This window comes from Sciurus carolinensis, chromosome 3 (genome assembly GCF_902686445.1).
Source record: "Sciurus carolinensis chromosome 3, mSciCar1.2, whole genome shotgun sequence".
NCBI classification, from domain to species: Eukaryota; Metazoa; Chordata; class Mammalia; order Rodentia; family Sciuridae; genus Sciurus; species Sciurus carolinensis.
In genome coordinates this window covers 174,937,817-175,045,093 of record NC_062215.1, presented here as the reverse complement: position 1 = coordinate 175,045,093, position 107,277 = coordinate 174,937,817, and the positions used below count along the sequence as shown (strand labels likewise).

At 36.7% G+C, this 107,277-nt stretch overlaps 2 protein-coding genes across 3 annotated transcripts; one reads left to right on the top strand and one right to left on the bottom strand.

The window, feature by feature from the left end:
- Positions 1-7,638: 7,638 nt before the first annotated feature.
- On the bottom strand, positions 7,639-104,394 carry Psmd1 (proteasome 26S subunit, non-ATPase 1). Its single transcript, XM_047544203.1, has 25 exons — positions 104,224-104,394; positions 99,658-99,701; positions 99,013-99,086; positions 98,673-98,842; positions 95,604-95,809; positions 93,198-93,341; positions 90,558-90,784; positions 86,433-86,493; positions 85,341-85,469; positions 83,873-83,961; positions 83,096-83,174; positions 82,405-82,578; positions 80,681-80,792; positions 73,369-73,565; positions 72,364-72,459; positions 71,219-71,283; positions 36,887-37,001; positions 34,337-34,453; positions 28,563-28,665; positions 24,089-24,258; positions 22,150-22,242; positions 20,769-20,855; positions 19,887-20,033; positions 9,478-9,633; positions 7,639-7,865 (listed from the first exon to the last, which is right to left on the bottom strand). Exons 1-24 carry the CDS (start codon positions 104,237-104,239, stop codon positions 9,487-9,489), a joined length of 2,862 nt encoding a protein of 953 aa, XP_047400159.1. The 5' UTR covers positions 104,240-104,394; the 3' UTR covers positions 7,639-7,865; positions 9,478-9,486.
- Htr2b (5-hydroxytryptamine receptor 2B) lies at positions 50,800-66,362 on the top strand. 2 transcript variants are annotated; one of them, XM_047544204.1, is made up of 4 exons: positions 50,800-50,878; positions 51,717-52,428; positions 61,042-61,242; positions 65,430-66,362. In XM_047544204.1, the coding sequence occupies exons 2-4, from the start codon at positions 52,080-52,082 to the stop codon at positions 66,320-66,322; spliced, it is 1,443 nt and encodes a 480-aa protein (XP_047400160.1). In that variant the 5' UTR covers positions 50,800-50,878; positions 51,717-52,079; the 3' UTR covers positions 66,323-66,362. The 2 variants fall into 2 exon arrangements, with proteins under 2 accessions (XP_047400160.1, XP_047400161.1); XM_047544205.1 differs by lacking the exon at positions 61,042-61,242.
- Positions 104,395-107,277: the final 2,883 nt, after the last annotated feature.

Below are 107,277 nucleotides of genomic sequence, written 5' to 3'. Positions count from 1 at the left end.
CTCTACCTTTGTCTCAGTCCACTCTTTGGGCTTGGACTGGTAAGTGTGTTCCTTACAGGTTTACTAGAGAATGAGTGAGTGGATGGGGCTCCAGTCCTCTCTAAAGTGATACAGAAGTGTGAGCTAAATCCAATCGCCTATGGACAGAATTTCCCAGTTTGCTCTGGCCAGTTGACCTTTGGCTCCAAGTCAACGCTTTCCCATGTCCGTCATCATAATTATTAGTTAAGCATCAGCTCCACTGTCAGAGCATGACTCTGTTTTGAACCAGTGACTTGAGAACGTTGAGAGACAGCAGACTGTGTGTTCCTGTTCAGGCTGGAGTCAGATATTTAAAGACTCTAAGCTCTAAGAAGATTAAGTTTAGGCCATCTCCTACTTACCTCACTTCTTGTTCCCATTTAAAATTAAAAAACAAAACAAAATGAAAAACCTCTATGCCACAAAACAAATGTAAGACAGTCTAACAACGTGTTCATTTTTTCCCCAAAAGATTATTTAATTGCATATATATTGATCAAATTATTTTTTGATCAAATTACTTTAAGAAAAAAATGTAATTACTTTTCCTGGGCTCTGCTGTGCTGACTCTAGCCTATAAGCTTTGCCTGCGTATATGCATCTGACCCTCTTGTCCTCTGTTGACCCTGGAGTGTGACCCTCTCTCCTTCCTCCTGCTGCTGGCTGAGGTGTTGCTGGGTGACTGGACACAGTTCCCATGGAGCCCTGGTGATGGGAACAGCTGAGGCACCGATGCCCAGGCCCTCATGGTGATGCACTTATGGCCAGGCCATGGGACAAGCCTGAAGCCTGGAGAATAAAGGACCAGGACTGACACCACGGCATCCAGTCCTAGGTACTGTTTGCTAGAAGAGCAAGAAGCATCTCAAAAAATAGGCTGTTGCTGGCATCAAACAAATCCAGAGTCCTTTCTGACAATGAACAGCAAGTGCCATGGTAAGTATCCTGGAGCTGTGGAAGCCAGCAGGCTTCTGTGTACTAGGGACCTGTCCACGGGGCCACAAGAAGACAGCACATCCATCCAGTGCCACTTACATTGCGCTCGGACACATCTACCTTGCAGGGAGGGCTCTGCTGAAGTCTGTTCTTCTCCATGCTTGGGAGGGGTCCCGGGGACCTCTTCCCTATTCCTGTATCTGCACTTTATCTAAATGGCAAGGAGATGAAGGTCTTTTAGAAGCAGCTTTGTACACCTTTGAGTGGAGCGGAAACAACCGAGTGCCTGCTAAACGTACTGGATCCCAAGTTGAACTCTGTCTCTGCTGAATCACGGCCAGTGTTTAAGAAAGAAGCAAAAACCAAAGCAAAAGAAACCGGCTTGATAGACCTGGGTTTGAATTCCAGTCCTGAAACTTCCCCTTGATGTCTCTAAGCTTTGTTTTCTGTATCTGTAAAATGGGGGTCGTCACATTTACCTCACCCTAGAGTGTCAAGGACTAGGGTTGGGGATGTGAGAGGAGGGCTGAACCCAGGGCCTGGCACACAGGAGCTAAATACATTTTGCCATCTGCCCATCCAACAAATGTTTACTGGATGCCTACAGTGAACCAGGAACTATTCTGGGCACTAGGAATAGGGCAATCATCAGAACCAACCTCCTCATTCTTATTAAGTTTATGTGCTAATCAGGAGAAACAGACAATAAACAAATAAACATAATACACCACGTGGTTATGAGTTCCGTAGAGAAAAATCAGCCAGGGTCAGGGGTTGCCAGACTCCCCCAAGCAGAACCAATGATTTCATCTGAAACCAAGAGGCATTACTGATCAAACGCAGGGACTTTAAGGGGGTACTTTGGGTTTGCCTTGAAAAAGGTGATTTATGGACTGATTGGGAAACCAAAATCATATACACACAGGAAACTACTGGAGAACAATGAATTGCCTGGAAAAATGATGTGATACACTCCTGGTCACTGCTCCAGAGACTCCTGGGGGCGGACAGTGAGGGCAAGTCCCCCACCAGGCTTCTAATCCGGGAACTGAGGGAGGGATTTGCTTAGAGACCCATGACCTGTCCTTATTTTGGGGATGCTAATTCACTTCTAGCATAAGCAAAAAGCCTGGGACTCTTACAAAACTTCAGCCTTTGGGACATCAATCAGGGTTTTTGAGAGATGATGCCCAAGAGTGAGAGCTGTTGGCACCAGGTGGGAGGAACGAGACTTGATGGGAAACACTTTATCTTTGACCAACTCTTTGCCAAGCCCCAGCTCTGAGTAATGCCCCAGATCTTTAATGGTTAATTATCTCCCGGATGCAATTTTATTATAAATCACTAATTTGCTGATTTAGAAAACACAGAGCGCACGCACCAAAGGAACTGCCCAGATCTGTGCAAACAGATGGGAAATGCCCATCTCCAACAGGCTACCCCGGAGAGGCCCAGAGGAGCTAGAAATACCGCTTCTGTTAACACCCCCTATCTGGAAAGGATACAGACTTAGCAGTGCCGAGGAAGACACCAGCTGGGAGAGGGCATTAATACAGAGCGAGCAGAGAAGTGGCTATTGGTGGGTCTGCTGACCCACTGAATCCAACAGTCCCAGAAAATTCAAAGGCCAGAAAACAGCTTAGTGGAAAGATGAACTGGAAGCACAACTGTTAAAAATGGCTCTCAATGTTGGACAGTGTCCATCCACTCAGTATCTGAGTGTCCTCGTGTGTAAAGCGAGCATCAGACACACTTTTCTGATCTGAATGAGTGCCGGGCTCTCTGAGGTGGCTCCCTGGAGGGTGGGTCTGCCTCTTGGCGTGGTTGAGAGATGAGGGCAGCACATGGCCTCAGCACAGGCTCACGCACTGTGAGCCCGTCACATTGGCTGTTATTTACTATCCTAACAACCTGGAGATGAAGCGGGCTTCCTCTGTGCAAACGAGGAAGCCGGTGAGGGGCAGGGTCGGCATGTGAACCTGTCTGAGCCACAGTCCACGTTGTTCCCATGGCAGTGTTCGGCTTGGAAGGGCCCCAGCTTTGACTGGGAAGGAACGCGGGCCCTCGGAGTTCCTTACACTTGCTGAGGGCTGTGGAAAGTGGGAGTGTCTCATTTATGATGGATGTAAGGCGGAGACAAAGTCACAGAAACTTCTTTGCCTAAACTCTTTTCTTCCATCATCTCAGGCCAAAGTAGATTCCAGAGACACCCTGTGTGTGCAGAGAAAAGCCAGGGTTCAAGAGCAAAACCAAGTGAAAAATTGGTTCTTAGCAGGAGCATTGAGTGAGAGTGAGGAGAGATGCCGCTTGCCGTCGCTTGCCGCTTGCTGCCGACCAGCAGGACAAACGACACGTACTCTTCAGAGGTTCACGAAGCAGCTTCCGCTTTATTTGGATAACCCCCTCAATATATAAGCAGTCTCATGCATAAGCAATTGGAACCAGATATGTCCATCCAATCCTATTCAAGGTCAAGCGATCACGAGCTCAAGCACACATGTGAGATACAGCTGTCCACACGCTAGGCGGCTGGACTAATTATCATACAGCCGATGGTAAACGCTTCCTGTTTTTCTCAAGGCGCATTCAGCACGCCCTTTGGCTCTCTGCCAGTCGCTATCTTGGATGCATGTGGTGTAACCCTGGGCCCTGGGTCTCGCCCGCCACATCTCCCCGTTTGTTTATAAAAGAGACTGTGCCTGTCTTAGGTTGTCACGGCAGAGCAACATCCTTGCCTGTCATCGGACAATGAGGGTCTAGCCCTCATTTCCTGTCTTAGGTCGGTATGAGCTCCCCATGAATCTTACCCGTCTTTGACTATGGGTCCAGCATATTTAACCAGACTTGGGGGATGAGCCAGCATCAATTGCAATGAGAGCTTGGCGAATAATGGCTGTTTCTCTGCGCCGATGTGTACGCGTTTTGTATAAACACTGTATGCACCGAACAGATACAACACACAATAGACCTCCCACGGTCAAAACCCAAACCATTCTTTTCCCCATTGAACAGCGGACTGGAGAAATGTGGCCAATTGTTGTAAAAATAGGAGGATGTAGAACAGAAGAGTTGGTAAGGGGTACAGGATAGGGCCACGTCTTTACTATCCCCCATAGTTCACGCGAGTCTCCTCCATTAACTTGGTGAGAAATCGCCAGCACCGTCAGCGGGAGAAGCCTCCTCATCTTCTTCCTGTTTTGGGGTCTCTGTTGAGGCCTTGACCAATCTCTCCGGCACCCAAATTGACGATTGTGCATCCTGTGGGAAAACACAAACAGATCCTCGGGTCCAGATTAATACTGGATCCGGGCCTTTCCATTGTCCTGATAGAATGTCCTTCCAGAGCACTTGAGGTAGATGTTTTTTATTAGGCTCTGAATGACAGTCAGCAGTTGATCAGCCCTCAGAATCAAGATTTAAAAAATTTAAGATGAACAAGACAACAAATAATTTGTCTTTTGGGGATCTGTATGATGCCCCTATTCCCCCTTTTTGTTTATAAAGCATGTTTTTAAGCGTTAAATGGGCACGCTCAACAATGCTTTGTTTAGTAGGATTATAGGGAATTCCTGTGACATGTTGAATACCAAAGGTAGAAAGGGATACTTTTAACGCCTTAAGGATTGATTCTGCCACAGATTCAGTAAACAAGGATAAGACCTTGCTAGGGGCTTAATTCATGTGAACCCATAGAATAGGACCCTTTTGCCAAAACACTCCTGTGGGTAACTTATTTGTGGCCAAGACAATGAATGATAAAGGCTTAGCTAGGTCAATACGATCAAGATGAACCTTTTCCATAGCTGTTTGAACAAGCTTGAGAGCTGTTCGAGCCTTAGGGGTAAGCACCTGCTTAGAAAGGGGGTCAGAATCACCTTTAAGAATATCAAACAGGGGGCCCAAACTTGAGGTGGGTAAATGAAGGTAAGGTCTAATCCAATTAATATCACCCAAAAGTTTTTGAAAATCATTTAAAGTTCTAAGTTTGTCCACCCGAACGGCAATTTTTATGGGTTTAACCATAGTTGCATTTATGATAGATCCCAGGAACTTTTGGTGTCTGTCATTTGTACTTTATTAATGGCCCGCAACTGCATTATGTCGGGCAGTATCAGAACATAACTCCTGGTTAGCCAAAGTGCCTGTGAGGCAGCCCAAGTGCCTGAGCGGCTGGGTGTACCCATCAAGAGCTCAGTGGAAAGGAAGGTCTGGGAGGAATGTGAATACTGGAGTCATCAGCACAAAGGTGGTGCATGGACGTGGGATGGATGAGGTCACTTGGAGAAAGGAGACTGAGAAGAGGACAAAAGACCAATTTCTGAAGAAGGCTAGTAGTTAAAGAGCAGTCAGAGGGAGTGGGACCTGTCCAAGGACCAAAGAATCTCTGCATAACTAGGTGATCAAATAAACACATTTATCCAGTCAGGATAGGAAGAAAATTAGAGCAGATCAGAGAAGCACCCCCCCTTTTTTTTGTATGTTACTGGGGATTGAATTTAGGGATGTTCTACCACTGATCTATATCCCCAGCCCTTTTTATTTTGATAGGTTCTTATTAAGTTGCCCAGGCTGGCTTCAAACTTACGGTACTCCTGTCTCAGCCTCCCAAGAAGCTGAGATTATAGGCCTATGCCACTGCGACCAGCCCCAAGGAGAATATTTTTAAAAGGTTAAGTTAGGCATGGTGGTGCACACCTTGAAATCACAGCAACTTGGAGGCTGAGGCAGGAGGGTCACAAATCCGAGGCCAGGATGGGCGACTTTGCAAGAACATTTCAAAATAAATAGGGATTGGGGATGGAGCTTAGCAAGAGTCTTTATCTAGCATGTGCAAGGCCCTGGGTTCATTCCCCAGTATCAGGAGTGGATGGGGAGGCAGGTCCTTTACTTGCAGACCATTATGAGAAAGACCCGACTCCAGGATTAAGTTTAATTTCAGAAACCAAACTGGTTTCATTGTTCTGCATCCCACCTGCCTTCCACTCTGGAACTGAGTGCCACAGGGACACCACCTGGGCAGAGTTGCCTTCATTCTCCCTTCCATTTCCTTTACTGAATGTGTCCTAGCTACTATCCTGTCTTCATATATGACTTTATTCCACTCTGCTCTATTTCATTCTAGATTTCCTTGCTCCTTGGTTAGCTTGCAGTGCTGTGCATTTCCAAGGAAATCTTCTAGGGGAAAAAAAATCCATCAGGAAAGCAGATACAGTCTCATCATAATCTGATCCAAATGGCCCATTTACTTTATAGCTTGCACTATTTAAAGCTGCAACCTGAAGATTTAAATTCTGAATGGCACTGCCCAACAGGAACTAGAACTACTCCCTGAAGTTCAATCTATTATTCTAGAAAGAATAATAGATTGTAAAAACAAAGACTGTTGTAATTTATCGCCCCTCCCAGTCTACTCAAGTTTGGGGAGTGACATCATTGAGAGACTTGTTTTTTGAATATTTTGTGTATTAAGGGAAATGTAGGAGATAACTGTCTGAAATACAAGCAATATTAAGGAGCTTGAACAGGAAGGCTCATCTAATGAGAAGCTAGGAAATGAGATAATCTCTTTTACAGAATCATCTGATATTGAGGAAACAAGGAACTTAGAAAGGAGGGGACACAATGAAATTAACCAAGTGTTGCTATCCTTGGGGATCAATAACCTTCAGACTAGACCTATCAAGAAGGCAGCAGTAGACGAATGCATTAGGACCAATCTATCCAGGGTTTGTTTCTCCTAAGAGCAGATTTTTTTGTTGTTTCAAACTCACACGCTGCACCTAAACTAAAAAGTCAAAGCACTAAAGTAGGAACAAGTGCCATTCATGTACAATTTTCAAAGCTACCTACTTCTAAATACATAGTTGAAGACCAAAACACAAAATAACACAACACAAAGTCACAAAACCTCTCAAATTTAGCTCTTATTCAAGTATCTCCCAGGTAGATGTGAGAAATCCATTTCATGTGCCAGAAAATGAGGAGATGGAGTAACTGTCAGTATGATGACCTTGCCTGCTTATTCTAAAACCCCAGCACTCATGAAAGGCCTGATAATTTAGAAATTAAAATTGTACTTACCAAGTCATATGCATATATGCTTTAAATCTCTGCATTTTATTATTTTTAAATTAAATTTCAATTAAAAAAATATGAAAAAAGCGGTTAAAGGGGAAAAAAGGTACATTATCAGATCCTGTGGCTAAATGAAACAAAATCATCTCTACCTATTGTCCTTAACAGGATCAACAAGAAACAATAAGCAAAGTCTGTTTTTCAGAAAAGTTTCTTCCCTTGGATCATTAAAAGATCTTCTTCAGTAAGTGATAGCAATCCCCCTCAACCCCATTAAAAATTACAGAGAATTATGGGGATGTTGAGTATGGTTTGATTTTCCCATTATTTCCAAATGGATGAAAATTTATTTATTTTAAGGAGAAAAGATACATACTATTTATTAATGAGTACAGGGAAAAATAAGTAATATGGGAGCCACATGCAAGTCTGAACCTCTTTAAATGGTCTATAATGCATAAACAGCTGAAGTTTCTCACCAATATAAACGTTATGGATACTCATCCTACCACATCAAGTATTTAGCCCTTTGGATGTAGAATGTGCTTTCCATGGTGGGTAATTAGATCTATTTTAAAACCCAGGCTCAAAAACAAAACCAACAAGTCTTGTCCATTGGAGATTTTAATATATTTATTTGAAAACCAAGTTCTGTGAAAGAGCACACTAAATAGTCATACATCTTCTTTTCAACCAAAGACTTGGAGTCGAGGTTCTTCAGGTCAGCACAGAGGCAATGATACATGCATTGAATAGCAGATCTCAGAAGAACTTCCATTTAGGCATTTCCAATATGAGCCTGGAGAGTCGTCCTCAGATGAGCAAATGAGATCCTGGAAAGGGGAAGGGATGGTGGTAGAAGCTGGCATTATTCTTAAAAAAAAAATTTTTTTTTTTAAACTTCTAGCTGTTGAATCTAAAATCAGCCCCCAAACCTTCTACTGTGGTTCTAGTATGACAGTTTGTTCCAAGATAACAGTTTTAAAATTCCTAACACATGAAATATTCTTATCCTTTGAAAAAGTAAGAATAATTCAGTTTCCAGCTATATACCTCTAAGTCATTCTATAGGTAACTGCCTGAAAACACACCATCAGTGAGGATTATGAAAAGCTGCAGGGGCTACCCTGAGTCAACTCAATTCTGTGATGGAGAGAAGAGATCATCACATGTACTCTGTCACGTGGTATGTGGGTTAAGTTTAGGAAACCATCAAGCTGAAAGATAATTTTAAAAAGCAAGCTTAGGAGGCAGAGAAGTTAATATAAATCTCCTTTTTAATGCCCACTCTTCTGAAGCATGACTATTTTTCCTACTATAGCAGAGTATGAGCCTTAATATTTGGAGATTTCTATAAAGTCTTCCTTAATTGCTAGTCAATGTGTAACACTGACCATGCTATATTTGCAACCAGACCTTCAAATGTATTTTTAAATTTTGTCATTCTGTAATAAATGACACTATCCTTAAAGAGTAGAATAAGAATAGGTTAGTGGAATTAGAGAAACTTGATTACATGTCATTCATATAAATGTCTTCAAATACATGTTGATTATTAAAAATAAATGAAGGAATTAAGAATGATAATTTCATGCAGGTTATTCCAATCTTCCAGAACAAAAGACCCTCTTTGACACTGGCATAACCACATTTTTCGGCTGGACAAAGCTTTGGGGTACAGTGTAACTGACACCAAAGTTCCTATAAGTAGTAAGTCTCATGTAAATCAAATGTTTAATAGCTCCACCGAATAAACAGATATTAAAGTTTTAGTGCCAACATTATTGCCAAAAGAGTCAGAAAGAAGAATCAGTGAGAAGTCTTTACCTGTGCTGCTCAAAAGTGTGATCTATGGACCAATGTTGGCCCACAAACTATGACTGGTCCACAACAAGAAGTTTATACCAAAATGTACAGCAATTCCATCACTAAGCAAACTATGCAGTTCAGCTGGCTATTTTTTCAATAGTTTTTGTGGCTAAAAGAAGATACTGATGGGCTGGGGTTGTGGCTCAGTGGTAGAGGGCTTGCCTAGCAGGTGTGAAGCACTGGGTTCAATCCCCAGCACCACATATAAATAAATGAAATAAAGGTATTGTGTCCATCTGCAAACCCCTCCCCCTCCAAAAAAATGAGAAGTACTGAGTAGATTCACATTCTGGAACGACCTCTATATTTCCTTATGGACCTATAAAAATAGTGTGCAGACCAGCTGCTATGAATGACAGAGGTAGAATACTAGACAGTAGAATCAAAGAAAGAAAAAGGGAGTTTGTGGTTATGTATGCAGAAAGGGGCTGAAATGGGGGAAGTTTTCATATTGTTTAGGTCAACAAGGACTAAACACAAAAAAGGAAAAAGTGAAACAGTGTCCTTGCACAAAACATTTGTAAAGTCTTGACAAAGCGGTTTCCCCTCATAAGTATAATTTTGTCAAACGCTCACCTCTGGTTCTTAATCATCAATATATTCAAATGGTTCTGGGGGTTCTGGCTCTTGCTCCTCTTCCTCAATTTTTGGGCCATGTGCTGCCACAGGTTCCACTAGCTCTTCAATGTCCTCACTGGTGTCCTTCAGAATGATGATGCCTCCAATAGAGAGCTGTAAACACAGGAGTGAAGCAGCATAAGCTACACTCATATTTCAAGATGTTCCAGAGTCCAAACTTGGTAAATGTACCTTAAACGATTTGGAACGATACTAGGATAAAGGTAACCGTGACCTATAAGGAGTACTGGTAAGTATAACCCAGTGTCTCTGGATGGCATAACATATGCTTGCTGCACATGGGAACTGTATCCCAATTAACAACAGAACCTCCCAGCCACAGGGTCGACTCCTAGCAGAACACTTAATGTCCCAGTATATCATTCTAATGCCTTCCTAATCAAGAGAGTGTTCTTATAGGAATTGGAGCATCTGGGATCTACTTGGGGTGCTGGGGGAGTACAAATGTGGCAAACCACTTGGTCACTCTGGGTCATGGGCTGGAAGATGGCTATTCTCTCTCTTGCCATCTCCCATGTAGTAGAAACAGTCTGGAAAATAACAATTTTTAAATAACAATATTTATCACTTTTATAATAACATCCCCTGTGATTTCATTTCTGTTAAGGCCCTTTCTATGTATTATTTTCATTACCCAAAGATATATTACTTTTACAACCATTAGGCTATCCAGAGAAAAAGTGAAATAGAAACCTTAAAGTATTTCAAACTTTACCAGAGATAAAGTTTTGAAAAATTCTGTAGAATTACTTTTTAGTGCTTTAAACTTTCATTAAAGATGCATAATTATTTTTAAAACAGCATTGGGAAGAGATTTAGTTTGTATGCTTATGAAGTAGTCAATATTCTGTAAATAAATGTAATGAATACTATGCTTTATGTTGGAAATTTCACTTCATTGTTGAATACACTGTTACCATCTTTCCAGGTCAGAAAATACCTTTAAAAATCACTTTTAATGACAAGGAAAAAAAGAAAGAAAGGAAAGAAAAGATATTCTTGGACCAGGTAGCATTGTTATTACCTAGGAGGTTGCTAAAAAGGCAGAAAAGGTGGCCCCACTCTGGATGATCAGAATTAGTATTTTAACAAGATCCCCAGTTGATACTGAACACACTGAAATTTGAGAAAGATCCTAGTTTAATCTACACTATTTGTGAGATGTACACATTTTGGACAAAGAATCTATAAATGAAAAGCCAAAATTTTCTCCAGCCATTACAGATATCACAGACATCCAGGTGTTTTCATATAAACCTACAAATCCCTGTAACGTAAGCCAAGGAAAAACCAAATAGGAAACAAAAAGAAAGTAGGCTGTCGCAGTGATTCTATTAAGCCCCTCTCAATGTATTAGCAAAAGATAAATTCAAACACCCAACTATTACCCATCTCTGATGTGCTCATCTTATTCCATTTGCTTGCCTGTATCAAAGGAAATGGAAAGCTGCTCTCTGTAATTAAATCGGTCAACAGTGGCAAGGCACATCTGGAAAAAGCATATTTCTACCAAAGCACATTACTGGGAAGGAAAAGAAGCATGAGCACATTTGTCAAATGATTCACATATGTATGAGCATCTCTGCAGCTGAACCTAATCTGATTTTTACTCACCAGGACCCTGCACTGCCATGCTATAAAACTGATTGTGCCTTCATGAATCCCTAAACTACTTCCCTTCTCCCCAAACACACATCTACACACATTAATCTAATCTACAACTTTCTCCCTTAGAGAAGTTTGCTTTCCTTGCCAGGCCCAGTGGCGCATGCCAGTAATGCCAGCAGCTTAGGAGGCTGAGGCAGGAGGATCATGAGTTAAAAGGTCAACCTCAGCAGTGTAGTGGGGCCCTAAGCAACTCAGCTCTAAATAAAATATAAAAAATGGCTGGGGGCTAGGGAGATAGCTCAGTCAGTAGAATGTTTGCCTTGCAAGCACAAGGTCCTGGGTTCAATCCCCAGCACCATGAAAAAAAAAAACAAAAACAACAAAAGAAAACAAAACAAAAAATGGCTGGGGATGTGCCCCTGGATTCAATCCCTGGGACAAAAAAAAAAGGGGGGGGGGTGCTGGGATGTAGCTCAGGGGTAGGGACTTGTCCTAGCATGGGTAGGTTCAATCCCTTATACTACCAAAAAAGACAAAAGTTTGTTTTTCTTGAAAACAATCCTCCTGTTTGAATCCTCAGTCTAAAACTGTACGTGAATCTCCTAATGGACCCAATGGAGATAAATCTTCTATTAAACAGAAGAAAACACCCATGTTCATAAGAAAACTTTCTATTTTTTGGAAATAATGTAGCCTCCAGGTTATTACTACTAATTCAGGCTTGCTAGGAATGAAATAATCTGACTCAAATCCTGCAATATAATCAACATATTATACTGTTGAGATTTATTAACACTCTATATATTGCTAAGAAAGTTCACTGTCTTTAAGCAGAAAACAAGATATTCTGTTCTCTGGGAACACAAATGACAGTAAAAGACACAGGCCAGGAAACACTTCCTGCTGCCAAGGGTTCCACTCTTGCTTTAAGATGCAGAGGGAGCAGAGTAGGAATGCTACTCTGTTTTCAAAATGATAGCTGCCTATTTCTTTTTTTAAATTATTTTATTGTAAACAAATGGGATACATGTTGAATAGCTGCCTATTTCAAATGAACCTCCTGAGAAGGGTCTGAGGAACCTGTCACTGAGTGTGGGGGGTGAGTCACTGGGTACCCCTTTCTTCATTGTTCTTACAATGAACTTTTTTAAAACTGAGATATGATTCACACAACATAAAATTCACTTTCAAAGTGTTCAACTCAGTACAGTCATGGACTTGCATGACCACTTCCACTATCTAATTCACAAAACCCCAAAACCACGTACCAGAAACCCTGCACCCGTTAGCAGCCACCCTTCATTTTCTTCTCCTAGACCCTGGCAACCACTTATTCCTCTCTACAGATCTGCCTATTCTGAACATTTCTTTTCTTTTTCTTTTTTTAAAAATATTTTTAGTTGTACATGGACACAATATCTCTATTTATTTATTTTTATGTGGTGCTGAGGATTGAACACGGGGCCTCATGCGTGCAAGGCAAGTGCTCTACCTAGCTCCAGCCCTGAACATTTCTTATAAAAAGAATCATACAATATGTGGACTTGACCTTTGATGTTTGGTTTCTTTCACTTAGCATGTTTTCCACGTTTACATACACCATAGCATGTATCAGTATGTTTTTCTTTTTTAATGGCTGAATAATATTCTAGTCATATATCACATTATTCATTTATCAGTTGATGAACAATTGAGCTGTTTTTATTTTTTGGTTACTATCAAAGTGTTGACATAAACATTATTGTATACATTTTAGTATGGATGTACTTTTCTATTTCTTGCATATTTTTTAAATTGGGGCATTAATAGAGTTTTTATTTCACTTGGGTATATTCCTAGGAATGAACTGCTGGGTCATATGTAAGATCACTTTTACTTTTTGAGAAATTGCCAAACTGTTTTCCACAGTGGATATAACAGTTAAAATTCCCATATGCCTGCAAACAACTGTTACTGCCTACCTTTTTTTTTTTTTTAAATGGGTATGATGTGGTATTTTCATTGTGGTTTTGATTTGCATTTCTATAATGACTAGTGATGTTGAACATCTTTTTACTTACTTATTGGACACTTGTGCACTTTGCAGCAGATAAGTTTTTAATTGAAGGGCTGATGATGCAGATCAGTGTAGTTCGCTTAACATGTGCAAGGCTCTAGATTTATCCACAGGTCCACACATGCACAGTTTTTAATATGATGAAGTTAAATTCATTCTTTTTTTCCCTCTTTTCTTTGATTTGCTTGTGCCTTAGGTACACACAGGTCAATCAATCATACCTCATCTAAAAATCTGAACTACTCCTAAATCTGACTAAGTGATACAAGTGGGAAATTCCATACTTGATCACATGTGATAGGTTGCAGTCCAGGAGTGCTTAAAATATTGTCTAAAAATTACCTTTAGGCTATAGGTATAAGGTGTATATGGAAAAAAAAATTTGTTTAGATTTGAGTCTCATCTCCAAGATATTTCATTATGTATATCCTAATATTACAAAATCCAAAACACTCTTTCCAAGATTTTGGAAAGGGATAGAGAACCTGTGTCTAAAGTCATGAAAATTCTTTTTTTCCCTTAAAGGTTTTATACTTTTAGCTCTTTGTTTCATTTAGTTAATTTTTGTGTATGATATGAGGGGTTCAACTTCTTTCTTTCACATGTGGTTAGAAAATTGTCCCAGTATCATTTCTTGGGGGAAAAAAACCCTTTCCTTATTGAATGATCTTACTATTCTTGTCAAAATAAACTAACCAACCAATGAACCATAAATGCATGAGTTTATTTCTGGATCCTCAATTAAATTCTATTGCTTTATATGTCTATTCTCATACCTATTACACATGTCTTGAGTACTGTTCTTTTGTAGAAAGGTTTAAAACTGGGAAATGTAATTCTTCCAATATTGTTCTTTTTCAAGATTCCTTGGCTATTCTGGATCTCTTATATTTCCATATGAATTTTAGAATTAGCTGGTCCATTTCTGTAAAAATGATAGCTGAGAATTTGACTAGGATGTATTGAATCTATAGGTCAAACTGAGAATTCTCCCTTACCCCCAGTACTGGCATGGAACCCAGGGGTGCTTTAGCGTGAGTTACATTCCCAGTCCTTTTTATTTTGAGACAAGGTCTCACTATGTTGCTGAGGCTGGCCTTGAACTTGCAACCCTCCTGCTTCAGTCTCTGGAATCACTGGGCATACAGGCATGGGTCACCACACCTGGAAAACTGACTACTGATATCCTTTAATTAATGAGTATGGGTGATCAGTCTATAATTTTCTTTGTGTGGTTTTATTATCAAGGTATAACAGCCTCACAAAATAAGTTCCTATTCTATTTTTTAAAACAGTTTGTGAAAGATTGGAATTTTTTTTTTGTTTGTTTTTAAACACTTGGTAGACTTCACCGGTGAGCTCTCTGTCTTTGAACTTTTCTGATTTCTTTCTTTCTTTTTTTTTTTTTTTTGTGGTACTGGGGATCGAACTCAGGCCCTTGTACTTGCAAGGCAAGCACTCTACCAGCTGAGCTATCTCCCCAGTTCTGATTTCTATTAACATCTTTGTTATAGGTATACTCAGATTTTCCATTTATTCTTGAGTCATTTTTTGTAGTTTGTCTCTCTCTAGAGGAATTTGAGAATTTCATCTAGGCTATCAAATTTGTTGATATGCAGTTGCTCCTTTGTTATGACTCTTTTTTTCTCCTATCTGATTAAAAGACTTCTACACAGAACAGTGATTATAAATAAATTGGTCACCACACCTCGCTTCTCATTCTTTTAAATATTTTTTTCCTTATAATTCTAACTTCTTTACTTTTCAAAATGAAGTCTTACTCTGTTGCCCAGGTTGGCCAAGTGATCCTCCTGCCTCAACCTTCAGAGTAGGTGCAGCTACAGGTGTGAACCACTGCACCAGCTCCTTATAGTCTTTTTATTTCTGTAGGGCTGGTTGTAATGTCCCTTTTCCTTCCTGGTTGTAGTGAAAAAAAAAAAACAAAAACAACTTTTTGTTTTAATTTCTGCTCTAATATTTATCTCATCATCTTCCTTCTGCTGGATTTTGGTTTAAATACTAGTTCTTTTTCTAGTTTCTTAAGGGGGAAGGTTATTTCTTTTGAGATCCATCACCTTTCTCCTTTCTCCTTCTTTTTCTTTTTTTGGTAGTGGGGACTGAACCTGGGGCACCGAGTCTCAGCTCCAGCCCCAGCCCCCTTTTTTGTGCTTTGAAACAGGGTCCTGCTAACTTGCTGAGGCTGGCCTGGAACTTACGATCCTCTTGCCCCAGCCTCCTGAGTCTCTGGGATTACAGGCGGGTGCCACCACACCTCCCTTCTCATTTCTTTTAATTAAGAAAAAACTTTTTTTTCCTTTTCAGACAGGGTCTTACTATGTTGCTCAGGCTAGCCTAGAACTCCTGAGTTCAAGTGATCTTCCTGCCTCAATCTCTTGAGTAGCTGGGCAAAATCTTTCTATTCACTGTGTATTATTATTACTATTTTGGACTTCCTTGAACTTGCCATCCTCTGTCCTCAGTCTCCCAAGCTGCTGGGATTGCATAATGCCTGTCTCATTGTTATTTTACTTTATATTTCTGAGTAATTTTCTTAGAGTCGTAAGATTAAAATTACCATCTCTAGTATAACTAAAACCAATTTAAAGTTAACAGTATACAAAAACTTTTTGCTCCTAGTCATGTTCCCCTATTCCTTGTGTTATTATTATAGTGAAAATTACACCTTTACATATTGTTTACACTTTACCACCAATTTGTTTATAATCACTGTTCTGTGTAGAAGTCTTTTAAATCAGAAAGAAGAAAAAAAAAGTTATAACAGAAAAATGCATTTATACCATCTCTCATATCTACCTATTTAGTTATATTTACTAGTTTTCTATTTTTTCACGTGGATATCAGTTATTGTCTAATGTCCTTTCAAACCAGCTCAAAGGGTTCCCTTTATTCATATAAAGAGTACTGCCTACAACAAATTTTGTTTTTGTTCATCTGAGGATATCTTAATTTCTTAATTTTTGAAGGATAGTTTTCCTGTATATGTAATTCTTGGCTGAATCTTTTTCTTTCAGTACTTTGATATGTCATGCCAGGCTCTTCTGGTTGTTATGGTTTCTGATGATAAATCAGTTGCTTCTCTCTTGCTGCTTTAAAGATTCTATGGTTTTCAACAGTTTGGTTATGATGTGTGTAGGTGTGGATCTCTTGAGTTTATCATTTAGAACTGATTGAGATGAATGAGAAAACTAGATTTTCATCAAAATGGGGATGCTCTCAGATATTTCTTCAAATATTCTTGTGCCCTTTTCTCCATCTTCTCTTTCTTGACTTCCAATTAAGTGTGTTAGTATGCTTCATAGTGTTCCATAGGCCTCTGAGGCTCTGTTAATTTTGCTTTGTTTTTAATTTTAGGTCATTCTTCAGAAGAGATAATCTCAACTGACCTGTCTTTGAGCTTGTCATTCTTTATTCTGCATACTCAAATCTTCTGTTGAGCCTCTCTAGGAAATTTCTCATTATAGTTATTCCATTTCGTTCTAAAATTTCCACTTGGTTATTTTTATAATTTCTACTTCTTCAATGACATTATTTGTAAAACATCGTTCTTATATTTTCTTTTACTTCTTTAGACATAGTTCCTTCAGTTTTTTTTTTAACACATTTAAAATAGTTGGTTTCTTCTACTTATGTCTAGGCTTCTTTAGGGGCAGGTTTTATTTACCGTCGTTACTGTGCTATATTTGTTTCTTTCCATTTTTTATAAATTTTTGTTAAACACCAAACATTTAAAATAACATAGCAACTCAAGAAAACAGTATGTCTGGTTCTATAATCTATGTTCCTAATTATTATGTTATATTAGGAACTTCTATAGCACAAGTCAGTGGTAGAAGAGAGGAAGAATTTGTAGGGTTACACGGGGGGGGGGGGGGGGGGGGGAATAAATTTCCTCCCAAATGTATATGAAATGGGGGAAAATGTCCTTTCTTTTGCTAAAAGGAAGTTTTTTAGTACTAGTAAACTTGCTTTCCCGGCTCCATAACTCGGGTTTCAAGCAGATGATATCTGTTTCTTGATTGTTCACTGTCTGGCGCCTACCATCCACCATTTGCCTGCTGCTTGCCTGTCCATCACCTGCCTTTCACCTACCCATCACCCACCACCCGAGGTTCACCTCCCCATCATCTGACAGCAGTCAGCAGACTGACCACAGACCACCAGTGAAGCACCAGCTGCCTGCTGTTGCCTGGAAGTTCACTGTCACAGTACCTGCAGGTTGGTTACACGTGGCTGCCGCCATTTTGAGACAACAGCCAGGACTTTTAGGAACCCTGGCCGAACTGACTGAGCCCTGACTCCAGGATCCCTCAGCCCGACCTATCACTCCCTGCCTCCAGGGCCCTAACATTGACTGACTGCTCCCTGCCACCACGATCCCCAGACCGACTGACTGAGTCCTACCTCCAGGACCCCCAGACCGACTGGTTGCACCCCATCTCCAGGACCTCCAGCTGACCATGCCCACACCCCGAGCTGCAGCTCCCCATTTGCCAACACATTTGGAAGCCAGAGTGGCCATCTTGGATAATCCTGGAAGCTGTATCTCCCTCCCATCTTTAGGTGGGGCAAATCCTATTCTGAGACGCCTGCTGGAGAAAAGGTTTTCAAAACCTATAGGGTCACTATAAGCCTATAAGCTGCAATACCCCAGATCTGCACTGCTAGAGGGGAAGATACATGAACAACATGAAAAAACTGATCCAAACAAATCTAGATTCTATATTAATAGAATCCAGTGACAGTATGATAGAAGAAATGTCAGAAAAGGACTTCAGATGATACGTGATTAAGATGATTCATGAAGCAAAGGATGAGATAAGAGAGCAAATGCAGGCAATGAATGATCATACCAATAAGCAGTTGAAAGAGCAACTGCAGGACACAAAAGATCATTTCAACAAAGAGAGATTCTCAAAAGAAAAAAAACAAAAACAAACAAATCCTTGAAATGAAGGAAACAATAAACCAAATAAAAACTCAGTGGAAAGCATCACCAACAGACTACATCACTTGGAAGACAGAACCTCAGACAATGAAGACAAAATATTTAATTTTGAAAATAAAGTTGCCCAAACAGAGAAGATGGTAAGAAATCATGAACGAAAACTGCAAGAACTTTGGGACATCATGAAAAGACAAAATTTAAGAATTATTGGGATTGAGGAAGGCACAGAGATACAAATCAAAGGAATGAACAACCTATTCAATGAAATAATATGAGAAAATTTCCCAGGTCTGAAGAATGAAATGGAAAATCAAATACAAGAGGCTTACAGAACACCAAATGCATAAAATCACAATAGATCCACACCAAGGCACATTATAATGAAAATGCCTAACATTCAAAATAAAGATAGGATTTTGAAGGCCGCGAGAGAAAAGCAGCAGATTACATATAGGGGGAGACCAAAATGGATAGCAGCCAACTTCTCAACCCAGACTCTAAAAGCTAAAAGGGCCTGGAACAACATATTTCAAGCTCTGAAAGAACATGGTTGCCAACCAAGAATCTTATACCTAGCAAAACTAACCTTCAGATTTTAAGAAAAAAGAAAATCCTTCTATGATAAACAAAAGTTAAAAGAAAAAAAAAAAAAAGTTAAAAGAATTTACAAATAGAAAGCCTGCACTACAGAATATTCTCAACAAAATACTCCATGAGGAGGAAATGAAAAACAACAATGTAGGTCAGCAAAGGGAGGAACTATCTTAAAGGAAAATCCATTTAAAGGGGAAACCAAGCCAAGTTAAAAACCAAAAATAAGCCCAAATGACTGGGAATACAAATCATATCTCAATAATAACCCTAAACATTAATGGCCTAAACTCATCAATCAAAAGACATAGACTGGCAGAATGGATTACAAAGAAAGACCCAACAATATGCTGCCTTCAAGAGACTCATCTCATAGAAAAAGACATCCATGGACTAAAGGTGAAAGGACTGGAAAAAACCTAGCGCACAAATGGACTCAGTAAAAAAGTGGGGGTTTTCCATCCTTATTTCAGATAAAGTGGACTTTAAGCCAAAGTTAGTCAGAAGAGATAAAGAAGGACATTTCATATATCAGGAAGACCTAACAATCGTAAATATTTATGACCCAAACAATGGTGCATCCATGTACATCAAACAAATCCTTCTCAATTTCAGGAATCAAATAGACCACAATACAATAATTCTGGGTGACTTTAACACACCACTGTCACCACTGGATAGATCTTCCAAACAAAAACTAAACAAAGAAACCATAGAACTCAATAACACAATCAATAACCTAGACTTAACAGACATATATAGACTTTCGAATCCATCAACGAGCGGATTCACTTTCTTAGCAGCACATGAATCCTTCTTGAAAACAGACCAGATGTTATGCCACAAAGGAGCCCTTAGTAAATACAAAAAAAATAGAGATACTACCTTGTGTTCTATCAGATCATAATGAATTGAAATTAGAAATCAATGACAAAATAAAAAAACAAATTACTCCAACACCTGGAGACTAAATAATATGCTACTGAATGAAACACGGATAACAGAAAATATCAGGGAGGAGATAAAAAAATTCTTAGCAGTAAACTTGCATTCTCTTTCAACGTTCTGTTGTCCTAGAGATAATATTCCACTGACTTCTCCAGCTAATAGCCATTGATAACTTACTGGTTTGAAAGGCTGGTATCTACAGGTCTCTGGCATGGTTAGGACTTTCAGCTGGGCAGGCATCACTCGAGCTGGATTATCCAATAACTGGAAGTTTGGCTCAGGTTCTTTTTTCTTCTCTTTTTCTTCTTTTTTCTCTGCCTCATCCTAAGAGGGGGAGAGGGTAAAGCAGTTCAACAGAGGCTTACTTCTGTTCCACATCACTGAGTAATGTTTACTGATCAACTATAAGGGGCAAAAGGTAGTGGCAGACATAATGAAAATAAAACTAAAATGACACCAGATTCAGATGAGGGAGGGGGAAACTCTGCTTGGGGGTGAGAATGGTTATTTAACTTGGGTTAAGAGGGTCTATTTATTTATTTATTTTTTGGGTACCAGGGATTGAACTCAGGGCACTTGATCACTGAGTCACATCCCCAGCTCTTCTTTGTATTTTATTTAGAGACAGGGTCTCACAGAGTTGCTTAGCGCCTCACTTTTGCTGAGGTTGGCTTTAAACTCACGATCTACCTGCCTCAGCCTCCTGAGTCCTTGGAATTACAGGCATGTGTCACCAGGACTGGTGAGAGGGTCTATGTAATATTTAAACACATGATAACTGTTTGTCTGAAAGGGCCTTTTTGTCTCCTACTGGTCTCATTTTCTGCTGAATAATTCTACTCTTTTCTTCAAAACCTATTTTAATTGTCATTTTCTCTAGGAACTCTTTCCTGATTTGTATGCATACCATCTTTCTAAAAATAGGTAAGGTTTCTAGAGTTTTGTAAGTAAGAGTATATAATTCTATATGCTGAAAACAGGATGATTATTTGAAAGAAGTTAAGAGTGAAGTAATAATGTTCAACTAAGGAAAAATCTGGACCACAGATGACCACCTACCACTTCCATTTTCTCCTCTTCCTTTTTTTCCTTCTCTTTTTCCTTCTTTTTAGCTTTGGCAGTGATAGATAATACAGCAGTGGAAACCTAGAGAAAGTGAACAGGGTAAATTGTTGTAATCTTCCCTACATACAAACATATAAGCCCAAAGAGAACTCTCCTATAATAATTTCCTATTACCTGGTGGCAAGTATTAAAAAGAACAAAATACGAGAGAATAAATGGGAAAAGCAAGGAGGACATTTATTAGCATAACTTACTAGGATTGTCACCAGGTGACTCATTAGTTCCTGGAGGTGATATCCAACATAATTCTATTTTTTTCTTATCTATTTTATCCTGGATATGAATTTGCTATTATGTATTTCTGAAAGAGATCTGGATTGTTCTTGCCTTAAAGGGAGAATACTGGAAAACATAAAAATTTCCTCTAGTCCAGCTTTTTTTAGACCCAAAATGTGGGGGTGCAGGGAGATATGAGATAGTTGATGAAACAAAACGTCATCCAAAGACTATTCACCACTGTCACCCTCAAATGTGTGAATTACAGTTATTCCTACTTACATCCTACTTACATACAAAATTTATGGCAAATAATCAACAAGTGGCTAATCTGGAAACATTATTCTGAAACAAAGAAGGACTTTCATATATACAAGGTGCCATGAAAGGATAATTTTGCTCTGTAAAACTTGATGGGCAAATGCAACTCACTAAATACACTGTTATTTAACATGTTATCAATGAGTGTCTGCATACACCATTGGTAAAAAGTATAAACTGGTGACATCCATTTTGAAAGGCAAATTAACCAATACCTATAAAAATAAATAGGTTGCTTTTGATCATGCAATCTGACATCTAAGATTTAAACCAACAGATTTACTTGCACAAGTACACAAGTATTATACACATAATCTTTCATCCTAGCCTCATCTGTGTAGTGACAAATTATAAATAACCTTAATGGGATATCAAATAAAGAACTATAAAACAACTGGTACATACACAAAGGCATTGCTCTGAAGTTTTGGAAAAAAATGAAATCTTTATATATTGAAAGTATTAAAGATATATTGTTAAAGTGAAAACAATAAGCTATAGAACTGCATGTAGAGAACAATCCCATTTGTTGTATAAATAAGTTCTGAATGTGCAGAGAAAACCTTCATAGGATTCACAATTTGTGACTCTCTAGGACTTGACTCTTGAGATGGGACTTGGATGACCAAGAGAAGCAAAGAGTTTTTACTTTATCTTTTTGTGGAATGTTAGACTTTAACATGTTACTTTAAAAACATAAATCATTTTTTAAAAAACCCAGCTGAAATACTCATGTCCTCTATATGAACAAATGCTACTCAAAGGAACAAAGACCTACCTTTTCTTTTTCTTTTTCTTTTGGTACTTCCAGAGGGGCAGGGTATGCAAATGTGGATGGTTTACAGTTGGATTTATATTGAACTTTTGGCATCTGAAGGAAAAAGAGAACATTTTTCCCCCTCCATTAAAAAAATCATGATTAAGATTTAAGTATTCTGTCTTTAACAAGCATACAGGTGCTAAGGGAGATCAGAGTTTTCATACAGATAAAACATTCAATTATAAAACTAGTCAATGTTGTCACCTTTCTGAAAGATGTCTGTTTTCTTTTACTGAGTTAGTTTTTGGGTGCCTCTACAGAATTATCTGCAGTTTCCAGTATGTTCCTAAAGCTCTGTGCCTTCTTTCCTGACATCCTGCCCTGCTTCAGTGGGTCAAGTCCTAATCATGTTATTTCCTCGGTAAAGGGTTCCGCCACCAAACTTTCACCTCCCCATCTTGCACAGCACTGACAACTAATCCAAATCTATACAGAAGTTTCCACACCATGTAATCATTCCTTATAAAAATCTAACATGTGCCTAATGGCAAGTTAGCTTCATATTACCTACTGAACAGATTTAAAGTTCTCTAGCCTGCATTTTTCTCTATTACCTAATTTGTACCAGTGGAAAATGGCAATGAGCACCATGTTTACAAGGATAAGGAACCTTATCTTTACCACTGTAAAGAATGAAAACAGAACCAGGTATGCTGGTACAGGCCTATGATCCCAGCAGCTCTAGAGGCTGAGGCAGGAGAATTACAGTAGGCCAGCCTCAGCAATTTAGCAAGATCCTATCTCAAAAAAAAAAAAAAGGACTGGGGACCTTGGCTCAGTGGTAAAGTGCCCCTAGTTTCAATGCCCCGTACAAAAAAAGATTACATAGGATGTGTAATTACAATATTCAAAGTTAGAGACTGGGAAACCAAAATATTCTTGTTTTGAGAAAAAAAAATTCACAATGTTTATGAATGTAAGCACGTTTAGAACCGAAACACTTGATGAAGGATAACTGGCTATATGGCCATGCTAAAAAAACAATACAATGAATACTAAAGTCATTTTTAGCCTAAAAAATTTCCACTCTGAAAATTTAATGGAACATTTTAACAACAGGGATGACCAGATGTCAGTTGTTTAAAGGTCAAAAGCCCTTGCCCTTTAAAGAAGAACAAGATGAATCATCAGGTCATAGGACTGGGGAAAGACCCAAATACAAACCCAATTAGAAATATGATTAAAAAATGTGATGACGAAGCATGAAGAACCTTAAGTCTTTGACCTGTTTCGTTTTGTCCAATTCCAGATTCCACACCGTTGGTCTCATTTTCTGCCACTACCAAAGGGACAGTCTCCTATTTGCTTTTCCTTGTACTATAATTCTTTCTTCCATCTGTCTAGTGTCACATAAATCTGAAACATGTATTTGGCTTGATCCTTCACTTCTTATTATTAAAAATTTAGGTTAGGTCCTTATTCTTCCTTGCCCAGATTATTGCAAGAGCATTGTAATAGGTTTCCTCTGATTCCAGAATGATCTTCCTTCCTTCCCCTTTCTCTTACACCACTGGGGATTGAACTCAAGAGTTCCACACATGCTTGGCAAGCACTTTGCTGCTGAGCTATGTCCCCAGGCCTCAGACAGAGCTTTCTAAAATGCAAGCCTCATGTCATTTATCTGTATGAAATCCTCTGATAGCACCTGCAGCCTTTATTAAACCAATCACTCAGTGGTTTATAAAGTCTCTTCATATCTGTATTAAGACCCCTCTAACATTTGATTTTTAAAACTCCTTCTGACACACTCCACTCAATGCAGTAATGACTCAACTTGAAGGGAAGACATGCTATAGATGAGATCCTAACTCATCTTTAAAATTTCACAGAAACCCTTACTGAGTGGGTGGTAGATATGAATAGGATACACTACAAAGCTGAGGTTTCAAAAACTTACCTTTAAGTCCTTGTTAAGGCCAATGACACAGGTAGGGGTATAAGCCAATGACAGAAAGTGTGAAAGAGGAAACCAGAACCAGAACTGGGTAAAGACAAGGACACCAACCACAGAAGGCATATGAGTGTGCCCAGTCCTGGACTGTAGAGAGATTGTGACATTATGACCACCTGTGGGGGGAAAAAAAGAGAAATCATGAATAGCAATCCAGTAGGGCAATAATAGATACTTCTAACTATTGCACTAGGGAAGCATCTGATAATTATTTTAAGGCATGGTTCATATAATCTAGAATTGTGAGCTATCTGAGGGTCTTCAAGACTGGAAGTGTTATACTTTAACTGAACACAGGGCAAATCTAGAACTTCTTTCTCTACAGGCAGAGGTTTTTTGAAAAGTAATCCTGAGTTGAGTGTGGTGGCACAAACTTGTGATTTTGATAACTCAGGAGGCTGAGGCTGGAAGATGGCAAGTTTGAGGCCAACCTCAACAATTTAAGACCCTATCTCAAAAACAAAAACAACTACCACTTGTGAAAAACAAAAATAAAACAACGCAGAACTGAGATGCAAATCTTTTAGTATGCGTAAAACATGCTATAAAAATGGGACTTGTCTGTGCTTACTCAGGATCCTAATTTGATTTCCAGTGCCAGATTCCTGTTGTTTACAAGTCACGACTCTTAATCTCAGCATTAAACCAAACAGCATTTAATTACATGTAATTTTTATAAAAATCCTACTGTTCAACCAAATAACTGGGATTGTGTTAATGTCACTGGGATTATAGGGATGTGCCACTACCCCCAGCTTTTTTAAAAAAAGACATACTTAAAAATTTTGGGTTGTGCTCGCTTGTAATCCCAGCAGCGCTGGAGGCTGAGGCCCGAGGATCACAAATTCAAAGCCAGCCTCAGCAACTTAGCGAGGCTCTAAGCAATTTAGTAAGACCCTTTCTCAAAATAAAAAACAAAAAAGGTTGGGGATGTAGTTAAGTGGTTAAGGGTCCCCTGGGTTTAATACCATGTACAAGAAAAAAAAAAAACTTTTGGTATTCTATAGTTACATACATTTATTATCTGCTTATATTCTCCTTACTCTTCCCCATATTCACTGAATGCTTACTCTATATTGAGAAATGTGCACAAAACTAGAAACAATCTTGAGGACCCTTTGTTCTAGTGCAAGAGACAGATAATTTAAAATAAGGCAAATGCATTGTGACAACTATAAATTGGTGCTAGTGAGAACACAGCTAACCTGGTACCTGCCTGGGGAGGGGTGGGCAGGATAGAGGAGAGGGAAAGGCTGCCGGAGGGTGTGCTGTTTGACCTGAGACTTGAAGCCTTAGTTCAATGAAATCCACCTTCTTCAGATTCAGAGATTAAACTAGATTTTTGTTCTAACATCTGAGACTTAATAAACTAGAGTTTATCTTATTGATTGTAATACCAGCTTAACAGACTTCAATAATAAAACTTCTTAATCTCAATCCCTGAAGGGACCACAGCAAGTAAGGTCTCATAAACTTCAATTTCATTCCCTGGAAGGTGCCCTCTCCAGATCTTCTCTACCTTGCCTAACTTTACTGAGGCAGTGATTAGGACTGCAATTTTTCTAATGCAGTTATAGCATTGTTTTAGGTTGGCCTCAAATTTGTGATCCTTCTGTCTTGGCCTCCTAAGTCATTGTTACAGGCATGCACCACTGAGCCTGCACCTCCCTCAAATTCTTAATAAATAACTACTACAGAAAGCCAGGAAAAATCCGTAATGTTGAATGAACAAGTCAAGGGTTGTAGTCTAAAAAACAAACTTCAAAACGTGGCAGCTAAAAGAAAAAAGTTTAGAGTAGTAAAAAGTAACTTCTAAATCCTGATTTAAAACTCATTACCTAAGAAGTTAATTTGAAAAGGCTACGTATTGTATGAATCCAACTACATGATAGTCTGGGAAAGGAAAAATTACAGATTCAGGGCTGGGGATCGAGCTCAGTGATACAGTGCTTGCCTAAGAGTGCACAAGGTGCTGGCTCGATCCTCAATACAGACACCACACAACAAAACAAAACAAAAAACCCCTATGAATACAGTTCAGTTAGACAGTTTGAACATTCAGCAAGCAAATAGCATGGTAGCTAGAGTTAATAGTGTACTGTATGCTTGAAAATTGCTAAAAGAATAGACCTTAAATACTCTCATGTGAAGCAATGAATGTTAGCTTGATTAAACTGTTGTATAACATGTATCAAAACATGTGAGGGCTGGAGTTGTCTCAGTGGTAGAGTGCTTGCCTAGCATGTGTGAGGCACTGGGTTTCATCTTCATCACTACATATAAATAAATAAATAAAATAAAGGTTCATCAACAACTAAAAAAAATTCTATGTCTATATATAAAATCGTGATTACCTTGCAAATATGCAATATTTGCAAATATGTAATTTCTATTTGCCAACTATATCTTAATAAAAATAAAATTTTAAAAAAGATAAAGCATGAAAAGGGGACATTAATTTCATTTCCACAGATATTGAAAAAAAAAGAGGATATTATGAAAAGTTTTCTCTTAATAAATTCTAAACTGTATTTAAAAATAAGGGATGGGAGCATAGCTCAGTTTAAGAGCAAGGCCTGGGTTCTACCCCCAGTACTGAATGAATGAATAAATACTGAAACAAAACAAACCAGAACTACAGAGATAATTAAAAAGGTCAGTGGTTACCAGGGGCCAGTGGGAAGAGATGAACAGGTGGAGCACAGGGATTTTTCAGGAAGTGAAACTACTCTATATGGTATTATTATCATAGATACATGTCATTAAACATTGTTGAAATCCACAAAGTATGTATAACACAAAGAGTGAACTCTAACGTAAACTAGGGACTTCAGTCAATAATAAGGCATCAATACCGATCCAGCAATTATAGCACATACATCCCACTAAATGGAATAAGGGAAACTGGAGAGGGACATGGGAACATATGGAGAACTGTACTTTTTGTTCGAATTTTTCTGTAATCCACAAATTAAAACAAAATAATTGAAAATTAATTGCCAAAAAAATTAATTGCTAATAAAACCCAGACAATTAAGTGTTGAGACTTGGTAAAACTAACTCAGGAATGAAAAAGTAACAATAAAAGAAACGGTGGTAAACACCAAATCCATTAAAATATAGAACTTAAGACCATGTACAACTATAAGAATTATGATTTCTGAGAACAATATAAATATAATATAAAAATATTGGTAGGCAGTAAAGAATGAGGAGGAAAAATTATGAGATATTAATGTCTTCAATTTTATATGTGAGAATCAATACTATGTTGAATTCAGCTGCAAGGAAATGTGTGTAAATTAAAGAGAGAAAAAGAAGTTCACTTCTATATTAAAAGCTTAAGCAGAAAACTTTTCTTAGGGAAAAAAGAAAAAACAACAAACAAACACCACTGGACAAAGTGATTAAAAGAGTAGAATATTTGTCTCAATAATTAGAAAAAGCACCAAAGTCCTAAGACAAAAGCAAATAATAAAGAGCAAAAATAAAGAATTTAGGGGGAAAATGGTAGAATCAGTGCATACGTTTTTAAAAAATCTGATTAATCTAATTAACAAAAAGAAAATAAACCAAATTAGAAAAGAAATGATTTTTTAAAAAAGACCATATATGAGATTATCAAAAATTAGAAAATAACTCTGAAAACTGTGATATGATAAAAACATTCTCAGTAAGCAAAAAACCCAAGAAATTAGCAACATAAAATTAAGATAATTTTATCAAAAAATTATCCTTCCAAATCTCCTTCAGTACAAATATATACACATTCCTAGGTGATTGAGAAAAGAATAGACATAATAAATATGGCTAAGGGCTGGGAATAGCCCTCAGTGACCCTGGATTCAATCAATACTCAGCACCAAAAAACACCCCAAAGCAAACAAACCCCACAATCATGGCTGTTTTACTTAGAAGAAACATAGACGGCTAATATGAAAAAGTGATTCCTTAATAAAAGAACTGCTACCAAAATCCTGAGATGCTTTAACTTACCTTTCAAATTAACAAAAAATTACTAAAAAGGATATAAGAAAAACAATTACAGGTTAACATACTTCATAAGTAGGTATATGCTCTCAGTCTAAGGTGCTAATGGACACTATCTTTTGAAACAAGCTATAGTATAATGGTGAAAAATGTGAATTTTGGAGACAGATTTGCACAGTGTGCTGAGTATTTATTAGGCAAATATTCCATGTATCTTATTTTTAGGAATGATTCTGGCTGGTAAAATTTGTCTAAAACATCTTTTCTTCAAATATTTTTCAATGTTCAATTATGTATGAAATGCAGACTCCAATTTTCTTCAGAAATAATTTGCCTCAGACTAAATTTCTAGTGTCACATAGCTACATTTGAAATCAATCAATCAATCAATCAGTCAGTCAATTGGTCTGGAAGATTTAAAACCAGTTACCTGCATCCAGTATGCCCTGGGCCAGAATAGCGCCAAACTTGGCCATGACATCATCATGCTTATCATTGATGACTTTGGAATACAGCTGTCTGAACTGATTCACCTAAAGAAGCAAGAAAAACAATTATCTAATTTTATTAATTTGCTGTGCCATGCTAGAGAAGTCAGTAATTGCTGAAATGATAATGAGCTTTGAGTTGCGCAACACTGGGAAAAAGAGAGGGAAATGGACCACACTTGAGGCTGTGAACAGTTTCCTGCTAGAAACCATGGGTGCTATGACGTCTCTGCTATGGTATGGAGCACTGGTTCTGTTTTCAATCCTCATTCCACAGTGGATGAATCAGGCTCAAGGGATTGCTGAACGCAATTTCATTCTGTACCACTTTTAGTCAACAGGCCTAAACAGTCCAAGCGAACATTAAAGCTTTCACTGCACTTTGAATTACAACCGTGCTGTTTACCATCAACCCTGAAGATTTCCTAACAGGCATAGTCCTTCAGTTCCATCATAAAGTAAACCACCCTTCACCAAGGCTGTGTGAGGTAAATGTATTTACATAGTCAGTAAAGATTTTCTTTATGTACACTTTAGTTTTCTGAGGACTTGTCAGAATCAGCACTCTTATCAAAAAGAACATACCAAAATAGAAAATGTGCTGACTCATGTACACTAAGATTACTGGTCTTTTTGGTTTGCTTCTTTATGTTTTTCTGCATTGTCTAAAATTAATATGGATTACTTTTATAATTAAATTAATATTTATAGAAAATCTTTATAAATAAAGTAAGTGATTCCTTTAAATCTGTTTGGCTGGCAATAAGGAAACTATTTTATGCTTCTTCCATGTCTAGTACTTCTTTGTATTCCCAATAGTGCTTTTCTCAAATGGTAGGCCCCCAGGAAAAAGTCAGTTTGTACAAAAGCACAGGATCATGGAGCTCCCCATATCTGCCCAAAGCAGGAAATATCAAATTTGAGTTTCCTAATATAATGACTTTATCTGCATTACACAATTTTTTCAGAATCTCTTCCCCTCTTCATCTGTCTTGGTCTGAGAGGCCACACTGTGATAAAGTGACAGAGTAACAGAACCAGACAACCCTGGCTTATGAATATTTCTGTTCTTATAAGCTTCTTGGGTAAATTACTAGCTTTTATGAGCTATAGTTTCTTCATCTGTAAGGGGATTATAGCATCTATCTTTCCTGACTCTTATAAAGACTATGTAACATATGTCATGTGATATGTAAAAGGTATGTCAAAGTTCAGTAAGCATGCATGTGTCTTCCAAATGGGGTCAGAATCCTACCAGTCCTCCTTCCTCTTTTTTTTCCCCCCTAATACTAGGATTCAATCTAGAGCCTCTTGCATGCTCTACAACTGAGCAACATCCACGGTTCTTTTTATTTTATTTTGAGATGGGGGTCCCACTAAGTTGCCAGGCTTGGTCCTGTTGCCTTAGCCTCCTGAGTTGCTGTAATTACAAGCATGAGTCACTATGACTGGCCACTAATCCTTCTCGACTATTGTCTCTACAATCTAAATACTGCTAACAAAATTATGTTCCTTAAACACAGTTCTCATTTTTTATTCATAGTCTATGAAAAAATTTAATAGTGAAAATAATGAACTAGCTGTCACTATCTAGCGTATGACCATTTTAAAGTCAATTCTCTAAGCCTTAACTTTATAAAACCCAGCATGATTAAATCATCACAAAATTCCCTTCTTGCTTTAAAAATCCTGAAGTTTGATGCCTTTATTCTGGTTCAACAGGTCAAATTCCTTTGATTCTGAACCTATTTTAGATGAACACTTACATTACCTTATATAGGATGGAAATTTTATGTGCTAAAGGTTTATGAAATATTTCATCAACTTATAAAGAGAAACACTGGACAAAGCACTATATGTACATTACAGAGGAGAATCTGAATATAAAATTGCACCCACAACAATAGGAAAGCATTCAGTAAAATTAAAAAATGGATTTTTAAGTAAATGCAAACATACAATAGATTCATTCAGCTAATATTAATTCTTTTAAAAAGCTAGTTTTTGGTTATCATTAATAGATTCATTTTTGTTAGGTGCAGTGGAGCATGCCTGTAATCCCAGTGGCTTAGGAGGCTGAGGCAGGAGGATAGTGAGTTTTGTGAGTTCAAAGCCACCTCAGTGACTTTGTGAAGCCTTAAACAACTTAGCACAACCCTGCCTTTAAATAAAAAAATTTAAAAAGGTGGGGCTGGGGTGGGAATATGCCCCTGGGTTCAATCTATGGTACAAAAAAAGGAAATCATTTTATTGATTTATTTTTATTATTATAGTTCTTGGTAAAGAATCATTAGTTGAGTAGGACAGTGTCTTAAATTTGGAAGACAAGTTAAATCACCTAGTTTACTCCCTCTGTTTAGGTAAGGTGAATAACTTGCTTGCTGCCCATTACAATTAACTAGTGGCATGGTTTTCTAACTCAATTTCATTAACAGTATGCCCTCCCCACAAATGAAAATAATTTGTAGGAAAAAATAATATTAACTTTCCATTTTATAATATGATAAACTCAAAAAGGCAATTAAAATCTTAGGCTACTCTGTGATCCAAGTGTGCAACTGTATACGAATTTATCTTTGCTAAAATTATGCATTTTAAATATCTGTCATATTCTAAACTCTATATAATAAGTGCTGCTGGGGAAAAATTCTACTCCTAGATGTTAGGGAGATAAGTTCTTTAGTGTCATTTTTGATGAATCATGATGGTCCACAAAAGCCTAATCTACCCAAACCACAATTCATTTTAGAACAGCAGAAGCTTACCAAGCTTGGCTAACATAATCTTACTTCCAAAAATGGCACCTGTTAATGGTGGGAGAAGCTTCCCTAGGGCAGAAAGTAGGCCAGATGATCTCAGACAAGGAGGAGCACCAGATCCCTCCCTTACATTGTAATTTTTAAGTCTAATTTTATACATGATACTTAATATGTATCTGTTCAAATAACTGCTAGAGGTGGGTTTCAATTTAATAAGAAAAACAAGATAGATGCTTCATAAAGAGGAAAGTTGGGTTCCTGAGAGAACACAATACTAAGAACCTAAAAAAAGATACTATTCTAGTTAAATGTGAACCTCTAAGAGCTTTCTAAATTGGGTTTGTAACAATGCAGGGGTGTGTGCATGTTCCTGAGTCTATGTTTGTGTGAGTCAGGGAAAACTTACACAAGCAAAGCAAAGATTTACTGCAATTAACTGAAACTAAGGCTGCAATGTGTAGAGCTAAGTGTTAGGGATGTGACATACAATACTGATTATACAAAAACATTTCCTTTGAATTTTTTTCCATTGCGAATCTCACAAAATATCTATGAAATTTCTCTTCTGGATTCCTTTCACGGCAGGGTATGGCAGGGGCATCACTTCTGGTGAAGTTAATGCAAGATCTCTGCTTCTCGGCGGCTTCCACTTTATTTCATGAACTGCTTCGCAAATCTCCAAGTAGGACTCCAGAGACTTGAGAATTTACTTCTCTACAGAGATTAACAGCTTTTCCTTTTGGACAAAATATGCCAAACCACCCTCAAAAATATTAATTTGGTCTTGTTGGCAACTATCAGATAAAGCAAAGATGATATAAATGGTAGTCTAAGAAGTTCTTTATCATTTGCTTAATAACAGAAAACAATGAAATAGAGCTTAAACTTTAGCCAAGTAACAGCTTTACTCTAGGGATAGTGTTTATTGAAACAATGTTTCAATTTTACACCATCATACATAGTTTTGCCTTCATAGTCAGTGGTGTGCAGATTTACATTTGCTTCCCCAGTTTATGTTAATGGCATGGTTATATCAACTCACTTCAACATTCCTAATCAGTACCCAAGATTCTGATACAACCTGAAGATAGGAATGTGCCCCATGACCAGCTAAGGTCAATCTACTTAAAGAGTCCAATATAACTTGGATAGAACCCTGGGCCTCATGCACCCTAGGCCAGTGCTCTACCACTGAGAGACACCCTTAGCCCTCTTTCACTTTTTCTAAATGTGAAACTTAAGATTCAAATGCTTTTTCAAACTAAACAGTCTACCTACAAAGGATTCTGACATTGTTGGCATCTGGGTTATAAATGCAAAAAAAAAAAAATCAATGAAATCCTACAATAAGGATGGGAAGATAGTAAAACATTTGTTGATGATATAAGTAACTTGAAAGCAACACATGAGATCAAAGTGAAAAACTATCTCCCTCTGACTGAGGAGGTGCAGTCCATGGCCTAAACTTGCTTTGTTTAATGACATTCCTCGTTGGACAACCTCCAAAAGTTCAACGGCAGATCAAAAGCAGATATAAAAGCTACTCATAGCTGCTGTATTTACAAAGAAAAAATGTGGTCTGTGTTTAGAAAGGTGCTTATGTTCTAGAAAATAACAGTATATTAAGCAGTATATTATATATTAGAAAAACAGGATGAGAGGTCACACTCTGAATAATATAATTTTTAGAAGTCTTGAAAATGATTTTGAGTGACATAGAAGCACTGGATAAATGAAATAAAAATCATGGGAACTGCTTAGAAACTGAAATTTATTTTTAAAAGTTCTATAAAGTTAGAATGAATAACCAATGCAGTTCTGGATATTTCTCTTTTCTATCTCTTCAAACTTAATATGCTGAAATGAGGTTCTGTATCTGCTTGATGAGGCAGAAAACAGAAAGGCAATTGCTTATTTCTGTTACCAATTTTTAAACTTTCTCATATACTGGCAGAACACAAGGTTGTTAATGCTCTAACTTTTAAGTTAGCATAGTTCTATTTAACCTATCAAACATGGTAATTTTAGTACATGCAAATAAGTTAAATGCATTTTCTGTTTTAAGACAATGAGAAGTTTTGGCTGAAGTAACAGGATATGTTAAATATCGAACACTAATATGAAGTCTATAAGACTGCCATGAGAAAACTTTTAAATAGATTTCTTAAAATCTGTTATGGAGTCACCTGAAGAGGGTTTCCTAGGGGAAGCTGGATGGTGAATCTTTCTTCCACATTCTAAGTCTAGAGAAAGGGGCTTCAGAGGGGCCACTTAGAGTACTCAATACTTCAGGGGTCACTAAACACTGGAGTCTGACATAAAGTGAGAGGCACCAGCACCAACAGCCTAACACATTCCCACCCATAAGAAGGGCAAAATACACAAGTGTTTCTATAGAGCAGAAGGTATCAAGTGAGAAAGAAAGCCATCTTGCAGCCATCTGAAACCCTGCCCAAGAGGATCACCCTGGGGGGTAAAGACAGTCCACAGAGAATATGAACATATTTTATTTATTTATTTTTGGTACTGAGGCTTGAACCCCCAGCATTATTTTTACCATTTATCTACGCCTTTAATCCTTTCTATTCTTTATTTTAAGACAGGTTCTTATAAAGTTGCTGAAGCTGGCCTCCCAAGTCACTGGGATTACAGGTGTGCACCACTACATCTGGCTTGGATACACTTATTTTTAAACTGAGATTATGTGTACTGAATAAAGTGACACTAGGATTTTTTATTATCCTAGAAGGATGGATCAAAAAAGTCATGGACTGATCGAATTCGCATCCTGTGTCAGAGTAACGAGTCATCCCACTGAAAAAAATTTTAAAGGACAGAGAGAGGCTGTGACTTCAGTATTTATCATATTTGCATTTAAAATGTCCTTAAAGGAAAGCAAGTCACTAAAGGAAGCCCAAACCAGCTCTTTTCCTTTTCCAGAGAATTTGTCTGCTCACCTTTGGACACGTGATTTCAGTCTGCTGGATCATGATGAGAGCAGAAGCTATGAGAGCCCCTTGTCTCACATAGTTCACAGGGTCATTTGTCATTGGTTCTAGCAAATTAATTGCTTCCTGAAAGCATTAAAAACAACAACTTTAAGTTGATATAGCCAGATTTTCAAATTAATATCAATCTAAGTCAGTATTTTCATCCAACAGGATAGTAAATTTAAGACTACCTGAACAAAATAATTTAGAACTGAGTGTCTTTACATTTCAACAAAATTGATCATAAGTGAAAAGAAAGTTTTAAAACCTGAATGTTCTCTTCTTGAGGTACACAAATTGTAAAGAAATTATGAGAAACATTATTTAGAGAAAATGGCACTAACATTTGTTACAGTACCTACTATTTTTCAGGCACAATACTAGATATTTAATATCTTTCATACCATAAAATCCAACTAAAAACAAATGAACAAACAAACAAAAAAACCCCAACCAACACAAAACAATATTTATGAACAAAGAAATTGAGAGTTTCAAATGTTAAGCAACTTGCCCAAAGTTGCAAGTATCAAACCCAGGCCAGTATGGCTCCAAAATGTGTATTATGTATATAGTCAACCTCCTTCAAATACTAATATCTTATATGAAAGGTAGCAACTTAGATGCTTTTCACATGACCTAATTTTAAAAATTAAATCAAAGCAAACAACACAAATAAAAAAGATTTTACTTAGAATGGTTAAACAAATTAAATAGACCAGAATGGATTTCATAATACTTCACAAGACCAACGGTAATGGGATTTTCCAAACTGTTTACCAATATTTCCCTAATAATATAATCATCAGAATATTGATTTTATGGAAAAAATAAATAAATAAAAAGAAAAGAGATCCTTGGTTTAAATAAGTGGATGCCATGTATCACCCCCTCTTGCAGATTCAAAATATATGCATGTATCAAAGGCTCTAGGCATATACATTTCACAAGGCTCGAGCACACCTTATAATCAAGAAACCACACACTTCTCTCAGCATTTGTCCACTGTAGTTGATCAAGAACTCAATTGCCCCATACAACTCCTATTTACACCCTTCCATGTGGGAACTGACACTTTGCAATGTAAAGTCTCTTTCTATAAGGTCCTAAGATAGGAATAAATCTGGAAGGACCAGAGAAATGGGTTTACGCAATTATTAAACTTATTTCTTAATTCAGAATGTTACTTTTCAAGTATCCTTCATTCTAAGACCAAAAAAAGACTAAATTTAATCCTTGTTTTAAGAATGACTTTAGATCTTCCACATGTAGACTTACATATTTTTAAAAACGGAGCTCTTAACAAATAATAAAAAATATATACCAGAGATGTGTATTCTTTCTCCCCACTTCACTGAAAAATGTGATTGCATTGTACAGAGGAATGTTTTCAAACATATATGGCTGATATTCTTTGTGATAAAAATATAATTAAATTTCTGAAGTACAAGTTATATCATAACTTGGCTTGAGTTGTATAATACAAATTCAAAGGCATATTTATAATAAACTGATGTTTCAGGTTTTTAATAAACAAAAATAATTGAATACCAAATCCCAGTCAGATATGTACTGGTACCTAGACCACATAAATTATCTAGAAATAAAGCAGACTTGGTCAGGATGAGTAATAAAATTTTTTTATTGAATTAACATGTCAGATGCCATGTTTCAAAGAACATTTGCTCCTAAATAGCATATTAAGTTTAGAAAAATCTGGAATGAAAAAAATCTAATTTACATTTAACTTATGAGGCCTGACATAAATGTCAACTAAAGACCTGAGAGGTAAAATACTTAAGTAATTTGACAACATCAGCAAGAATCTGATTTCTAGGAATCTATTCTAACTAGTTCAAGACACAGGTAAAACAAATAAACAAAACCCTGTTGATTAAGCCACGAATTTCTTTACGAATGTCATGATTCAACATCTTGCCTAACCCAACTCTTTATTTTGTAACTCTTGAGAGGAATTAGCAAATACCAGGTTACCTACTAAGGTTGGAGGTGGGAAGAGCTGGGGACATATCTCAGTGGTAGAATGCCTGCCTAATAAGTGCAAGGTCCTGGCTTTAATTTCTAGCACCCTGGGGGATGGGATGGCGGGTAGATGAGAAACAGAAGTAGTAAATAAATGATTTGCTTAAAACAGAAACATTATCAAATGAATGGATTTTGTTGGTTTCAGATAAGAAACTTGATTTCCATAATACTAATTATACAAATTAAACACAGAAAATAACCAGAGTGGTTCTTTTCTTTCTTCTTCTTTTTTTAAAGAAATCAATGATTTCATATAGAAATTCAGTGTCACATCATGTGACAGTTTGTTCTTAGGTGGCTTTGGGCAATCCTGAATAGCAAAGTGAGGAAGTACTGGAAAGCTTTGTGAGGCAAGTTCAGTCATACAGCTCACACTACACTTGTGTTTTTACAGCTATTACATAAACTTTCCTGCAAGGGAAAACAGTCTGGCGCCAGGAAAGGACTGACCCCATTGGCTCTGAGTTTTACCTTGTTTCCTGTACCAGCACAGCAGATCCCCAGGGCCATTGCAGCTCCATAGCGCACATGAGGGTTGTAACTCTCTGACAACAAAGAAACAACACTCGGACACTGTTCAGGGGTCCTGAAGAGAAACAGAGAAAATGAGTCAGTGTTATAGGTAACATATTATAAATCAAAGCAAAAGAATTTAAAACCAATTTTTTTTTTTTTTAAAGTCAGGGAAACAATAGATATTTAACAAAAAACTGCAGAATTAAAAATCTCCCACAGGATTCTAATTACTAATAGGAGAAATTAATTTTCAATGTTCAGAGAATGTGTACAAAGAAAGAAGACCATTCCAGGGACTCCTCAACCACGGCTCTGCATTCCAGTCATTCCCAGGTGTCCTTCAAGAAGGGGAGCAGCCATGTGGAAGACAGCACCCGGATCTACAGCCATTTTCCTATTTCCTAGTCACTCCACATTTTGTACCAGCAGACAAAAGTCATTTACAGAGACTCCTAGATGTTTCCAGAGCTTCATGAAATATTTAAATAACCCAGTATTACTCTAGTTCCAGACCAAACTGGTAAGTAAGCCTTAGTAATGAGGAAATTCTGACATTTCTTTTTTTTTTTTTGCCTTTAGGAATTTTTTGTTGATAAAAATAGAGAAAAAAATTTATTTTTCATCTTCTCCATGTTTGCAGCAAAGACAAAACAGTTCGAACCTGATTAATGAAGTATTTGACCTCGTTTTTTACAAAATTCTCGTGCCAGTGGCTATCCTTGCTAAGCTGCAGGACTAGATTAACAATGAGAAGAGTGGCAGAGCAGTGCCTGGAAGGTGGTAACACTGTGATCTTCAACCAGGGGCATCTACATGCATGCTCAGTCACGAAAATGAAAATCCATCAAGCTGTAGGCTAAGGATTTCGTGCACATTTCTGGGTGTGTATTAAGCATGGATAAAAAGTATTCTTTTAAGACTATCCTGTTATAAATAAAAACAGTTATCACAAACCAATTTATATCTAAAATTCTAAACTGGGCACTGTCCTCTAACCTCAAATTCTAATTTCAGTAGAATAGTGCTAGGTTTACGAAAGTCAGGTCTAGTAAATGAACGCTGTGATGTGAGGGAAGGCTGGATCGCTTCCACCCACATGAGAGTCTGTCACTCGTAAGTCTTCTCTGCCTGATCACGCTTCCTTGTGCAAGTGATTCTGAAGTAATATTAATACAAACAATATGGGAAAACAGTATGGTGAAACAAAGAGTAATGTTATAGAAAACAGAGGAACTCAGTTCTAACTATGGCTTTGCTAATTTGTTGGTAATGTGACATCAGGCAAGTCACTTGGTTTTCTTTATAATTAGAGAGAGATTTTCTTGATTATTTTGCAGGAATAATACAAAAGTGGGTGAGCAAATAACTGAAAATATAGTAATAACATAAGTTTTCAAGTTAATGCATAATGAGATAAATAAAACTTATGTATCTAAAACCATGTTCCATTTCCTGTTTTGTCTCGAAACAGCTGTGCCATTTTAGACAAGGTTTAATCAATCAAACACTTTGCAGGTATCTTTCCTTATCCAAAAGAAGAAATGGGACTAGAAGCTCTCTACAGTCTGTTCCAACTTTTCAAATGTATGGTTTATAATAATGAATCAATTATTACAAATTTAAATCAATGTCTGCTATTACAAAGACAATTTTTCCTCAATGAGTAACATTTCTGTGAACTAAAAATGAAATTTAAAATGGTATTGTACCAAAGAGGAGGTTGGAGAGTTATTCTACAACTTACAGTTGATACTGCCTTCATTTAACTTTTATTTTCACTCCTATTAGCCTAAGAACTTAAAAGCTCTTCCCATAATTTGACACCCAAATCCTTTGACAAAGTCACATATTTTACTGTGTCTTCAACGTTTTTTTCATTTCCTATAAATTACTAGCATAGTATTAGGTACTACTGATAAAATAAATTTTATTACTTAGTAAAAGGTAAAGAGAGTCAAACTAAATTCATATTTAGGCTTAACCAGCACATATTTTCTAATAATTAAAGATCTAATAATTAAACACTGGGAAATATGTCAAACTCTCTCCTATTTTTGTTTTCCCTTCAATTTATAATTCAGCTAGATAATCACTAGAAAGAATTAACATATCTGTGAGTACTCTTCATAAGGGCTGGCTGAGTGTTCTTAGTTTTATTTAAGTAATCTGAAGTTTAGAGAAGGAAGATCATATAAAGGGCTCAGGAAGATCTCATAGGTGAGCTCTGTTCTGGGACTTGAAGAACAGGTATGATTCAGTAGCAGAAAGAAAAATGTCATGGATAAAGGAATGAACACTGGAAGATGAGAAGCAAGCCTGAGGAAAAGTGAGTAGATGAACCATATTGGTTTTTTGTAGAGGATTAATGGGATGTGACATTAGAAATAAAATATGAAGAATACTGGCACAATACGAGAAGCACAATAGTACCTAACCTTTCAACCCTTCCTTTACTTTGTCAAATTCAGATTTCATTCCAGGCAGTGTGTCACTTACTAGCCTCCCCTCCCCCCAATATTCTACTCTTTCCTATCCCCTGCCTCTGCTTATGCTACAACCTATTTAGTCTTCTTAATTCTAGACTCTTAAATCCCATCCATGTAAAAGTTTGGTCTAAGTGACAGCACAGGTATGCCTTATGGGTATACCTGCCCTAGCAGGCTAGTTGTTCTGAAGACCAAATGAGATAATGTATATGAAATATCTTTTAAAACTGTAAAGTCCTAGACAAACATACTATCTGCAGCACTCTCTTAAGACCTCAGAGATGGTCTAGTTGAGTATGTGTTACAGTGCTTATTATGTACACGGTAGTGGGTTTAGAAAATTACAAACGTTTGGAAAAACTGGGTCCTGGTTTAAACTCCCTCAGGATTTAAGTGTGTGATTATCTACAAATCAGCTGATACATTGGTTCCAAATCACTTTTTGGATCAGAGTCATGCCCCCTTTCCAAATGTACAGGTAAACATAATTTTGAAAGTTTTTTGGAAGTCTAATTTTTAAATATAACATGAGGCAATGCATCCTTTGAGGTTTTAAAATCTAGTTCACATAGCATCTTGTAAAGAAAACGAAAAAACTACCAACCTTATTACTCTTGAACATTATTATCAGTAGGTACAAAATTGCAGGTCCAACAAATAAAAACATTACTCAATCCCAAGTATATAATTCAGGTGTGTATATATGTGTGGTTTTGTTTTGTTTTGTTTTACTTTGTCTTATGATACTGGGGTTCAGACCCAGTGCCTTACACATACTAGATAAGCACTCTACTACTAAGGTACACCCACAGTTCTGTAATTAAGCTTCAATGAAAAGAACTGTAATTTTTTGCTTTTTAAAAAAAATGAAACACACTGAAATCAGTAAATTCTGATTTGTCATTTCAATAAAATTTCTTGGCTTGCAGCTAATAGCCATGTTTCCAATGTTATTATTCATCCAAAACTTCCACAGAGTAGGGACTGGGCAAGACCATGTGCACAAATCACTGACGTATTATTCAACTATAAACTGCACATAAGAGTTCCTTTCTTTCGACATATTGGCTTTTTACTGCTGTTTCTTTCTTTCTTTTTTTTTTTAGGGTGCTGGGGATCGAACCCAGGGCCTTATGCTTACAAGGCAAGCACTCTACCGACTGAGCTATCTCCCCAGCCCCTTACTGCTGTTTCTTTAAGAATATTTTGTGCAACTTCTACAATAAGTCATACTAATAGGTCAAGATGTTTCTAAGAACCCCCCAACATCTGTCTTCACTAATGGAGTTTGCAGCAGAAACACCCGTTCTTTGTAGGGCCATCACAAAGCGAACATCTGAGGCTGAAAACTTCAGGTAGAATTATGCATTTATAATCCTCATTAGGTAAGGGCCACAGGGTCATAAGATTGACATAACACACAGAAGTTAAGAAGACACCCACCCCTGGTTAAATCCCCTGTACAATAGATTCCAAATAATCTAAGCAAAATTCTGAATTTCTAAGTGCTCATAGAATGACTTTAACCAAATATGCCAGATACCTCAGTCAACATACAGAATCCCATACAGAAAGAGGGGTCAGAAGGGCACCCATCCCCTAAACTGCCTCTCCTCCCGTAGTGACTATTCATCCACACAAACATTCCATTCTCTCCCTCTCTACACCTAATCAGCCAGCAAGTCAAGTGAAACCCTTAAATCTTAGTTCTGTTTCCACTGTCTTGTTTCAGGCGCTGATTACCTCTCACTGGAATTAAAACAGCAATTCCTTAAATAATCTGTCTCCTTTTGCTTTTCTTCAGTTTGTTGTGATAGAAAGAAAACAGGCCTAAAATCAGAAAGATCTAGATTCCAATTCTAGTATAGTCATTTATTAGCAGGGTGACAAGCACTAAATCTCTAAGCCTTCACTGGTTTATCAACAGGACAAAATCCGCTCCATTTTTTGAATGCTGAGGAGAGCTGGGGGCGATGCAGAGTAAACCACTAGGCTGTAACCAGTGAAACCTAATGTATAGTCAGCAATTGGCTTTGGATCAGAATAAGGAATTTGTCTATTAATATGCTATAGCCCCCCCCCTTTTTTTTTCCTTTTTAAAGGACAGGGCAAAGATTCTTTCAAAACAATATAAAATAGGTTGCATATTAAACCTTGAAAGCTAGCTAAATTTAGGAATCCAACTTTCACATTTCAACTTTTTAGGGAGCTAATGGCACACAAAACACCAACTTACCCCTTGGCTGCAGCAGGAGCAGGATATTCCAGGGAAAACAGGAAAGAGCTTATCCTAAAAGTTACCTTAGAATTTAATTTTCCTTATAATTTTCACTTGCTAAGAATTATATTGAAGTCAAGCATGGTGCACATGCCTACAATCCCGTAATTGGGAAGCTACAGCAGGAGAAGCACCAGTTTGAGGCCACTTGGGTGACTGTGAGACCCTGTCTCAAAATAAAAATAAAAAAGGGCTGGGAGTAACACACACAAACACACTTATATATATAAGAATCTATAAGATATCCTAATACTATATATATAAGAATACTTATATATATAAGAATATATATATATATATAAGAATATATATACTAATACTTATATATATAAGAATATATAAGATATCCTAATACTATTCTTAAACCAACCAAAGAACTCAAGTTCTTTTCTTTAGAAGAAACATTACCTGAAAGACAACAGAACTTGGATTTGGATTTTATTTTCCAGAGGATATCAACAATTTCATAAAATTTAGAAAAGTTTTGCCTGGAAACATAAATACTAGAGCTTAATGTAGAGCTTTACCTAGTTGACTGCAGTAAAGACTAAATAGCTTGTGAGGCAATAAGCTGAAGTATATTTTAAAGAACCTGTCAGCTTCTCAATTCAGGAACAGTTACAATTCTCAGCACATTCTTTAGAAAAAACAAGTGTTAAGAAATGACAAATTCTTTAATAGATTAGCTCAGACATTCATTCTCTTCAAGAATACAGTAAAACCATAATATTCTTATATGTTTATTTCAGTTTCACCAGGCAGCTCCACAAGGACAGAGGAATCTTTCTAAGTAATGACTGGAATGCAAACATTCACTGAAAGCAAAACTTGTGCACATTGATCTTATGCTTACATATATACACAGACATACAATGTACGTATGAAGTTTTTAGACCAACAGTTAATAAAAACAAGTAGACCTATGTACACTGCCAGCCTTGCCCCTTAATACATAAACAAACAGTGAGAGAAAAATGGAAACTGAATATATGATCAAGTTTCCTGATCCTATTATCAGTTTACCAGAAAGAAAAACAACACATTAAACTACACAGAAATGCAACCACTGAAATCTATAGTGGGAAACTAAGCAGGAATAGTGGCCTGGTTTCTTTAGGAAATAAAATGCAAGGAGAAAAAAGAAATAAAAAGAAGAAACAAAGAAAGGAAAAGAGGAAAAAGGGAAGGGAAAAGAGGGCAAAGCAAGAGAAGGAGAACCACAGATTAAAGACACTACATTTTTAGTAGTAGTCCATTAGGCATTCTTTCAGTTATTTTAGATAATTTTGACAGTCCCTAAATCTCAGCTTTTCTACATAAACATTGGACTCTTATATAACATCACAAAATATTCCTCTGGTTTGTTATAATACCCTTGGATAAGCATTTATTAACAAACCATTTAAATGGCTAATCTCTGACCAACAATAAGAGCTTATTCCTATGTTTCCATGAACGTATTTACAAAAATAAATATCTAGGGCTAGGAATGTAGCTTAGTGGAAGAGTGCTTGCCTATCATTCACGTGGCCCTGGGTTCAATCTCTGGCACTGAAAATAAATAAAAATAAAATAAAATGTCTAGAAATGGTCAAGACACAAGAAAAAAAAAAGTGGATTTTATTTTAAGGCAGGAGAGAGAAGATGAAAATCATTCCTTGAGAAATCATTTCACATATCTTTGATACACTGAATTTAAAAGTATTTATTTACTCAATTATAAATTTGCTGACTGTATTTATTTTCAACAATGGAGATACATGTTGAGAATTTAGGAACTTTTCTTGTTCTATTTTATTCTCTGACTGGTTTATAAAGTTTATAATGATAAATAAGCAATTACAAGTTTAAAGGTGCTGAGATACTGTTTTTGAATTTTGTGTTCATCACAACATGATGCATAAAATTACTTTCAAAATGAGTAACTGAAAAAGAAAACAATATTCTTTCCAAATATATTTTGTTCCATATGACTTCATATCCTAAGCCATTACTACTTATAAGTTTTTACTTATTAGCATAGCATTTACTGAATATATATCACATACCATAAGGAGAGAAAAAAGAAAACCATACTGTGCCATAAACCATTCAAATTTAGTATTATCTTTTAGTATTTCTTTTTTAGCATCTTCCTGGAATTGAGGAACTAAAATTAGTATAGCTTTAGGCAAACTTTCAGCACATTTCCAAAAAGATTAATTCTTTTCAGGTGCTGTGAAAATTGGGGGGGGGGGGGGGGGTCTCAAAGTGAGAAGGTAGATTTACAAGCTTTAAAGAAATTGCTACTAAACCATAATAAAAAATATGGTTCTTAAAAATCTTAGAACACATACCTAGACAGAGAAATCTATGATATTCAAAAAATTATTGCATCATTAGTACATTTTCCCCCATTTCTAATCAGCAAACCAAGAAGTCTTGTAGTATAAGCAGGATGCCATCAATTTACTGCAATTTATTAAAACTTTATTGCTATTTCCTTGATTTTATAATGGTCCCAAACATACTTTGCTACTCAGAAAAGTTCAATTCATTTCTGATATTTAAGTGTTCTGATGATATAAGTTCACTTCTAATATCTGATTCCTAGAGACAAGCAGAGTGTTGAGCAAATCTAGCCCTAAAGACATCTGGCTACTTCATGGTCATCAACTGTAATTTCTGCTATAAAAATTCTTCTGATGAAAGGACATCACCACGGCACAACATCAGGCTGGCAGCGGCAGTGGAGACGGCAACCTGCACCACTGAGATAGGCTGCTGTTGCCAGAGAGCAGCACAGGGTAGTTTGACCTCCCGCACAATGGACTGACTTTGCCTCACCTGACTCAGAGCGGCCTCCCAGGTTACATTTGCCAAAAATATTTAAAGGCAAAGACTGTTACAGCAGTCTGGGAAACAACAGATTGAGAAAGGAGGTATGTGGAGTACCAAGGGCACACCAGCAGAATCGAGAATACCATATGTGTGACCAAGACTCATGTTCAGAAAAGGCTTAAGAAACCTTAACTTTCACCATAGGCTCAGTATAAGCAGTAGGTGAAGGCTAAAGGCTAAGGCAGAGTGGCAAATGACTTGCCCCAACTCTGGGTCAATTTGCAAAAACTGGAAGAGTGTGCAAAGACTGGAAGAGTGTTTTTTTTCTTTCTTGTTATCAAGATGTTTTAAGGAACCTGTCAAAACACCAGCTCATCACTAAGTTAATAAATATTAAGAACATGGACTACAGTGGCCACATGTGACAAAGAATACAGGTTTTATAAAAATACTTTAGAAAAATCATTAGGCTGCAATGCACAAGTACCAATAACAAAAGGGAGAACCTGACTTCCCAAGTTACCACATTATAATGTTTACAATGTCCAAATTTCAACACAAAATTCTGAGGCATATGAAGAAATAAAATATGGCCCATTCACAGCAAAAAAGGAATTAACAGAAATTGTTCCTGAAGAAGCCCAGGCACTGGACCTAAGTCAACTATCTAAATATAAATATATTCAAAGAACTGAAGGAAAGCAGGGGCAAATAACTAAAGAAAATGGGAGAACAAATACAAAATTACCAATAAAGAGATAGAAATTATAAAAAAAAATCAAGTCAGGTACAGTGGAGCACGTCTATTACCCCAGTGTCTGGGGAGGCTGAGGCAGGAGAATTTTGAGTTCAAAGCCGGCCTCAGCAACTTAGCAAGGCCCTAAGCAACTCAGAGAGACCCTGTCTTTAAATAAAATATTAAAAAGGACTGGGAATGTGGCTCAGTGGTTAAGTGCCTCTGGGTTCAATCCCCAGTACCAAAAAGATCAAACAAATTCTGAAACTTCAAAGTACAAGTGACATGAAAAATTCACTAGAGGGGGTTTAATAGCAAAACTACAGAAAAGGCAGTGAATTTGAAGATAGGTCAATTTGAAATTATTCAGTCTAAGAAGCAGAAGGAAAAAAAGAATGAAGAAAAAAGAACAGAACCTAAGAGACCCAAGGGATATCATGAAGTACACCAGCAATAAGCATAATGAGTCTTAGAAGGAGAGAAGAGACAGAGGCCAGAGAACACTGGAAGAAACGATGACCAAAAACGCCTCAAATTTTGATTAAGGACAAGAAGTTTAACAAACTCCCAGCAGGATAATCTCAAAATAGATTAGAGAACAAAAAGGACAAAGTTTACATTCTAACAGGAAACAGACAATAAATAATAAATACATAAATAATCAAGTTGTAGCGTTCTAAGGAGAGAACAACAAAACAAAACTGGAGAGCAGGTACGGGAGAAGAGCGTGGGGAGAAATCCCTGCGCGGTGTTGACTAGGTGGCTGGAGCAGGCATCCACGCGAGCAGACGCCAAGCAAAGCAGCAGCGAGGAAGAGAAGACAGGCGAGTGGTCTTCCGGAGGAGCTGCTAGGTGAATGCGAGAGCTCCGGAAAGGTCCAAGGCCCGCAGTGGGAGCTTGCGTGCCTGGGAGCAGCAAGGAGGCCGAAGGCTGAGGGGAGTGAGGGAGGGGAAGCTGTCGGAGAGGAGGGTTGTATCGTGGGGGTTTGTTGGTCAGAGTAGGAATCTGGGCTTTTACAATGAGTAAAAAGAAGAGCCATAAGAGGATCCCGAGAAACAATGCTGTGATCCGACCTGTTTAAAAATGGCCGTTTTGGCTTCCACATGAAAACAGGGTAAAGGTAGAGGAAGACCACTTGAGAAGATGCTTGAGAAACAGCCAAGAAACGATGGTGACTCGGGTAAGGTGGTACTAGGGGGAGGGAAAGAGTTTGAATTTGGTATACATTTTTAAAGTAGATTCAACAGAATTTCCTAATGGATAAACACAGGATGTGAGAGAAAGAGACTCACAGGATGCAACTGCCATTCACTGATGTAAAGAGATTATGAGAAGAGCAGAAGTTCAATTTTGGACATTTTGAGTTTGAGATGTTCTTTAGAAATATTGAGTATTCCATTAAGTCCCAGGCTTTCAATTCTGCAAATATTTTAATTAAATGGACAGGGGTACATTAAAACGAATTGGAAATCATAATATAGAGCTTATATATGTTATGTTAATGGATATACTGTTGTCACACTATTATGTAATTACATTATATATTATATACTGTATTTAAGTTTTTTCTACATCTAGTACCACGGGATAAAATGGGTTAAACATTACAGTGAAGGAAAGGTCTAGGTTAGGGATACGAATTTGGGAGTTTGAGTAGATGGTACTTGAAGCTATAAAAGTAGATATAACCAAGTACAGACAGAAAGAAAAAGTGATCCAAAAATAAGTCCCAAAGGAACTCCAACACTAAGAGTTTGAGGAGATAAAACAGAACAAACAAAGATGACTATGAAGAAACAGCCCAGGGGGAAGAGGAAGAGGAAATGCCCAACTGGATCAAACAGTGATATGACATACATAGAGCAGGTTATGTCGTCTTTCTACACATGCAGAAATTAAAGTCCAGAGAAATTAAGAAAGTTTGTCTAAAATCTCCTAAGCTTTAGGTATGTTGCTTGTCGCACTTCATGACCGAGACCTAAGTCACTGGGCTGGAAATAGCTCTAGGAGTTTTCTTCAGCAAGTTGATGGAAACATAAGAGTGAACGAAAATGAAGAGAAAGATGAAATTAACTAAGGACAGGAACCTGGGGGTGGGGAATCTGCATATTAAGAGAATGTAATAAGTGTCAGAAAAAATTCTATAAGAAAGACAAAGAGCCAGGACAGGGTATCTCTGAAGCCCAAAGAAGATCGAGTTTTCAGAAGAACTGCTTAGTCAACAAATGCTGAACACTGCATATCATCAACTGGTGTTAGTGACTTTCTAAGAGTTGTTTTGTTGATAAAACTGTATTTTAAGAGTTATAGACTATGTGTGTGGTAAAAAAGAGAAGACAGGCAATTCTTTAAAGATGTTTGGTGATGAAGGAAGGAGACTTAGGCATCAGGAATGGTTTCATTTTTATTTTTATTTTTATTTATTTTTTTTATTTATTTTTTTTGTGGTGCTGGGGATCGAACCCAGGGCCTTGTGCTTGCAAGGCAAGCACTCTACTGACTGAGCTATCTCCCCAGCCCTGGTTTCATTTTTATTAACTGGAAACCTGAAGCCTGCCAAAAAGAAGTTAGAGCTGAGGGAGGGTATGGATTCTATGTGAGAGAAAGAAAATACCTTCTTCAACAAGATTACAAAAAGTTGAATCAAGAACCAAAGAATGATAACATGACCTCAAAGAAGAAGATGGATGAAAACCAAAAAAACAAAAAAACCCAACTTTTTTTTTTTTTTTGAATCAGGGATTGAACCCAGAGGCACTTAACCAGAGCCACATTCTAGCCCTTTTATTTATTTATTTATTTATTTATTTATTTATTTGCGGTACTGGGGATCGAACCCAGGGCCTCTCTATCGACTGAGCTATCTCCCCAGCCCGCTCCTAGCCCTTTTAAATATTTTATTTAGAGACAGGGTCTCACTAGGTTGCTTAGGGCCTAAGTTGCTGAGGCTGGATTTGAACTTGTGATCCTCCTGCTTTAGCCTCCCAAGCTGCTGGGATTACAGGCATGAGACACTGCGCCCAGTAAAACCCAACATTTTGAAGAGAAGGAAATGAAAGATGATAGAGTTTGTTTCAGATTTGTCTGTTTCATCAAAATAAAAGACAAAGTCAGTTATTAGGGAGAAGAGTGAATAAAGGAGCTTAAGAACAACAGATCAGGTTTGGAAGTGCTATTACCATTTTGGTTCTTTCACTGACCTGGTCAAAGAGAGTGGGGCGGGGGGAAGAGGAAGGAATCAAAAGGAAGCTGGGACATTTGAGATGTGCTGTGAATCCTACTGAAAGGAGCTACCTGGTTTGCACCATCCTTGCAAAAAATTATAAATTACACGAGGGCAGAAAATCCTGTTTACTACTATACATCCCTGAGCATATGACACTCAATTAACACTTCACAAATGAATGAGTACTCAATGGACACAACCCATGATATTAAAAATTCCTTAATGATTAATGTTTGATGAATATTATTATTGGTACTGGGGACTGAACACAGGATCTTATGCATGCCAGGCAAGCTCTTTACAACTGATCTACATTCCCAGCCCTCTATTTTTTACTGAGACAGGGTCTCAATAAGTTAACCAGGCTGGCCCAAACTTGGGATCCTCCTGCCTCCTCAACCTCCCGAGTAGCTGGGATTACAGGAGGGTGCCACCATGCACAATTTATAAGCTTTTATTCTGAATAGACCTATGGGTCTGCACTTTTTAATTCTTGGTTTTTTTTTTTTTTTTTCAGTTGATCCTGTTTGATATTATCAAAGTACTTGTCCACCTTTTAATTTGTTTCACTAATCTGGAGTATGTAGAGAAACATAACTTGTTAAAATTGTCTCAAGTGAATTTATCAGAAAATTCTTTTGTACCATTTAGATTTACTTCCATGTGTAATTGTTATATTCCTTAAAGGGCACAGGAGAAACAACTGTGTGTGGGCATGGAGAGTACATAAAAATACTTACGAATATGGACTTATAGGTTGTCTTTTACTTAAAGTGCATGAGGTTGCACAGCACAGGCTTAGTTATTTGCCAGCTCATCTACCCTTTTATATTATGCTCTCTTTCTGACTCTCAGCTATGTTTCTGATACACTTGAGACTGCCAAATAAGTGGCTGTTCTAACTAGTTATATTCTTTAGCCATTAAACCAATTTAAAAATGCAAAAATAAAAAATACGAAGCAATGAAGGCTTTCATACAAGTCTTTTCACTGAATATAATGGTGCTGCTATTTCCAATTTGACATTATTTTCTTTTGTAGACCACTATCTGCCTGCATAAGCAGATATCAAATTGTGATCCAGAGTAAAGCAGTGTTTAAAAACATTTTTTGTATTTCTGAATAGAAGTTGTCACATTAGAATCCATCTGATTGCTTGTTATTTCATGTTTTAATCTAGAATTCTAAAGTATTTTTTCTAAAATACTGAATTTTTAAAAAGCACCAAATACTGAAAAAATTATGAAGTTCTCAGAACTGAAATAAACTAAATATCATCCAATAACTTTCTTTTATATGTGTATATGTGTGTATATATATATATATATATATACACATATATATATATATATAATATATTTTAGTTGTAGGTGGACACAATACCTTTACTTTATTTTTATGAGGTGCTGAGGATCAAACCCAGGGCCTCATGTGTGCCAGGCAAGCACTGTACCCCTGAGCCACAACCACAATGACTTCCAATACAAGCTATGGAGTAAAAATTTCAAACAGCAAAAGGGCACAAATGTCATCACTGATCTAGAAGTAATTAAATAATTTAAAATTCTGAGTGCTCTATGATGATCTTTTAAAAAGAAAATATTGAAAATGTTAATGTACTAAGCTAGTCTCACTGTTTGGAGAAAACTTAAATAGCATACTATTAAGATTTATATGCCAATTTTCTGAAATAAAGCAGAAATGTATCCTTATTACGTATTATACTTTCCCCAATGTGAACTCCATGAGAGAAAAGCAGACAATGAACCAACTCTCAAATTCAGAGGCTATTTAAAAATGAGCAGTGACAAGTTTCTGCCAAAACCTATGTATACATGTAGAATTCAGATCTTTCTGTGCTCTTCTATATAAGGCTACAACCAGAGCAAATTAATTGTGTTCCACAGCAAAGGCTCAAGAGCTGGATAAGAATCTTGTTTTACTACTAGAAATGAGAACTGTGGAAATCACCATAAGGCTACCAGGATAGAATCTTCATAGAGTAAAAGCTCTAGATTTTTTCCTCTAATGGGGAAAACAGCCCAGGCTTAATGCTAAACAAAACCATCTTAAGCTAAAATAACAGAGTTTATTATAGTCCCCCAAATATCAGAGCTTTTAAGAATATAGCTTGAATAAGGGTTATGAACTGGGTTGACACGCTTAACTGGCAGTTTTATGAATTACAATGAATGTTGCCATGCTCTAAAAATGAATGTATCAAAGAGGAAATAACCTCCCTGGCATGCTTACAGCTATACAACACACTTGTTTCACTGCCTGCAAGCTCCAGTGCTGGAGGCTCAAAATAAGTCAATGGGAGGAGAATTCAGTCACAGCAACAAGCGCTGAACAGATGCTGAACAGACACATACTTGGGAAAGCCACAAGCAAATGAGAGGTATGTATTTATAGATAAATATGGAATTAATCTAAGGGGCTTTGTTGTTTTTTTACTTCATCTATAAGGGCTCTACTTCCATAATCTTTTATTTCTATTCAGGGGTTTAAAAACCAAAATGAAAAATTTACTAATATTAAAGGGGGAGATTTTTAACATGGGATTTGAAAATTTAATGAACAAGTATCTTAATCTTGGTATTTGCCTCCTTTTCTCAAGGAACTGGGAAGGTTAAGGAAAAAAATTAGTACTTAAAACAACAAAAAAAAACTGGTTCAAATTTGACAAACTTAGTGATTGAATTTAAAAATACTTGTTGCAGGAGCATGCTATGAAAGATAAAAATTTTAAAAGCAATTACTTGAATCCTATTAATATTTTTCCATTTTCTCAAACAAAAGGGATCCATAATGCTTATAAAACTGACATTTAAATCAGCACTAAGATAAACCCAATAAGACAACTCCATTGCATGTAAGGATTTCTAGCTGATGAATCATGTATTTTGACCTTTTCTAGGCTTAGGGTCTTCCTAGGTGGGTGGCCAGTGTGTAGTTAAAATTCTATTTAGAACTATTTAGTGCTTTGACTTCTGTACATTTTCTAAAGCACAAGGGTCAGAAAACACCTAGCTTTTTATTATAAATCACTGAAAAATTAATGCGTCTCCTCTATCATTAACTTTGAGGCAAGTCAAGAATTTAGTATTTTTATGGAAACTGACTGTATTGTCACAAAAGCACAATGGTCCTATTGAGAAGGGAGGGCTAGTTACTAAGTTCAAGTGTTTCCAATGCTTTTTGGAAATGAATAATATAATCTACATATCTGTGTCTAGGGGGATCTCTCTGGCAATCAAGTTAAAATGCAACTCTACAACTGCAGCAAAAAATAAATAAAAAATAAAAAAGAAAACAATAGTGTAATTTTTCCCAGCTATTGGTATCTTCCACTGAGCCTTCTGAAATCTAAGCTATAGGAAATACTAAAAGTTGGAGGTCTTAACTACAAACATGGACAGATGTGTGTACACTCTCATCTTAAGAAAACTTCAATTTGTTTTTAAAGGAAGGAAACGATTTTGGCTCTGATTGCTTGGTCTGGGTACGTGTACGGTGCCTTAAAGAAGTAGATGACCAGCTTAGCTACTGACCATGCTGAGCACTGTCCAGAATTGGATCGAATCACAGAAAAACAGTGAATGGCTCTCTCTTATAGAATGTCTGAGCAAAGCAGAATTCCTGAGCACGATCTGCAGAGTTTATTTGATCGCTTAATTTCTTCTAACCAGTCTGGATTACAGACAAAATCAATACCGGAGGAAATGAAACAGATTGTCGAAGAACAGGGAAATAAACTGCACTGGGCAGCTCTTCTGATACTCATGGTGATAATCCCCACAATTGGTGGAAACGTCCTTGTTATTCTGGCTGTTTCACTGGAGAAAAAGCTGCAGTATGCTACCAATTACTTTCTAATGTCCTTGGCGGTGGCTGATTTGTTGGTTGGATTATTCGTGATGCCAATCGCCCTCTTGACAATAATGTTTGGTAAGTATTTCACTTTGTTCCTGCCATCAAACCACAGAACTAGGACATACTATTAGAGAACTGGACAGTCATTTTATCCTTATTTTCCTGAAATAAAAGATGGACTTGGACTATTTAAGGAAATGGCTCAGAGTGTCCCAAGAGATAATCCATCTGTTTAATTTTTTATGATATCTGACCATCTGTGTTCTTAATAGATTTCTAATTTAATAAAGTAAGTGGACCAAAACCTGAGTTATTGCGATAATAATATAGTTTGATACTGAAATCTCTGCTGTAATAAAAAAGATAATTACATTAAAATAGACATGATAATTTTTGATTTATGCTTATCATCTCTAGTCATAAAATCTGGGTGAACACAAAGTTCAGTGTCAGCATCAAAAGAATTTAATGTAATCAACAGTTGGCAAAAACTGATATTCTATTCACAAATTGCTTAAGAAAAATGATTATTTGTAGCAGATATGGCTTCTAAGAATTATATTTACTTACATAGTAAATATACATATTTCACATTATAGAAGGAAAATTTATTACGCTAGAATGTACTAATTTATTAAATTAGATGGTAAAGAAAAACTTATATTTCAACTATAAGTAATAATAGATAGATATCTAAAATTAAGTACCATGCCCCAAATATTATAGGATGGTGACAGGTTTAAATTTCCTGTTGTAAATCAACACTTACCCAGGCTTTAAAGTAAATCAAAAAAATTTTGTTACAGGACAAGCAATAATGAATAAGGTTCTATTGTCTTAATCAGATTTTCAAATCATTAGTATTTTCTATCTATCCCCATATCTTCTATAAATTTGTAATCTTTGGAATAATCTACTGCTATGTGTAACCATGAAAAATAATTAAGAAATCTTACTCTAATGGAGAACCTAAGCAATCTTATTTCTGGAAAGTTTTAAAGAAATAAATTATTTAGGACTATATAAAATATATATACATGCATTTAAAGATCACACAGGCAAAGGATTCAAGCTTTTATTTCCATACTCATAACAGTAGCTTCAAGGATAAAACCATACTCTGTATAAATGCTTTGCTGGGCATTCAGAAAATGTCAAAATGCTTATTTCCGGCTACCATAAAAGTTAATTGAGGGGCTGGAGTTGTGGCTCAGTGGTAGAGTGCTTGCCTAGTATGTGTGAGGCACTGGATTCAATTCTCAGTACCACATATAAATAAAAGAATAAAATAAAGGTCTATCAACGTCTAAAAAAACATTTTAAAAAGTTACATGGTTAAAAAAAGTTAATTGATATGATGAATAAATGAGATATGCAGAAGTGAATTTTAACTTTATAATAAGACAAAGTTTCACAACATGAAAGTGAGCTAACAAAAAAGTTGATAATCCATATATTCTATATAATAACATAGCAACTAAAAAATTTAAGTTTTTATGTAAAATTTTGATGCCCACCATACTCGTAGTAAAAAATCAAACATACTTTAACATATTTCAAATACATATTTAAAATATGTTGAATATCTTTGTATTTGTCTCAATTATGATGTATATTTTAACAGTATTTCATTTTTTCAAAATGTTTGCTTATTTTTAGCTATAAAACAAAAGTTCCAAACACCTTTACTATTAATTAGTTGTACAGTGAGTGGAACTAGTAGATATTTTAAAAAGTAAACTAATCACTGAACTTAACTATTTTAAACATTACTGTACTAATTCATTATTTACAACTCTATTACCATGAGAATGTGTATGAGGAGGATTGGGGGTGTAGCTCAGTGGCAGAGTGCTGGGCCTTGCCTGTGTCTGGCCCAGTATGGCCAAAAAATACGAGGAAATGCATGCGGCCCTCTAAAAGCTTCCAAGGATACATTCATAAATCAGAAACTGTATATACTACAAATGGGGACCTGATTTCAAATAATAGGATCTTTTAATTTTTTTCAAACAATAGGATATTAGTACAGCTTTTTCCATGTTGATAAATACTAAAACTTTGTAAACTAATGCATTTACAAAAATTTGTGATAACTTATGCCTAAAAAAATAGTTTAAAAAAAGTGATTCTTGTATCCTTATACTGAGGGATATTTTACTCAACCACTGATTTGTATAATATTTGATTACATACTTTTTGAGTTTCTATTTTACCAAGATTATGACAACTTTGGCACAACACTGTCTTTCAAACAGGTAATGCTAGATTTTCCTTCCACTTCTTCCTGGAGAACACTGGATTGTATCTTTACAGCTCTAGTTTTTCACTATTTGTCCATGATTCCTAAAAACTGTGGCACAACTCAGTAGCTCATAACATAAAGTCTAAAAATATGTTAGAAATACTTGGGCAGCCAAAAAACCAAAAAACAGAATACCTTGCACAGATATGAAAAAAGAATGTTCACAGTTAAGAACTTCTCAAAACTTTTCCTTCTCTTCTGTCAAGTAAATGATTTAAAATACGAAGGGAAGAATACAGCATTCGTTCACTCATTACTTAATACAGCGTCAGCTTTAACCTCGACTCATGACCTATAAGTTGCAACGGGATCTATGGAACAGCTGAAAAGCTGTGTATAAAATGGCTGAAAGATGAGCGCTTCTGAAGCGACACCCTACAGTCTGAATTCTAGTTCTCCTGTGCTGATCAAGGCAAACCAGTTAATATCTCAGTTCTATCAACTTGTCTGTAAAACGGGTGTGCAGAATTTTACGTTGCAGGTGAGTCTGTCAAGTAGCCTACTACAATCACTAGTAATTGGTGGGCAGTAGCACAGCATGCCAATTAAGTGTGATTAAGATGCGAGTCTAACCAGAGATGATGAAAGACAGTCAGTTATTCAATTATACAGTGAAATGCTACTCTGCCCAATTCTAAAGTAGTGGAACAAAGCAACTAAAAGCATTTCTTTTTGTAAGTGGAAGTTTTAAAAAGCTAAGAGAAACTGCTCATTAAGTATTAAATTACTTCAAACATTTAAAACATTATCATATTAGACATCTAACCCCAGATGTCACATAAACTCAGATGCATTGGAAAAGTGACAATGGAACAAAACAGAAGCTTTATAACAATAATATAAGCACTCCTTTCCGGAAGACAGAGAAGCATCAGACTTCCTGAGATTTAAAAAAAAAAAAAATGTATAGTGAAAACTGTACTTCTTAAAGTTATTTAGGACTGTCCTGCTCTAATAAAGTCAAATAAACTTTGTACTTCTGTGAACTCTGTAGACACAGAGCTTTGGGAATGGCTTTTTAAAACAGAACCTTTTAAGTCATCCAAAGGGAAATGTTTTATGCCCCAGATTAAAAGATGATACTAATTATTTTCTGAACAAATGATAAAACTTGGCTTTCCAAACTAAAAATTTGCCCAAAGGTTAGGCAGACTTCAGATAAAATCGGTCTGTCTCATAATGACACAGAGTTTCTGATTAAAAAATGTCAGGTTTTTATTCTAATTTAAAAAGTAAGCAAAACAACAAGAATATGCCCCACCCCCACAAGCAAACAAAAAATCTACACGGCCAATTGTAATACATATATATTATTTATATTTCTGTGACATGACAAATAGCACTTAGAATTCATAGTAAAAGGCATATCTTCATGACAAATTTAGGAAAAAACCCATGTCCTCATCTTGTTCCCTACCTCCTGCCAGTTCAGCTTTAAGGTAAATCAGATGCACTGTACTCTTGCTACAGCAAGCAGAAAGACAAATATACTTATTTTATACTAAGGATATGGCTTGTTTCTGAGTAGCAATGTTTTCATAGTTGGGTTATTTTGCTAGTTTCTGTCAAATAACAGTATTAACAGTTAACATTCACTGAGTGGAGTGCTTTCTTTATACCATATAGTTCTAAATACTCCACACGTATTATTGCAATGAATCTCAACCCTAAAAACCCTTTGAAGCAATCCTATTGAAGCAGGTATTATTATATTATTTTACAGAGGTCATAGGACTCGAGGGGTAACTAATTTGTCCAAGATCATAAAACAAGTGGCAGAGATATGACATGAACCTAGAAGGACTGATGCTAGAATGCATATTCAACCTCTATTGCTCTACTTTCTCAAACACAAATGAGAAATTCTACCAGTCAAAACTGTCATTGCCTGGTATACAGAGCCAGCATTTATATCTTAACTCCATCTAACAGGAGGGCTACAGAATTTAGTTTTAGGAACAAGGCAGAACTCAGTATTTTTTTCAGGTAAAGTTATATTTCATATTGGGTATAGAATATTTAGGTCTCAACAAAAACTTGTATGAATTCTTGAGATGACTGTCTCTCTTCTTTTCTGAGGAAGGTATCAGACCTAGACTCACGCCTATGAAGTTGTTGGACCTTGTCTGGGAGACAGATACTTAAGAAAATGAGTGACAATTCTACCACCGCTTATGTATGGTGGTATTTAAAGTATACAGTCTTCAAATTAAATGCCAAAATATGTGTGTTAATATTATTTAGTTAATTAAGTAATTAACAGTCCATAAGCTAAGACCCATCTAGAATTCATTTTGCATCTTTAATAGCAGCTCCTATAATACTTAGCCTATAATTATTTCAGGCACCCACAGAAATGATATTATTCAAACCTTACTGAAATGAATTCCTCTGAGTTTAATTTAGAAGCAGTGGAGGAGGAATGCCAGAACATGGAATTTTTCAGAGAAATCATATGTTTTCTTTTTATGAGACAGTCAGTATTATATAATTTAAATATTTTCTCCTTTCTTAGTTTTTGAGAGTCAAATTTAGAGCCTCAGAACAGCAATATTTAGTTTTTGTACCTGACAACTTATTTCCCTTAGACTTAAATTTCTTTGAATTTAAATCTGTGACAGTGTCACCTCAAATTTTAAGCAATGTTCAAGTGTTTTTGGAAATGAGTTGGTCTTAATACATTAAACAAATAAATGTAATCATAAATCCTTAAGACAAATTAAAATTTCTAAGAAAAATAAAAGTTTTAGAATGAACTACCTCACTATACCAATTTAACCTTTATTCAGTTTTTCTCTGACCTTGAGTCTTCCAAATTAATACTAACTGAAAAGCAATTTTAGAATGAAAGTATCTGAACCAGTAAAAGTCTCTTTACAAAATAAGAATGTGTAGAACTGTATTTAATTTCTAGAGATAAAATCCAGGGCCTAGGCAAGCACTCTACAACTTTATCCAGTTTCCTTTTTGTGCTTTTTATAAAAGATTTCTATTAATTTAATAAATTTATCTATTACTTTTATGTTAGTTTCATTAGAAAACAATCTATCCATTAGTATTCATAAAACTTGGAATCTTAAAGATCTACCTCTCCTAGTCTTAAAAACACAGAGTCTCATTTCTTAAAGAAAATTCTGTGTCCCATGTCAATATTTTTACTGTTAACAAGAAAGCACCAATAAAATTTCAATGGTCTGTGTATGCTTTTAATCCTGCTTCAAATTTGGAGTTTTCAAATAAATTGATCCTATTCAAGAGTGAGGCTAACAAGGCTTCATAAGCTTAATTAAATCAGCACCAAAAAACTTTCCTTCTTGACCCACAATTAGGAATATGTGGGTCAGATAGTTAAATTCCAAAGACATGTACATTTTATGAGTTCTCTCATTATGGTTTCCCACTCAAGGCTATAAGATTTATGACTAGAATTTTCTAGACCTTAATCTTCAAAAATACAGTACTTGCTGGGCAGAGTGGCACATGCCTGTAATCCCAGCAACTCAGAAGTCTGAGCAAGGCACATGCCTGTAATCCCCGCAACTCAGAAGTCTGAGCAAGGAGGATTATAAGTTAGAGGACAGCCTCAGAAACTTAGCAAGACCTTATCTCAAAATAAAAAAATAAAAAGGGCTGGGAATGCAGCTCAGTGGTAAAGTGCCCTTGGGTTCAATCCCCAGTACAAGGAAAAAAAAAGTATAAGTCCATGATTAGAATAGCTAATACCAAGTTTAAATTATTAGGAAATCATTTTAAAAGATGATAAAGGATATGTGCTCAAGGATACAACACAATAATTTTCTGCCTTTTTAATCATAACTATGATCAGTATCTCTGATTACAGATCTTGAATGTATAGGCTGGGGTGTAGCTCAGGGGTAGAGGGCTTGGATGAGTGAGGCCCTGGATTCTTTCCCAGCACCACACACACAAAGACGTGAGGATTTTTCTATTTCCTCCTTAGAGTCCTAAATCTACACCTTCAGATCAGCTTAGAATGTATCTGTATCCTCACTTTAGTTTTCATTACAAAACTCAATTGTAGGTGACTCTTTGCATTCTACTTAGACTGTTAGTTTGCTTTTAAGTTTATTTCAAAGAATGCAATGCTGCATTTGTCCAAGGGCTTTTTCCACTACTGTCAGAAAATCTGAATGCTATAGCCGAGGAGAAAAGGTGCTTAGGTTGTCTATGAAGAGTTTTCTCTGCTACACTTAATTTCTTTGTTTATTTTGAAACTACTCCTATAAATTCCTTTTTATGAGGCTTTCTGAGTACCTATCCTGCACCAGCAAAGCCAGGTACATCTTCTAAGATGGATACAACCTCTCCCAGAAAGTTATTTCTAAATCGTACTTTGCATAAAAATCACCTGGGGATCTGATTTAATCAAAGAGTCTAAGAAAGTATGTGTGGGATAAGACCCAAGAGCTTGCATTTCTAGTAAATTCCCAGATGATGACCACCTTCATTCACTCAACTGAAGAGCACACCCTGAGTAGTAAGGTTATAAAGAACATTTTCAATTTAAGTTTCAATAAAGAATTGTACTTTGTCCCCACACCCATATTCAAAGACTTAATTGTATCCAAAGTTACTATTCTGCAAAATCAGTAATACCTCAAAGGTTGTATCCAGGCTCAATGAGTTTATAATTTACCATCTCTATCCCTTTCCATCCCCAATTCAACAGGTGAAATAGGAAAAGTTCATTTATATATAATAATTTACTTAATAGCATGAATGACAACTCCTTCCTCCTGATGCTTCAATTTCTTTTTAAGTTGTTGCTGAACATGGAACCAAGTACCAAGCAATCACTTACTCTTTTTAAATAAAATTCATACTGACTTTGTAATTTTTTTCTTCAAACTATTTTAATATTCCTATACCAATTCTGGAAACAGAAGGCACTAAAAGTGGGTTTGCTACCTTTTTTTCCAAATATTTTTTCTCCAAATATTTTTCACTGAGATCCTACTTGACTCTTGAAAATACCACATCTAAAAGCTCTTTCCCTAAAGAATAGTGGCTTTTTTTTTTGGTCTGGGATTCTAATCTTTCTCCATCACTGAGTTCTTTTATTTTAAAAAGTGGGGTGGAGGGTGCAGTTCAGTGGTACATCACTTGCCTAGCATGCACAAGGCTCTGGGTTCAATCCTCAGCACTACAAAAACAAAAAGAAAATTCACAACTGAAAAGTCTCCTGAAGACCAATAATTCTGAAACTCCTGAGAAGGTTATCTTGGTCTTTCTTTAATTAACCCATCACTTTCTGCCTGTCAAAGTTAGATACACTTGGAATAACCAGAAGAAGAAAAGTAGTTTAGATTTTATTAGTGGACATATCAAAGCATAAAAGAAGCATAATCTCATATGCATGACATCTGTTTTCTACCCTAAAATCTCTATATATCTTTATGTATGTGTTTGTAAAATGCATTCTAACTGAAATATCCTAGGGAGATCCAAAAATAAATTTTAGTAATTTTGAAACTGTAAACATGTATACAGTGGGTGTATATATAACACATAATGCATTAAATCCACATATGGATATTTGTGGAAGTAAATTTATTAAAAGACTATGAAGAATATTTAATAATACTTTCAAGAAATTTTTAGTACTTCTAAAGTGCTTAAAACTATAGTTCTACACAATAAATGTTTTAAAATTGTTAGATTAGTACTATGTCTGACCCTAAAATTTTCCTGTTAAGCCATTAAGTCTCCATCTCCAGTGCTTAGAGTAAATGAAGGCAAGCAGAAGGATAACAATTTGCTTTTCTTCAGGATAATGTGAAGTTATTCTTTTTTCAGTCTTTCTTAAAGCACTATTTCTGTCAAAAGGAAAAAAATCATTCCACTTAAATATTTCCCCAAATGAGTTTACTATAAACAAGGCCATGCAGCAGGTTATTGCCAGAAATGAGCCAAAAAGCCAGGCCTCAAGGAGACTCTCGTTCATATGGGCTTTTTGGACATATATTGCTTACTCAATATGGTAAAATAATTTCTTTTTATACAAGAGCAACTGAAAAATAACTTTTTATTTGAATAGTAAGGCTAAGTTCCAGTTGCAATGTATACATTTTTGAAAGGAACTGACAAGAGAGCAAAGGTCAGAAAATGCTAACTGCTACTGACTTAGAAAAAGGGTTATAATTATTACATAAAATAGCAAATATATTTAAAAGGTTCCATCTATAGAAATAATGTATTTAGTATTATTATCTCACAACTGGAAGTTAAACATTATCTTGTAGTGGTTTAAGTCATAAAATTTCAGGTAAACAAAAAAGGCTAAAAAATACTTATCACTTAGAGAAGAAACCATAAACTGAAAGTTGCCATACAGAAAAAATCCTGTTCTTTCTTTCTTCCAGAGGCTATGTGGCCCCTCCCACTTGTTCTGTGTCCTGCCTGGTTATTTCTTGATGTTCTCTTTTCAACTGCATCCATCATGCACCTCTGTGCCATTTCAGTGGATCGTTACATAGCCATCAAAAAGCCAATCCAGGCCAATCAATGTAACTCCAGAGCTACTGCGTTCATCAAGATTACAGTGGTGTGGTTAATTTCAATAGGTATGTGGGGAATGCCAAGGTATGGGTGGCATATATGGCCTTTGGTTCCCTTTGGATAGGAGAATGCCAGGTCTGGTAGGCCAGGAAACTTAGCACAAGAGGTCAAGGCAGACTACCAATGTACCAACACAAGGTGCTTACGTCATTACATTCATCATTCAGTGTCTAAACCCTACCATCAGTAAAAACTGAAGAAGTAGCAAAGTTCATGTCTTAAGAAAGAACAAACTACACAGTGTTTACTGAGGTGTCATCCCTGTTTGATTCTGAAGTGAAGGAAGGTTGTCTTCATGTTTGTCAACATGTCATTAAGGCCTAGCTAGCAAGAGGAATTTCATGATCCCATTATCACATTAAGATAACAAAAAATGAGATTATCTTAAACCACATCTAAGAAGATAAATAGGAAAAGAGAAAAAACAACCAACTCAAACATTTTGCAAGTAGGTAGCAGAGATCATAAATTCATCTTAGAAGCCAATATTTCAATATATGTATAGATTAGAGGAAGTTAAATGTCTGCTTTAGTGTTTTAAATGTGTTTAAAAGTTTTTAGATTAAAAAATGTTGGGCTGGGGAGATAGTTCAGCTGGTAAAACTGCTTGCCTCACAAGCACAAGACCCTGAGTTCGATCCCCAGTACCGCAAAAATAAATAAATAAATAAATAACTAGTGTTCAGAAATGACATAGAAAGAAGTCACATTTCTTCTAAACTATTATGACTCTGTGCTCACCTTTAATGCTCAAATATCACTCCTATAATGGACTATTTTGGCACAAAGTAGAACATACATTACTCAAAACTCTTGTTAATTAGAAAAACAAGCATATTTGCAACAAATACAATGCTCTGACCAACAGACTCACGCTTCCTAGAAAAACATCTTAGAAGAGGGAAAAAAATTAAGAGACATAATGCTAAAAGGCAGGCAAGAAAATGATATTACTTCTTTGTAATCAGAGTAAGAACATGCAAAAAATCAAGAAAGTAAGACAATGAAATTGACTTATATATTCCTGAAGTAAGGTACTGGAGTCAAAACTCTTGAAAAATTTGGAGGTAAATTCAAGGAGCGCTACTGCTATGGCATGGGAAGAAAGCAGGGTTAAGGAAAAGTCTATTCAGAATGGAGAGATCTGCAAGCAGCAAGAAAAGGTCAGGTTAAGGGGCAGAGGCTGATGGATAGAGCAGAATAGCAACTCTATACCTTTGAAAAAAAGCTAGAGAAAGAGGAGGACAGGAGATAACGGGTGATAAATAACAACTTTGAAGTGGAAAAAAAAAACTAGTCATTCATTTCAAATGACTTTTTTTTTTTTTTTTTAAACTCACTGCAGAGTGAACCAGAAAGAGAGTGAGTGAGGTTTGTGTGTTGGCGGGGGGGGGGGGGGAGGACAGAAGCAAAGAAAAAGAGAAGTGAAGCCTTTGTGAAGAATTAAAACATTTGACACTGAAATGTGACCAAATCAATGTGGTAAACAGCCTGTTGGTTAGAAGTGGTATCTAAACATAGTCTGGATAACATGAATATATAAACTGATCAAATTTCAACTGAGTGTCTATAATGAGCTAGGTACTAAGAATATATGGCAAATAAGAAAAAGAATCCTTACAGTCAAGGAAGGTAGATCTATAAACAAAATACAAAATGATATAAAGTATGCAGGAGAAAAAGGAAGACTCCAGATTTATAGATTTGGAAAAGATCTTAGAAATCGGTCTTCCTTTTGTAGGTACACAAAGAGGAACCCAAAAGTTTTTTAAACAGTTGGCTTAAGAACTTTTATAGTTTTTCAGCACCAACGCCAAAATCAATGCTCCTTTTGCTTCTTCACCCTCTGCCTTGTAGAACCAATCACAATTTAGTAACTCTGAAAAAAGAAATCACAGGTGACAGCAGAAGTTCAGTTTCAGAATCCTATGAAGTGCTGGAGAGAGCTCACTTTCTTCTTTTGAATTTACAGTTATCCTAGTGGTATGGTTTGAACATGTCTCCCAAACTTCACTTGTTGGAAGTTTAATCTCAACAGTGTTGAAGAGATGATGAGATCATGAAGGCTCTGTCTTCATGAACGCTTAAAGCCATTAGGGGAGTGGGTTCATCCTTATAAAGGATGAGTTTGGCCCCTCTCTTGCTCTCTCTCTCCCCCCCATGTGATACCTTCCACCATGTTATGATGCAGTAAGAAAACCCTCATCAGAAGCAGTCCCTGGATCTTGGACTTCTTAACCTACAGAATCATGAGCCAAATAAACTTCTTTTCATTATAAATTATCCAGTCTGTGGCACTCTGTTATAACAGCATAAAATGAACTAAAACATCTAAGTAAGACCTAGAATCAGTAAGTACAAAAGAGGGTAAGGGTATATAAAGTGTCAGTGAAAATTCAAAAGTTATTGCTCAACAAGCTGGACAGGAAGATAACGTAAGCCTTGATGGGTGGGTCACTGGAATGTGAAAATAGAGGACAGGCAGACTATTCACGAAGATAATGTAAAGAGAAGCTTTCCAACAAGAAGCATAGAAGGATAAGAAGGAACTGATCAGAACTCATGATTTTTGATATGGGATCATTTTAAGTGAAGTCATAGATAGCTTCAGGAGTACAAATTATTAGAGTTGAGTTCAAGATATAAAATGAAGGTGTTAGAAGGAAGATCAATGGAATGAAGTCATGGAGATGATGGAAGGGGAGCAATAAAGAGGAAGACTATGGCAAGGTAGTAAAACCTTTGAGAGATGGACAAACATCCTGGAAGCTAGTCAGTGACCAGGATGGAAAAAAGAGTGGGATAAGTCAATTTAATAGACTTCAAAAGGGAAATGTTTGGGGGAAGAAAGAATAGTAGAATGATGACCCTGAACTAACATGGCAGAGGAGGAGTCAGCAAACTTTTTCTTAAAAAGTCAAGAAAGTAAATAATTCAGGCATGCAGATTCTATGTGGTTTCTTTAACAGCTATTCTGCTGTAGTACCACAAAAGCAGCCACCGAAAATACACTAATAAATGGGTGTGGCTATGTTACAAAGAAACTTTTACAAAAACAGAATGTGAGCCAATTTTTCAACTCCTAGAACAGGATAAGTACAGAATCTCCTGAACGTGCGGGAAAGCAGACACTACAGCTGCATCACTAGAAAGGGTCTGAGGGAAATGTTCTTGTCAGGGGCTCGCTGTCTACCATTAAAATGATGGGCAGATAATGGAGTGCTTTTGAATTCATATAACACAAGGCAAAAGATCAATTCAGACATTTAAAAAATATCTACTTCAAGGGGAAAAGATTAAGTCTAACCTTGTGTTACCAATTTTCCAATAAGCTACTTCACTAAGCAACATCATATTTAAATACCCACTTCTTGACATTTAAAATATTAAGAAATTCATGTGAGGTACATTTTATTATTATTAGAGGAACTCTAAATCTTGAAAAATAAATTTCACAATTCACATGCTCTCAAATTAAGTACTATTTTTTTAAAAGAAAAATGAGCCCTTTAGTTTTACCGAAGAAGTTAAAAGGAAAGGACTGAAAGACATTCATGACTATACAAAGATTAAACTGCCTGTGTTAAATGAACCTCAAAGATAATAGTAAATAGATATCTATTGAGAATTAAGATACTGAACAGCTGGCTGAAGTCTCTCTAGCTCAACTATCCTGAATATTAAAAGCAGTTTCTCTTCTGAATTCCTTTTCTTTAACCTGGAACAGATCAAAAATAAAAAATAGGGGCTAGAGTTGTGGCTTAGTGGTAGAGTGCTAGCCTGGCATGAGTGAGGCCCTGGGTTTGAATCTCAGCACCACATATAAATAAAAAAAATAAAAATGACCCACTGACAACTAAAAAAGAAAAAAACAATTAAATAAATAAATAGCTTATGAAAACACAGAATGAAGACATCCTCTACTTTATATGGACATATTAAGCTTTAAAATGCTCTCATTATAAACCTGAAATTACTAACCAATCTCTTTGTTTAAAAACAGCAGATTTGCTTATTTAGATTCTGTCAAAAGCTCCATTGATACAATGCCTTGATAGATTCTACACTGTGTGTCCCAGGAAGTATAATGTATGAACCAGCATAAAGTTACAAGGATAAAATCTGAAGGGACCTGATCCAAGAGTTACAGTTTATAAAAATGACTCAATTTATCTCCTTTCCTCTTCCATAGGCATTGCCATTCCAATACCCATTAAAGGCATAGACACTGATTTGTATAATCCAAACAATATTACCTGTGAGCTGACAAAGGAACGTTTTGGCAATTTCATGCTCTTTGGCTCCATGGCTGCCTTCTTCACACCTCTGGCCATCATGATTGTCACCTACTTTCTCACTATCCATGCTTTACGGAGGAAAGCTTACTTGGTCAAAAACAAGCCACCTCAACGCCTAACATGGCTAACTGTGTCCACAGTTTTCCAAAGGGACGAAACACCTTGCTCATCACCTGAAAAGGTGGCAATGCTGCATGGTTCTCGTCAGGACAAGACTGTGCCCAACTCAAGTGATGAAACACTTATGCGACGGATGTCCACAGTTGGAAAAAAGTCAGCACAAACAATTTCCAATGAACAAAGAGCTTCAAAGGTCCTTGGAATTGTGTTTTTCCTCTTTTTGCTTATGTGGTGTCCCTTTTTTATTACAAATATTACTTTAGCTTTGTGTGATTCCTGTAACCAGACTACTCTTAAAATGCTCCTGGAGATATTTGTGTGGATAGGCTACATTTCTTCAGGAGTAAATCCTCTTGTCTACACCCTCTTCAATAAGACATTTCGGGATGCATTTGGCAGATACATCACCTGCAATTACCGGGCTACAAAGTCAGTAAAAACTCTAAGAAAATGCTCTGGTAAGATCTATTTCCGGAATGCGATGGCAGAGAACTCTAAATTTTTCATGAAACATGGAATTCGAAATGGGATTAGTCCTGCCATGTATCAGAGCCCAATGAGGCTCCGAAGTTCAACCATTCAGTCTTCATCAATCATTCTACTGGATACACTCTTCCTCACTGAAAATGAAGGTGACAAAACTGAAGAGCAAGTCAGTTATGTATAGCAGAACTCACAGGTTTCACCTGACATAACAACAAGGAAGGTGATGAACAAGACGTGAGTGCACCAAGAATTAGATAAAGAAGAATTCATGTATCATATCAAATCATTTCTTTTTTTTTTTTTTTTTGGGTGCTGGGGATCGAACCCAGGGCCTTGTGCTTGCAAGGCAAGCACTCTACTGACTGAGCTATCTCCCCAGCCCCTCAAATCATTTCTTTAAACTAAGAATTAAGTGTTAAGATGATCTAAGTTTCCTTATTTGGACAAAATTACTACATAAAAAAATAATTCTGTACAGCTACAAACAAAAATAATCTAGCACTCTGGTTAAATGTTGCAGTTTTCAAATGAAGTAAAATAAGTCAATAAACTTCAGACTTAAAAAAAAATGTCAAATTGACATTTATTTGGTTCCTAATAGTAAACAAAGTTGTGCTAAGAATGAAATCCAACAAATAAGCACAGCCCTGCCTTCAAGGCCTTAAAGCAAAAGGCACAATCAAAAGCAACAGGAACAAGAGCTAAAGATAAGTGTATAAAATAATGATCATATCTGGAGGTGAGTTAAGAGTGCCATTTAAAGCATATTTTAGTTAAAAGTAGTCAGAATTTTTGTTTAATCAGAAACTGTTTTGAAGGAAGATAAAGGGAGGGCAGTAGTCAGATATCACATAAAGCAGCAGAACTGCAGTTAAGTGACGGTAGCAGGCATCTAAATCAGCAGAGGTGGGTCTAGTGGAAGAGGAAGAGAAAGCAAATTAAAGTGCTCTTGGGTGTCTGGATCATGTTATACTTCTTGAAAGTATTAGTGGACACACACAAACTGGAACCATAGGACCTCGATCTGGGATTTAACAGTAAGTGAGCTTATAAACTGAGATCACCACCCCTGCCTGTGTTTGCTCAATGATGAAGTTGAACTTTCATCAATCTTTCCATGCCACTTACTGAACAGCTGATTTAATTTAGAAATGATATTAATTTTTTGAATCTCAGGTTTCTTACCTACATTTTGTGTAATTCTCATGATGATAAGATGAATAAATAGTAGACTCTCAGTAAATGGTAGCTAATTCAATCTGTTTACTTTTGATTTTTTTTACACTACCTATAAATGGCAAACAAATTTAGTTGAGTAGACCAGCAGTGAAAACAGTCCCTGCTTCAGCTTTTCCATTTAAAGCTGATTCATATTCATGCCTCAGCCTACAGCTCAGTCACTGACTCAGTTTAGGAAAATGACTCCAAGAAATGTGTTGACCATGGAGAATCTAAGCATGAGTAAACCAGGCATATATTCTGCCAGTGACAGAATCCTTTCCTAGAACATAGATCTAACACATAGATCTTGATCTGTTACCTTTACTTATGGGTTCTACATAATCTGCTAAGATAAGTACATCTTACAAATTTAGCTCTTAAATCAAACCTAGAGGCACTGTTCTCTATTTAAGATTTTTCAGCAATATTAAAGACAGTTTACCTAAGATAAGAAGCAAAATAATTTCATTCCTAAAAAAAAAAACCCATAAAACTGTTAATGAAATCATTCCAGTCTTGCCAGAATATTCCACAAATTGAAATACAACTCCAATATCAACTATTTCTGAAAACAGCGCAATATAACTTCAAATTTTTACTACTTTGATACATATCTGGTTTTTCCATTTTATGAATACTTTAAAGAAATCTATAATTTGAAAGAAAATTCAGCAAACATCCCTAAGGTAACAAAGGGATTTTACCTCGTAACTTAGAGTCAAAGGGTAAGACTACAGCTATCTAAAATAATTTTGAAAAAAAGCTTTTATTCTATTCCATATTACTGTCAGTTAATGGAGAAGGAAAAACAAAGGCATAGGAAAAAGACAGAAAAAGACAAAAATAAAGAAAAAGTTAATAGGGCTCTGACTGAAAGGCGTGGTGGACAAATCCCAGATCTATCATGAGACTATTTAGAATCTCAGTTCTATCATTTAGCTCCATGACACTAGAAACAAACTATTTTGGAATTCAATTTCCTTATATTTTTTAAAAAAGCAGAGTATTTATTGATTTTTAAGCTTCTTCCATCATTACTCTTAGGAAAACAATACTAAACTCAAATTTAAAGAACCAACTTTAACTTCAGTCCTTAAATTGAATTCATTTACTTTTCTTCAACTTTAAGTTTTAGAAAAGATCATACTTAAATCACTTCCAGTTCCTACTTCTTGAGAGGGAGTTCGGCAGTTCTAGCAGGGGAATGCAGCTACTCATATACCCTTGTCCCAAGAAAGATCCTCTTCTATGGGGAAAGCTGTCCTCTTGACAGAGCATGCAGCGTTGGGAGGAATGCATAAGGAGCTGTGAGGGAGGAAAGGAACACCCACCTAATCAGCCAGATCAGCTGAATCCACCTGGTGATCAGTGGGGTGACAGATGTCATAGCCAGAATGCCCTTACATCCTCTAGCTTCTACTTCTTAAAGAACCATATTATGAAAAGAGAACTCAGAAAGGTCCCTTGGAAGTAGCATGCTCATTAACAATTCATTAGCTGGATCTGACTATCCTAGTAATAGCAGAAAGTGTGGTAAAGACTAAGAACAGCTCATGGGAGACATCTGCTGCTGAAACTGGGAATTCAATACATTTGTGAGCTATGGGAAATTAAAGGGCAGAAATGAATTTTGATAATCTGGGAGAAGCACTGTTGAGTTAAAAGGGAAGTTTCATAAAGCCCATCAATTTCCCATATGCCAGAATACACATAGTAGGCCACTTATTTATACTGATGTGAAATATAAAATCACTGACAACCGGAAGAATTTACAGGTGGCAAGGAAGGAAAAAACAACTAAGAGACAAATAAGAGAAAGACTCTTTATACAATTTAACAGTTACTAAGGAAAAAACTAGACGAATATGTTTTCCATAATAAAAATATCTAGTTCCCCATTAAGAATTAAAACAAACAAAAAGCCCATTCTTGATGGTAATGACAAACCATGTTTTTGTTTCATTCTATTTTTCGATTGTGTCTAGATCTAACAAGAACAGGGAAAGGTTGGGGTCAAAGCTTGGCTGGATGATGTGAAAAGACGGCAGGAGGGAAACAGAACTACTCAACTCCTACTTTGCTTACATCTCTTCTCTCAAGGAGAATGATTTTAAAAGATCAAAATGCAAACCAGGTGAAGAAGCTGGCTGCCTTAGATTTTAAATCTCAAAGTTAAATAAATTATTTCCCTGAAATAAAAATACATTTGTGGATGCAATTATGGAATTCTACTGGCAAATGTCAGAGAAGAATGGAAAATGGCAAAGGTACAAAAGACCTGTAAGTGGCTAATATTTCAATGTTCAAAAACAGAAAATGAGATGGGATTCAAGAAATTAAAAGTGTAGTGTGTGTTGCAGATCTTCACAGAAAAAAAGTGGAATAGCTTAATATATATAGGTTTTGCCATATTTTAGAAAAGACATCTGTGAATATCTGACACGTCTATGAAAAGTGCCATATAAAAAACAATCATACCAAACTAATCACGTGTGCTATTGTAGAGGTACCAGCACTAGTAGATCTAGGTGAATGTTACATTGATAGGGTTCAGTGAGGTTCTCTACTGTCTTTGTGAATAATAATACAGTGAAGAGACTAGCAGTCGATTAAACAACCTCACTGGAGAAAACTGGTATAATATGAATTCTATTAGCATGCTATATAGGTTTTTATTTTACTTTTGTTTCTGTTTTGCTTTTTTGGGAGTTTTCTGGTGCTGGGGATTGAACCAAGGGCTTCAAGCATGCTAAATGTGCATTCTACCACTAAGCTATACTCCCAGTCAGGCTTTGCTGTTTTATTTGACATTTTTATCCACAATACAAAGAAAATATTTTACAGTTTGCAGTAAATGGTTGACTACCTATCTGGGATATTATGAAAGGGATCCTATAATTCACAGTGGATTTTCAAGTATATAAATGTTGAATTACATTATATCTTTACAACAAAGCTTCACACCTAGGGAACCTGGAGAAGAAAATCTCTTCTAGAGATTAAAAGGATAAGAGACACTTGATTCATCTAACATGTATCATGGGAACTGATTTTATTGTGCAATTTCATCACAAATAAGCTACAGGACAGTGTTCAAATAGTGCTAAGTAAGCATTTTTAACCCTCCTTCATTGTATTTTAACATAAAATATTTTGGCTAAAAGAAGAACTATTATTGAGATGGGAGCTAAGTAGAAAGTAATGAAACCTCCTGGAAGAAGTACTACTACATGTATCACCACCAATACTACCAGTTACAGTTAAAGTTACCACTACTAACACATGTTTAGGTAGTCTTACCAGTTAGTGCCAGACACTGTTCTAAAAGCATTAAGCATACTAATGTTTAACGGTCAGAGAAAATTACTCTCTATTATGTATTATTATACCCCTTTTACAGATGAGGAGACTGAGGCTCAAAGACATTGAGTAACTTGCCCAAGAATCCATGTAAGCAGACTGGTTTAAAGTGTGCCTTCTTAAAAAAAAAACATACTATAAGCCAAGGGTATCTCCACATTTGCAAACCCTAAATAGTATTTGTGAATTGCACAAATTTTCATGTTTTTGCATCTAAGCAAGGCCTTTTATCTTCTATTTTCATTAAAGAGTTTTAAGAACTTTACAAGCTTGTGTAATGGGTAGTATTCCTGGCTGAATTACTAATATACACAAAAATAAGTGTATTGGAGCTGTTATCTGGAATCAAATAGTTGAGCAGAATGTTATTAAAATATGAACAGGATGAACTGTTTTTCTTCTTATCAAACAAAACTCATGACATTCTTTGTTCTTTTTTAAATGAACAGTAATAAAACAAATGAAATATACAGACTCGGCAATTAGAAATAACTACCTGAATAGAATGAACCCAAGTGATTCCACTGCAGCCCTCCTGACATCATCATTAACATCGCTTACCTAGGGAAAAAGTTTAAAGATTATATATTATACCATGCATTCTATCACTAGACTAAACTGATGAGCGGCCCACATCACTTAAGTGTAAATCAGTCCTCATGAATATGCCTTCATTAGAAGGCTTTCCCCCTCATTATATATATCAAACATCATGTTGTACACCTTAAGTATACATATAAATAAAATGCTAAAATGATGACACATATAAAGTCTTTCCCTGATATAGAAAAAAAAATTATTTGGAAATTCTATTATATGGCTTATAAGCCTTTAAAGCTTAGTGAAGTATAAGATTCAGGGCAACTTCCTAAAACTATTTCAGCTGCATTATAGTCATTCCTTCAATATTTTTCCAAAAAAGTATGTCCCAAATTTAAGCAAAATACAAACATTTAGAACTTAACACATACTGCACTGATAAAGGAGAAATTACTCACTAATATTGTAGGGTGTGAATATCTTTGGGAATTAATTAACAGCTCCAAATCTTTCTGCAAGGGAAGGTTTACCTTCTTCCACTATGATGATGATAGAAACCCAGTAAGTTAAGACACAGAATGTTGACTATGTGACCAGGCAATTATTTATTCTTGATTAACTACCCCTGTATCGAGAAGACTACAGATAATGCCCATTGGAAAAGATGGGCATAGGCTTTCCTGTGCAATATGTCTCTTGTAATCCAGGATGTCCCTAAGGGGTACCTGGAAGCTAACTTAATGGGCTAGAAAAAGAAGTGGTTCCTTATTGTTCATTTGAGTCCCTATTCTAGGATGAGTACATTCTTACATGGTCTTGTCTACTAATGAGGGTGCCCCTTAAAGTGGAATTTTAGAAACTGCACTCAAGTGGCTTTAAAGACTTCCATTCATACTGGCATTATTCTTTCCTAGCTCCTTCTGAAAACCTACATGAACCTAATGTTGGGTTATAGCCTATTGTGTCCAATGAATGAGAATTTGAACTTAAGACTCAGAGTGGTGGTTATGTGGTATTTGTGCTGCTGTTATCTAGATATATACTAGCCACCTATAAACTTTCCCTTCTACCCCATTTCCAAGAAAGGACCAAAGTACTTACAGCAACATGCAGTAGGCGTCGAATAGCTTTGTTGTTGCCAGAGCCACAATAAGCCATGGCAACAGTATACATTCCAGACCTTCGAAGAATTGGGTCCTAAGAAAGAATGATTCAACACTAATCAACTTAGGACCATGCTATTAGGCGTGTTGGTACACATCTATAGTTCTGGCTACTTCAGAGGCTGCGGTAGGATGATCCCTTGAGCCCAAGAGTTGAAGCCCAGACTGGGCAAGATAGTGGAACCCAATCCCCCAAACCAAAACCAAATAAAACCCAAATGAACAAAACAAAACAGGAATTGCTACAGTTCAATAGGCACAGAGGCATCCACCAAATAAACTGGTTTTAGATAGGAAACCTGAACACAAAGAGAATTGTTTTGTGGTTATTAGTTTTCCAAATGAATGAGGAAATGAAAGATTCTAAAACAAGAGGAAGTAATTGTTCTTAATTCACAATATTCTACACATCGTGTCTATCCCACTCCACATTTTCTAGGAGGTATAAACTTAAGTCAGTATCAATACCCACAGCCTTGGGGGAGTCAACTCCCAATTATCAAATAAACAATAAAGAAACTGACTTCTAATTTCATATTTTAACTCTCACTTTTACCTCATCATGTAACTCCTGGCTGGGCATTGAGCACTCAGTCAAAGAAACAAATTTCAGCAGTCAAACAAATTAATAGTAATTTTATAAATTAACTATAGCAGTGGTTGTTTGTATCAGATTTTAGAGAATGGTATCATTAACCACTGACTACCTATCATATATAATACCATTGTAAAAACAAAAGGCAACAGGAAAACCCTTACCACAATATGTGAGTATAGAGAGTGTCACTGTTTTCTGATCAAAGAATAATGAAGAAAACTTTAATCAGTGTTTTGCTTTCTTAAATTTTATTAGAACTTATATATCCTGCAAGTTTTATGAACAAATAAACCTACTGGACATAACCAGAATGTGCGAGTGAGAAGAGGATAGACAGGACCTCACCTTATCACGACACAGAGATTCGATGAGCGCATCGGCCTCTTCCATCCTCCCATACATCACTAAAGCAATGCCGACTGCAAGACCACGTAGAATCTTCTCATGCTGAGTTTCCTGAGCATATCCAACCATGTCCTCAATAGCCTGGGCATTTTTAGAGCCCAACATAACCAAACCTAGTGCCAGGCCAGCTGCTTCTCCTAGAGAATAAAGAATAAAATATTAACAAGCAAGAGTAACATTTACAAAGTCAATAAAATACTTCCAACAGAAAGCTGCACCAGTTACATCAATGATCAAAGGCAACCATTTGTCTCTGATAGCATTTTTTTTAAACCATCTGATAAAAAGAAAATACTATATGTGGAAGTATAATTAAACATTTATGCCTGTCATCCTTTTAAGCTCTGACAGAATGCAAATCCTATAATAACTTCAAAGAAAACATAATGGCAGGAGATCCAAGATGGTGGACTAGAGGGAGGCTGCATTCCTTGTTGCTCCATAACTCAGGTTTCAAGCAGAGGATATCTGTTGCTCTGTGAGGCAGTTGTTGCTGCTTATCGATCCCCTGCTATTTACCCCATTTTTCCACTGTGATCACCTGCAGTCTGTCAGCATGTCGACTATTTTTTGAGTGCAGATTGCTCACTGACAGCTGCTGATAAAACACCATTTGCCCATTCGCCTGACTCTTGCCTGCCTTTCACTTACTCATCACCCACCCACCAAGGTTCACCTGCCAATCGCCAGCTTCCTGCTGTTGTGTGGAAGTACACTGTCACAGTACTCGCAGGTTTGGTTACACGTGGTCGCTGCTATTTTGAGACAACAGCCAGGACCTGAAGGATCCCCAGCCTGACTGACTGTGCCAGGACCCCCGGTGCGATCACGTCCACAACCTGAGCTGCAGCTCGCCCATTTGCCAACACATTTGGCAGCCAGTGCAGCCATCTTGGATTATCCTGGAAGCAGCACCTGCCATCTTCAGGTAGGGCAAGTCCCATCCTGAGATGCCTGCTGGAGACTGGAAGCTCATTGTCAGGTACCTCTCATGCATCAGGCTACTGAAGACTGGGAGGTTTGAATACTATATGACTGTTACAGGTAGTTTTCTTTTTCTCCTTTTTGAAAATTTTCAAGTTTCTATTCCTTTATTTTTCTTCCTCTATTTTCCTTCTGTTTACCTATTTCCTTCAAGTCTCTTTCTCCCTTTTTTCATGCTAACAACCAACTTGTTTTGATTACACTTTCACTCTTTCTATGATCTAGAACGTCTATATACTCTTTTCTTATCCCATTAACAGTTACATCCTACACCCCTCCCCATCCTCTCAGTTCTCCATTAGAAACTGCAGACCTTACTGCAAATTTATTTGCTATATTGTAGATAATAATTGAACTCATCCTCTCTATTATGACAATATTGTTAACATCTTCATAGGGGCTATTTGGTTTAGGACTGCATATTGTCTCTACTGGGTGCTGCTAATATTGATCTCACCCTTAAAGAAGAGGTTTTGGAAACCTGTAGGGTCACTATCAGCCTATAGAGGGGAAGCTAAAATATCCCAGATCTGTACTGCTAGAGAGGAAGATATGTGAACATGAACAAACAAGGGAAGAAAATGTTCCAAACAAACCTAGGTTCTAGATTAATACAATTCAGTGACAGCATGGTAGAAGAAATGTCAGAAAAGGACTTCAGAATATACATAATTAAAATGATTCTTGAAGCAAAGGATGAGATAAGAAAGCAAATGCAGGCAATGAATGATCACTCCAATAAGTAGTTGAAAGAGCAATTGCAGGACACAAAAGATCATTTCAACAAAGAGATATTCTTAAAAAAAACAAAACAAAACAACAACAACAAAAAAAAAAGCCAGAAATCCTTGAAATGAAGGAAACAACAAACCAAATAAAAAACTCAATGGAAAGCATTACCAACAGACTAGATCACTTGGAAGACAGAACCTCAGACAATGAAGACAAAATATTTAATCTTGAAAATAAAGTTGACCAAGTAGAGAAGATGGTAAACTATGAACAAAACCTGCAAGAACTACAGGACATCATGAAAAGACCAAATTTAAGAATTACTGGGATTGAGGAAGGCACAGAGATTAAAACCAAAGGAAGGAACAACCTATTCAATAAAATAATATCAGAAAATTTCCCAAACCTGATGAATGAAATGGAAAATCAAATACAAGATGCTTAAAGAACACCAAATGCACAACATTACAACAGATCCATACCAAGGCACATTATAAAGAAAATGCCTAACATACAAAATAAAGATAGGATTTTGAAGGCTATGAGAGAAAAAGCATCAGATTACACAAGGGGAAAAACCAATACAGAGATCAGCAAATTTCTCAGCCCAGACCCTAAAAGCTAGAAGGGCTTGTTCAAGCCCTGAAAGAACATGGTTGCCGACCAAGAATCCTATACCCAGCAAAACTAACCTTCAGATTTTAAGACAAAATAAAATCCTTCCATGATAAATAAAAGTTAAAAGAGTTTACAAATAGAAAGGCTACGCTACAGAACATTCTCAGCAAAATATTCCATGAGGAGGAAATGAAAAACAACAATGTAGGTAAGCAAAGGGAGGAACTACCTTAAAGGAAAAAACAATCAAAGGAGAAACCAAGTCAAGTTTAAAACCAAAAATAAACCCAAATGACTGAGAATGCAATACAAACCCTGAATGTTAATGGCCTAAACTCATCACTCAAAAGACATAGACTATCAAAATGGATTAAAAAGAAATACCCAACAATATGCTGCCTTCAAGAGAATCATCTCATAGATAAGGACATCCACAGACTAAAGGTAAAAGGAAGGGGAAAAAACCTACCAGGCACATGGACTCAGTAAAAAAAAGTGGGGGTTTCCATCCTTATATCAGATAAAGTGGACTTCAAGCCAAAGTTAGTCAGAAGGGATAAAGGACATTTCATACTGTTTAAGGGAACCATAAATCAGGAAGATATAACGATTGTAAGTATTTATGCCCCAAACAACAGCGCATCCACGTACATTAAACAAATCCTTCTCAATTCCAGGAATCAAAGAGATCAAACTCAATAATACTGGGTGATTTTAACAAACTGCTGTCACCACTGCATAGATCTTCCAAACAACAATTAAACAAAGAAACCATAGAACTCAATAACACAATTGATAACTTAGACTTAACAGACATACATAGAATATTCCATTCATTGAGTGAATATATTTTCTTCTCAGCAGCACATGGATCCTTCTCTAAAATAGACCATATGTTATGCCACAAAACAGCCCTGAGAAAATGCAAAAAAACAGAGATACTACCTTGTGTTCTATCAGATCATAATGGAATGAAATTAGAAATCAATGACAAAATAAAAAACAAACTACTCCAACACCTGGAGACTAAATAATATGCTACTGAATGAAGCCTGGATAACAGAAAACATCAGGGAGGATATAAAAAAAATTTTAGAGGTAAATGAGAATGATGACACAACATATCAAAATCTCTGGGACACTATGAAAGCAGTACTAAGAGGAAAATTCATTACATTGAGCACATTCAAGAAAAGAACAAAAAGTCAACAACTAAATGACCTAACATTACATCTCAAAACCCTAGAAAAAAAGAACAGAACACCACCAAAAGTAGTAGAGGATAGGAAATAATTAAAATTAGAGCTGAAATCAATGAAATTGAAACAAAAACAATTCAAAAAATTGACAAAACTAAAAGTTGGTTCTTTGCAAAAGGAAACAAGATAGATAACCCCTTATCTAGATAGATAACTAGAGAGAGAAAACTCTAGTTACTAAAATTCATGATGAAAAAGGAAATATCACGACAGACACCACTGAAATACATAACATAAGGAGAAGCTACTTTGAAAATCTATACTCCAACAAAACAGAAAATGTTGAAGACATCAACAAATTTCTAGAGACGTGATCCTCCCAAACTGAGCCAGGAGGACATACACAATTTAAATAGATCAATTTCAAGCAATGAAATAGAAGAAGCCATCAAAAGCCTACCAACCAAGAAAAGCCCTGGACCAGACAGATTCTCAGCTGAGTTCTACAAGACATTCAAAGAAGAACTTGGACCAATACTCCTCAAAGTAGTTCATAAAATAGAAGAAGAGGGGACCCTTCCAGATTCATTCTATGAAGCTAGTATCACTCTGATACCAAAACCAGACAAAGACACATCAAGGAGAGAAAATTTTAGACCGATATCTCTGATGAATATAGACGCAAAAATCTTAAACAAAATTCTGACAAATCACATACAAAAACATATTAAGAAGATAGTACATCATGATCAACTGGGGTTCATCCTGGGGATGCAAGGTTGGCTCAACATCTGGAAATCAATAAATGTAATTCATCACATCAACAGACTTAAGGTTAAGAATCATGATTATTTCAATAGATGCAGAGAAAGCGTTTGCCAAATACAACACTCCTTCATGCTCCAAACACTAGAAAAAAAAAAAAAAGGGCCATTGTAAAGGCTATTTATGCTAAGCCCACAGACAAAATCATTCTTAATGGAGAAAAACTGAAAGCATTCCCCTTAAAAATGGGAACAAGACAGGGATGCCCTCTTTTGCCACTTCTATTTAAAACTGTCCTTGAAATACTAGCCAGAGCAATAAGACAGATCAAAGAAATTAAAGGGGTACGAATAGGAAAAGAAGAATTCAAGCTGTTGCTATTTGCTGATGACATGATTCTATATTTAGAGGATCCAAAAAACTCCACCAGAAAACTTCTAGACCTAATAAATGAATTCAGCAACATAGCAGGATATAAAATCAACACACATAAATCTAAAACAATTTTTTTCATAAGCAATGAATCATCTGAAAGAGAAATGAGGAAAACAACTCTGTTCACAAGTCTCAAAAAAAAAAAAAAAAAAAAAACTTGGGAATCAATCTTATCAAAGAGGTGAAAGATCTCTACAATGGAAACTGTAGAATATTAAAGAAAGAAATTGAAGAAGACCTTAGAAGAGGAAAAGATTTCCCATTTTCTTTGATAGGCAGAATTAATATCATCAAAATGGTCATATTTCCAAAGGCACTATACAGATTTAATGAAATTCCAATTAAAATCCCAATGACACTTCTCATACAGAGAAAGCAATCATGAAATTCATCTGGAATAACAAAAGACTCAGAAGAGTCAAAGCAATCCTGGGCAGGAAAAGTGATACAGGAGGTATTACAATACCAAACCTCAAACTCTACTATACAGCAAGAGTAACAAAGATGGCATGGTATTGGCACCAAAATAGACAGGTAGTCCAATGGTAGAAGACAGAAGACACAGAGACATACCCACATACAGTTATCTCATACTAGACAAAAGTGCTAAAAACATACAATGGAGAAAAGATAGCCCCTTCAACAAATGGTGCTGGCAAAACTGGAAATTCATATGCAGTAAAATGAAATTAAACCCCTATCTCTCACCCTGTACAAAAGTCAACTCAAAATGTGTCAAGGGGGCTGGGGATATAGCTCAGTTGGTACAGTGCTTACCTTGCAAGCACAAGGCCCTGGGTTCAATCCCCAGTATCACCAAAAAAAAAAAAAAAAAAAAAAAAAGGGTCAAGGATCTAGGAATCAGATCTGAGACCCTTCACCAAATAGAAGAAAAAGTAGGCCTGAATCTCCATCTCGTTGGCTTAGGACCAGACTTCCTTAACAAGACCCTCATAGCACAAGAAATAAAAGCAAGAATCAATAAATGGGATAGATTCAAACTAAAAAGATTTTCTCACTAAAGGAAACAAACAATAATGTGAAAAGAGAGCCCACAGAGTGGGAGTGCATCTCTTCCATTCACACTTCAGACAGAGCACTAATTTCCAAAATTTATAAAGAACTTAAAAAACTTTACACCAAAAATACAAAGAACTCAATCAATAAATGGGCTAAGGAACTGGGCAGACACTTTACAGAAGATATACAGGTGATCAACAAATACATGAAAAAGTGTTCATCATCTGTAGTAATTAGAGAAATGTAAATTAAAACCATCCTAAGATTTCATCTAACTCCAATTAGAATGGCTATTATCAAGAACACAAACAATAAGTGTTGGCATGGACGTGGGGAAAAAGGCACACTTTTATGTTGCTGGTGGAGTTGCAAATTGGTGCAGCCATTCTGGAAAGCAGTATGGAGATTCCTCAGAAAACTTGGAATGGACCCACCATTTGACCCCAACTATCCCACTCCTCGGTTTATAACCAAAGGACTTAAAATGAGCATACTACAGTGATGCAGCCACATCAATGTTCACAGTCACTCAATTCACAATAGCTAAATTGTAGAACCAACCTAGATGCCCTTCAATTGATGAATGGATAGAAACTGTGGTACATATACACAATGGAATATTACTTAGTCATAAGGAAGAATAAAATCATGGCATTTACAGGCAAATGAATGAAGTTGGAAAATATCATGCTAAGTGAAATAGGCCAAGCTCAAAAATCAAAGGCCAAATGTTTTCTCTGATAAGTTAATGACGATACATAACGAAGGGGGGTGGTGGAGTGGGGGAGAGAAGAATGAAGTAACTTTGGATGGTGTAGAGGAAGATGGCATGGGAGGTGGTGGGGAAAGGAAAGATAGTAGCCTGAGACAGACAGTATTACCCTATGTATATGTATGACTACATGAATGGTGTGAGTCTACATTGTGTACAACCATAGAAATGAAAAGTTGTACCCCATTTGTGTACAGTGAGTCAAAATCCAGTCTGTAACAATTAAAAATAATTTAAATTAAAAAAAAAAATAATGGCAATTTTTGGCATTTTAGCATACTGTCATCCAAAACCAGAATATCCTCATGATACAAGGAGATCACTCTCATAACTTTCTATTTGAAAAAGTTTTATAAGGACACATAGGCTATACCATTTCAGAAAGCCTATGTACCAAAAAACATGGTTTCATAAGATAAATCTAACAAACGGGCAAAATCTACTCTCCAAGCAGAGAATACATTTGATTTTTAAGAGGCTATGGGAAAAAAAAAAAAAAAAAAAAAAAAAAAAAAAAGTTAAAATTAAAAAAAAAAAAAAAAAAAAAAAAAAGAGGCTATGAAAAGGGCTGGGGATATAGCTCAGCTGATAGAGTGTTTGACTAGCATGCACAAGGCCCTAAGTTCAAATCCCAGCACCACATAAAGAGGCTATGAAAAGATAGGGAAAAAAAAAATCACAATTACATTAATTCTAAAGCTTTTTGTCTTTAGAAACAAATGCTTACCTGTAACAGCATCATCCTGATAAAGGTTTGTTTTTAGCAAATCATACACATCCTGGCGTGCAGTTCCCATGGCAGCCAAACCAAGACCCAGACTGCCTCCATGTCTAACAATCTAGGGAAAAAGTATTGGTTTCATTGATTTGGAACAACAGTACTTAAAATCTAAGCTTTTATTCTAACTCCAGAATCATTTCAGGGACATTAAATATATAGAAGTTAGTTCAATGAGAATGATCAAGGGATCTAATAAACAGAAGACCAGTGGTAACCTGAGCAATTTCAGTTTCAACAGAATGATGCGTGCTGATGCAAACAGGAGAGTTGAGAAGTGAAAGGGAAAAAAGAAAGTGAACAGAGATCACAATGCTCTTTCAATGAATTTACAGGAGAGAAGAAAAACTGTACAATAACTAAGAAGGAGATGCAAGTGTCAGGGTGAGGTTTTTGGAGGGACAGGTGAGACCTAAGTATGCCTGTGGGATGAGGGGAAGGAGAAGAGAAAGGTAGAGAAGGTACCTAAAAACAAGATTGTGAATAAAGTGGGAGAAAAAGGGGCAGAGAACAAAAGGGTCCAGAGGACAAATTGAAAAATTTGAAAAAGGAGACTTTAATGGTCATGTCAATTCTGAATGCACAGTATCCTTTTATTTGTGACAGCATGCTAACTATGTCTTGGGAATACATTCCTCCATTGCTTAGTCTGGGGGGGACTGTCATTTATTAAGCTCCTACTTTGCCCTAATCAAAGTATGAGCTCTGACCCAAGCCAGGCCAATAGAATGCTCGTTTTCTAGAATTTTATACTCAAAAGGCAAAAATGTTTTAAGTTCATTCATCCTAATAGTAGGGCCCTGAAGAGATGACTGTGTTAGATCTCTGAAGGTGCCTGACTCTTAACCTTTGTGGGAACTGGTTCATCAGTTTTTTCATAATTATAAAGCAACTTCTGACAAACTCCTTGTTTAAGTCTGTCATAAGAGTTTTCTATAACTGTCTATCGCTATTGGGTTTTGATAATCATCAACACTGTCTGATACAAGAGGAAATGAGGCAAAAGCATATCCATGCACACAAGATTTGTGGAGAAGGGCTTAGTAGCTGAGATAGAACATCCTATTGGCTCAATCTTTCCACTAAAGTATGAGGATAGGGTGTTCTGGCTTACTCAGTCACTATCCTGGTGGCTTTATAAAAAGAGCCCACTTGAACATGAAAGCTAAGTCTAAAATCTAAAATTCTATTTCAGGGTTCCTTAGAATAACAATAGGGCTACTTATTAAGTTTTCCAAAAGAATTACATTTAAAAAATTATCAATGATCAAAACAAGAAAGAATTCTGATTTCTGAGACAGAATGTGTAATTGGGGGCTGGGGGCCAAGTTTTATATAAAATGATAGTGCTAAGATTCTAAGGTCACTTATTCCAAGATGTCTATAAGTGTAAGAAATTATGTATGTTTTACAACATACTTTGGTATGGTACTGTTTTGCTTGTCACAGAATTTAAAGGACTGGAAAGCACAATTTTAACTTACAGGAAAAAAAAAAAAAAAAAGGAAATTACTCTAAAAAGAAAAGAAAACAAAACAAACCTCTGATAATAACACTGTTTTCGGTATTCCCCAAACTTATCAAATCTTTTTTTCACTAAAATGATTTGGCAAATATAATGTTTTCACAGACTCCTAAGTAACAGAAATTTAGTTTTCCATTTTAATACTTACATCATTGCTAGCATTCTTTAGCTGATTAAGCAAATAATCAATTATGTCGCCACCATGATTGGCATGAATAAGACCCAATGCATAGAGACCTCCACCTTCCTGATAGGCTGATCCTGGAGAAGTATCCTTGGGAAGGTACGTTGCCATTAACTGTAATGCTTCCTTCTCATGACCCTGTAAATATGAGCCATAAAGATATCAGTAAGAGAAAGGGACAGGAAAACAGGCACAATGTTTTCTGATTCCTGCCTTTCCTCCAGAATGTTCAATAGCTGGAGGAGACAGCAGAGTTCTTACCCATACAACTCATCACTCAAATAAGAATAGTCTTTGACTCACCCACATTAGTTATAAGACACTGTCTATGCTTCAAATTTTTCTTTGTTTTATATTTTCCCAAATAAATTTTACACAAATAACATTCCAATTTATCCTTTGCAAAATGGTTTAGACAGCCTCCACAGGAAAAGAATTTCTACCTTTTACTAAAAAAATTAATGAAATTTTTAATATCTTATATATAATGTCTTAGTTTTAATATCTTATTTTAGTTCATCCTTCTCTGTAAGATGACTGATTTGACTTAGCAAAATGTGTGTGTTAATTAACTAAAAAAGGCTTTTATTTTTCCTTGACCTCAGAAAAACTGCTTCTGTTCTGATGCTTATTCACAATGAATAACACATATTACCTTATGAATCACACCCAAACTGGCCGTAGCAGTAAATTTCGCCCAATTAGTGGCTCTGGCCAACCATTCCAAATTATCTCTGTAAGAAAAGAAAACTCAGTAATACTATTTACAAATGAATTTCACAAAACTTTTTTTTTTTTTGGTGGTGCCGGGAATTGAACCCGGGGCCTTGTGTATGCAAAGCAAGCACTCTACCAACTGAGCTATATCCCCAGTCCCCTTCACAAAACTTTTTAACACAGGTCAATAAAAGCATTAAAATTTTACCTTGAGGGCTGGGGACTCAGTGGCAGAGTGCTTGCCTAGCATCCTAGCATGCACCAAGCTCTAAATTCAATCCCCAGTACCACAAAAATAAATAAATAAATAAATAAATAAAATTCTTTTTTTTTAACCTTGAACCATCTCAAATCATTTTACACTGTGGATCACAACTTACTGCTGATTCTACTCTACCTCCTAAGTTGTTTTTAATATTTTAAGAATTTTTAAAACGTACAACATATAATTCCATGAACAAAACCAAAATCTATTATTTTCAGAGTTTTACATATTTCCTTCAAAACCTATTATCAAGCCACCTAATAAAAGGAATTAAATTTACCTTAAAATGAGTAGGAAAATTAAATTTAAAAATTTCAGAAAATAACAAAAATATTATTTAAAATTCAGGACTGGTCAATAGGAAAAGCTTTCCATAGATATGTAATGATGTCAACACTGTTTCTCTACTAAAGATCTGAAACCAAAGTAGAAATCTCCAATCATATTTACCTCAAAAACTGGTCACTGGTCGTCCCACAGTGCATAAAGGAGTTTGCTATAACAGTTGCTGTGTGACATACAGAATTCCGTACTGCATCCTACAAAAACAGATTTTTTGGGATAACTGGCAGAGCTTCATACCTGTGCGTGCTCTCACTCACACTCAGAGGCCCTATTTTGTGGCAAAAACTGACATAAACTGAACTGAGAGTCAAAATATGAATTTTGGACATTCTTTATAAAGACTAAGTAAATAGTTTATAAAAAGCCAAAGAGTTTTATTTGCAGTCTTACCTTAAGGTCAATACCAGATTTTAGGTGGGAATTTAGGTGATAGATTTTCTATTCTTTGTTTTCTAAACATTTTAACTTTCTACTTCTCTTCAGCATTTTGGCTAAGGTCTCCAAAAGGTTGGGGTAACTTAAGGAACAGTCTACAACTCGTGGCCACCAAAATAATTTTATTTTTAGTGAGACTATATTATACAAACTAGCTTCAAATGACTGCCACAAATACAAAGTTTTTGGCTCTTTTTTTTTCTATTTGAAAAAATTATTTTTAAAGTTTCAAAAAGCACTTTCATATATGCTTTGATCAAAGAGCTATTCAGTCATTGAATATAGCTATAAAAGAAGAATAAATGTCTTTGGGAAGGGATACTAGGTAAAAGAGGAAAAACAGAGAAAGAACTTTTAAACTATATATTTTTTTATATGAAACTATTTTTGAATCAAACACAAAAATTACCTCTTCAAAAAATAATAATTGTCAGGAACAATATATCAGCAAAGGTTGTAACAAGATAAGAACCTCTACTTTCAGGGAGTATACATGGTTCAGTAGGAAACAGAGACACATGTTTATGTATGTCTGTTAATATCCTGATTGTGCCGTTGGTTCAACTGTTATATATACATTCAAATAAAAAGTGTTTGGGTTTTTTTGATACTAAGGAGTGAAGCCAGGGTGTCATACATACTAGGCAAGCACTGAGCTATATTCTTAGTCATAAACCACCCCAAACCAGTCCACTTATTTTTGGAGACAAGGTCTTGCTAAGTTGCCAAGGCTAGATTTGAACTCGAAATCCTCCTACCTCAGCCTCTGAAGTAGTTGGGACTACAGATGTATACCGTACTCAGCAAGATAAGTTTTTAAGGAGAAAAAAACCTAAATTTCACTAAGCTTCCCTAAAGAGACTAGCATAAAAATGGATGCTTGATCATTGCTAATTCCCTTCCCTTTCTAAGAAGTTAAAATTTTACTCATTGTTTGTTTTTGTATTTGTGCTGGGATTGAATTCAGGGCCTAACTCAAGAATGCTAAGCATGTACTTTCCCACTGAACTATACCCTGGCCCCTTACACTGTTATTTCTACGAAAACTCAGACAGTGACTCCCTTGATCAGGAATAAAATACAACAAAGTATTCAAAAAATAAAAGGAAAAAACCTCCATTATGGTTGAATTTCCTACCTTTGTGTTTTTTAGAATCATGAGGTCTGTGTTGTTATTTCGTATTAGGAACTGCAGATGTAACTCAATAGCCATTTCACCACTTAAAATTTTAATCATTTTCAAAGTCTGGTCCTTGGGCTCTGGACTCTTCAAAACAATGAAAATCACATTATTGAAAATTCATTAAGCAAACTTTATCTCATCAGTCCTAAAGCAGTGAAATTAAAAGTCTACACACATATATACACGAATTCATTTTAATGGTAAAATCTAGAAAATTAATTTATCATTATTTGAGAGGAAGAGAATTTTTTCTTTGTTAGATGCCAATGAAATATACCAGCTTAATGAAGAATACAATTCAGGGTTGGGGATATAGCTCAGCTGGTAGAGTGCTTGCCTTGCAAGCATAAGGCCCTGAGTTCGATCCCCAGTACCGCAAAAAAAAAAAAAAAAAAAAAGAATACAATTCATTTCAAACTAGCTCCCAATGTAAAATAGTTTAAAATTAAAAATAGAAAAATATTGGGAAAGCATAACTACCAATGACACACAGGACAAATTACTTTAAACAGAGTTTACTTATTCTTTAGTTGAGAAACTCCCTGCTGGAGAAAGCTGAAAAAAATCTTTAATTGACAAATACACATAATCTCATGAACTACAAAGCCATTAAGACAACTCTTCATGAAAGAGAACGGTGAAGTTTACAAAACCGAGGCTCAGAAGCCAAACACCCTGAAGGAGGAAACATTTACATCTCTGCTCCACTATCTGCCCCACCCTTTCATGCACTGTGAGCATTAAAATAGCACAGATAACAAACCTGCCCTCTAGATAGGATGCCATTTGTTAAATGCCATGTGTTTTTGTCTCACCTTGTGACACATAATTTGAAGGTTTTCTGGGACAGAGATCATTCTTTGGTAAGGATCTCAGGATTTTATTTCTTCTAAGTGCTCTTTTGGATCAGGCTTTTTTTCTTTTTTATAAAGGGACTTTGGTATCAAATTTAACAAACTTCAGAAAAGCAAGTATGTATCGCTTATTTAAACGAATTTACAATACAACATGTTAAATAGCAACCTCAAGTTCAAAACAGATACTCACGGCATCTGGTGTCTTTCCTGAAAGTGCACTACCTGTCTTTTCTTCTGTTTCCATCGAGTCACTACAATGAAAGGAATCAACAATCAAGAACCTGATGAACTGTTTCTAAATAGAACATGCAGGCAATCTGTTTATACCATAGATCCAAACCATGTTCAAATTAAATATTTTGTAAGAAAATAATGTTTACTTCATGAGTATTACCAATAAGAAATAAGAAAAGATTCTAGGCATCTTTAAAATGGAAGAAGTCCAGTTACTGAACTTTCCCCAAATAAATTCATTAAAACACAAAGCAACTAGGTCAGGAAAATCCATGGATAACAAATACAGGGTGCAAAGTATCCCTCCCCATTCCCAAAATGGTCAGATGGAGATAAACTACCATAGGCTACAACAAGTTTGAAGTAAACTATTAGAGACCACGAGAACTATTAAAACTGGACAGCCACCACTTCCTTCTAGATCAAAGTACCATGCTGAGGGGAAAAAGCTAGGCAGAGAAAGGGAACATCAGCCATCTTTTGTTTAAATACAAATACAACAGAAGAGAAAGTTTTAGAAAGCAGCGAAAATTTATTTCAAAACAAAAGACATTAAGAAAGTGATACGAGATTAAAAAAAATATCAGAATTTGAAAATTTTGGAAATTAAAATAATGGAACTGGGGGAAAATTAGAAAAAAATAAAGAGAAAAAAAAATCACTGTAGAAATAAAGATTAACTCAGAAAGGAACATGACAGCAAATAAACACAGAATGCCTTAAAAAAAGATGACAAGAAAAAAGAAAAAAATCTCAATTAAAAAGAAATAAGTCAAATGCTAAGATCAGGAACAAAGGATATTTACTCTTGTCACTAAAATTCTATAACATATTAGGAAGCCTGCAAGTGCAGAAAAAAATGAGGAAAGGCATAAAGATTAGAAAGAAAGAAGTAAACTGGTCTCTAGCAACAGAGGATTCCAATGTAGAAAATTCTATAAAATCTATTTTTTTTAATTTACAAAAGCTAAAAAGTGATTTAAGCAAGGTTACAGGATTTGACATTAATACACAAAAATAAAGTATTTCCATACCATAGCAACAAGTTGAAAACGGAAATTTAAAAATGCCACTTACAGTAGCATCAAAAAACCATAATGTACACAGGAATATAAGAAATTTAAGGAAAGATGTGCAAAACCTCTGCATTGCTATTGACAAAATGCTGATGAGAAAAACTAAGAAAACCTAAATAAAAGCACATGTTCACATATTATAGATTCAATAGTATCAAGATTTCAATGTGGGACAAACTGATCAACACAATCCCAATCAGAATCCCCAGACTTACATAAATGCGAAAGATCTATAATAGCCACAACAATCTTGGAAAAAACAAATTAAAACTGTAGGTCTGGGGCTGGGGCTGTAGCCCAATGGTGCAGTGCTTGCCCAGTGTGCACAAGGATCTCCAGCATTTTTGACAAATGACTTCTATTAAAATAACAATGAAATACCACTTTACCAATGAAAGGAGCAACATTTTTAAAACACTGACATCAAATGTTGGTCAAGATGTAGAACAACTACATTGCTTCTGAAGAGTAAAATGGTACAGTCACACTGGAAGAGTGGCAGTTTCTTACTAAGTTAAATATATACCCTGCTATTAAGTGATTCTAATCCTAGGTATATGCCCAAGAGAAACAAACACATCTATATCTACAAAAAGCCTTTGTACGAGAATGTTCACAACCATTGTTCTTTTCCCCTTTTCTGTAGTACCTGGGATTAAACCTCAGTGTTTGCCAGACAAGTGCACCACCAAGCTGCAACCCCAACCCTTTTCATTCTGAGACAGAGTCTCACTGAGTTATCCAGGTTTGCTGTGAACCTTCAATCTCTCTGCTTCAGTCTCCAAGTAGCTGGGATATACACTTACTTGGCTACAGCCTTGTTTTTGTTTGTCTGAAGTACTGGGAATTAAACCCAGGGCCTCATGCACGCTAGGAAAGATTCTGTATCACTGAGCTACATCTCCAGCCTAATACCTTTATTCTTAGTAGCCAAGAACCAGAAACAACACAAAGGTCTATAAGTAGATGAATGGATACATATACTCTAATATACTCATAATGAAATCGTACTCAGCAATGAAAAGAAATCAATTACTGTATTTCACTGTGTAATCACTAGATTTTTATGACAAATTTTTTTTTTTTTTTGCAAAAAAGTGGGCCACAAGCATTACTTAAGGTTTTTAAAAAATTGTGCTGGTATTACTTAAAAATCACTTATACTATATTATCTTTGATACAAGATTAGGATACAAAGAATACTCAAAATATACATTAATGTGGTGTTGACAATTATGTGGTAAAATACAATATTAATTCACCCCCCAAAAAGATGTATATTGCAGACATTATTCTGAACAGAAAAAAAAAAAAATACATGCAAAACTAATCTGTGGTGATGGAGATTAAAACAGTGGTTTCCTTGGAAGCAAGAAGTTAACCACAAAGGGCGCAAAGTTTCTGGGATGGTAACAAAGGTGTTGGTTATGTGGGTGTTATACTAGCAAAACTCAACAAACTATATGCTTAAGATGTATGCATCTCACTGTATTTAAATTATTACTCAATTAAAAGAAAAAAAATAGAAGCAAAAAAGGAAGAGACAAATATAGATGGTGGGCAAAGAAGATCAAACATTCCAATAAAAAGAAGGATTTCAAATAAAGCAAAAAAAAAACACAAATAATAAAAACTAAAAGAAAACCTTTCAGAAGCAGGAATAATTCTGGTGTTTCTCAAGACCAGCAGGAAGGTCAGTGAGGTCTGAAGGCAGTGAGGAAAGGAGGAGGAGATGAAGTGAGGGGTACAGAGGTCATACCATGTGCAGTTGTCTCAGTACCCACAGGGGACTGGTTCCAGGAACCACTACAGATGTGATCTGTGGACACTCAAGTCCCTTATATATAATGGCTGAGTAATTGTAAATAACCTGAGCACATCATCCTCCAGCATACTTCAAATCTTGCACATATTACTTATAGTAATGTAATGTAAATGCTATATGAGTAGTTGTTATACTGTATTGTCTAGAGAATGACAACAACAAAAAGTCTGTACATACTTAGTACAGATTTAATGTTTTTCCCCTAAATATTTTCAACCCATGGTTGGTTGAATCCATAGATGCAGAACTTGGGGATACAGAGGGACAACTGCATAGCACTGCAGGCTACTTTCAGGACTTAGAATTTTATTTGAAATGCACTGGGAAGGTAAAACAGTTTGAAAGAAAAATGACATCTTGGGGCTGGGGAGATAGCTCAGTGGGTAAAGTGCTTGCTTTGCAAGCACAAGGCTGTGGGTTCGATTCCCAGCATCACCAAAAAAAAAAAAAAGACATCTTATTTAGTTTCAGAATGACTCCACGGCATGGAAAACTTTGGAAGAAAAATAATAAGATATAACTAAGATACAAACATTTTAAATAAGTGGTCTAAATGCATAAGGAAATACAGGAAAATAAGATCTAATACCATATTAACCTATTTATGTATTTAGTTTTAATAGAAGCACAAAAAGTTGAGGATGTTTCTTTCCAAATATCTATATAGCTAAGACAAATATCTTAAAGCAAGCCCTCCAACCCTACCTAAGACTTCCCCCGCCCCTTTTTTCTATTTGGGTACTGGGAATTGAACCAGGGCCTCCGGCATGCTAGGCAAGCACTCAACCAATGAATAGCTGTAGGTCCCTGACACTCTTTTTTTGCTCTTTTTTATATAGGGTCTTAGCAAGTTGCCAAGACTTGCCTTGAACTTATCATTCTTCTTCCTCAGTCTCCCAAATAGCTAGAATTACAGGTAGATTTTTAACTTATTTGATTAAGGAACAAACATGCTATCTTTCCGTACCAGATCATCGCTTCTCTTTCTTTCTAGAAGGGTGATCTTCATTACTGTACTTCCAGCACAGTGCAAAAGAGAGCAATAGCCTAAAAAGACCTCACAGTCTATGAAAGCTATAAATTTATTTATTATTAGAATATGCCACCTATGATTATATCTATTTCAAAAATAAAACAAAGATTGTTCAATAAGTTCTGCTGCAGAAAAAGATACTTATACCTGTCTTTCTCTGATCCTGCAACAGTACCCGTATTGGTGGATCCAGGCACAGAAGCAATAGGGGTGCCAACAGTTCGAAGATTCTGGATTACAGATGACAAAAACTGCTGGCTAGCACTTTCATACAAATCAAAACAAATCTGATAAGCCATCAGGAGGTTGTCTTCCTTTACCAGTTTTTCTAAGATATCACTCACGGCCTGAGGGTCATCTAAGAAAATTAAGCACTGAAATGGAGATAAAGAACATAACAATACAATAACTAAAAACTTCATATACAAAGTACTTAGAGCATGACAAACAGTTGACAATATAGGAGACATTAAAATGTAAGCATAGGCAAATTGGGGGCACACTATCTACCTACTGTTTTATTTCTGAACCCAATACTCATGGAGTTTTCCTAAAAATGGAATGTGCTCATTTAAAAAAAAAAATTCCATATAATTTCCATGAATTATATTATGCCTGGCAATTATCAGTATTCAATATTAGTTGCTGAATCTTGGTTTCTATTAAAAAAAATTTTTTTTTGAACAAATGGGCATTGAACCCAGGGGTGCTCTACCACTGAATTACACCCTCACCTCCCCAACTTTTTTTGAAACAAGGGTTCACTAAATTGCCAAGATTGGCCGTGAACCTGTGAACCTCCTGCCCCAGCCTCCAAAATAGCTGGGATTATAGACATGTGCCATCAAGATCAGTTGCTTCTTTAATTCTTAACCATAATTTATATTTAAGTAATTCTCAACTTGTATTTTCTGTTATCATATACTGTAGGAATCATTCATTCACTGAACACATAATATTGTATTGGACCAGGATAAGAGATCAAAATTATCATCTTGAATTTCTTATAATTTATCTGCCATATCTGCCATATTTAACAAAATCATCTGACAGAATTTTTCTTCTAAGAAATCAATGTAAATTTTCTTGTTTCCTTGAGTAGCAAGTAACTCAACTTCAAGATAAATACATAATCAATTATTATGAATTAAAAACAGGAAATAATGGAAACAAATGACCAATAACAGGGGGATGGCTAAGTTAGACAAAGTACATAGACTGAATTACTACTACAAATCAAGAAAGGGCCTGACAAAAATTTGTTAAGAGTTATAACAAGGCAAAGTATTCAACTAATAGCTATAGATAACTGATAATTTGTCTCTAGGTAAGGGAACTTGGAAGCTGGAGTAAACAAGTAAGAGACTTTACTGATTGCTCTATAGTTCTTTTTGAATTTTAAATAATGTGAATGTATTACTGTTAAGAAATATATTTCAAGGGCCGGGCGTGTGGCTCAGAGCTCAGTGGCAGATTTTCGGCTAGCATGCATAGATTCTAACCTTGCATCATTAAATTTACTTATTAGAATATGCCATCTATGATTATTATTACATGAACAAATTTGTAAAAACAAATTTTTAAGTGTACAATACATTTTCTTATAAAAATTTTAAAGGCTAGGAATAAAAAGCTAAAAAAATAAAGTTGACTCTAAGGAATGAAGGAGAAATACAGCAAAAAAAGGGACAGTGAAATACTATTATTTGTATGAGTTTTAAAAACTATTAAATATTATTTAAAAACAAACACAACTCCAAAAATCTATATAAAGAGAGTTAAGAAGAAATATAACATTAAATTGACTTTGAGTGATTTAAATGTAGATTTTTCTTCTTTCAGCATTTTATGTTTCAAACTTGGTTTAAAATGTATTTTCAAAAAGGGGGCTTTTCAATTTAAATTTGTAAGAAGTATAGAGGATACAAACACATGAAAGCACATACGTGATAGAATGCTCAAGCAGAATACAAAAGCCTAGGGTTGGGGAAGTAGCTCCATGGCAGAGGGCCTGCCTAGCACGTGTAGGATTTGAGACCCAGCAGTGCAAAAATAAGAAAAACAAAAATCTCTAATTTTAAAAATGAAAAGGCTGGAGATATGGCTCAGCAATAGAGTGTCTCTGGGTTCAATTCCCAGTACCAAAAAGAAAGGGAGAAAGAGAGAGAGAGAGACAGAGAGATGTGAACTTATGCACACCTCCAGTCCAGAAAATGCAACACAGAGATTAAGGATCTACATGTGCCCGAACCTTGGGGAAAACATTTAGTATTAGCTTTGGGAAAAGTTCCAGGAGAAGGGATAGGGAAAAACTTTCTTTTCATTTTATATATTTTCTGTACAATTTGATTTTTTAAGTACCAACAAAAACAAATGAAAGAATATAAAGAAAATATATCCAAATGTTTGGTTGTGTTTAAGTAATGAACCCACAGATAATTTCTATACTTTGAATTCTTTTTAGCATGACATAGTATAGCATAAGTAACATTTTTATCTTCTACCTTCTTTTTAAACCTTAATTTCCAAAATTTCCTTAAATGCTTATTTTGAAAATGAAAAATGCATATAAAGACTACATTATAACAAAACAAATTTTAGTGTTATGAGATTTTATTTCTTATTAGTAAAAAGAAATATAAACCATACATCTTATCTTCATGAGGCTATTGATTGCATCAGCTGAGATACATGTATAAAGCCATTATAATAATGTAATAAGATATAATACAATATTGTATAACGTGGCATAGCACAGTGTAGAGTAATGTAATTCAGTGTAATTACCTGACAAACATTGATGAAATCAGGTTTCTCCAAGTTCATGTAGATTTTAACTAGAACTCTTAGTACTTTATTCCGAAACTGTTTATTTTGCATTAAAGACATGCAGAGCTTGAGGCTATAAGCTAGCATTCCTGGGACATCATTCTGAAAGATAAATTTTTAATTACATCATTATCTGGTTACTGAAGCATTATGTTTATTTAGATACAGGATTACTTTAATCTACCTTCTTTAGTCATTCAAAACAGTCAATGATTTAAAACCCTTAGATAATAAAAACCTTAATATTTTAAACCTTGTTAGAAATTTTTAATAAAGAATTACATATTTCCATATCTTCATGAAAAATGGAATGAAAGCAATTTACTATTTAGTGGTCATGCAGGGCATCTCTACATGAACAAAGTATACTATAACAGATTGATGCTGTTTATTACAAAAAGATTGCTTCAAATGTCCACACACTGAGTGACGATGCTTTGCAGCTTGTCTGTCGAAGGCTCTTTGCATCCTACCTTGTTCCTAATTTACTGCCTGTACTGAGCAGCCAGAACTATCTCAAGCTTAGGCATTAGTGCTGCCACATCTGTCTGGTGTTCTATGAGGAAACCTTGACCTACACAATGGGTGTTTACGCTTGGGGTTCTTACTAGCACCCCCAATATTTGAGATACTGCCCTATAGAAGTTCTTCAACATAAATAAACATACTGCAGAACTACAGAAGTATTTCTCAAAAAGCAAGTTGTGGCTTATTAGTAACTAATTAAATCAACTTAATGAGCTGTGACTAGCATTTTAAGAAATTAAAGACAATTTTAAAACATCCGCATTATATTACATATAATAGGACAGGCTCAATATGCAATATGTAATGAATGCAAAACAAATGAATTTTTTTACTCTCTTTCCCCATCCATCTATTTACCAGCACCAAAGACTGAACTCAGAATGCTCTACCACTGAAATACACCCCCAGACCTTTTTAAATTTTATTTTGAGACAGGGTCTTGCTAAGTTGCCAAGGTTGGCCTTGACCTTATTGATCCTCCTACCTCAGTCTCCTGAGTAGCTGCAACTGAAGGTGTGCATCATTGTGTCTAGTTTGCTGTATTTAAAAAAAAAAATTTTTTTTGTAGTTGTAGATGGACAGAATGCTTTTATTTTATTTACTTTTATGTGGTGCTAAGGATTGAACCCTGTGCCTCACACATGCTAGGTAAGCGCTCTGCCACTGAGTTACAGCCCCAGCCCTAGCTAGCTTTATTTTTAAAATAACATGTATTACCCCTTTTCTTTCTACCTTTTATTCATTGCCTGTTTCCCCTCTGGATTCCCCAAACAGACTGTCTGATGTGGGTAGGAACTTTGTTAGCCACTATAACTCCAATGTCTACAACAGTGTTTGGTACATGGTAGGCATTCGAAACCCATTTGCTGAATCAATGACTGCAAATATTTTAATCTTGTTCACATGAAGACAAGGAGAGTCTATAACTGCACAAAAATGAAACTGAAACAAAGACCATTCTATCATGTGGTCACTCATTTTTTCCTCATGTAAATAAATCTTACTACTGCTGCTAAACAATGACTTAAACCTTGAGGACACAGTAATGAAAAAGGCAAAAAGTACTTACCTGGTGGGAAAAGCAATTATTAATGCTCTAACAAAACAATTAATTAAAAACTGATTAACACTTTGAAAATATACAGGGCTCTATAAGATTAACAGAAGAACTGGACCTCATCTTTGTAGTAGAGGTTGAGTAGGGAAAGGATATTGGGGATTGATGGAAAATTCTGCAAACAAAAGACAGCTGAGCTCTGATCATGAATAGGAGTGATGCGAATAAAGAAAGAATATTTTTGGTAGCAGGGATAGGACAGGGTCCATCAGGAAAGGATAAAAGACCAAAATGGCTGGAGTACAGAGAGCCAGATCACCAAGAGGAAGAAGTTCTGAAGCAAAGTGGGCCTGCAAATCATTGTCCACTTAAATCAGCCTTACACTGTTGCGACCACTTTGGTGACTTAAGACTGTCTAAATTATTGTAAAACGTTCTTGAATCTGGAATCTAGTTAATAGTTTTAACCATAATAAATTAATTCAAATAGTTTATCAATACATTCTTCTTTTTAAAAGGCAGGGTAATAAATACAACTTCCCCAAGCAAAATTTCAAAGGAATGAAGAATTGTGACACGATAAAAGCATATGTTCTATGAACACAAAATACAAAGTTCATATATTTAAAAAAAAAAAAAAAAAAACCTTTGGCAAAAAAAAAGCACCTTATTTTTGTTTTTAAATAGATTTTCTTTTCGCTACCCAGATTTTCAGCTTGAAAAATTTGCTTTGCTGATTTCCCATCAATAACAATTCTAAAATGACACCATCTACCTACCGACTCCAGTATGGTCTTCTCAAAGACATCTAGTCTCCGAGTCTCCAGAGCAATGCCGATAGCCTGCTTGTACTTGTGATCATCTAGACACCGCTGGAACATTTTATTCACAATGCCTTCCAGCCTCTGGTCAATTGGTTTTTTTTCTCCTTCAGGCAAATCTGCATTTTCCACACATTGTTTGGTATAGTGATCAATGCATTTTGCTATGGAGAAAATAAAATTGATAACCTTGTAAATTGGGCTAAACTACCAGAAAGGACAAGGTTCACATTTATAATCATATATACCTGTGAGATAACTATAAAGTAATGAGGAAATTCAAAATGTTAAAAGTTATGCTTTCAAATAAAACTGTTGTCTTTGCAATGGTTACAATAAAGGACCATGCAGCCACTCCCATAAGGTTGACATTATTGAAAACATTTCTTGACCTGGTGCCACGGTGTATGCCTATAATCTCAGCAACTCAGGAGGCTGTGGCAGGAGGATCACAAGTTCAAAGACAGCCTCAACAACTTATTGAGACCCTGTCTCAAAATAAAAAATAAAAAGGCCTAGAATGTAGCTCAGGGTAAAGCACTCCTGGGTTCAATGCTGGTATAAGTGAACCTACTGTCCAAGTTTCAAGTGAGAGTCATGTTCCCTCATTCACCAGGTTTATTTGTCATAACTATATCCCAGGTGCATGTTATAACTAAAACCAACAGTCTAGTGGTATTCCCAGCCGAAGTCCCATCATAACTAGGAGAAAGTTTACTAGTCTTGAATTTTCTGGAGGTACTATTTATGCTACTCATTAAGATCCCAAGAAGACAATCCCAAATTCTATTTTGTATGCCCCCTCACAAATCTTAGTGACATTAAAAAAAAAAAAAAAAAAAAAAAAAAAAAAAATCCATCTTAGGAGCATGAATCCCTTCCTTCCACACAAAAAAAAATAAGCAGAACTGGTCTCTTGATTAACAATCATCCTCCAAAACTAAGATGACACATAGTATTTAGAAACAGGGAAGGTATCTCCTATCTCACAGCACTTTATAACAAGAGTCCTATAAATAAGGACACTTTGTAAAATGACAAACAAGCACTTGCAGAATTCCTGCTGGAAAAAACTACAAACGTGAATCAAAAAATTACCAAATAACAGAAAAGAGATAAACAGGTGTATTTAACCACACTTCTAACAATGTGAAGAAAGTGCTCTGCTTTAAAAATGATGTGGTCTATCCTTTAAAACTATCTGTTCTTCCCATAGGATTCAAAGAGTTAAAAAAAAAAAGTGAACAAAGAACCCCATTGGAAGCCGGCAGTAGCACACACCTGTGATCTCAACCATCTGGGAGGCTGAAGCAGGAAGAAAACCAGTCCAAGGTCAGCCTGTGTAATGTAGCAAGACCTTCAGCTCTGGGACATCAGAAGTTACCTCTTTCAACCCTGTTGTGCAGCATTCCCAATTTCTGACAGAGAATATGAATTTTTTCCTCATAAGGATCTAGGTAAATAATGCAGATTTCCTCTTTAATCTGCAATGAAAAATACCTACACTGTACATTCCTGACAGGAAACATGCTCTTGAGCTCTCTGAAATTATGATCCCATCTAAAGGGCATTGAGTTCCTTCTTTTAAATACAAGATAGAAGTTTCTCAAATATTCAAGTATTTTTTAAAGCTACAAAATCTCAGGAAAAATGTTACATAGTTGTTTGAACTTACAATTCCGGTTGAAATGTAAGAGAGAATCCAAAACTCTGCCTGTGATTACCCAGCTACAGTGTGGCTCTGGGAAAGTTCTCCAGAGGCCGATGTGTTAAAGGCTTGGTTCCTAGTGTGACTCTATTGGGAGATGGAGGAACCTATTAAAGGTGGGGCCTGGTGGGATGTTTATCGGTCACTGGAAGCATGCCCTTGATGGGAACAGTGGGACCCTAGCCCCTTCCTTTTCCTCTCTCTTTGATTCCCTGACCTGACATGGGTGGTTCTACTCTACCACATGCTCTGTGCATGATTTATAGACTTGTCACAGACTCAGAAACAACAGTCAACTGATCCTGGAATGAAAACTTCCCAAAATGAAACAAAATAAATCTGTTTTCTTCAGAAGTTGATAATCTCAAATATTTATAATAGTTCGGAAAGCTAACCACCCCCTCAGTTCAAAAATAAATAAACGAAATTTAACCTCTAGCACTAATATAGCATCTACAATAAATGTAAAAATTGGTGTAATGTTGGACTGAATCTACATTTTAACAGAAGTTAAACATTCCCAAGTAATGTATAATTTATACATCAATGCAGAGTTTAAAATGAAACTGCTACAATCAGACTTTGCTATAGCAATGCATGCCACGGAATCTGTCTGAAATAAAATTTTTCTTGTTCAAAATAAATAAAAAAATAAACTGGGCCTGGTGGCACACTCCTATAATCCTGGTGACTAGGGAGTTCTTTGAACCTTCTATTCAATAGCCACGTGTCTTTACATGTCAGAATCCAAGTTTTTTTAATTCATGTAACAGAGCTATCCCCTTCCTCACAGGGCAAAAGTGGAATCAATCATGATATGCAGAATGACTAGTACCCAGCCCTACCACAATACAGATATACAGTAATGGCTTCTCAGTCATCTGTTTCCTTACTGTAGTGGTTATTACCTTTGCCTAACAATAAGAGCTTCTTAGAAACAACTACATAAATTTGCATCAATCTTTACGCAAATGGTATGCTGTTACTCCATGTACAAACAGAAACAACATGTATTCCATTTGTTTACAGTAAAAATAAATTTAAAAAAAAGTTGCATCAATCTGTTACTCAAACTTGATTTAATCATCTCACTGAAATGTTGCTCATTGGACTAAAGATAACCATAACTGATGAGATAATCAGTACTCAGTTGAAGGCAGATCTAAAAACTCAATCTGCATGAAATTATCAGAGAAAGATTATGAATTTATAATTAAAATGAAATTGGGCAATATCATATTAAAAAAAAAAAAAACTATGTATACTAGGACAAAAAGGAAGCCAACGAGATAAAACCTTACCAGATATAAAATAATTACCTATAATAGTCTCCACATATTCAGAGTTATCGTTGACATTGAAGAGGTCACCTGCTCCAAGAGCATAATTCAGAGACTCCTCAAAAGCTCCCAGGTGATAAAACACTTTAGATGCCACTAAGGCTGCAAACTGCCGACTCCGGAAACCTTCATCTTCATACAAAACTTCTCTGAAAGAAATTAGGAAGGACAGACCCTGTTCCTTAAAAAATCCCAACTCTAAATATTCAAGTCACAAATTATTCATAAATTTCTATATAAATTACTGAGCCACAAGACACATCCACAATTAAAACTGATCTACCTTATTCAAATTTATAGGAATAAAGTAAGTTCTTACATTTTGTCTACAGACTCAGAAATTTCTGCCCAGAAGTCATTGACAACTGCATTCAACTTGTGTAGTGCAAATTCCTGTGAAAGATAAAACCAAAATTCTATTTTAAAATATAGTAACCATTATATTTCCTTTAAAATTTCTAATAAATCAATGGTCAAATCTGCAGTAACATTCACTAAAACTTTTAATTTATCAAAAAGAAATTTACTAATACGTTTTCTTGAGTTTATACATTTCCTTTGTTTTCAATCATAAAACATTAGACTAATCGTGTCATTCCTTGTCATACAAGACTGACTTCCTAATGTAGATGTTTACAGCTACTTCCAAGCACATTCCAAATTTTCAGCAAATTAAAAGAATTTTAAATATATGATACAAAAGAAATAACTTTTTGTGTTTTCTGCTGATTAAGAAACTGCAGGTTTACTCAAGTGTTATTTTAAGATTTGCTTTAATTTCATTCAACTCAAGGAAAACCAAATGCTATTGCCAAGATACTATCTTCTCTAGTTAGATTTCAGTGACTGCTACAGGTTGTGTAGGATGGCTCCTTCAAATAGTAGAAGATGCAAAGATACCACAAAACTCAAAAAACTTCACAGAATTCACAGTAAGCCTAGAGATTTATTCTTCAACTAATACCTTCAGTTGTGGTTCTTCTTCATCCAGAAGAGAAATAATTCCAGCTATAAGACAAAAGGAATATCATGATTATGAAACAAGCTCACTCAGATAAAAATTAATGCTTGGTCAAAAACAAGCATTTCTGGGCTGGGGATACAGCTCAGTTGGTAGGGTGCTTGCCTGGCAAGCACAAGGCCCTGAGTTCAATCCCAGAACCACAAAAAAAAAAGAAAAGAAAAAGAAAAACAAGTATTTCTGTCATTCATATGACAGAGAAGTAAGCATTTTTTGAGGGGTGATTTCACTAGGGGAATGACTGTTTTTCTTTAAAACTGTAGAGTTGAGCCAGGTGTGGTGGTGCACACCTGTAATCCCAGAGACTCAAGACACTAAGGCAATAGGATTTTGAGTTCAAAGCCAGCCTCAGCAACTTAGTGAGATCTTGCCTCAAAGTGAAAACTAAAAAGGGCTGGGAATGTGGTCAAGCACCCTTGGATTCAATCCCCAGTACCAAAAATGAAACAAAACAAAAAACTGTAGAGTTTATATTTTGAAGCTGAAGAATGTTATCAAACCTTTATGATACCATATATATCACATCATTTGCCATTTGATGGTTTGCAAAGTGTGGTTCCTGGGCCAGCAGTATTAGCCTTACCTGAGAACTTGTTAGAAATGCAAATTCCTTGTTCTGCCCCAGGCCTTCTGAATCAGAAAAGATAGGGTTTGGGTCCAGTGATAAGGCCTCCCTGTGATTCTTGAGTTCACAAGAATCACTGATCCAATTTACTGACCAAAATGAGACATTTTTCCCATCCATATAATTTCAGAATAAAATTATTCAGACAAAATAAGTTAAGAGTTCAAAAATTATTTAGGAAAAAGGGGCATATTTGGTCATTAACTCAACAGAGGATTATATTTCAATGATTTTTCAAGGTGCCCATATTAAGATATCTTCCTCCTATCACGAGTAACCATGACTTCACTAAATAATGAACCATCTTACTTATTCTGATTTCATTACCCAAGTATTCGCCACATACCTTACCTCAGCCTCAAGGTACTAGCACTGACATAGGATAGCAAAAGGAGTAACTATCCTCTCCAAAAGACCAGATTTTGAAATATAGTCATGTCAAGGGAATTATTGAAAAAAAAAAAAGATATGAAAGATTCTGTCCTTATACCATAGAAGAAGTCAAACTCTCTCAAATATTTTTTCATGTAGGTCTTAAAAATCATTCTGGAACACTGGGTTGAAACTGTGACTTGATTAGAAAGAATCAAGGCAATTTTAGTTAGGAGATGTAGCCATTTCTAAACAATAAATATAGGTTTGGCAATTAGGGAACCATAAAGGAAAGGATACAAAATTTAACAAGCAAAACTAGAGCATATTACTATTCCAAAAGTATAAAAGCAAAAAGAACTTGGAATCTAGGTTTTTTTAAAAAATATTTTTAGAGTAGATGGACATAATATCTTTATTTATTTATTTTTATGTGGTGCTAAGGATGGAACCCAGTGCCTCATATGTGCCAGGTAAGTGCTCCACCACTGAGTTATAGTCCCAGTCCCAAGTATTCTAGGTTTTGACGTGTCCAAAACAGACTCAATAGACAGCATGGAGAAAATTTAAAAATAGAATTAGTGGAGGGCGGGGGAGGCAATCTAGTGATGTGGAATAGATGATAGATTAGAATGCTTTAGGGCCAGGAGAGGTGGCACACACCTGTAAACCCAGCTACCTAGGACACTGGGGCAGAAGGACCACACGTTCTAGGCCAACCTAGGCAACACAGTGAGACCCTCTCAAAATAGAAAATATAACAGGGCTGGAGACATAGCTGAGTGGTAGAGGGCTTGTCTAGCATGTGCCAGGCCCTGAGTTTGATCCCTATAACCGGAGGTCGGGGGTGGGGTGTAGAACAAATCAGTACAGGTAATACTAAAAACGCCATTAATTAGCTACCATCAATCAAGGGTGTATTTGAAAAAATTTTTTAAAAAGAGATATTTTTATACTCTCTTTTTAGTTTCACTGGCAATGTATTTTCTACATGGTTGTTCTTGCTTGGAAAGTCAGCCTCCGTGTATTCATTACAACTAAATCAAATACTCTATACTCCACACACTAATATTTCCTATCTTAAAGAAAAAACAATTTCCCTTTGGATGGGAAAGGGAATGGAAAAGGCTTAAGGATGGCAAAAACTTCTTATGCAATAATACAAACTCATAGTACATCTAAAATTTTTAATTAATTTATAGTATTATTTGGATGTTTATTTTTATTTCTCAATATGACAGTATGTTCCAGAAGACAGCATAATAGTTCAAAGTGGTTGACTGGGGATGGGAAAGGAAAAGAAGGGTAGAAAACTATTGTTTTAAAGATTTCCAGCGCATTTCCTCTATATGCCTATATGTATTAAATCCAACCCACTTAATTTCCCATCTCCTTCTAGTAAATAAACACCTCTATCTCCCCATTCCCTGTCATATGAAAACTCTTGAAAAAAAAAAATTAGCAGTACACACTGACTTCTTATTCACTACTGTTTTTAGTGACTAGCAAATGTCTAGTGAGTAAATGAATGAGTAAACTGACACACCAGAATCATGACACTGACTTGTTGAGCACCTGGGACATATCCTAAGCTCTAAAGGACAGGGAACAAAGTTACAAAGGGTTTGGAGCAGAAACTGACAAGTATCCAAAAAATTAAAGAAAGGGCAGTAACAAATATATACTATTTATCATCATAGAATTTCAGGGTAGGACCTCAAAAATCATTAGATCTGCCCATCACAAAGAGGTCCGAATTCCATTATATTCCTGCCAAGTGTTTTTTCAGCCTCAACTTTAAAAAAAAACTCTAGGGAAAGACTTATTTATTTGATTAATTAATTTCTTCATTCAAGACATACTTCTGAACTTCTGTCATAAGCTCAGCAGTGTTCAAAGAATTGTGAAAACAAGTTTCCTACTCAAATCAGCACCAGGGAAAGACAGTAATCAGGAAAACTAAACAAAGTACTTACTGAATTGGGAGGGAGAAAGGTGGCTGCCAGGGAGGAGAGAGTAAATGAGTTTAACAGAGTAGCCAGTTAAGACTAGCATTTGAGTTAAAACTAAAGATTGAGAAGCTAAGAGAAACCTTGAAAAAGAGAAGTCTAGAAAGGACATAAAATGTGCAAGAGTCTATAGGTAGGAAAGAAACTGAACAGAAAGAAGGCCAGTGTGACTAGGGCATAATAAGTCAGGAAGAAAGTACAAGATGAAGTCAGCATCAGCTCATGTATTTGGTTGAGTAAAATTTATTTTAAAAACATGAATTTCAAGCAAAGAAATACTATGTGATTAAAGTTTTAAAAAGAAATGTTAAGGTTTTAAATGTTAAGGTTTTAAATAATAATGAGCAAGAGATGGACCGAGTTAAAAGAAACAGTGGAAATGGAAGGATCTGATCTAGAACAAGGCCTACATTAACAGGTGGCAAGAAATTTCGTGTTTGTCTTTAGAGCGTAAGTGGAAGAGTTCTTCATATGAACTAAAATTCATCTTCCAATCATTTGTATCCCTTGGGGACAAAAGTCTAATTACAGGTATTGGTGACAGCTCTTCAAGAGTTTGAAAATACTATTATGTCTCCCAGCACCTCCACCAATTTTCTTAACTAATCTTCATTAAAATGTGGTTTTGAGTTCCCGACCGTATGGAATACTGTCTTCTGCCCACCAGCTTGTTACAACAAAATATTTGCGGGACAGTACAGAGTAAAAGGCAACAACAAAGGGTATGTAAGCAGGAAGGGGCATGGGACATGGTAATGGTGGGGGGGTTCCAAGGTCGTGGACCGCTATATGCAAACCAGTCTGTAGTGGGGAGCCTAAAAATCTCCACTTAAGGTTGATCTACACAGCTTATTCCATTTCCAATGTCACTCCGTGTATTTACTTACAGAACAGTTTAGGTGTGTGGCATGTCCCAGGCTCATGAGCTCTTTCTTGAACATATACTTTCTAAGCACCTAGGCTCCAAAAGGTAAGCTGACTCCCGGTGGAAAGCTGTCCCGGTGCTTAATCAAATACCCTCGGAGCGGACCCAGAAGTGACCCACTCCAGCCTCTCTCGGGTTTTACACCAAGGAGGACGGCTCTCACCCCGTCCAAAAGCACCCAGGCAGCAGTTGCCGTCTGACCGCACAGGGGTCCCATCCCACCCCAACCACCTGCGGAGAAGGACTAGGGTCAAGCGGCCAAGAACCGGAGGCAGCAGGGAAACTCTCGGGGTCGGGACGGCCCCGGGAGCCCCCAGGTCCGGGCGCGGGGGTGTGGCTGGGGAGGGATGCAGAGGCGTTCCACCTGGCTCCGCTCCTCCCAGCCCAAGGGGCCCGCGGTGGCGGGACGAGACTCCCAGCCCCCGACGGGAGGTGCGTCTTGGGCAGCGAGGCCATCGAGGGGCCGCGCAGGCTGGCGCTCCGCCGGGAGGTGCCCAGTCACCCGGCCTGACTCAGCTAAAAGCCGGCGCGGCGGCAGCGGCTCCTCCCTTGGCGTGTGGGCTCCGGGCCGCACTCACCGGCCGAGGTGATCATGGTTGCGTCCCTCACTCGCCGGTCCGCTCGCTCGCCGACCCTGCAGCACAGTGTATCTGTCAACTCAGGGCCCGCTCGCTCCGCCGCGCCTCTTGCCTCCCCCGGTGTGCTGCTCAGTCACTCGCCTGCTCAGGCCGCCGGCTCGCTTCTTGCCTAGGACCCTGCCCGCCTCGGAGCTGCCCGCTGCCCCGCCTGCCATCTGGCGCGAATTCTCTCCTGGTCTGTGTCCTCCGCGCCGCTGCCGCCCGCCATCCCGCACAAAAAAGTACAAAAGAAAGTGTCGCTGTTTTCGATAACTCTCCTGGAGACCAGAGCTCCCGCGCGCTGAAGACATTGGTCTGTGTCTGACATCAGGCTTCAGAATGGCCACCCCTGCGAACGTAGGACCCCACCAACACCCGCCATTGCCGAGAGAAAGGCTGCTAGGGAAGGTGTGCGCTTGCGCAGAGCGCCACCTGTGGTCTAGGAGGTCTCATTGCAGCAATTCCCTACCAAGCCTAAACTGAGTTTTGAGGGTTTTTTGTTTTGTTGTTGTTTAGTGCTGAAGACTGAACCCAGAAATGCTTAACTACTGAGTCACACCCCCAGCCCTATTTTATATTTTATTTAGAGACAGGGTCACACTGCGATGCTTAGCGCCTCGCTGTTACCGAGGCTGGCTTTGAACTCGCAATCCTCCTGCCTCAGCCTCCGAGGTGCTGGGATTACCGGAGTGCGCCACGGCACCCGCCTATTGGTGTTGTTTTTAATAAAACAAAGTCTGTCTTCGAAAGAAATCCTTAGAGAAGTGCTTTATTGCCATAATGAATCCACAAGTAATCAGTCTATTATCATTTAAACAACGAAGGTTTGTATTTTTAGAATAGTTAATACTGTAGATTTTCATGTTTCAAAAATCAGAACAATATAGACTGGGGGCATATCTCAGTGGCAGAGCCCCTAACATGCTCGGGGCCCTGGGCTCTATCCTCAGCACCAAAGGGGGGCGGATTTGAAAACGGGTGGCCAATTTGCTGTATCTGCTCCTCAAGTAAAAAAACAAAAACAAAACAAAACAAAACAAAAAACGTTCTGTATGCGGAGACCATCATATCTCCAGTTTGGATGTTGTCCTTGTCATGGCCACCACCTAAACTGAGTCTCATATGAAACTGTGTGGGCAACAAGTGGGTGGCTAAGGTCACCAGGCTCCTTGTCCTTGGAGACTCTGCTGGGGTTTCTTTCTCTCCACTCCATTCTGCTCTCTTTTTTAGGCAGAGTAATCTTTTTAGTACTCAAGCTCTGATTCCTTTTGCTCCTTAAAACCCTCAGTCTCCATCTTGGACCCTACTCTTACGCTTCTCTTCTATGTTTCTGTCCACAGTCTCCTGCTTGTTCCCCATCCTCGCTTAGAGTGCAATGCCTTCCATTGCGGTGGTCAAGGTGGAGGCTCCTAAAATACACTCCTAGAGCCCTGCTCTCTCTCCTGAGCACCAGACACACACACTTACTAGATCTCTCTGCTTGACTGATTCACAGGCTCCTGAAACTCAACAATCTCGAAGCTGCATACACTCTCTCCCCACGTGTGTCCTGCCTTGGTCTATGTGGGAAAAGGGCATTCATCAGCCTCTGAAGCAGAAATCTGGGGGTGCCCTTGACTCTTTTCTTCTCTCTCAGCCAGTCAGCACCAGATCTTGTCCCCTTAATATCTCTGGCACCAGCCATCTCCCATCCTCACTCCATTACCCCAGAATTGTCTCCCCCTCTTCTTTCCTGATTGTCATCTTGTTTCCAGTTCATTCTTCACAGCCAGCCCAAACCAAGTTAGACCACCCTCTTCCCTCAGGACTTTCACACCTTTAAGGTCCACCCTTCTGCCTGTCTGGCCACACTACAGCCATCTTGAGCCCCTGCAGCTCCCTGAGCAGCCATGTAGCTGTGTGCCTGCTCTTTGATCTTGGTACCTGTTTTCCCTCTGACTTCAAGGCCCTCCCCCTTACAGCTTGGTTAATGCCACTACTTTTGAGGGCCAGTAAAGCAGTACCTCCTCTAGGAAGCCTTCCTTGACCTGCCCCTCCATGTGCTCCCTACAGACTTTACCTCCCACAGCTGTAATCACATCCTGCCCCCGTCCCAACTCAAGGGAAAGGCCACGTCTTATTAATCTCACTATCTCCTATAGTAGCTAGCACAGTGTCAGGCACATAGTAGGTGCTCAGCAAATGTTTGTTGGAGGAACAATGGTTTGTCATTGGCACAAGGCTTACTCAGAACTATGGCTGTAAAACCCCTATCCTCCCCAACACTCTCAAACGAGATCTACTTTTTTTAGGACATAGTGAAATCACGTACAGAACTTCCCCATCCCACTGACATCCCTGCTACTGGGGGTTGAACCCAAGAGGCACTCTACCACTGCACTACATCCCCGGTCCTTTTTATTTTGAGACAGCTTCTCCCTAAATTGCCCAAGCTGACCTTGAACTTGGGATCCTCCTGTCTCAGCCTCTGGAGTAGCTGGGATCACAGGTGCCGGCCACTGCACTGGGTTTTACAGAAAGAATTCTTGACAGAGTGCATTCCGCTCATAAACAACTAACTCCCTTCAAACTCACTAGTCTCACAAAACATCTCAAAGCCTCATCGAGGTCACCTGTGTCCTCACCCAGGTCTGTCTGGGGTGGCCGGGCTGGCAGCCGGTCAGGAAACCGTGGAGATCAGCCAGAGCTTGTGTCTGCAGCGCCCGCTAAGGGTCGTGATGCTCTCGGAGGACGGAGAGCTCGGGAGCGGGGCCCCAGCGCGCCCGCCTGCAACGCCCGCGTTAGCGGGACCAGGGTCAGCAGTCTCGATTGCCTTTTGAGCTGCAGTGATGGATGGGTTGGCCGTGGCAGCCCAGGAGCCCCGGAATCCAGTCCCTGCTGGGCCCTTCAGACACTGGGGACGAACCCTGCGCCTTCAAGCCTCCCCCATAAAGCGGGTGGACCCACCTACCTGGCGGGCCTGGGAGACCCCCGCGCACGCACTCGCAGATGGGGCGACTCGGTCGCGAGGTTGGG

Excerpts from the sequence above, each read along its gene's own strand:
- Htr2b (XM_047544204.1), top strand. The coding sequence starts at position 52,080 with ATGGCTCTCTCTTATAGAATGTCTGAGCAAAGCAGAATTCCTGAGCAC. Across the intron at positions 52,429-61,041 it reads CCTCTTGACAATAATGTTTG|AGGCTATGTGGCCCCTCCCA; the intron begins GTAAGTATTTCA and ends TCTTTCTTCCAG. Across the intron at positions 61,243-65,429 it reads GGTGTGGTTAATTTCAATAG|GCATTGCCATTCCAATACCC; the intron begins GTATGTGGGGAA and ends CCTCTTCCATAG.
- Psmd1 (XM_047544203.1), bottom strand. Across the intron at positions 98,843-99,012 it reads TCTGAGTCTGTAGACAAAAT|AGAAGTTTTGTATGAAGATG; the intron begins GTAAGAACTTAC and ends AATTTCTTTCAG. Across the intron at positions 72,460-73,368 it reads AATCTCTGTGTCGTGATAAG|GACCCAATTCTTCGAAGGTC; the intron begins GTGAGGTCCTGT and ends ATTCTTTCTTAG.